We start from the raw sequence: 144179 nt of genomic DNA, 5'->3' as shown, positions 1-144179 counted from the left end.
CTATGTAGTACCGTATGTAGGCTATTGGTTTATTTGTATTATATTTCATGTTAAGCCAGAAGGTTCACATCAGGCTACTACGGTACGCTAAAAGAAACACAATATCTTATTAAACACGACATCGACTCCAAAATTATAAAGCAGCGATTCCCAACCTTTTTACACCGGGGACCTGTAAAAATTACACAAAAATTTGGGACCTTCATCAAACGATCGTAGGGAATAGAACAATCCTATTTGCAATCTTTTGAGGACCAAAGTTGTCTTTGCATACCGTAATGCAAGATTTCCGCATAGAGCATGAATTTAAGATAAAAATTAAAACAAAACGTTAAATCAAAACATTTCAAACAAAAATGTCAATCCATGAAAACACACACAAAATCAATACATTCGGCTACTAGGAAATTTATTGCCGTTTCGCTGTTGCCGTTATCTGAGGAAATAAGGAATTGGAAATAATTGCCTCTACCCAGGGATCAATTTCGAGTAATGGGTAGTACCAAATTTAAGTCATAAGTAAAGTAGACAACCGGAAACAGACATTGTCGTCGGCTGCAGCGTGGGTCAGGTGTACGTCCGCGTCGGAAGGCATACACCGATGCATAGCGCTCAAGTCCGCTTTCCCGCAATGCAGGATAAAGATAACAAACAAACAAAGGAAGCTTCTTTCGAAGGCCTAGAACCGTTGGAAGTAGAGTGAACAACAATTCAGTCTTTGACTCCATGTTTGATGAATTTCACTTTGATAGTCCATTAGGCTTCAACACATCAACAATGATGAGGGCACTAAAGTTTTGAAAAGAACCGGATTTGCAGAAAAGCTGTACAAGTAGCTTCATCTTCGCCATGGGTCTGTTTAGATGTTGGTTAATCTGTGATGGGCAATAAACATCGATGAAAATGAAGGCTGCATGCCAGGGTTGAGGCGCGTTCTGATGTAAAGCGCGCCTCTTTCCAGAAACTAACTGTTCTAATGTAGGGTAGTACGCCTATTTTCACTGCAAGTCTGCAATGAAAGTTCGGCAATCTGTAGTGCAAAACAATATCAAGCCCAATACCATCTGTATGGAATGGGCTACATTTAACCAATAAGTTTATATACTATAGTAATGTAGGCTACAGCAAAGACTACGTATGTGATAAACACGCAAAATAGTTGCCAATAGTGTACCATCGTCAGTCGCCACGGATGTTTCCTAGACTATAACAAACCAATTTCTCTTGCATCTCAAAAGAAAATGTTGTTTCAAGAAATGGATTTTTGACATATTTTTGTTTAGTAGCATCACCTTATGGGCTGTCGAAAATATAAGAATTTAGAAGTATGATTGTGTTGTTTAAGCAAGCTGGATTCTTACCTTGATCACAAAAATGCCACAATTGTTGGCGCCGTATTGTTTCGGATGAAACAATTCCCCTGGTACCCAGCACACCTCTCTCAACGCCATGTCCGTTTTGCTCACTCGTGTGGTAAAGAATATTCTAAAGCAAACACTGTGTAGCCTAAAACACAGAAATGGCAACCAGGCTTTGCTTAAACAAGTACTAGGGGCGTGAGACCAGAGGGGGGTACCCAAAAAATAGTATATTCAATTTTATTTTGATAGATATACTAAATCTAGGCTGTATACCAAATTTTAGGTCAAAATATTGAAAAACCATTCATTAGGGGCAAAAAATGTGATTTTTGACCCTAGCGAGGGAATTTTTTTTATAAAAATTAATTTTGGTTATAAAATCTGACACAGTTGAGAGAATCAGTTGATTTAAAAGTGTATTCCTACTCATTTTTCAGCAATGAATCCATTTATGGTGGTTAAAATCATCTATCTCATGTAGAAAGTGGCCAAAACTTGATTTTTCTTCCAAAAATACTGAAAAAATACCCCTCGAAAAATAAATCATTGTAAAAATCTTCTTGCTGTGCCCCCCACATCCCAATTCCACATCCACATCAACAATTGTTCGTGCCATGCAATGACGATTTGTATTGCTAGTTCCTGTGTTATTTCTCGGCGGACAAATATGACCGACCTAGATGGTACTTCCCGCGGACAGCTGTGACGGCGGACATGACCGCCGTGAATTTCGAGGCCTGCATTCACCATCAATATTGTTTCTTTGAGTAGTATCATAAAACAGAGTTGAAAAGATTGAAAGATTTGAACAAACACTTAAACATCTCTGTTGTATGATACTACTCAAAGAAACAATATTGATGGTGAATGCAGGCCTCGAAATTCACGGCGGACACGGCGGTCATGTCCGCCAAGAAATAACACAGAAACTAGCAATACAAATCGTCATTGCATAGCACGAACAATTGCTGCAAGAATATAATTTCCCGCGCATTCTAGCGCGCATCTAGAAAATGAAAATACTGTATGATATCATTAGCTTCCATTCAAGCAGGAAAACTTTTGATTTTTACGTTGCTTCAACGATCGATGACATCGAATCAGCGTAACAAAGGTGAAGTCTTCGCTAAGAATCGATGGGAGTACGGTTTTTCTACAGCAATCACGCGCAACTTGTAAGAAAGTTACTGAATTATGAAAGTCTGTCAAGAGGCTAACAAGCTCTTTTCTAACCAGTGCATAGGGCAGAAGCAAGTCACCATCTTCAAATGCCTTCTTCCAAATATCCAATAAGGACTTGGTCATACATATCATAACTTCCTTCCGTAGTTTGGTTTCTTGCGGCCCAGATGGAGGCCCATTCTTGGATTTGTCAATAACTCCAAACACAATTTCATACTTCAGTGGCAGCTTATCATTGAAACAAAATACATAATCAGTAGATGTAGGTGCCATACTACTCAAAAACTTAGAATATTAACAATCTGTCAAAATAAATGAGAATGGTAAATAATTTTGGTAATTTTCTCAAAACTTTTGCCTGCAGTAAAAATGGTACCATTTTTTTCGCTAGTACTAAAAATGGTACCATTTGGCCATTTCAAGAGCTTTTTCACTTTTTCTTGCACCAAAATGTTTGGATTTATTCTGACCATCTCACAAGAGGGCTTGAAATACTGGAATTGGGATGTGGGGGGCACAGCAAGAAGATTTTTACAATGATTTATTTTTCGAGGGGTATTTTTTCAGTATTTTTGGAAGAAAAATCAAGTTTTGGCCACTTTCTACATGAGATAGATGATTTTAACCACCAAAAATGGATTCATTGCTGAAAAATGAGTAGGAATACACTGTCTTTTAAATCAACTGATTCTCTCAACTGTGTCAGATTTTATAACCAAAATTAATTTTTATGAAAAAAATTCCCTCACTGGGGTCAAAAATCACACTTTTTGCCCCTAATGAATGGTTTTTCAATATTTTGACCTAAAATTTGGTATACAGCCTAGATTTAGTATATCTATAAAATAAAATTGGATATACTATTTTTTGGGTACCCCCCCCCTCTGGTCTCACGCCCTACATGTACCATAATCCGCGAAAACATTACACATGAACATATACACATTGCAATGCAAAACAATGTGAGTTATGCGAAGCTAAACTTTTTAAAAATCATAGCCTACTCTCACTTTAAACTGTCACATGCTTTAGAACTTCCTTCTTTTGTCGTCCCATATGGTTCAACCAGATAAACCGTGGAAGAAGGTATGTGAACATACTGTGAACAAAATTAGTTGCATTGGACACACACGATGAAGAGAGAGGAACAGCCTTTTTAGGCCTACAAGTTACCGTATTTTACGGACCATAAGGCGCACTTTAAATCCTTTTTTTTCCTCATAAATTGATCGTGCGCCTTACGGTCCGGTGCGCCTAATGTATGGATCAAGTGCGGTAGTGCTGTATTGCCTACACTCAAAACCAGTACCGATACTACTATTATATATGGTCCGGTGCGCCTTATGTATGAACAAAAAACTGATCAAAGCAATTTATTGACAGTGCGCCTTATAGTCGGGTGCGTCTTATGGTCCGTAAAATACGGTAAGTTTACCTGGTCAAGTTGCAATCTGCAAATGTGATGATAACATAGCAAAGTTTTTCTATTGCAGTACAAAATAACACTTATTCATATATAAAGGCTATCTGAAACATTGGGCATGCGCATGGGCAAAGTTACATTATACCACCGCAAAGCAAAGTCATACGGTAAGAACAGAGTAGCCCACACAAGTATACATACCAGTAGATTCCAATGGGTACCACTTTTGTTGTAAGCTCCCATGAATACTTCTATCCTGCTAAAATTTACCTGAAACAAAGTGAATGCATCAGACAGGCTAATCTACTTCAAACTTAAAAACATGAAATGAACATGAATTGACATAGAAAAGAACGTAGGAGCTTCCAGAAAAAACCTGATTCCTTGGAAAGTTTATTTATAAAACAACAGTCCACAAATGAAATTATCAGACGAAACTTTACGCCTAACCATTTACAGTAAAATACAATATTTTGAAATGCCACAAAGCTTTCTGCCCGTCCGCTATGTTGAGCATTTCAAGCGGCCCATTCGCTTTTCCATCACTAAATGTAATCAGAGCAATCCATTCAGATTTGCGAACTTCGTGCTTATGTTATTTAATTATATAGCTTGAATAAGTGATCATTTTAAATAATCCTAATTTAAATCATTGTAATTTTTAGTGTACCTAGACCTAATTGCCATTTCAATTAATGGTAATTGCGGTTTGCGAAATGAGATGAGATGGAAACTCAGGTTGTCACCAATCAATACTTTTGGACCATCGATGTTTCTGATATATGGCAAAATTATAGTGTGAAGCCAATCGTTACAACAAGCATGGTCGAACCAACCTGACTTTGATCTGTTATATCGTGCATGCGTTAGGCCTCCTTCCATCCATGTATCCCAAAGGTGCTCTGCTTTGTACACAGTGTATGTACATTGGCAACATTTGTCCCGATGCAGTGCCAGCAAACATAATAGATGTTGATCCTTTTGAACGATTCATAATTATCTCAGGGTATTTGATTCCACATTTGAATATGCATCGCTTCTTGCCTGGGTCGTCTGATGAGTTTGTTTCGTCATAGTTTATTATTGCCTGTGGTTCCACATCCACATTCAGAAGACTTTCTTCTAGATTGTTAAAGTACACACGTTCACAGTTTCAGCACTTACTTCTGCTTGACCACGCTTTATATTTTGGCAGTGGCGTTGGGTAATTTCAGCTTCATTTCGTTTGAGCAAAGAGTAACTCCAGTCAGAACCTGGAATATTGTTACGAAAGGCAGCAACAGTCTTTCCTTGTTGTGTTAGTATTCTGTGACCAATCATTCTGACGTCCAATATATCAAGGGGCTGGCCCCAATAACCACATGTTTGAATGATGTGGACTAAGGCAATGCTATTCAGCATCTGAAAATGCTGTTGGTCTTCCAACATCTGTAAATGACGTTTATCACGCTTGTCGCTTATGTTTGATAGGTCGCATTGGGATTCCACACTCCTCTGCAGCTTTTCTTAGAGACAGACCAGAGTCTACTGCCTTCTGTAAATTCTCTTCATCATAGTCCTTGTAGCTCCTTGATCCAAGTGATCTTTTATGCTTTCTAGGCATTGTCAGTCTAAGATAAATAATATTTTTGTTAGTAACTGTGTAATAAAATATACTGTGCAAAGTAACCCCATAAACATTTAATTATGACTTATGAATGTAAAACATATATTTTTGCCAGAAATATATTACCAGCCTACTCCAAAAGCTATATTTATGCTAACAATAGGGTAAACTAACATTATATGCAAAATCAATAACAAACTCACATTTCTTATCTTCGTGCTTCACGGAAGTTTTCAATGTGCAGAGTTTTGTCGAAATAGTATTATTTAATATTTTATATACAGTTACTGCTAATATTCTATGGGGAAGAGAATTACTGTCAAAAACTGAAAGAAAGAAGTGACCGATTAATATGGAATAGTTCATTTGACTTTATTTTATCTATAACGTAGAAAAATCCAACATACCAAAAACGGTGTATTGAGTAAACTGCCACGGATAGTTAGCTAACTGCCGCGGATACCGGTACAGTACTACCGGTAGTTAATTAACTGCCACGGATAGTTAGTTGACTACTGCAGATGTGAACTTGACGGAGCAATGTATCAATCCTGACATAGATATATGTTGCCTTAGTTAACTGCCGCATATATAAGTTTCCTGTTATTGATTTATTGAGTAAACTGCCACGGATAGTTAGTTAACTGCCACGGATAGTTAGTTAATTGCTACAGACGTGAACTTGACGGAGCAATGAATCAAGGTATCAATCCTGATATGGATATATGTTGCCTTAATTAACTTCCGCATACATAAGTTGCCTGTTATGGATATATTGAGTAAACTGCCACGGATAGTTAGCTAACTGCCACGGATAGCTAATTAACTGCCACGGATAGTTAGTTGACTGCTGCAGATGTGAACTTGACGGAGCAATGTATTAAGGTATCAATCCTGACATAGATGTATGTTGCCTTAGTTAACTACCGCATATATAAGTTGCCTGATTGATATATTGAGTAAACTGCCACGAATAGTTAGTTAACTGCCACGGATAGTTAGTTAATTGCTACAGACGTGAACTTGACGGAGCAATGTACCTAGGTATCAATCCTGGCATTGATATATGTTGCCTTTGTTAACTTCCGCATATATAAGCTGCCTGTTATGGATATATTGAGTAAACTGCCACGGATATTGAGTTTACCTGCCACGAATATTAAGACTGCCACGGATATTGAGTTACCGGTATCTGCTGCAGATCAAGGTTGCCAGGTCCACTTATGGAGAAAATGCCAAACAACTGGTCAAAAAATGCCAAATGAACTAAAAAAATGCCAAATAGGCAAAACGCTGCAAGATCGAAGGTTTCTTCCTTAATAAGTAATGGATTCGGTAAAAGATGGATAAAACTGCCACAAAACTCAGCCTACACTTGCTGCTATTGCACAACCTAGTATCTTCATTCTTGAGAGTACGATACCGTACTCTTCAGAAAAAAAAACTTTTCAAAAAATGACAATAATACAAAAAAATCCTTTTAGATCTTGATGATATTTCCAAAATCTGGTTAAAAAACTGAGCTGAAATACCATCAAATGGCTGAGAACCACATAGAAGTTGGAACACATCACGTCATCATGCTGTTTTGGTAAAATCATACTGGAAATTAAAACAATGGAAATTACATCGCGGGTCCCTACAATTTTATTGTAAAAATTAAATTGCTGAGAATCGGTACAAGTTGGTGAAGTTTAACTTATCACAAGATAAAGCTAGTACTTACTTTGTGTTTAATTGATTCGGGTAGATATATAATTGTACTTTCCAACGATGGCAAAATTGTTAAAATCCGACCACAAATGAGAAAGCCACAGCACTTTTAGTGGAAGGACTATTTGTCGATCACAGCAAACAGGGGGTGGCTTATGAGAATTAGTACAAGTTGGTGAAGTTTAAGTCATCACAAGATAAAAATAGTACTTGTTTTGGATTTGTAGCCAATTGATTCAGGTAGATGTATGATCGTGCTTTCCAACGATGGTAAAATTATTAAAATCCGAGCAGTATGAGAAAGCTACAACACATAGTGGCAAAGGTTTCATATTTTTGATGTTAAACTTTAATTATATAGATAAATTTTTAGTTGAATTTATGCAAATTGATAAGTTTTATGCCATCCTAGGGCCTTGTATCGAACTCTCGACGTTGGTGTAATGTTTTTATTGTAAAAACATAGTAAAATTGTCAAAAAAGTCATATCCATTCCGCCTTATCACCTCCATTTAGCCGCTTTTTACTTTCCTTTTTTCACTCTCCCAATAATAGTTGCGTCCGTTTTGTGACGTCATATTGACCAGGGTGGCGGATTCCGGATTCTACAAGAACACCGTATTTTGTACATCACTGAATCTATTTAAGCTATTGAGCAAAACAGATTTTTCTTGCCTTTTTTCCTGCAAAAACTTTAATAACTTTGTCAAAGTGAACTTGTCTAGCTAACTTTGATTCTATGCTGAGGCTGAGCCTTGCTACATTATGCCCCCCCCTGGACAAGAGCATAACCAACTTTTATGATTTAATTTAGGGTGCTTTTAACAGAACATTTTTGCACGTAAAGCATTAAATCACCACTTTGGGCCCCTAATTTGTGCACAATGCACTCAATTACCTTTCCGGATCCTTTTGCTGCATTACGGTACGTCCCCCCCCCCCCCCCCCAGGGACTAAAGAATAGCAACTTTTATGCTTGAATTTAGTCGTTTATGATGGTCTTAACCAAACATTTCTGCGCGTAGACTGAAAAATCACAATTTTGTCCCCCCAACAATCACAGGCCTGGGCCCTCAAGGGTACGGTACCGTACGCCATACCTTCTCTCATTGGCCTTGAATCCATGTACATCTCTGGTGGCCGGCAGTCGCGCAAAGTGGTGGTGGCAGTTGGGCAAATGGGTGGCAGGTGTCGCACGAACTAGTGGCAGGTGTCGCCCAAACTGGTGGCAGGTGTCGCATAAATTGTGGCAGATGCCACGCAAACTGGTGGCAGGTGCCGCGCAAACTGTGGCAGGTGCCGCGCAAACTGTGGCAGGTGCCGCGCAAATTGTGGCAGGTGCCACGCAAACTGGTGGCAGGTGCCACGCAAATTGTGGCAGGTGCCACGCAAACTGGTGGCAGGTGCCGCGCAAAGTTGTGGCAGGTGCCACGCAAACTAGTGGCAGGTGCCGCGGCAGGTGCCACTGCCACAAATTTGTCACAACCCCTATTGCAAAAGAGATTGAACTGAAGCAAAATGAAAACAACACGAACAGGTGCAGTGACAGTAGGCCTAATAACGTATTATAAATATTATACTATTTGAGCCATCGATTGTACAACTTCATATTACGTCTTCTCTTGTAATTTTACAATACTGTACAGTATTTTACAGAAGATAGTAGATCACAAATTAATGGGATTGAATTACATTATAGGAATACAAAAAATCTTAACAAACCTGATGAATTCATGCAGGTATATACCGGTATATGTTTTCATGCTGTTGTTATTTTTAATGCTCGTCTGCTATTTGTTTGAGGTGTTCTGAAAAATGAAATGTAGCTAAATATAAGTGCTTACATCATACTCGTTGTAATAGAGAGGTGTCCAAAGGCCGGCTTGCGATACGTTTTTATATGGCACGCGCCTGTTGTTGCTCAATATGTTATTTTTGACCCGCAGACACACAGAAATCATACAAATTCAACTTGCACTTTTGTAAAAAGTTACAGAAGATACCGAGTAATAGCCAGGCGGGAAAATTTAGAATCATTGTTTCATTATAAATGCAAAATCCATTTATATTGCCTGTAGCAGGTATTTTCAACATTATTCTGTGGAAAGTGGTGAGGTGTTCTGCAAGAAATTTATTAGTTCAACTAGTTTTTCATGGAACACAGATCAAAAATCAAAAGAGCTTTGCGTTTGTTTTTCATGTCCATGTTTCGTGGTTCATGTCCGAATATCAACTTGTGCTCATCCATACAGCCCCATATGTAACACTGAGAAAACTGAAAGTGAATAATTGTTGTTGGGTAGTTTATTTTATTGCACCATTATAAAATTTTGTTTGGTGCTCCGCAAGATTATTTTAATGCATAAAGTGTTCTGTGGCTCAAAAAAGATTGAAAAACTCTGGTCTGGTGGGTAAAGTAATGAGTGATACAACCGAGCGTTCATTCATTTTATTGTTAGCAAATTTAAGAACCACTTTTGAGCAGTTACCGCAAATGTAAGGGACTTATTGCCATTCACTTCTTTCAGGAACCCTGATAAGGCTCCAGTTCACCTGCACTATAATTGAGCTTTTCTACGAAGCCGACAGCAATATCTTTTATGCCTTTTACTAGAAGCTGGATAAAACTGATTTCCAAACTTTTGAAAGTTTGCAAAGAAATGTTGGGTTTGTTCGGTTCAACATATTTGTGTGAGCAGACGTTCTCGGTTATAAACTTGAATTGCCTGAGATCAAAGCTGAGTGACTCCTATCTACGTGATTATCTATATTCAACACTATGCTTATCTACCACAAACCTTGAACCAAACTTGACCTGGGTACAGAAATTAAGATGTCAGTTTCATCTTTTACATTAACACAGCTGTGTTAATGTAACTTTTACAAAGTTTTTGTATGTGCCAACTTTTTATAATAAAGCACATATCCTAACTTATATAATACAGTCTAACTTATCATATCCCATGATATGTATACTACAAAATACTTAAACCCGCAAAATGCTTTATTGTAAGAAAATGATACTAAATAATACAATATTGCTATATATTTATATATAAAAAAAAATTCTATAGATAAAACAAGATTGTCAGAGGCTGTTGACCTGCGGGCATTCTCGCATTATCAAGTTTGACCTACTTGGAAAAAATTTTAGATATATATCCTTGTTGTAATGCATCGTAATTAATATTATTAACCGTATCAGGCATATGCAAAAGTACTAAGTTCTCAAGTAATACCACCCCTAACAATCCTCATTTGTTGTTGGACGAATGTTTAGTGCACTCAATAATTGCTTCCATAGAAACGAAAAAGGGTTTTCTAATGCTTCAAGTCTTCATGTTATCAAAATATTGTTAAAAATGTTATTCATGTTGTTTTGCTCAAAATGTTGTAAGTGACACATATTTTTACTTTTTTTTCTTCAAATTTTAGTATTTGTCATAGGTAGTGAATGTTTTAGTCTGGTGCTAGATCAGTGTGGTTGCACAACCAAATGATCACTTTATCAAAGAAACTGCGTGAAGCAAAAGCAAGAAAAGATAACCCAGCATTGTCATGTTCACCCAGAAACAAGTCAATTTCAATTAGAGATCAGCTTCTTACCAAAGGTTTAACATTCATGAAATGTGTTTTGTAGTTTTATAATGAATGCATTTAATTCAATTACCGTATTATTAATCAGTGGCAAAATGTCAATGGAAGTTTGAAAATGGCATGGAAAAGGTTAGTCATTGCTTGAAGTTACAGTAAGGTCATTAACTGCTGCTTCGAACAATGTATATACCACTGTCTATTCAATTTCTGTAGCCTACTACTAATCAACTATATATATAGTGGAAGTTTTTTTTATCTTTCTATTCAGCGTGTCATACTCATCTAAAACTGAGTATTTAAATGTCAGCATTTTAAGCTTTTTTGAAAATTTAAATTACCACTCTTTGAAACAAATTTTATTCGTTATTCTAGAAATTTCTGATATAAAAAGCCATGACAATTCGGCAGAAGTCACTTTCGATGATCCTAACAAACTACATGAATTCACTGTAAGTGTTTAAAAAAAAACACAATTATATAGGCTAAGTTATATTTTTTGTTGCAAGTGTTAGTGTATATAATATATCTTTACCATATAAGAATTCCTGTTCATATTCTGTGCCATGGCGGATTGGCTGTTAAGAGGTTAGGTTTTTTAGCCAGCATGTGTGTAATAGTCTAAAAGTTACCAGTGTTGTCAATATTATATAATATATATACAGTGAAACTCCGTTGAATACCAGCCTCTTTAATGGAACCACCCCGTTTTCACTTTTAAAAGCAATGTAGTGATGGAACAACTTCCGGCTCCGGCCAAACTCCAGCCACTTTTGCTACTCCGGCTACGAGCCGAAGGTGATAGTGGCTCCGGAGCCGGAAGTATGTGAGCCAACTGTTTGTGTGGCTATAGTCAAGTTCATCATGACCTTGGAAGAATATAATTTGTTGTTTGATTCACATTGATTCAATGTGGTATTTTAAATAAGGCTGTGGCTATTCTTACAACATATTGTAAAAATAGCCTCAGAGGCTATTCTTACAAGCACCACTCAAGCATTACGTTTGACATCAATATGCGCTCATGCGTGATCAGGAACTGGTATACAAGTCGCCACCCTGGTTAAAAAGGCGATGACGTCACACAGGAGGAATCCACCATAAAATGGTGGAAAAGTGGGGTGAAATTAGTCAACCATGACAAAAAAAAGCATGCAAGTGTCCGCTTTTACCTAATAGCTATGTAACACAGGCCCGAAAAACACCACATATCTCCTTAGAAAAGAGTTAAACTTGACAAAGTTTAGCTATTTATCCGAAGAATACTTCTAAAGATACCAGCATTTAATCAATAATATATCTTTGTCGTTTCTGCTTCGATTTTTACAATTGAACCATTGCTGGAAAGCGCAAGCTATCGTTTATCCAAATGAAGGTCAGCCAGACTCTAAAAGTTAAAAATATTTCTTAGGTAAAGAGTTGAACTTGACCGACTTTAACCATTTATCCCAAAAATACTTGTAAAGATACCAGCATTTAATAAACGCTAATCTAAAGAACATATCTCTGTCTATTGACAAGCAAAAGTTGAGGTTGATAGCTTTTTCACAAAGCGAGCAACCGAAGCAAGTATACAAGTCTCCCCGGTCTGCGATCATTACATGTCTTTATTAAATTAGTTGTAAGTTGCTTGTTTCTGCTTCGATTTTAACAATTGAACCATTGCTGGAAAGCACAAGCTATCGTCTATCCAAATTAAGGTCAGCCAGACTCTAAAAGTTAAAAATATTTCTTAGGTAAAGAGTTGAACTTGACCGACTTTAACCATTTATCCCACAAATATTTTTAAAGATAACAGCATTTAATAAACGCTAATCTAAACAACATATCTCTGTCTATTGACAAGCAAAAGTTGAGGTTGATAGCTTTTTCACAAAGCGAGCAACCGGGCTTCAAACACAAGCAAATAGCGCCAGATGACTCGTTGCATTTCCGAAAAGCTAGGCTATTTACAAAAAGTGAATACCGCACATGTTAAACAAAAACTGTACATATTTTGAGCACAGCACAGTAACTGTTAGGCCAGATCATCACCCATGTGTCCCTCCTCTCCTTGCCTAGATGAGACCTGCCATTTGTCCTCGCAACCCTTTTTGTTTCCCGACCAAACTGAGAAGTTTAGAGTTTCGTTATTTGTTGGATGCAAATAGACGCATGCTTACATTTTTGACCACCTTAAAACACTAAACCAGTTTCTGCTCGACATAGCCTACAGTGTTCAATTTTTGTCCCAGGAATCAACTCTTCAAGCAATACTTTCCCTACTTTGTGTGCACTAACATCCTAATTTATATGCCATTGTTAACAATTGCGATATTCGTGAATTCATTTGAGGCTTTGGGTACCGGAATTAATATACTTATTTGAACTAGCAAATTCAATCCACAACACTTTCCACTAGGCTGTTACTTAACACTAAGCACGCATATGCGCTGCGATTTGTGGCCGTGTTAGCAACTGAAAAAAAGCCTTGGTGTGAAGATCACAGAATTGTTCAAAATGTGAGCTCAGTAGCCTATTACTGTGCTTGCAACTGCATGGTGCTATCAACGTGCAAAACAACTCGGCTCCAGGTCCCCTGCGGTCACAGACACGCATATTATCCCTGAATAGGGGGGTATCGCGTTTGCCATTCGCTCATTGTCGCCTGGTTTGATTGCAAACAAGTCTGTTCTATGTAGTTGCTTTCCTCATTGCGTCCAGTATGTCAGCACAATTGCTTTATCATCGCGAACGCCATTGTCACTTTTCCTCATCCACCTTTCCCAGGCTTGTTCGCGATGAAAGGCACAGAGTAACACGTAGCAATCTGCGGAACAAGAAGTCGTGGGCACTGAGTGGTAAAGTACAGTAGCAACTTAACAGTGACGACACAAATGCATGAGCAATGGAGACAGCACACAAGCAACGAAAATGTTAATGCAATTCACTAACTTGAAAAAACGCTTTCGATGGCCTTGATTTCCGCCTCACATTTATCGGTCATGAAAAACGAAGGGTTCCAGTTTTCTGACCACCCTTTTACAACAGAAAGTGCTTCTGCTATGTCCGAAGCTTGTTCATTTAAACGTAGCAACAACCTGGTAACCAACATTCGTTCTGACGCAAAGAAAAAATAGAGGAAGGGAATACTTGGACGTCTTGTAAGTTGCATCCAAGAGGCAAATGCCTTGGCCGCAACGATGCAACAATCGTATTATCTTCATCTAAGATGAGTTACAATCAACTAAATTTTCATCTTATGATAGTAGCCTACAGAAATAATATACGGTACTGTACGTAACATTGAAAACCACCAAGCCTACTACGTAAATATGGTAAAAAATAAATTGTCTCAAAAAGATTGGTTATGACCCAAACCCTGCCTTTGGTTACCGCTGGACATGTCACTTGGTCCAATCAATAACACCACATAGGCGTATGGATTTGGCACACTAGATGGAAAAAATACAAAAGAGGTCAGTGAAGTAGGCTAGGCTACTTTGAATCAACAAAGCTTTTACACCTGAAAACTGAGTGTCTTTAAGAAACGAGATGAAAAGTTGATGAAACAGAACACATTTACATATGTTTATAGCATTTTTTGCAGTTAGTAAACCGTTTCCTCTTTTATGATGCCTAACCTCCACTTTGGTGAAAACACTGTGCTTTGCAGAAACCTTTTCAGAATCTTTGTCAACAAAGAAAAGGCTTATTATTGTAGTATGAATATCAACACTTAGTACACTAGTGAATTACAATGACAGGATGTTAAAAATCAACATTAACATGGCACCGTATGCTCGTTTCTGAACAACAACAAGCTTCGTTCCTGCTTTTGCTTCGTACTCTTCAATGGATCTCATGGCATCTTCAACTGAAGCCAACCACTTTCAACAATAAACAATTGATTTTTTACTGTTATAAACTTATGGATCTTCATCACCCATTTTTTGCCATAAGAAATCAAAGCATTTATGCCATAGCCTAAGATTACAGTGAAGAAATGTAAATACTACACACATGCAACAAATCTGGATTTAGCGAGTATAAGGTAGCTGATAGTTTGAAGCTCCAGTTTTTCTTCTTTCCTTCTACTATAAGTACTTCACCACATTTAGGTTTGTTTTATTTTGATGACAGCTCCTGATGAGTCAGTCAAAAAAAAAACTGCAGCTTCGAGCTACCTTTTACTTGCTATTTTCAAGTTCTGTAGCACCATTTGCTATGAAAGAGTTCAACATACGTATACTAATTGTGTTAAGTTGGAAACAGTAAAATAGTTGAATATTGATGAACTGTTGAAGGTCTTGTTGGACCGTAGTATATTGCAGCAACTACATTACAAACCTGTACTAGTCCATGACTTTCAGCCAGCTCTCCCAAAGAATGTTAAATGTCCTAAATGCATCAGAACTTTTAATGCCAGGATTGGACTCATTAGTCATTCAAGAACACATCGTTAGCGTTTTATGTGAGGACCATTGAAGAAACGATTTTTATCAAATGTTACAAGTTTCAAGCATAACGCGTCAAGGCCAATAAGTCTTTTCGTAGTTCACGGTTTACATAACCTTGGTTTAATTGACAAAGCGAGATTGCAGTATCACCTGAACATTCAATGTCACTTCTCCATAAGGTTGCATTTCCTGCAGAACCAAGACTTCGTTTTTGGCGGCATTGTTCTACCAAGACATCTCAGATGGTGCCAATCCAGACACGAGTCGCACATGATGCTGTCGCCTGCATCAAGATCTAAATAACAGGAGATGCACAACCAGCGGCCTTTATTTCGCAAAGTGGTCAGTAGGTTCTCCATCAACTTCCAACCGTCAAAAGAAAAATGTCTTCGCACAGAAGCAATGGCAATGTTTTCATCTAAACACTTCATTGGAATTCTTTCGGGCAACGTTTCAATTTCATTTTCTTCGATCAGTCGATCGCTGAATGGACGCAAGACCTCTTCTACTACCTCAGAATCGACAAACCAACTGAGTATTGCTGAAAAATATGACCATGGGTGACTTTGTTTGATGTAGCCTACGTACGCTTTGACGTAGCCTATCGGCTAGGCAGACCCACAGAAGTCAAAGTGTAGTTTTTTAAACTAACGTAGGCTATAACAAAAATGAAGTCACACAAACATAAATGCAACAAACCTGCTTCTTTCTGAAAAGACGACTTCAGTCTGAATGGAATTGGTCCGCTCTTTTTTTGTCTCTTGCGTGGTAACCCAATGACTGTCAATCCAGCTCCTTTTGGCCTGCCACGTTTCATCATCTTCGGTGGAAATTTGATTGATCCTGCATCATCTGTTAATAAACACAACGAGAATCGAATATAGGCTACAACGTAGAAAACATCACTATTTCAACGTTTTTATTAAAAAATTAATAAACATAATGCATTATGCAATGCAAGAAAAAACAACTAATCAGAAATGAATGTTTCAGAAACAGCACATACTTGTAAAAGACTGAATAGAACTGGACGGTGTCTGCATCATAATCGCACTGGTATCAACGGTCGACAAGACGTCACCGGGTGTGTGCTGTGAACTACTACTTGAGACTGTAGGAAGTGCAATTCCAGGATCATTGCTGGAAGATGTTGCAGCAGCACTTCCAGTATCAGTGCCTGAAAAGGATCACCTCTGAGCAATGAAGAAACAATAGAAGCGTCGCACGAGTCTTTACTGGACAATTATTGGATGTGTTGCACTGTTGCAATGGGGGCCAAACTGACGAGGTTACGGTCCTGGGCGGAACATAATGTCGTATAATCGTAAATACGTGCACTGGCAGTAGATATTGTGATATACCGTATTTTGAGTTGGAAGCGAGCACTTGAGGTGTCAACAAATCTACATTAACCTTTTGAAAACAAGATTTTGTTGCAGCCAAAACATGCTTCTGGCGTGGTTACCGAATGCCAACCAATCCAGTATCTATCAAAATCTGCTAGGTGTTTCTCGATGATTATTTGCACAATGCTGCATCACCTGCCAATAAACTCATTACTTATCAAATAATGCAGACCGTGCTATAATCTTAAGAAACATGAAACGTAGTGTAAGCGCAGCATGCAAGGCAAGAAAAAAAAAAAAAACTAATCAGAAACGAAGCTTTCAGAAACAGCATACTTCTAAAAGACTGAACAGAACTGGACGGAGTCTGCATCATAATCGCACTGGTATCAACGGTCGACAAGACGTCACCGGGTGTGTGCTGTAAAGTACTGTTTGAGACCGTAGGAAATACAATTCCAGGATCATTGCTGGAAGATGTTGCAGCAGCACTTCCAGTATCAGTGCCTGAAAAGGATCATGCAGTTGTTCACAAAAGCAGAATTACTGAGCATCTGCAACCTTGTATAATCGTAAATTAGTGCGCAACTGCGCATGCAGTACATATTAGCCCACATATTGGATAGCTCAACGCCATAAAAATCATTGCTCAAAAAAAAATTGACTGCAAAATCACGACGCAAGTTGCAGTAACTAACCCATATCTCTTCAGATATTTGAAACAGTAGGCTAGTTTTTCTGATTTAGTAAATAGTGCTAGCATATAGGCCTACCTTTCTGAGTTTGACCCAAAAAGTTCACAACTTGGAATTTCTTTCCTTCCTGCAAGAACTCTGCAATTTGTCGTAAATTATCCAGGTTGTATTGGAATTCATCCATTCCTTGTTCAGATATCATTAACGCAATCTTCTGGGAAATATCTTGAACACGGCAATACTTTTGCTGTTCTGATAAAACACATCTTCTTTGAGGCTTGTTAAGAATCTCAACAGCTGGTAATGTGGATGCAGGACCGTTGTCCAGTGAGTTTCTTGTCAGGCGATGGGATTTAAGAAAATATTGCATTGTCCACCGTTCTGAACAAAGATTGGGATTGTACTCTGACATATGGAGCTGCCTTCTAACTGCCAAGACATGCCTACAAGGTAGCAGCATTGATGATGTGAATCCACAAGGACATGCTGTTGTTGTGACTGCCAATTCCCCATGGACACGAGATTTTACTATGGCAGAATCATTCAAAATCTCTGACATGACAACCTTTTCCGCTAACTTGAATTGTTGTTGCACATGAATATATGCAAATGGTGTCAGTAGCTGTTGGTATTGTCTCTCCGCCACACTTGAAATCGCATCAATTGGAACCTTAAGGAAAGCATTTGACGCTTTGTGGTCACGTTCGGTGGAAAGAGATTGGATACATGCCATCAGATCTTTAAAAAACATGGTCATTCCTGAGTATCTTGTTATGACACTTTTCAACTTTCCATTGATGGATTCCAGTCGATTATTAGTTCTGTTCAAAAAATTAGCTTTCAAGTTGCTCAGTCCATCCACCCATTGATGTCGAATAGCATGCCAGTTATCGTTATAATATGTTGTGACAGCAATTGGGACTGTGTCAACGAATTGGTTATACAGTAAATTATAAGCTGACTCATTTTTGGCATTTGCCAGTTTTCCTAAAATTTCCAGTGATACCTGCCTTTGGGCTGAAGAAATGCCTAATTTTTCCATGGAAACTTCTCTACGAAAAGTGCGAAGGGTATGAAAATAGCAAATTAAAATTTCTGCAGTAGGCAGCATTTTCATCATGGCATCCCGCTCTGTCATGTCTTTGTCAGCCATTACAACCTCCACTTTATCCCAAGCTGGATTGTGGAGTTTAAACTGAGTTAACAGCTTGCTGATAGTCAGTTTGTCTTCAGTGGCTACAAGCCACAGACACACAATTTCACTCTGACCTAAGCCATCAACATTCAGCATCACATATAATGGCATTCTCAAGTCATTAAGTTTGTAGGTTGCATCAATCAGCAGCATTTCGGGATATGCCGCAAAGGTTTCCCGCATGTCTTTCGTTTGAAAGTATATCGCCTGCAATTGTTTGTCATCATCTGCAAACACATCTACTGCAGCACCTAAAATGAAAATAAACTGAGGATTAGTATACCCTACAAAGCAAGAATCTTGACAATCCTGGGCCAGACTAAAATAGCGCAAAACAATTAGGCCTATTAGGCACTCCATCAGATTTAAAAGCAAAAACATCAACTTTTAGTGAAATTTGTTTTCTATTCTATGTTATTTTAATTATTGGCCAGAGGAAGGATGTTTAGGCCTTTGGTAATATTTACATCATATAATCAATGTTCCAACTGAGCGGTTGTATACCACTCTCACCCCATTCTCTAAAAGATGCCACATTGCAATGCTTAGGGTCCGTTAAAAGGATCCATTAGGAGTAAACTTTTACGTAGATTTCAAATTTAGCAATGTTTTCTATTTCTATCCACTCAAAGTAGAATTGTTTCAAGATATTGAAGACCTTTGATTGAATTCCTTGATCCCGCTTTCAATCTTACAATCCCCATAGCGCCTTATGTTGCAACAAAAATCTTTGGAGCATGAGTTTGGGAAAGTAGAATGAATTCTTGTGAAGAAAATGAAGCAAAAAATACTCTCAATTGACCCTTTATAGCTCAATGTTGCAAATTTTCCACACGTTGTATCTACTGCTAATGTTCTGTGTTGGTTATACTAGACAAACGTTTTCTGAATAGAAAAACGTCTGAAAATTAGATATTTTTCTTGTGTAGCCTACTATGATGTGCGTACTGGTAATCCGCAGTTTGCTGCAGTAGACGGAGTCTATTGACCGATAAACCAGGCGGTCAACACTTTAAATTGAACTGGCAATGGTGAGATTGAACCCACGTCATCGAAATAATTCATCTGCAGTCTAAACCATTACGGCAAGAGGTCAATCGCGAATTGATTAATTGACATTATATCTGAAATGGTTCAAGAAGAATGCTCACAATATCATGTGACACTCAATCTGCAGCAGCGACCTGTAGATTGCAAATACGCCTACGGTGTTGACCAATGTTACAGGCAACCTGGTAGCCTATTCTTGCATTGCTGCAGTACTACAATGATGCAAAAAATTACATTTTTCCAAGGTCATGACCCTGACCACAGCTTGCACACACACATCCGGCTCTAGGCCGGAGTCACATCACCTCCAGTACGGAGCCAGAATTTGACCGGAACCGGAGCTCATTCTATCACTACTTATCATACTGCACATAGAAATTAGAAAGTCATCTCTACTATTTAGCATGAACATATCTTGTACTGTATAACAGACAAAAAAGTTTTGTCTGTCGACTAACCTTTTTCTTTGTTCATTTCATTAATAAGTTCATCATAGGTGTTTTCATACAAAGGTCTCTGTTTTGCGGCAATATTATGCAGATCTTTAAGAATAACTGTTTTTCCTGTAGAAGCTGCAATGTGCTTTTGTACCAACTTTTTATTTGCCTTGGTGGCAAGCATTTCTCCGATCACACTGCTTTCTGTTTCATTTAATCTTCGTTGTTTAGGCATCAAATTAAATGCATTCTGAAAAATAATTTATATGCACATAATCAAGAAAACGACATATCTTTTGACAGGTGTCCAACCCACAGAGATGGGCAAGATCACCAGGTTTGGTGAATCGGCGGCTTGAATATGACCAGTTTCGCACAAACTGGTCATATTCAGCATGTGCGTAGTCATGCGCGCAAAGTGAAATGACCACTTTACCGTGTCTTACGATGAAGTCAAGATCAGAAAAAACTGTCTTGCAACATTCTTAACGTGTTTTAGTACAGTAGCAAACAATATCTGAACTTCAAGTGTCATAATCAAAATGCAATTATACACGAAAAGTAATTTTTTGGATAGAGGGGGTTTTGGACGGAAATTTCAATTTTTTTTACTAGTGGTCTTAGAATGTACTGTTGTATCCTAAAACCTGGGTTAAAATTGAATTTGAAAAAAAAGCCGATTAACCCCCCCCCCTAATGTTATCGCTCTTTTTTATCCTTCACATAATTTCTGATGAAAGCCTCCTTATCATATACAGGGCTAGTGTGACCATAGCTCAAAGGCTATGACTACTACAAAGGGTTATTTCCACTTACTTCATTGAAATCATGATTATGATCATTGACATTACTAATCTCAGTGATGCATAGCGCTTTTCCATCTGACGTTGCATTTACTTTGATTCCAAATGGACAACCTTTGATAAAAGTACTGAAAAACAACAAAGATGAGGTGACATAGGCCGTGTTGAATCACCCATAAGTACACCTGAATTAGCCATAACTCACGTTAAAGTAGCCTACCTGCAAGTCATGTCAAATTGCCCATAAGTTGCATCCAATTACCTATAAGCCCACCTGAATTACCCATAAAGTCACGTTGAATTACCACAAGTTCAGCCGAGCATTCTCATAAATCTAGTCGATTTACCCATAAGTGACGTCAAATTGCCAAAAAGCTGCGTTGAAGTACCCATAAGGCATGTCTTTATGGATAATTTCATGAGACTTACGGGTAATTCGACGAATTGTGCTAATGAGCAATTCGACGTAACATATGGGTAAATTGACAAAACTAATGGGTAATTCAATGCAACTTAGGAATAATTCTGGGCATGACAATTCAATGGAAATTACAATAGACAGCATGCAGGAATGGTTCAGCAGAATATATGCATTTTGCTAAGTTCTAAGCATTCATAAGGAATGTAGGCAATTTGCACTTATGCAAAACTCAATCTATTAGCAAAACTTATTACAATAGACAGCATGCGGGAATGGTTCAGCAGAATATATGCATTTTGCTAAGTTCTTAGCATTCATAAGGAATGTAGGCAATTTGCACTTATGCAAAACTCAATCTATTAGCAAAACTTATGCATATAGGCTACATGAGTAGCTCAACCTATGGGCACCAAGGACAAAACCATCATTACTTACCTTTGATTTGGTCTTTTTCCTTGACTACATGATTTGGGTGTTCTTCCTCCATGCACACAAGCATACTGTATTGTACGATACTTCAACTGTTCATTCCAGGTTTTTGTGGATGTAAGTGCTAGACGTCGTTTTGCGCGTTCAATTGTTATGGAATTTCTCACATAAACATTGACAAAGTTTTCTTTTTCCCATTGCTTAATAGCCGAAGAAAGTGTCTCAAAACTGTAATATAATGCTCCCTTCGTAATCATGATGACGATGGATTCATTGACGTGTAGTTTCGATCAGCAAAATCAGCAACTACCGCGGTTCACTCTACGATCAAGTGTGCAGCACAAGCCAATACGCATGCGCGCGAAATTACGTATGAGCGTCGTCGGATGAAACGCCTGAGCGCATTAAGGTCTTGCTCGAGTAAACAACGTCTTGCTTGAGTGGTGCTTGTAAGAATAGCTTCAGAGGCTAGTTTTACAATATGTTGTAAGAATAGCCACTTCGTTTAAATAATGCAAAAATACACAATTACACATGTTGGCTGTAACATTGGCCTTAAATGCATACCGTAATAGTATATCATATTAGATTGAAATTGGGTGCAAAGCAGTCAATCAAAAATCTTCAATATCTTAAACACAGTGCAATACTACATCACATGGATAGTGAATAATGCCAAAATTAAAATCTACCCAAATGTTTACTCTTAAATGAACCCTTTTAAAGTACCATAAGCATTGCCATAAAGCACCTTCTTCAGGAGTGCCTGGGTATCGCTTCACTGGTGTACCAACAACCAGGGCGATTTGAGAGGACGATTTGGACCCGGTGCCAATGAGACTCTCAGGCCCCACATTTAGACACTTCTAAGAAAAACTCACCCTATCCAACGAGTATGTACGACGTGTTTTTTCAAGTTCTTGGGCCCCTTAGAATAGTTAATTAGTTACTGGCCGTTAAAACCATCTCAGGTCCAAAAGTACCTTCTGGACCTCTCTGTCATCGCTACTGCTAACAATCGCTTGGTTAAAACAATGATTATATATATAAAGTAGATATTAACAAAGACCCAAAGCTCCGGTCGGAGTTGACATCCCTTAGCCAGCTCATTCAATCTTCGACTAAAATCTTGCCTCCAGTACATCACTATACCAATGTGCAATATTCCTCCACCACACATCCGAAGAATGGCAGCAGTTTCAAACTTGCACCAACAAATTCTCAATTCAGCAGAAAATCTTCCAGGAGTTCAACAAACAAACCAAGCACCGAAAATCTCGCGACTCAACTCAAGCCACCCTTCTACGAAACTGACCCATCCCCAATTAATATTACAACGAAGTGGCAGAACTTCTGGAATAACAGAATCCATCCTGGTGGAGAGTTAATCACCAACCCAACAAAAGCTCTCCCAGGCTTTGACATGGCTACCAGAAAATTTTGTTCACTGGAAACCGCATAAGAACAAAACAAACTAAAACAGATGACGACCTTTATCGATGGGGGATGAAAACTCAATCTAGCTGCCCAAAATGCAACGCTCCAAATCACTTCACAGACCATCTCACACTGGAGTGCCCAGTTCCCCAGCTTCAAGGAGGATACCTCTGATTTAATAAAAACTGATTTACAACGCAATTGGTCTATTTAAATTAGGCCTAGCATAATTGCCAATCTGAATCTTTATTGCAGTTAAAATGGTGTTCTTTTATGGTAATTTAAAAAAAATATTATAAGTGAAAAGGTGACTCCTGGACTGTCACACTAGCCATCTATTAGAACAAATGATTATAGGTTGATTGAGATTTCACTTTTTTCTGTTTGACAGCGTTCACACACTCTTTGCCGAACCCATATCTTTAATAAATTATTTTGGTCTCGGACACAGGACACACCTGCATTCCTGCATGGCCACGTTTTGCCGCTTCTGCCTTTTTTTAGACCTATGTCATGTTATAGGAAGTACAATATACTGTTTTTCGCTTTGATGGTTAGAAATAAAACATTAAACTGACTTGTAATAATTTGAAAGGTGACCGTGAAGCCAGATGAAGGAATGTGGAAAGGAGGGACTTTTCAATTTAGTGTTTTTGTTCCGGAAGAATACAATATTAAGGTAAAGCAGAGCCATGGGTTTGTGGTATGGTTGTAATAGCAATATGTTTTCAGACTGATAAAAGACATTTTGCATTGCAATGTATATCATCAGTCAACACTCTCTTATCAGAAACTCAAATTTTATTTAAAATATAAGACAATGTTTGTAGACGAATTATGATACCTTTCTAATGCTGTTTAAAATGCATTTTAAGCCCTATTCTGAACTTTGTATCATTAGTTTGCTTTACTAAGCTATTGATCCCAGGAAGCCATTCATATCATTATGTTCAATACAGTTACTTGCTTCTGCCTCTTGATACTTTGACAAGCTCCCAATCTGATAATTTTTCAATCCCAGCACAACTACAAACATCTCATGGTAAATACCGAAGAATGCATTGCCATCAATTAGGTTAAGGCAATAATAATGTTACAGTGTAGCCCAGCATGAACTAAGTAAAACATACATACTGACCTTAAAAGAGAAAACATTGTGAAAGTAAAAATTTCCTTCCACGAATGCAAAAAATAATGATTTAAAAACCTTAAGCTAAAATGTTAAAACAATGATAAATTGATAAGCCAAAACTCCTAGGTGATTATTAAATAACTTTTAGGCTATAGTTATGTTAAAGTCAAATCACATTTTTATGCAAACCTTATGTTTTTTCTCCAAGATCTTTATGTAATTTGCTTATTACATTTCATGTTATCATTATATAAAAATGGTCTTTTTTCATCCAACAGTGGTAGATCAGACCTACCAGTATATACATCATAGCATACCCAATTTGTTTTTCATCAAGAGTATTGTGAGTAATTTTGTTGTTGACAAGATTTTTATTTGATTTCAGCCTCCTGTTGTAAAATGTCTTACACGTTTGTGGCATCCTAACATCAATATGGATGGAAGCGTTTGTCTCAGTATCCTCCGAGATCACTCATTGGATGGGTCCGGCTGGGCCCCCACGAGATCAATTAAGGTGTGGCGTCTTCCAACAATCATCATCATTTACATGTTTTCTCCTTCAGATTTTTGCATTTTTTTAAAACGTTTTGACTGATATATAATAGCTTTCACTGTATTAGCTTTGCCAGGCTTGGCCGAATCCACGACTAAGTTTAAGAAACTATCTTTATAGCCTATTATTATGAAACTCTTAATATTATAACATGGGTCTGGTATGTGATCTAGTTCTTCACAGGCATGGTGTAATTGCTTTCAAAGGCCACATTTTAGGAGTTTGTATTGTGACTTCAAGCGCTTACACAAATCTTTTCTTTAGGATATCATCTGGGGATTAAATTCGATATTTACTGTGAGTTCCGTTTTTGTGTTTTTCTAATAAAGTAGCCTAATATATATCATTTACGATACTGTAAACGTTGATATTGTGTGAATAAACCTAACGTTAATCACCATTGGAAATAGCTCTACAGTCTACAAGTATATCTGCTATTTACAATCGCTGAAAAGTTTAATAATATTCTTCATCCAAATCCGGTGTTATCCCCGCTAGTGGGGGTGGCCCTCTCCTTTCTTGTAGCTATTATTTTTTCTCCATTTGATTCTGTCCATGGTATATTTTTCAGTCCGACCTTGTCTGCCTCATCCTTTACCCGTGCTTTTTGGACAACCTCCTTTCCTCTTCGCATACATCTTTAAAGCCAATGCCTTTCAAAGAAAACTTCCTTCATTCCTCTTTAGCACACGTCTATGTACCATCTTACCCTATTTTCCTGTGCAAGTTATTCTATGATCTGCCTCATCTCTACCGTATTCATTAATTCTTTTGTATTTTTTTCCTTTCTCGCTTTTCCCCACACGTTTCTCACCACTGCCCTTTCCGTTCTTTGCAGGATTGCCAGCTCACTTCCTCTTAATGTCCATGTCTCGCTGCCGTACAACATTGCAGGCCGCACAAAATTTCCCTTTTGTTTTTAACGAAAATTTTTCGTACAAATGTTTCCTATATCCCGAACTTTTTCCAACCCAATCTTACCCCTCTTGTCACAACTGCTTCACATCCACCGCTTCCATTTATCTGATCACACAGATAACGGATGTTTGTCACTGTTCCTACACCATGACAGAAATCTTCAACTAAACCCTTCTTTATCACATTTCCCACAAACAAAATACTTTTCCAACCTTGTACCACACGGGATATTTTTTAGTGCTTAGTCTTTGAGAAGGTTTCTTATATTTCACTTTTATAAGCAACTGTGAATTTTTGTAATAATTACTAGTACAAAACATTTTTTCAACGTTGTCAATAATTGAATCAACTTGTTAACGTTCTCTATAACACAACGTTTATTTCAGGATTTAGTTGACTTTGATGACCCTTTGAATATAGAGGCGGCCCAACAGTACCACAAAGACCCCAAAGCCTTTCGAGGAACTGTAGAAAATTATTTATTTAGATATGCTCTTCATCGATGATACTAGCATTGCTCGTGTCAGGGACGTTACATTAAGGGATGCGAAACTCTGCTTCTCCGCCCACACAAGAAGGGTCAATTTTCAGATCTATTATCCCTTAACGTTCTGTTTCAGTTTGCTTTCAACCAGAAACTGTAAATTGATTTTAGTTTAAAACTAACTCTGCTTCTAAATAGTCCGTAAAACATGTTGCAAATGAAGAACAGGTGATCCTTGGTGAACATTGGCCAGTTAGTCAAGCGTAATGCAGTTTGGCATCCCCTTAATATAACATCCCTAGTTCATGCTTGTGTTGTGTATGATTCCGTCATTGCTTACGCTTGCAAAGACAGTCTTTCATTTAGCTGGTATGAAAATCGGCAAGTCTTGCCATTTTTTACGTAATTTGACGTTACATTTAGGTTTAATTTAATATTGTACTTAGAAACGTTATTAGCAAGCCAACTAATCGCTGTCAGTGGAAGAAGGCGAAGAGTTAAAAGTGTCTCAGGCCTTATCCTGGCAATGGTATTACGATTTCTTGGTTACTGCACAGGAAGAACAACACCGGTGTGGCATTGTTGAGTTCCCATTTGGTTTGCTTTGCATGATATGAAATAACTATCGCTCAGAAGCAACGTGCACTCCAGTATTTCAGCATTTGTTAAGTTGTCCCAACTAAAATATCAGATCAGGTAAAATGTTAATGGCAAAACTTATGTAATGTGCCACTTGGAAAGCTACGACTCAAGAATTAATGCAAGTGAGCCTGACCCTTTTCTGACTGTTTGCTCACTTTAGATTTGGGATTGAAGGTGGTCTGCAATGACTGATTATTATTTTAAACATGCCTCTTGTGTATAAAGTTTGCATAAGAGCCTCGTTGTTAGAAATTCACGCAAGTCAAACTAACAGCATCCTAAACTTCTATATCCTGTCCATGTGTCACTTAAGACCAGTTTATAATTTTTTTTTGTAAGTACTGGTATCAGCAATGTGGCCTAATCTTACAATATAGACATTAGACATGCACGCATGGGTGAAAAACTTGACAATATCCCTGTCGTTGAAGGGTTTTTTGTCATATGTATTGCTTGTGTTCGTCAGGAGAGACGTACATGAAATGTCAGACCTCAAACAAAGGGTTTGTCCCAAAATCTTTCGGCTACTATGTCAGTGGTTATTGCTTATTGCATGTATTCATTTAGAGTTGATTTGCGCTACAGAACTTGAATATGGTGAGGAGACGGTTTTTCATTGCTGTAAGCTGTAGTACTTTTCGTCTGACTTTCAGCTTCAAGCAATGTCATACCACCTTATATATTCATGTGATTGGTCAGCCTATGATCGTATTTGTGCTTTGAAAATTTGCTGTCTACTTGAGCTTTGAACCAATGTCGTGGTTTCCAAATTCTTTCCAAACAGCAAAATCCTTCATTTTAGAATCTTTGCAAACGTTGAATCAATGTGAAAATGATGGTTTTATTGTCTGGGTTGCTGGATACTGACGATCCATATTTCTTGGAATATGTGGACACTAATAGGTTAAAAAGAGTTATAGCCTAACTCCTAGTTTAATAACGAAGTTTTGTTTTGGATTGATAAGTTATGCGGCACATGTAAAATTTGCTCACATATGTTGTTGCCTGGAGAAAAAAGCTAATTTCAAGACCAAATTATGTTCGCTTGCACCTAGGTGCTAATAAAAAAGGCAACGTCTAAAGTTAGTTTTCGGTCTATACTTTGTTTATTTCAGTGTAATGTACTCCTCGATATGTAATTGCAGTAAGCGTGTTGATGTTGTTAACTTTGTACGGCTTGCAAACTTATTTTTCCAGCTTGTTTGTCATTCAAGACACTTTAAAGTAGATCTTAAACGTACAACTCTTAACGTTGTTTTTACAACTATTTTGTCAGACTCCACCAGTCATTGAACGTTTACAGTACCGTACTAAGCTCACCACAATTTGTTGCTTTTTAAAAGATTATGTCTATGTTGTGTACTTGTGTAGCGTATGTTTTGTGACGTGTTAAACCTCACATTTATTTCGATGTCGAGCATGTCTGAACGGTCGCGTTTTGCCACCTGTACCTTTGTCTTGACGCTGCAATGTCAAGTATCGTTTTTGTTCTGATTGTCAGAAATAAAATCAAACTGCAAACGTGCTGTGTAATTATGCGGTTGTGTGGAAAAATTTCGTCTTTTCAACGTTGTTCAAGTTTGACCAGAAAAACAAGCTTTGCCCAGACAGCAAATTAGTCGTTTTTTACATTGATTCAACGTCTGGAGCAAGGATGCCAGAGCTTGTTTTTTCTACCTAGATCTGGGTTTTTTGACCACATCTGGGTTTTAAGTCTTTTATTTCAAATTTAGGTAAATCTAGGTTTTTTAGTTTTTAACTTTGTAATGTACAGAGCTTGCACGGCATTAAGGCACTGGGATCTTCGACAAATGGTCCACACTGCAATACAAAAATGATAAGGTACCGGTAATGTTTTTTGCATCAGCTACAGCAGTCAGTGAGGTACAGGATGCTGAAGAAATGATCCAACTTTATGAAAATGTGGATGACTAAAAGTTGGAGTAGTACAACTATTTGTGTTACGGTACTGAACATTTATTTATTGTGAATTTGAGTTATTCTTTTCAACATTATGTTCAAATGAAAAAGGCTAAGCAGGGTTTATTGCTAAGAACCAAGTTATCGTAGTTGTACACCAAGCAGTAAGCAGGCATGATGATTCTCCTCAGCCGCAGTCTACAACTCACACAGCAAAAAGGTTAGTTCAAAAGTCAAAACTAACCTTAATGGCTAGCCTATACACTCATACATCTAGTCAGTTTTAGAAATTTTGGTTAAACACACACTGAACCTTGCTAGCTAGACGCTTTACCATAAAGGTAATTTTGAACCAAAATCTTTGTTGTGAGCTCATATGGGCCTACCAAGCTCTTGCTTTTGTATATAGTTATATTACATCATTGAGCACTTTTTGTAGTATTAATAGTTTTCATTGTTTTAGTTATATTACATATATATTAACTACCATACCAACATAAGCATGTATATAATTATATATACGTGTTACTATTTGTAGCTTTCTGGGGCTTCTGTGTAATGATTTAAAATGGTGCTGAAAGCACACGCAGGTTTTTTTTTACCGCTTTACTACATATTTTCTGGACCTGTTTTTTTTCGCCTCATCTGGGTTTTTTTTAGCACACAATCTAAGTTTATTGGAAATTTGTCGCTGGCATCCCTGGTCTGGAGACGTTGAATCTGGTGAGTTGAGCAGTAGCTTATCTGTTTTGTTTTTTTCAGCATTCAAAAGTAAACATACGGACTGGGCGTGACAATTATACCAAATTTTAATTTATCTACCTAAAATTGAATACTCAAATAGGGGAGACCGGGGCTAAAAGTAACAGGGGTAAGTTGTAACACTATCATTTTCTCCCCAACTAAACAGAAAAATGTATTTTTCTATTGCGCCCTCTATCAAGTGTATTGTAGCTAAGTTACAGATAAACCCTCGTTTCAATATCTCTCCGTACAGTTGAGTTATAACGAAAAGCATTTTTTGCCTACTGAAAGTAAAATTTTAGAAAAATAAACTTGTAGTTACTACGACAAGAAAAAGTAAGCTAAAGGGCTGGTCTTTTTTTTTGATATAACCATTTACTTAGGTATTTAAAAAATTAAAGGTGACCAAAAATATGTGGCATTTTATTGGTGAAATATCGAACAGTTCATGGCTAACTGCTATTGGGGCAAGATGTAACAAGAGCTGTGTTATGTTCTTTGGCAGTAAATGAGCTAGATTACTTGGTAACTGTTACAATTATGCGTAATTATAAAAGAAAAAGTGAACGTGGGAAGATTCCACCTGCTGTATTAAAACGTGCTGCTGAGGAAGCCATCACTGGAAATGAGTCTATTCGAAAAATTGCCAAAGATTACAACATATGCCATGTGACTTTGTACAGACTGGTTAAGAAAGTTAAAGGTAAACTTAACTAGCCTACCTAAGATAGCTTACTGATTGTAAGAAAAAACATTGAACACCTGTAGGCCTATGTCTTTCGAGCGTATTCGAACAGTAGATTGGGTCAGTAGATTGGGTCAGGTGTGAAAAGTGCCATGGTTGGTCGCATTCTCAATGTACCGAGGGATTGCCAAAGTATTATTGTCACCTTTGTGAGGAGTAAAGGAAAAATGTGAATTTTTGAAATGCCTGTTATATTGTGTGCAGTTTTGCTTCAGTGTGTACCTTCTGGTGAAAATTTTCTGACCTTGAGGAGTGAATAAACCTTTCTTGAAGAAAAGTGAATGTTTAGTAAAGTGTTTGCTATTTATTCGCAGGAAAAATATTCTGTTACAACTTGCCTCTGCCTGTATTACAACTTGCCCCAGATCCGGGGCAAGTTGTAACGCCCGATTAAAGTTTTTCTAGGCCAATTTTCTCAAAATCCTTCATATATATCACAGGGCTTTAGGTGGAATAATATGCGTAAATAGTCTACCTATACAACTAATCTCCAAAAAATTCGCTCAGACTTGTTTTTACAGACATATAATAAATAATTCAAAAAATGTTACAACTAGCCCCGGTCTCCCCTACTTGACCCGTTGTGTTGTGTAATTTTCAGTTGTCATTTGTGTGAGCGAGACAGTTTCTTAAATGTTTAGATTTGACCATATTTTTGCTGTGATAGGCTACTATATGATTCTTTAGCATTTCTTTTAATATGTATTTTTTCTTATATGCTTGAAAAGGGCTGTATGACTAGCCGAAAACGTTCGCTTTTGTTTTATAATGTTAAATGTAGTGTTGTTGCTGAGTTATGTTTGTTTATGGTTTAAAATTGAATAATTTACCAAACGTCGACTTTTTATTGACCTCTCAAACTAAGATTTTAACCTGCTCCTTGTGTCCAGAAGTCTTACCGAAAACCATAGTTTTACCGAATATCGCAAAAAGTCAGTAAAAAAAAATTGACTTTACTTGCCCTATTAGGTTTCAATGGTAGCCTAAATTTACCAGTGACTTTGTAAATCTGTTTCTAGTGAATCGTGTCTGACGAAGTTTTAGATTTATAATGCCACCTTGCGTAAAAATAATGTTGTTGGAGGCCAACGTAAGGTGGAGCATGTTCGTTAAAATTGTTGTCATTCTGAATAGAGAACTGAAAAGACTTTTGGTTCATTCTTGGCGCGATAATAGAATGATGAAATTCAAATTGGGTTGAATAATGTCTTGCACAAGCTTGCAAAGCAGCTTTTTATAGACAACGTTACATGACTAATCTAATCAGTCAGCCTACGAGGGTGCATGACTGGAATGGCATTTCCTGGTTGAAAATATTACTCGAAAATTGTCGTACTTTCAAAAGTCCATTTTTAAGCTTGTCTTAATGTCAACACGTTAATTCAATGCGATCTAACGTTTATTTCAAACATATGATTATTCTTTTATTTTTTTGTTCTGTAGTTACGCACAATGCCTTCTTAAGCTTTTTGTGACAACAATTTTTTTGTTCTTCAAGGATTGTGTGCGTATACGGAAATGACGTAAAAGTAACGGATACACAGTTAAATCACGGATGAAGATTTTTGAATAAAATTTTAGAGGTTGTTTGTTGTAGTAATAACCGGCCCACAATAAGTGCAGCCCATTGTATGCAGTAGCCTATAACCTGAACAAAGAGAAAGAAAATTTAAAAGGTACCGTATACGGAAATCTTAATTGAAAATCTAAATAATTTGAAAAAGTTATTGTATTCAAAAACAGACGTAGAGAGACTCTCCCCGTATAAAGGTCTTCTCATAAAAGAGCATCCTGTGTGAGTAGGCTAACGTGTAGTCACTTAGGCCTACCATTCACAAGGCTCCTGTGGTAAAATTCAGACGTTTGCAAAATTGCTTAAATCTTTCTAAAACCCTTAGCCTACATTTGCTTTCAGAAATGAAACAGAACTTAGTTCATAGAGCCTTGGAGGAGGCACTTTGTTCAAATTGAAGTTAAACAATTTAGATTTTGTGACGTCACGTAAACGCTTGTAACTCTTCATTTAATGCCAACAACGTATATATACCATTTCTTAAAAATGTTGAATATGAAACGACAAAAGTCGAATAGTCGCGAGGTACAAATCAGGAAAGGGACAAATGCAAACACTGTCACCTTTATGTTTTATGTCCGACCATGAATGCATAAGCAATATCACTTGCCAATGCATAGCAGGGGTCCGGAAAGACAAAAGACAAAACGCAAAATTTAGGTAAAGCGTGCTCAAGAGAAAAATAATTTAGCCTACTAAATACAAGAATCTTGGCACGGTTGCAACTTGCAACACCTTGTTATTTTATATAAAAAATAATTTTATGTAATTAGTAGCGATTAAAAAAAAACAAGGTAAGAAAGGCATGAGCAGAAGAAAATGATCTGCAAAGTTTTTAGGAGTTGAAATCTTCTTGGTGGTGTGTTATTGGTCGATGTAAAAAAACTTATGGCCGTACCTTCGCATTTAAGAACTTAGAAAAGGGATCTTTTAACCATTAGAAGAATAGCCCAAACTGTTGGCTTCTACTTTTCGCACCAGTGCTGTATAGTTTATCTATGATTGTTTCTTATAAAAATCAAAATTAAGCACAGCAAGTATTTTCATATCTAGCAGGAGTGTACAGGAGCCATAGGCTTGGAATATTTAGGAACCCGAGTCTCGGTTGTCGGCCGGAGTCAGAGTGACGCCGTAGGCTAATTATTGGCAAAATCAGAACCCGAATTGGAGCCGGACTCTGATATTTTGCCAGTTGATAGTACGTTTTTAACATACAAATATTTGCGCTGTGCTTGGCACAGTTGTTATTTTGTGTACTTTTAGTTGGTTAGGGCGTGAGTTCGTGAACGAAGAAGCTTCAAGATCAAGCGGCGCTGGTTCTAGTCTCGGGGTGTGCGCTTGAGCAATGCATTTTAAGGACTGCCCTCCACTCAGCTGCACCTAGTGGATGGAATAATTCCTCGGCAACACTTCAACAATCGGAAAACTTCACTCTGTCGATATGGGTAAACGGCTTTGCGCCAAAAGCCTCTATAATTATGCGAAACTACCAGGAACAACCTATTATGGCTTTGTCAGTCCGAGGATAAAGATTTAAAACCAAATTTTTATAGTTTTATTTTCCAAGCATTACTTTTTTTCATTTAAACGTAGGCCATGGCCACCTGGAGATGCGGCCTGATTTGTCACATTTTGCAGATTTTGATTACAGCTACTGTACTGCTAGTGTTTGACTGACAATTTCTGAGATTTTTTTACTGTCTCCTAATGATATAAAAGCTTTTTGTTGCCTTGGGGAAGTAGTTGCAAATGAGAAAAAGTAAGTTGAAAAACGCAAAATCAGACTGTTATTGAAAATTAACAGTCTGACTAAAATCTTCGAAATCAAATTTTCTTTGTTTTTCGACATGTGAGGATGTTAAAACCTATTGTGTCATCTGGGGAAAACAGTAAAGAATACGTAAAAATATAATTTTTATAAAAATTTATTTAAACATTCGCCCAAAGTTAGAAAAATCTGGAAATTTCTGCAAAATGTGACAAATCAAACCGTATCTTTAGGTGGCCATGCGTAGGCTATGCTTTTCTTTTCATGGTAGGGGATAGGGAAGTTGTAAGTATTACTTATACGTAATAGGCTATGAATAATAATAATAATCGTGTTTTATTTGCGCCCATTGCGATAACATACGGTACACTGCGATCACAGTAGATGCAATACAACAGACGACAGGATGCATCGAAGTGACATATAGTCTTCGAGTCAGCTGCTCCCCTTGTTTTAGCATGCCATTAAGTGTCTTTGCCGAGACACAGCCGCGTGCTCTGGAGCAGTTTCGAATCCACGTCCTTTCGAACGCCACGCAGACGTTCTCGCCACTCGACTACGCAACCGACATTGGTACTGATAGTGCTCTGAAAATGAAAGGTGCGCTACTTTTAAAACACCATTACCCATATTAACGTAATGTTGTCTATTGCAAATGTATGGCAGCTGCGCTCCATTGTAGCCTATGTTGTCTCATCGGATGCGTTTGAAGCGATTCATTTCTTCCCCAACTTTCACGAACATCACCTGAAACGTGAGATAACGTGTGTTTAGATTGTTCAAAATGTTTGTAACTGACTAACTAGGCTACTGTAGTTAATTACTTACTAGCTAACTGTCTAGCACTGATTGGAAATTATGATCAATGTTTCAAACAGAAAAAGTAAAAGTTGCGATTATACGCTGCTTTGTGTGATGATGTTAAATGCTATAATACGTTACTTTATAACTCTACATCTTGTTAAACGTGACATCATCATTTGTAACAACGTGATGAGTGTTGTGCAGACAAAATGGTGATTTGGCAAACACTTTGGATAAAAACATCTGAACAGAAGGACTTTAAGCCAAATTTTTTCGTCACTAATTTTTTTCATGAATGCCCGTTGTGGACTCGTCCAGAAAGTGAAGAGGCCTTCTTTCGTGACACATTTAATAAGAGCTAGATGGCGAGTTTCTGCTTTGAAATGAAGAAAGTTGATGTGGTAAAAAACTCGCAATGGTATGGAGTTGAGGGAGTCTTGTTTCTTTTGAATAAATGAAAGTCACATAAAGTAATATTTTATTTACATTTGTGACTACCTTCATTGTTTATTATCTATTGTTTTGTTAGTTTACACAGTGAAGCTAATCACTTTCATTTGAAAGCTAGGTGTCTGTCCAACTAAGATTTCGCATTAAAATCACACCTTGTTTAAAATCAATATAAATATGAAAAATGCGTTGAGATGTTAATAGTTCAGGTAGGTTCCATGCTAAGTCAAGATAGGCTCCATGCTAAGTAACTGAACCTCAGGGAATGAGAAGATAAGGTTTTTACAATACTCGGCCTTCGGCACATTATAAAAAAAAAATCCCTTGCCATTGCTTCATTCATAAAGGTGTCCCAATGTACTTTGACAAGAAGTGTATTTCGTGCTGCTCAATGACGGAAACGCTAGCTGAGTAGTTAATCATTGCAGCTTGTCACAGCTGCCAATTTCATCATGACATGAAGTGACTTAAAATTGCTCAACAGTCACCGGACAGATTGTCTGACATTATTTTTAATGGAAGCTTAAAATAGATTGAAGTTGAAATAAGGAAGAAAAAGGTTTTACAAAAAGAATAAAAGAAAATTACAACATATATCGGTTAGATTACATACGAAAACAAACTCTGATTGATGGAAAGTTGTATTTACAGTGCAGACAGCAATCGTTTGATAAACGGTTGTAGGCTACAGTAGATTTCAAGACTACGGGCTACGTCAGATAACTAAACTGCACAATTTTTTTTGAATAATGCAAGGAGACCAGGTTTTTATTGATTACAGAAGTAGTAGTTACATAGTTTAAGATTTCAACAGAATAACTTATCCTTTAAATTTGCAACCCATCTTTTTCACTGTGCTGCTAACTCTACAACACCCCCTAACCATGAACACATGTGTTTAACATTTTAGAGAAACCAATGGGCACATTTGTCGTTGAAGCCGACATTAGCTAATTGATTCATCTAAATGTCGCAGGTTTTGTCTACTGACTTTATGCACAGTAACTTGTACTTCCGTTTGAAGGTAAATGTAAATTGGTTGTTAGCATTTGCTGTAGTTAAAGCAAGCTTTTCTTCTTTCATATGAGACATGATTGTTTAGATTTAGGTCCTATTGTTTAGTTTGGTTTAGATTCAAGTCCTATTTACACAACAAATTTCTGATCGTTATTTACCGTAAGTTAATTGAAACAACACAACTCGTTTTCAATCGTTATACTTGAAATCTACAGCTGTAACTACTTGGATTTATTTACTTTTGTCTATTTTTCAGAGAAAGAAATGTTAGGAGTTTATTTTGTTGTATAGTAATAGATACCAGCCTTTAAAAAGCAAGGTTTCTGCAAGTTAAAACAGAAATTGTGTGAGCAGACCAACTTCCATCGTGATCTTACTTTGCCGCCAGTGATGGGTAAGACAATAGCAAACATTTTTTTTTACAAACTAGGTCTCCTGTAATTTTTTCAAACCTTAATTTTAATTTTCTTTGTAGTATTTTTTTCACATTGCAAAAAATAAAAGAAACAAAATTTCAGTTTTCATGTCCCAGTCTTTGATGCCTTATTAAGCACGTTTAGACTTTTAATTTTTATAGAAGTTGATTTAAAGTGAAATACTTATTTTGCTCCACTTGCAGCGGTGTATTTCGTGAATTTCTTAGAGTTATTATTGTGTTATTTTTAAACTTTCAATGCTGCTATTTCACGATACTGGAACATTGTTTTCTTTGTCTGCAAACAACCTGATGTCATCACATATCATTTGAGCAAGTGTCACATCTACAATCTTGCAACCTAAGAATTAAAGCCACATCTAAAGTCTATTTTCATTCATGTTTTGTTTCACAGAAGCTACTACTCTGATAAACTTGTTCAACGCTACGAGTATTGGCAATGATTCTGGTATCTTCGATTATTCTGGATCTAATGATGAAGACCACCAAGAGTGTAAGAATTAGCTGCGATCATGTGTTTGTATCTTATGCCTTTGCACACGTTGATGAAGCTTTTGGCATAAGCGAGTGATATAGGCTTCAGGAAAAAAATAAAAATCTGTTGTAAAAAAAGTGACTTTTATCTTCAGCTTTGGTTGGGTTACAAAAAAGAGTTTTGTCGTGTGTCTTAACTATAGAGAGTAGGCTAGATGAAATCAGTTTGTGTGAATGGGTAGAGAAAGTGTTATCTTTTCTTTTATGCAAATAGGCCATTAGAGATTACACCGATTACACCACTAGTTATTTCATAAATCATTCTTTGCTGATGGCTAACTAGAAGGTATTTTTGAGAGAGCTTATCATCTCTTGCATATTTGAGTCGATTGAATTCCAAACATCACTGCTAATTTGTGCGGACCTCTTACTCTGAAGCCTACTAGCGTTCTAATCTCCTCAATCAAACAATTGCTGGAGCAATACAATTTCTTTCCCTACTTTAGCTGACCTTCTGTATGAGCGATTCTACATTCTTACTTACATAGGAGCAGCAATTGCCATCGTCGGGATTCTTTTGACTTTATTCTCATACATTGGTTACCGGTGGGTTTGTTTTGTGTTTTTTCCGTTCGAATAAAATTTTAGTTCTTTTTACAAAAACGATATTGATAGTTAATATGTTGATACAAATTAGATGCCTTAGCCTAACTTGCTTGTTGCCATGACAGCCGTTTTATGTGGCAGAGGTTTTCTCCAGGTTTAAGCAGACTGGTAGGCTTACGCGGTTGGTGAATAGCCTCCAGGGGTGAGCAACGTGCGGCCCGCGGGCCAAATGCGGCCCTCGAAGAAAAATTGTGCGCCCGCAAAGATGTGTCAATTTTGAATTGTGTGCGGCCCGCGAAACGTGTTTATAATTTAGTTTAGTCTGGTACGTGCGAACAATTCACTGTAGAGTGGATTATTGTACATTTCGCACCTTCTGTTAACCATTTTGGAAATCTTCCACCGGCCACCGCTAATCCGATTGTATTTAATTATTTGGAACGTCAGTAGATCAGAGGCACAGAATTGCACAGAGAAACGCTCAAACTACGAAACCGTATTCTGACGGTAATTTTGTGAAGCAGTGTCTTATCGATGTCGCAGAAGAAATGTGTCCTAAGATGAAGAGTGAGTTCGAGAAAATAAGTCTGTCACGGTGGAAGATAGCAAGGCGTATCGATGATCTTGCTTATGATATTAGCGACACTCTCAGGAATAAGGTGAACTGTGTTTCATGGAGTTTTGCGATCGATGAAAATACGGACCAGAAGGACACAGCACAGTTGACCATATTTGTAAAAGGAGTGGACAAAAACTTGAACAAAATGAAAGAGGTTCAGTCACTGCAGTCAATGAAGGGCACCGCAACTGGTGCTGACATCTTTACTGAAGTAGGCTAATTCATGCTTTTGACAAGTTCGAACTGGACTTGTCCAGCTTATGCGGACTCGCAACTGATGGTGCTCGATCCATGTCCGGAACTGGCATTGGATTCATAGGTCTCTTGAAGTCTGCCTTGAGGGAGAGGAAATCGATGATGACATAGCAATTTTTCATTGTATCATTCACCAGCAAAACTTGTGTACAAAACCCTTGAAGTTCAAACTCGTCTTGAGCCCGGTTATTATGGCAGTAATTTCATTTAGTAACTTAGATCTCAACACGACACATAAAGATCTACTGTACTTTTCCGAGGTGCGTTGGTTAAGCAAGGGCTGCATATTGCGACGATTTTACAAACTGCGGAAAGAAGTCGTGAATTTTTTGCAACTTAAAGGGCACCCAATAGCTGAAATGGAAGACAAAAATTGGATATGCGATCTGGTTTTCTTGGTTGGTATAAATACGCACCTGAATGAACTCAACGCAAGACTGCAACGAAAAAATCAGTAGCCTATGCGAATGAAATGTATGGTCACATAAAAGGCTTTATGAACAAATTACGACTTTAAAAAGCCCACATACAGACAGGAAATCTTTTCCACTTTTCAACTTTGAGAGACTATATAGACTGCCTCCTGAGAAGAAAACTGAATTTGCAGGCCAACTTGAAAAATTATCGTATGAATTTTTGGCTCGTTTCAAGGACTTCAAATCGCATGAACATTTGTTTGATATATTCTCTTCGCCATTCAACACAGACATTGACAAAGCACCAGCTGAAATCCAACTTGAACTGATTGATCTTCAAGAGAAAACGGATTTGAAAGCTAAGTATTTATAAATGAATCTTGGGCGATTTTTACCGAAAACATCTCAACCAAGATGACTTTCACCATTTGAAAAAATCCATGGCTTTAAAACGGTTCTTTTTGGCTCAACGTATTGGTGCGAACAATTTTTTTCTAAAATGGGCGTCATGAAATCTTTTTGTCGATCAGTTCTGACAGACGAACACTTGGAAATTGGACTTCGAATTGCGAGCACTTCCATTAAAGTAAATTAGGAAAAAGTCGTCGGGAAAAGAAGCCAGCTGCAAATTTCTCACTGAATTCGTTTAAAGTCGTTGTGACAATAAATTTGAATAGCAGTTTTCTTCAGAACGTTTATGCGTCTTAACTTATTATTTCTGCTAGGAGACCCCCAATAATGCCATAAGAATAACATGAATGACAAAAACACTACTTTTTGTGCCTGCAACTACTAGAATGCATAATTAAATAAACGTGCGGCCCGCGGTTTCACCCAGACATTTATATCTGGCCCTCCTGTAATAAAGGTTGCACACCCCTGCATAGTATCTGTACCAAATTAAATAGCTGTACTAGCTGTGTAGTTGTAAACAGGGCAACTTCAATTGAAGACTTGAGTTGAAGAACTTCTTCCACTGCTTTGTCCAGTTCAAGTCCAAAATACGACTTTTGCTTTAAAGCAAGTTAAAGTTCTCTCAACGTTGATTAATCTTTTGTTTCTATGCAAACAACAGCGTGTGTTATAACTTAGCAAAATTAAGCTGTTTTTTTAATAAAGTTATGTGCTGGGACAGACATTGACTAATAATGACCATTGACCATCATAGGCCACAACACATTTTTAGTGATGACTCAATTTTCACAAAAATGTGACTTAGGTAGTTGTACAACTCAATTCTTCAATTGCTTTTTTTTTTTTTTTTTTTATAAAAACCTCGTTTTGGAATCACTACGAAAAATGTAGTCTACCTGTAGGCTACTTTTTTTAATTTTAGTTAAGGAAAATGTTTTAAACCCGTGTGCAACGAATGACATGAGGAATGTTCGTCAAGCGTCAATTCGAAGAGCTAGTTTTAATGCTTTTTTTTCTAACATTTGACAAACCACAACTGCAGACAGAGCTTTATTTTTTGGATCACACCAAAGCAACGATGAGTAGTGATAGAACACACACAAAGAGAAATTTGTGTGTTTTCTCTTTGTTGTTCCAAATTTGTTTGGTGCTCATGATGATAACTGTATTAGTTTGACAAGCAGTTTTTAAAATTTTAGGAAAACTGGAAAAAAAATTTCAAAGAAGCACTTAACGTTTTCATTTGTTTTTGCTGTTTTGCAGAAAGTTCCGGGTAAAACGAACCCATATTATAATCGTCAATCTGTGTTTATGTCTGCTTCTGTATTTTATTGTTTATGCCATCAGCAACTCAGAACGAAAATATTTTCATTCAGAGCGAAAGGTTCATGATGCTTGCATAGCAGGTAAGCTTTAAAAAGACTCAAAGTCCACAGAACTTGAAAGTAGATGTAGCATATGTCCTGCGTTGCTACTTTTGATTGCTATTTAAACTTCCAGTAGATTTTGTACATTAGACTAGGCTAGGGGTGTATTGACATAGATTTAGACTACCGCGGTTTTAGATAAACAGCTGCAGCAACAGGAAAAAATTCAAGCATAGGTCTACTCTAAATTAATAAAAGAACTATTTGATCTGGCTCAGTTACCTGAGCGACTTTAAAACTTAGACTAGCCTATAATGCTAAATCATGTTCAACTGATTTTTGTTGGTGCGTGTTTACCATTCTGCGACTAAGTGAGTAGGCTACGCAAGCTAAAAGTAGACTGCATCTGCAGGCCATATGCAAAATGTTGATTCGTCTGAAGTATAGCTTGGTAGTCTAGTCGTTTTCACTTCCTAATCTTCTACTTTACAGTGCAGCAGTACCGTATAAAAAGCCCAATTGTTTTTGCTCTTTGTGACTCATCTATTTTGGGCCATCTTGCAGACTCTCGATTTCTTGTGATAGAAAAGAACTTCGTTTACCAAATATCTGAGTTAAACTACGTGTTTTTTAACAGGAAGTAAATAAACTGAGTTATGTAACAAGCAAGAGTAGTGGCTGAAAAAAGAACAAAAAAATTGCGAAAAACACGTCTTTGAACTCTTAGTGTAAAGTAGAAACATTTTATTTGCTTGGATAAGCGTATGTCCTTTTTTAACTTTGCGACTTGTAAGCATTTAATAGAAAAGCTTTGGTTCCACATTTAAACGTCGCTAAACAACCTCTAAAATTATGAATTAAGAGCGTCGCTTAGCCCGGAAAGCTCAGCGTCTACATAACGAGAAAATACTAAATGAATACATTTTAGACTTGTCTCCTGCAGGCAAGACAATTACAGTATAGTTGTTCGGTTCAGTTACAAAACTGAAAGCTACTCAATCATTGCGTGTTGTTTGATAGGCGATGATGAGTGTTATGGGATAAAAAGAATGATGGTTGGCCTGCACATTCACAAATGGTTCTATCGTAAAGTGCACAGGTGGAAAAGCAACGTCTTAGTCAGATATTTGTTGTTTCACGTAACAAGCAGTTTATTATTTCAATATTGTAACTTATTTCATTATTTCAATTGAAAGTTAAAATTTCTGTTTGCTTGTGTTCTTATCCAAATCTATAGGATAGCTTACAAGACCTAAACCATCAAAACTGTGCAACATAAATGAAAGTTTCTTGTGTTTTGTTCAATTGTAGCACAAACATTAACATACCGTAGGCTACTGCATGCTGTTTATCCGTTTAATTTTACCCTTTTCGTCTCAGGCGCTTTTCTTTGCCATTTTGCGGTTCTTTGTGCTTGGTTCTGGATAGGATCATATTGGGTTCTACTTTTGGTGATGTTCAAGCGCCCATCAGGTGGACATATAAGCAATTTTTTCCTTAAATCGGCCCTACCATCGTACGGTATTCCTCTCCTTGCTTCTGTAGTCGCCATTCTGGTAGCATTTTCCAAAGATGACATACACACTGATAATCATTATTACTTCAGCGAAAGGTGAGCCAATCCAATTAAACCAAATCATCTCTCATTGAACTGTATTTTTTAAATATATTTTTGCACCACTATTTTAAACTCTTAAGTACATCGGTATTTTTATCTCGTTGTTACGAATGCTACTTCTTGGTATATTTCAGGTGTTTTGTCGCCAATGGCTACTTGTACATCAGCCTCATAGCGCCCTTTGGCATCGTTCTCCTTCCTATTCTTGCAATCCTGTTCTATATCGTAATTGGAATAGTAAAATCGAACCTGAGCGAACGAGAAGAGAGAAACAAGCAACGTATAAAGGGCCATCTCATTAAACTTTCAATCATCACCTTGTTTTTAGCCATTGGTAAGTTCTCGTGTGAAAATAGTAAGAGTGTAATCCAGAAAATGCTGCAAGTTATTTCACATCAACCAAACAAATTGTTAGCACTTTATCAGTTGCCATATGGAGTACTCTTAGAATAATGCAAAAGCTTTTGCTTTCTTTGAAAATTGCTGGTGAATAAAATTATTCAGTAGCTAGCACTTACAATTTGACAATATTGGTTTAAAAACTATTAGTTGTAGATTTTATATATTATAAACTGAATGAGTAGACTAAGGACCGTGTTAACTGGCTCCCGTACCTCCAGACCAAGGAAGGCCCACGGCTGATTAGGGGCACACTCATTTTAGTTTGTTTAATGATTTTTGGCTGTTTAAAAAATAAAATATCTGCTACAGAAACTCGATATTCAATAGTTTAAACCATGCAAGGCTGTATTCACTGCTTTCCAAACCCCGACCGAGGGCCTACTTCTACCTAGGGGCCCATCTCATATTTTGTTCATGGAGCGTTTTTCGGCTTGTAATTTCACATGTAGCGGTAATATTAGTATTTTTTTTCAATTTTTGTAAAATTTTCTCGCTCGCTCAACCACATTTTATTCACATCGGCAATATTGGGCATGCATAGATGGGAGTTAAGGAAGTGAAAAGTTTTTATGTCCAAAAAACTAACAAAATATAATGCAATATTCCAATGTAAATAATGCTCACTCAAATAGCCTAGTTAACTCACAATTAAATTGATAAATTTGAATGTTGATCTAAACTCTTTGTTTAATATTATAAACATTTCACAATACAGTTTAATGACGCACAATGTAATGACGTAATAATGACGAACACTAAGAGCGTCATTATGTAATAAAATGAGCCAAACTGCTATTCCACGAAAAAAATGGAGTATCCTACGATTCACAACTTAGGGATTATTTGTGTGTGCGCAATTGCGTGGCTGTGCTCAAGAACGAGTATCGATTCTGTGTATCCGTGGTGTGCTTATTGGTATTTTTTATAATGCTGTTGACGTTGGTACAAATCGAGCAAAAAAATTCAATGTTTCCTTTTAGTAGCAAGATTACCACAGTCTTTGGTTTCATAAAACACCTTTATTAACTGTTAAACACTTGTTTAATAAAACACGTGTTTTACGAACCACTTTTGTGTCTTTCAGTGATACTGAGTACTGTCATAATCCCAGCAGCCAAGCATGGCTCAACACCTTCATCCAAATCGGCGTGGGTGGCAGTGATTTGTTTCACTGTTGGCGCTATTGCAATGGTAAGTACATTCTAGTGTGGTAAACAACATTTTCTTAGCAGTGTAGTAATGAACTATTTTTAGTGCAAACTTTTGGGGCAAAGGGCTATCCTTTTATCATCTCGAACGTTCAGTAGCGTTGATAAGGGCTCCAGGGGTACTTTAGGACCCACGCCGGAATGATTTTATCTGCCTGTAACCTTTTCAGCGGGCCCTAGAACGAAGAATCCACCTCGTATTGTTTGAATATAGTTTGTTTTTCTTGGAAGTATCTTGATTTTGGGCCCGAGATCTCATTAATACCGGGCCTAAATTATCCTCTCAACGGCCCTGGTAACGTTTATTTGAAGAGCCCAGTTCCAAAACCGCTTAGGCGCCACTTTTAAAAATGAGTTTAGAGTGTTTAGAGTGTCAAAATTGAGTTTAGAGTGTCATTAGGTAGAGTATTACCATAGGTACCTACTATCCATTCCTTTTTTTCCAAAACCTTCTCTTTCTGCTTCAAATTCGACACTAAAAATTGCGTTTTCTTCCAAAACCGCTTACGCGCCATCACACTTTGTTTCCAAAACCACTTGTATCCACAATTAACCAATCATATTAAGCCATTGTATGACGTGACATATCGCTGATTGTTAAACCGTTTTCGTCATCGTTTCGTAATAAGCAGCAGAGTTACCATTTGGCAAATTTCACTACCAAATTCGAGATTTGGCAGAATTTTACGTTGTTTGGCAGTAAATTTTGAGTTGGCAGAACTTTGGCAGACATTTTTGGTGAGTTGACAGTCAGTCTCTGGTCAGTTTGGCAAAATTTGAAATGTGTTTGGTAGTTTGAAGCATCTACTATCTGGCAACACTGATAAGCACTGTTATAGGCTTGCAGCCTATTGTTGCAGCTACCAACGGTGCTCAGACTGCTTAGTAGCCTACTTGAGCTTTATAACTGTGTTTTTTTGCTTTTTTTAAAGTGAATTTGGATTGTGGTGATGAATTAGTGGTGGTCAGCTTGGAAAAATGGTTTCAAAAATTGGTTTCTGTCATTCTGGCAATTTTTATTCTCCAGTTTATTTCCAAAACCGCTTATATCCACATTTCTAATTTTATAAAAAGGCGATTCTAAGCCTTCTAATATTCCTTAGATCTGGACAAACGTCATGGCTCAATTCAGTAGGTAGTTATACATCGTTAGAAATCAAAAGCGCATTACATTTACCAAGCGAAACTGTCATAAACGTTTTTCGTGGTTTTCTCGAAATCACCGAAAGTGGATGTAAGCGGTTTTGGAAACAAGCTCTTCATTTCTAATTTTTTTCTGTATTTTCTCGTCTATTGTTTTGTCTCTGTGGTAATTCACCGCATTGAAAACACGCTTTAGGCTTAGTTATGTTGCTGTATGCGTTGACGTTGTAGCTATAGCACTGTAGCACGTAGACGAAATACCTTTTTACTGTTATTGTAGAATATTGTTTTATTGCACAAACCTGCTTGTATATGCATAAATAACATATTGACTTTTTTGTCTTATCCTGGCTAACTCCCGGTGGTTGAAGATTTAAGTTAATTGGACGAAAAAGCAAAAAAGCCGACCTTCGTGTCCACCTTCAGCATGCCTTTACGTGTCTTGCCAAAGACACAGCCGCATGCTCTTGAGCGGTGTCGAACCGGCGCCCCTTCGAATGTCATTCCAGGGCTCTCACGACTTGGCAATGCAGCCGGGATGGCAAAGTAAAAAACAATACATATTGACTATTATTGTATTTTTATACGCAGCTTACGCCTAAAAAATTTCAATGTTCTTGAACTGATTAAATAAAGTGATTATTTCTTGTTTTAGGGAATTCTGCTAATGTACATGTTCTGCATCCATCAAAAGGAAATTCGTCATCACTGGATTGGTGTTTTCTCTGGTCAAAGCAACAGTTTGACCGGTAGAAGCGTAAGGCCTGATTTCGGATCTAGAAAATCTTCAATGGCAAATGTGAGATGCTACCTATTTTACAATACGTGTGCTTTATCGTACAAATGTTTTGAGATTAAAATACCCTACCTATAGGGAATGTTACGTTTTAGTTTTATTGGTATAAATTTTAAAGTTTATATTGAAAAGTATAATAGATTTAAACAATACTAGCAGTTGAATAAAAAGCTTTACAAATTTGGCTCCAAGTCATATTTTTTTTTATTTCATGGTAGCATTGACATAATTATTTAGAAAGTCACTGTTGGAGGGTAATTATTTTAACATTTCAAATAAAGTGTTTGTTAAAAAATGTAGCTACTGAATGCAGCCAGAAATTTATGAAGCATCCTTCAACACGTAATACAATGTCATTAAAACTTTGTAGTAGCATTAAAACTTCTTATTTGAAGAGGAGGCGATTGCTTCCCCAAGCTCTCCATAGCTACGCCCTGCATGTAGCCTAAGATTTTTTCATTTTTACAAGTAACTTTATATGATTTTGATTTTAAAAAAATCTTCTCGAAATTAACATGGACATCTACATACAGAGCCGCCAAGCTATGATTAACATCGATGAGCCGCTGGAGGAACCGAACAAAAAGTTTTCCACGATCCGAATAGTTCCAAAGGACGATACTGACATGACGAGTTTGGGGCTGGTAGCAATTCCCGGTACCCCGACTCCATATCATCAAGAAATCATTAACACTGATGAGAAAGAGAAGGAAACTTCACAAAAACATGGGGAGTTAGACAGGAAGGAATCTACTCTATCAAACAACAATGAGAAAAAAAGAACGTCGAAAGCTTTAGGAAGAGATACATCAAAGAACAAGAAAGAAGCTGCACCATCCTCAGGACATGCCGGGAAACTGCACAGCACCAGAAAAATGATGAGTGTGGACAAGATGATCCCTCGATCTTTTCACAGAGACGGTAAACGCCGAAGCTTCAGTACCAGCAGCATCAGACCCAATAAGAATGACACTCAGCTCAGCGTTGCTCAAAGGCAAAGTAACTTGAGTGCAGAATCAACCCAAATGACAAATTTTGATTAAGATTTGAAAATCTTTGTGTTATTTGCATACCACTACCAGTAGCCTACGATAAGGGTTCTAGTCACCGATAAAACGAGTCATTCGAAAGACTGTATATCATATTAACCTTTCGATATTAAAAAAAATCTCCAAAAAACAAAAATTGACCAAAAAAATTGTTTTAAAATTTTACTTCTGTAAGATAATTTTTTACTCTAAATTTTGACATAAGTTTTGGTTCCAAGCACAATAATCACATCTTTTGGACGCCTCCGATTGCACGACTAACCTACTGTTATGTTTATTTTTTATATTTTCAGAGAGATTTGACTAGGTGACTTTATGGAGGCATTTTGTCATCATAACGCACCCTCCCAGATAGCTCAGTAGGTTAAGCGAGAGCAATTTTGTTTAATGAGGTCACTAGTTTTGCATTATTTCGGCACCATCAATCAGGTGCCAACACCCAATAATTCCGACAAAAATTTTATCTTTTGTATTTACTGTAAAACTTTCTTTCAAAAATATAGTACAATTAAAATAATTGTTCTAAGATTGATTTTTTCGAACCAAACTCGATGTTTGTGACAACTGACCCATCCAAAAATATTATTTAGTCTATGAAAGATTTTTACCAAACGATCTTTTACATTAAGATTCCATGGACAAAATAAAGTCTGTTATGCTAAGCTCAACCATGGTTAAGCTACTAAGCCTATAATATCGTAAAAATATCAATTTTCAACTTACATTAGGCTGTTTCTGAAGATGTTATTTATTTTGTCGCCAATGACTTTACCGTATTTTAGCCAAAAACCTGTACTATTTGCAGTTTTTATGCTTTGTTACACTTCAGATATATTTCGTTTGTCTTTAACAAATTGTAAGAAGATTTGCAAACTAAATACTGTAACAGTATATTTTGGTTTGTAGAAATTTTAGATTTCATAAGACGTAGGTATGTTAAAGCTATCACAATAAATTTTGGAGAGTAGCCTGTGTAATGTGTAGATTTTAACACATGGCAACAAGGGTTTAATCAGTGACTGCACTTACAGTAGTTTCTTAACTGCACTTACAATAGTTTCTTATTGATGGATAATATTATGTTATGCAATTTTTCTTTTCTTGTATCTCCTTTATCTTTTTTGCAATGCTTCTTTCTTCTTTCGTTTGATGTATTTTTAAACCAAATCAAACATTTCACAGCAAGTTTTCTAAGCTATTGAAGGTACGATAGCCAGCAAAATCTTAATCGCTATCAGTCTATATTTTAACTTTGTCTCTTTTAGTCATTTTTGTATGTGCTGTCCATGAAACCATTTTTCATCTCAATTACCAAGTACGAAGCAATACCTTTGTTAAAACTAAACTAATTTTTTAATTTAAACGAATTTATAAGATCAGTTTAAATGAACTACAGAAGAAAAGCTAAACGGGGTCTAAGTAATGATAGAATACAAACGTTAATTAAATTTCGTATGAGCCAATTGTTATTCAGATGTTACAAATTGAGTAATTCAAATAATATGTATGACGTATCGTTGCTTTGGAGACAATCTTTTGGCAATGCAGTGTTATAAAATGTTTGTTTTTTAGCTTTGTTTTATTTGTTATTTACTCTAAATAGGTATTAAATATAATTTAGTGGATAAAAAATGCTGATATAGCCGCTTTCAATGAAGACGTTCGTCTTGTTTCATACTCTCATTTTCGTTTGATATTACATTTTTTTTGCGTCGTATTACATTTTTTTACGCTACGTTTTAACAAAGTATCACTATTGTATTGTTTATTTCTGATTGTGAATTTTTTCTCGTCTCAATTGCACAAAATATAAATTGGTAATTTAAAAGCCCCACCAGGCCACAAATTTATGGTTTAAAGTTTCGCTGTGCGACTTCTAACGGTGAAGGATTCTTTTGTATCAAGATATCTCCGCCCTCATATCGATTTGACATTATATACAAGATTTGTTATATGCCTAACCCGTCTTCATATAAAAACAACAGATAACCTGCTAAAGAATCGTGTGGCAGTGTAGCTCATTGAAATTTCTTTATCAAACAAAGGTATTGCTCTTTAAAGTTGTTTATTGAAATACGAAAAACTAGCTATGGCAATGTGTATTATAGCATTTCAACCATCGCGGATATACGCTTTCTTCTGCTCAGATAAGCCTTTTACAGTGGTACGCAAAAACATAACCGCTTAAAGACGCTGTAGAGCACATTGTTTAGTAGAATTCCGACATGTTGAGTTTCAGAAAATACTTTCTTCAGTGGCATTTTTATAACAGTAATAAAACAGTGGTCAAAATCTTTACAAGTATGCTATACAAAATTTCTAAAACTATGTTTTCGATAAAGCTTTTTTTATGAGGATACGTATTCATTCAAATAAACTAATTTTCAGAATAACCATTTGAAAACTGTTTTAACTGCATAGTTTAACATAGTTGATGCTTTGCAGGTCATTATAAGCAGGGCCGAGCTAACCGCTCTGCGGCCGACAACGCGGCCACGGCTGTCCAAGGGGCTACTCACTGTAGTCTGTTTAATGTTTTTTGGAAATTTGAAAAAAGGAGGTAACCTACTGCAACAGAAGCTCAATATTCAAAGGTCTAACTTACGTAAGACCCTGCTACAGCTTACTAGACGTCCAACTGGAGGCCCACCTTCGTCACGGTCAGTCATACTTCGATGGTTTAGCTTTTTTCAGCTAGCTGATAAAAAATAAAAATACTGCTATAAAGGCTTAACATTTTAGTTTACATTAATGGGGTTTGGTTTGTCGGTCATCATTCAGCATGGCTTTGTCAATTAAGGAAGAAACAGTAAATCTAAAACAAACTAAAAAAAAATTTGTCAAAGCCAGTAAATCTATTTAGCCATTTTGCTAAAGTTTATAAAAACGAAATCATGTTAGGCCTACTATCATCCTCTTTATCGGAAAATATTCATCTACTAATCCATAATAAACCTATTCTACTGTAGCTGTTGGCTAAAAAATCCATGCTCAAATTCTGTTTAGCCAAAACAACTTTACGCAGACCATTCTAGATGTCACACATTTTTCAAGATTCAAAATTCAAAAATGGGTGGCGTAACATGAACTGCTTCAAATCAAATCGCATAAAACTTACAACAAAACAATCGGTAGCGATTTTGCGTACTGACACGATGTAGGTTAGTAGATTCTGAGTTGAGATTTCGGGTACAATTCAAAGCTGAAGGATATTCATTTCCCAAGATTGTTCATATCAGAAGTCGAGTGGATTTTTCCAAGCTCACACAGTGCCCACATAAACTACTGTAAACTCAAGTTTTGTCGCAATTGATCAGCAATTTTGTCATTTGAATGATTTGACAAATTTGTCATTATTAACAAGAAAGTAACTTAAAGAAGCATGTTCGATTCCAATCGACATGGTTTTGGTGATTTTTGTAACCCGATAATTTGTTTCCAACTAACATAGACAGCGTTGTCGTTCCAAATTTCCCCAGAGTTATTTCAAAACAAACAACTAATGGATTAAAATAAGATCAAATGACTGATACACCTTGACTTTAAGATGGGATTTCCCGGCATCCCAACCCTACTGTAGTTTAGGCTAATACAAAACTAAGCTGTCTTACTCCCCAGACAACCACTCATCGAGTACAGACGGTAGTATTAACAGGGAGGTCCAGAGGTACTTTTAGACATGACCCGGGATGATCTTAAGGGCTCATAACTTTTCCAAGAGGGCCAGAAACTTGAAGAAACCACTGTGTAGTCTTTGGATACAGTGGGGTTTTTTCTTTAAAGTTTCTGGATTTGGGCCCCAATGATCTCATTAGTACCGGGCCCAAATTATTTTATCTACGGCCCTGGGTGCAAACCACAACTAACCTCTGGTCAGATTTGTGCCTTGTCTTGTGAAGATTAGCAGATAAAATGATCATTTAGACGGCTAAAACAATACAAATTGTTAGAGTAGGCCTACAGTAGGATAAGCACAAACTGAAAATATTTACAAATGTTCTCATCCGATAGCCTATTGATGTTATTAACAGAACAGCGTAAAAATTTTACAATAGCCCAGGGTAGACGCTTTGTAGTATTTTTTACAAGTCTAAACTAAACAACTTTGTTTTGCCTAAAAACAATAAAGGAAAATATTTACCAACAGAAAGGAAACTGTGATAACCAAAAGGAACAAAAACATTAGCTTGTGCAATAATGGAAATCTGCAACAGACATAACAACTGTTGTAACTTTTTTTGGTTTTTTTGCATTTCAGGCTTCATTTTGTCAGTATAACGTGGCAATGCAAGCCTACAAAATAATTTCGAGAACAAAATAAGCTACTGATCATATCTTTCCTATGGTTGGGTTTCAGACATAGACAATAGAAACTAAAGAAGACTAGATCATGCTTTGTAGGCAAAAGTTGCTCTAAGGAAAGAACGAGCAAGTCGTTGTATGTGCAAATGAGCAAGTTTCATTAATACATAAAACTGCTATATTTTCAAAGCTTCAAGTCACTTTGATGTTCAAATTCAGCGACTTGCTAATAAGCAAATTGGGCAGAAATGTTTCAATCAAACGTAATCCACTTCTCTTTTTTCATCAGTCTTTGGTTTTGGTCTGAAAGCTCTGTAGCTTTCTCTGAAAGAGCTCCTCATTCTACGAACTCCTCTTCCTACAGGTCCTTTGTTCCAATATTCGTCATCTTCTGATTCCACATAACAGCTCCCACACATCATGATGCCTCCTCCTAGAGCTCCGATTGCCATGGCTGCCCATCCAAGGAACAAAGAACTCCCAAAAACAAACCTTGTACCTTGGTTAGCCACCACAGTTAGCAGAGCAGACGAAAGGGTATACTCTTCAACCACCTAAAGAGAAAGTCACATTTCAATAAACAAACAAAGTAAATAATCGATTAATAATATAATCAGTAAATAAATAATTATAATTAATAAATTATCGATCGATTTAGGTAGTAGCCTAATTAGTCAATTAAGAATCAGTTTATTAGAAGATCATTGGTAGATCAGTAATCGACGATTTTAATCAGATAGTTACGGTTGTTGCATAAAAAAAAGCTTGCAAAATAAACTGCTAAATAGGCAGATTTGCTTAATCTATGAATGATTTACTGCTGGTGCCTTTTCCACTCTGCATAATACAGTTTGTGCCAATGTTTTAATTCATATAAGTTACAACAAAAAAGTAGATCTCATGTTAGCAATGTTTATAAATGTGTGACTGTGAAACCTTCACAATAAGACACTTCCTGAAACCTCCAACAATAAAAAAAAGTTTGTCATTTAAAAATATGAAAACACCTTCACCATTTGAAGCAAAATGGTTGAAACCCCTGGTTAATTTTACTGCAAAGTGTTGTCGTAAAACCGTAAATTTGTTGAGCAGTTCGGCATCAACCACATAGGATTGCATTTAGGTAAACGTTTTACGTTATTTCAGAGTTAATACTTTGCATTGGTGGATGCTACGGAATATGATAATAATGAAAGATGCTAGGATGGTATCTTAACAAAAACAGAAAGATATGTTATGCATGGTCAGCACATTTTTCATCACGTTAGGTTGCAATGTAAATCTACGTTAGGCTACTCGACAACATTGTCGAGATACAAGAACAGCTACCTCGTTGGCGTAGTAAGAAACGGCGGATCCAATCGTAATCGCTGATAAAAGCCAAAACCCAGAAGCCACTAAAGCGATTCTGCTCTTCATCTTCTTAGATTCGGTAATACAAGTGGTGCAATCCATCCCAAAGATTGACAACAGAATACCAAAGAAGATCCCCACCAGAGACACCATTGATAATCCTCGGGCAATCTTAAGTGATGTGTAGGATTATGGAAGTGCTCCTTTAACAGCTCACAAGTTATTCAAAGCAAATTTTAATGTTGTTTGAAATAAATTAGAGCAGTTATTCACTTACAGTCAGCACTAGCTAAACTCATTTTTGCCACTGTCCAAAGACCAAAATTGACTTAATTTTTGCTGAAATAACTTTTGCGATTCATTTGTATTCTCGTCTATAGCCTCCAGTTCGTCAGCAACTCGATTTGCAATCAAAGGCTTTGCGTTACAAATTCGGACATCGGCACTCGGTTTGAGAACCATTGTCTAATAAAGTGATAATCCTCAAACACGTAGCCACATTGTACATTCTAGGTATAGTTCATTTTCTTCTAAAAAGAAGTATAATAATGTACCTTGAAAATGAAAACTTGGTTGTATTACAATATTTATAATCAATCTGAAACGTTTGTTCATGTTTCATTTTTCTAACAAACTCATTTTTAGTCATTTTACCTGGAGCTGTGCGGGCAAGCCGAGGAAGAAAGCATCAAAGTCGTCGCATTGCCAAAGACCAGTGGAGTATGAAATACAACGAATCCAAATGCCTGGAAGAGTTCAAAATATTTGTGAAACGTAGGATACATCACAACCAATATAGGCTAGGCTAGAAGAGTAATTAGGAGTTCTTTCTGTCATCAAGCTATCCAATTGGAAAGTCACTCCTTTCAACAATGAACTAGCACCGTAGTCAAACAAAAAAAACAGTTCGTTTTTAATTTGATTGTTAAATCTGACATCTTATTGAAAGTTAATAACCTGACAATCAATAATTCAATTGCACGCTTGAATGGCGTTTATACGTTTCAAACAGGTATGCGACGTTTTCGGCTCACTAACTTTCACCACCAATGTAATGCAGTAAAAACATTATCCAGTTGCTTTGTGGTAATATCGAAATGAATATCCTGCGGATTACACTCTAAGGCTAAGCTAAAGCAAGGGCTAATGTAGCCTACTGTTGCGCAAGTTTTTAGTTATCAATAACCCCAACTGTTGTAAAAACATAGCTACTAAGTCCGATAAGCTACAAGAAGGCGGCAAAATCCGTCATTATCCCTGCAATTTATATTTTTAGGCTACTGTAATGTAAAAATGATGGGTTTTGCTGCCTGGGGCACTTGTATTTTTTGCAGTAACTTAATTAATTGATAATAATTTACATGGTAAAGTTTCATTGATAAAACTTTTATGATAAACGCAATTTAAACAATAAACATAATTCTAATAAAACTGCATGGGGTGGTCTCAGTTTACATGAAATAAAAGATTAAAGCTTATTTATCGTAACTCTTTCTGATTTTTATTCTCATTATTACCTAACATGAGGACCCATATCGATCCACCTACACTGGGTCGATTTTCACACAAAATAGTTGAATTGTCGCATAAATCGGTATTTAGGCGAGGCTTGCCATACTGAATAAAGTGTTAAAATTTCAATGTGATGGTGTGCTCCTAACCATTTACCCAAAGATGTACGTATACGCCGCAAATTCTACGCCGTAGACTTGCGGCGTAAACTTTTTGTTTACGCTAACGCTTACGGCCACATTTTTTGGATAGGCTAATTGTCGCTTGAGGCTACGCCGTAAAGTTTTCGCGGTTTTTTAGCATATAGCGTCAACGTATACTTTTTAATATTTTAGCTGTTGTTTGCATTTTTCTATTATCAAACTTTCCAAATTTTGAATAAGTTGAAAGAATGCTTTCAATGGGCAATGACATATTGAAACCAAAACGCAGCAAAATGTCAGATGAACACTTTCAGATGCTTGTGTTTCTATTTCAGATGCTTGTTATAAGAACAGAGGGTAATTGGGGCAATGAGCTGCTGTGCATAAAAATTTTTAGAAGGTAACGTCGCATCTATGTTCAAATTTATATGATAAATGGAGAAATCGACCCACCCTAAGTCGTACAGTACTTGTATCTACGTACATACGTCTAATAGACTTCACTGGCACGTTTGAGGAAACGCTTGGATAGAATAAAGGTTTTTGAGATTACAGATTTTCAGCAATGAAATGCAAGAGGTCATAGATAGAACTAATTAAAATCACAACATTTTATCTCATCAAATGTTGATTTTAGTAAGTCCAATTTTTTTACTGGGCCCGTGACTACATAAACTTTTTAAGAAGCATAACCAAACCTCAGCTGGTTCGACTCTCACGGTGTGTGCTTGAGCAATGAATTTCAGAAGAACTTCTTTCTATTTAGCTGGAACAACAACTCACCCACTTTGACAACCGGAAAACTTCACTTTGCCAATTTTGGTGATCGGCCTGCGTCATTGATTTCAAAGATTTCACAAGTATGCGAAATTGCCAGGAACAACACATCAGAAGCTTTCTCAGTCCAAGGATAAAGATTCAAAGCCAAACACTGTTTTTACTTTGCAATTTTGAAAACTTACCTTCATGCCTAACTACTGCTTCTATAACTTCTCCTTTGGGATCATTTCTTCTCCACTCAGGAAGCACGACCGCCAGCAAGGTGCAGATTGCTCCAATCATAGAGAGAACAAGGCCAGCGATTTGTATCACACTGTTAGACATTTTTACACGAAGAGTTTCTGCTTACTTAAAACCTAAAATAGAGGTAAAACTGAGTTCAAATAATTTTAGCATTATCTGCACTTACCTTTGTGCGGTGTACCTTTGTATCTAACTTTGTTTTGTTTGTTTGGTAGCAAAAACCATTATTACTCTGCTTTAGATTACTCCTTGCCACACAAAAAATAATAATTCGAAGGCACCTTGAAACCTCGCAGAGAAAATCTCTTCTTCCAGTAATCAACTAACTTTGGACACGTCATTCAGCGTTTGTTGGTGGCATCTAAAGTTACGTTTTGTTGCAACGACACACGTATGGCTCACGTATAAAGCCGACTAAGGAGCGCAATGTTTCAAAGGGTTCCAAGTGGATGATTACAAAAAGAATATCAGTGATTGTGGAGCTTTTCTCAACTTCATACAAAAGGTTGTTTATGGTTAAAAAAATTACCTCTCTACCAAAATTGTATCAAACAAAGGTATCAAGAACTAAAGTTCAAATTTAGTATTGAATCTATTTTCAGCATTTAATAGCAAACCTTAATAAATTGTTGTAACCGTTATTTGCCTTTATTAAACTTAAAACTCGAATCTGCAAAATAAATAATCATTCTATAACACAACTCAAGTTAACAGCAGACCAGCTAAATCAACACCCTTCACTCCGACTTGCACAAACTAAAACTGCGAACAGAAATACAATTTCACCAACAGTGAACAGTGAATCAACAGGTCGGCTTCAGGCTCTAGCTTTAGGCATCAGAGCACTTGTTCAATTACAGCTCAGTGTTTTTGATAATTTTCAGAATACCTTAGGTCTTAGAATTACCCTTAGAATACCTTTAGAATACCCTTAGAATACCCTTAGAATAACTTAGGTCTTAAGCCAGCATCACATGCATTAAATGTGGTAACATTTTTTTTGGGAAGTTTTCTTTATACCTCGCGCTTTTTCCATAATAAGCTAAACGCGCTGAGTTCTCCACATTAAGCAAAAAATTATCTAATAGCAAACCACAGCTTGCAACTAACAACTGTTTTTCTATTGTTTAATTTGTTGTCAGCAAAATGGACATGTGAAAAAATATCTACAGCTTTTTGTATTCGATACCACGGAGGTATAAGCTGCACAGCCACTAGGAGAGGGCTAAGAGAAGCAAATCGTTTCCCTAAACTTTGACCTTGCTCCGCTAAAATATGTTTTAATACTATTACAACTTTTTAATGACATTGTATTATATGTTGAATGACGTTTCATAAATGTTTGGTTGCATTCAGTAGCTAGCTTATATTTATAAACAAACTCTTTATTTCAAACTTTGAACTATTTGCGAAAGTATTAATGAAGTAGTTAGATCACTTTCAAATCGTTTTGTTGTTTTACGATTGAGCAGAAACTCATTGATCATTCTGTTATCCAACTGTCCCTATTTAATAAACTGTCTCTAAATTCCATCGTTACGGACTAAAAAGTGACCATTTTTTAACATATTTTTTCTTACAAATTTCTTACCTTTTGCTGAGTTGGCAATCCTTTTTCTCTACGATTTTTTTACTTTTAAAAAGATAAGATTTGATGTAGTGGTCTTTACGAAATGAAAAAAAATTCTATTAGAAAACTGCAAATCAAACCATTGCCAGTTTAAAATCTTGAAACTACTAAAATGGTTTAAATGACGTTTTACAAAGCAGTCTACCAAACTTGAGCACAGGCTTTCAAAGCTAGTGATATGATGTAGGTCGTCTGTCTTTGTAATACCTTCAAGATATGACATACCATTCAAAGTCAATGGTGCTTTAAAATACGGTCCACTGCTTTTCAATCTATTTTATTTCAATCTTGTTGCTCAATATATCGACTTTCAAGCGCAAAGGAACACGTTGTGAGCATGAATTGTTGTGTTTTGTTATTATTCGTTGAATCTATGTAAAAATAACAATGTAAAACGAGAAAGGTGTGCTATATTACTAATTAAAGGTGCTTAGTGATAGATTTGTGTGTATTTAGTCTCAAGAGACGAACTTTTTTTCCTTGGCCTGCCATACTGTAGAAGTAGATCAATAATAAAACTTGTTTCAATGCTCATTTGTTATTGTAACATTATTCTTGTAAACTGGCGTAACTCTAGCTTTCTTACTGACAAGAGTGACTTTGCACCATAATGTTTTTAGGCAATAAATAATGTCTTACAGTATTTAGAACCTTGGGTGCTTCACAATGAAAAAATACTGTGAAAAATTTGTAGTTTAATGTGAAATGGGAACAACTTTGCTTCAATGACTTTGCTTAAATTTAGATTTTCATCGCTTTCTGATCTACATCACTGATAGTAAATAATCTAAATTTTGGTTTATGAATTAATTTGCACCTTAATGGACGCAAACCTGAAGAGCACAATCGCAAAAAACTGCTAATCTAAACCATTTCAGCCAGTATAACGAATTTAAAACACGATGTTTGCCTTTATTTTCACCATCAACGTCGCAATCGAAAAATACAGGGGAAGTGCTAGTAGGCTATAAAGGTTGATAAGCTCTAGTTTGGTGGGTGTGGGGGCTTCCTTAAAAACATTTAACGATTTTGCTTGGTATTTGTAGGTGGTAGTGGTATTTTACTAGGCATAACCAACTTTTGGGCTCTTGGCCAAGTGTTTCTCATCTTAGACCTGCGTTGATTCCGGCCGGTAGATTATGTCATAAAAAAACATCCCTTGTCCAAGAAGAAAGTTGGGAAACTTTCATTTTGTTTATATCTTCTTTATATTAATTGGGTTTTATGTCCAATACGAACGTTTTCATTCCAAAAACGTTATATTTTTACAATATAATCTAAACTAAAAAGAAGAAATCTTTTAACAGATGGCTCCGGCATGATCCCATGTCAATTGAAACTGACTAATGCAATCACAGTAGTTTAGCTGATAAAGTCTTCTACGAGATGAAGAGCGCGGGTACTAAGTCAAGGTTTCTCCTGTCTTTCTTTTTACTGTAAATATTCTTAACAACAAGTAGGCCTAGAATTAATAGAAACACCTATTAAACAACTGTGTTGGCTAGTTGAGCATGCTGTGAGTGATTTTGAAAGCTTTTTCCAACTATCTCTCAATATAGAGACAGATCAACATATTTCCTTTGCGCGTTGGAGATTCAAAAACGCGGAATAAAGGTTGCGTACGTTATGACAACTCAGGTTCTGTTGTAATAACATTTTATTAAAATTTCTTTGTGAAAGCTTTTCTCAACAGAAAAGAAAACTAATCCATCCTTGTTGCTGTACCCGTTCATACAAATGACGTATATTCGCCCCCGCTTTGGGCCAGCAGATATCAACACAAAGAGAAGATCCTCTTTTGACTGAGTTGTTCGTTCATACAACGTAAATGATCATTTATTTCACAAAAAATTATCACATTTTGTTGCTGAATTCTTACGAGAAACCTTTGACTGGAGATCGAGTTTCTATTGAAACGTTGTTTAGGGTTGATGTGAACACAATGAACTCTACATCGAGGCTGCGAAGAAAACTGTTCTGTTTCCATTTGCGATTCCTCGTTGAAACAAACTCATAAACTGTTTGCAAACTTACTTGTCGTAGGCTACTGCAGACCTATTTATGCACAACTCTTCCTATGCCCTTTTCACTTGGATTTAACTTTATTTTCTTCATCATCTCTAAAACTAATTTGTTACCATTGTCAGTAAAATTCTAAATTTAAGAAGTAATGAACTTGACCGTTTGAAATAGTTGCTACCAAGTTTAAGTGGACTAATAAAATTTAAAGCGTTTCTCACATTATCTTCTTATATACCATTAAATAATCTCCATTGACCATGACTCAGTGACGTAATTTCCCATTGTAATTTTGAAACCAAGCTCTGCAACCCACATCAGGTAATTCTATGCGATCAATCACATGGTTAACCAAGTGACACCATAACTTGAAATTGCCTTAAATGTCCAAAAATTTGCTTTTATCTTTTCTCCCAATGTAAGAAAACGAAATGTTTAGAGCAGTAGTTAGCAAACTTTTTCATCTAATAATTCTCCCCAGTAGGCTATACGAAATGTTTAGAGCAGTAGTTAGTAGACTTTTTCATTGAGGCTCAAACCATTCCTTTTACGGCTATTGAAGCAAATTGTGTCGTGTTGTGTCAAAAACCAAACAAATGAAAGCCAAACAAAACATCAATGGTTAATATACACAGCAACTAGCTGTCAATTTCTTGGGTCTTAGGTTGTTGAAATGGGTATCGAAGAGACAGGAAAGAATGAGCTTCTATAACAATTTTAGCCCCAAAATGAATCACCAATAGAACTTCACTAACAAAAAGCGATAAACTAAAGATCGTAATTTTACATTCTTAAGTTGTAGACAAAAATAAACCGATACATCAATATAAAAAAATCTCGATGTCACTAGATGACATCATTGTTCTGGATTGGCAAGCAAGACCAACATTGTAACAGGCCATAAAACAACTTGTCTTGTGTAGTCTGATATTTAAAAAAAAGTATCAACAGCCTACTTCATTTAAGCAATGAATGCATTTTTTACTTGCTTATCTTATTTGCTGAACAGTAAGACAGATACAACGTAGCCTACTCTCTTTAGCTTATTTTTTTAAACATAGACTATAAATTGTTGGTGATAAAGCTGTTGCCAAAACTAGAATACAGCTGTAGCCTGTTTAGCCTGTTATATCTATATTCAGTTCCGTTCAGTTCAGTTGTGTTTTATTTCTGAACATTATAACAAAAACAACACACGTCAACATAGCTTTTAAAAAGATATTAACATATCTTTTAAGCTTTGTTCAGTGTATGGAGTGTTTTTCAAATTGAAATAGAGTAGTTTTCCCAGTTAAAATTCATTTCTTACTTGATTTTTTTGTCTGAAGTTGTTGATATGTGCACTATTAAATAATTACGAATCAGGTCTTTAAAAAAAACTTTGATCAGTACAAATTGAAAAAAACTGAACTTCCATTGACTTGACGTACGCGATAAAATGTTGTATTTTCGAAACTGTAATTTACTCATCATCATCAGTGTCGTCTCCAAGTCAGTGGCTGTCCTTTGCTTCCACACGTCTTGTTCCTCCACTATTCTTTTTACTTCTTTGATGCATAACAAGTCACAAGTCAGCTCACTGTTTTACATCACCTCCCCAGGTTTGCATCTTTTTTCCTTGCATCTTTTTTCATCCACCCGGTTTTGTTGCATTTAATGATTTATCGTGATTAAGAAATAAACATTTTTCAATTTCAGCAAACAAAAGTAATTATTTGTATAAAAAAAACTCAAACTGGTTACAAATTGAAGCTTATTCACAGTTAAGTGACCACTAAGGCAAGTTTTTATTAACTTAAAAATCTAAAAAGTTGACTTTATTGACCGAACCATTATTTGTTGTCTTTTATATTCAAAAGAAAATCGCATCAAACAAAAACGAATTTAAATCAATAAAAAAAACATTGAAATCCTGAACAGCACATATTATGGATCATCAAATATAAAATAAATATAAAATAAAGATGATCCTAATGATAATAATAATGATGATAATGATGATAAAATAAATATAAAATAAAGATGATCCGTTAGGTGAAACAATTTGTAAAGGCTTCAGATAGTAATAACTACATTTGATTTAATTCGCTCTGCTTTGCCTTTTTGCTTGGCATTGAGCACTTTTTGTAGTATTAATAGTTTTCATTGTTTTATTATGGATCATCTATATAAGCAGTCAACTAACTCCACAATGAGCATCACATTCACCAAGAACAAGAATTGAAATGTAACACAATGCGATGTTTCACATTTTTGGCATTAAAGTTTCTCTCTAAGGCCGGAAGTTTATGAAGCATAAAAAAAAAATTCTGCAAAAGCAGATGTGGGAACAAGAAATTGGTAAAGTATCAGTTTTTCTCAACGTTTAAAGAAAAACATTGGTCTGAACATTTCAATTGCATAAAATTAACTTTATTGACATAAAATTGAAAAATTTCCTTGACCACAAAAAATTGACTTTTTATTGACCTACCAAATTAAGATTTTGAAGCTTACTCCTTGTGTCCAGCACTCTTACTTAATACCACCCGGCAATAACTTAATAAAAAACTTGACTTTATTAACTTTATTTGCCCTAGTAATCACACCACCACTTGGAACATGTTTTGAATTACTTTGTTTTAATCAACAAATCAAAATCAGTAAATGCGATTAATTTATCTTGAAATAATCAGTGCTCACTATTTATGGCACTGCATTTGATTTCGATTACTTTGGCGAATACTCACTGTATATGCTTATGTGCTTAATTACCGATTACGATAATCTCTTCTTTTGTGTATGCTTAGCAGGTTCATCTTTTTATTATTTAGTTTGCATGAACATCTTCTGCCAGTATGCACAAATTGAGACAACTAACTATCCGCTGGGTTGTAATAAAGAGTTGTAAAGCATAAAATGGGTATTTTTCCCTTGACATCAGCACATTGGATTAAGGATTCATCAGTGCAGAATTTATATTTCACTTATCACACCAATGTATCATTCAGCCTGTCGAGTTCTAACACAAAACAATGATTGTGCCAGTACGTTATATAGTTCTGGAAATAGATTATAAAAAGAAATCCTTAGCATTGGTCTATTCACTGGTTTTTCAGGTTAGTTTCAAATCCAGTCATTGTTTTGTAGGTACTTAAAACGAAAAAACTCTTCCTCTATTTTGAAAAAAAAATCAAAAAGTCCATAAAGATGGAGTTACTAGCCCAATTTTTACGATTTTATAGTTTTTAGCTACTGTACGAGTAAGATTTGTTTTTAACTACAGCGAAGAAAGCTGTTGTAAGCAAACTAATACATCACTTTTCACTGTTTTAACAACCTCTACACATAATCATATCATATTGATCTTTAAAGGAACTGTAGCTACACACCATAGCTCGGGTCATCCTAGTAGAAAATGGCGTAATCGATATGGATCACAATGATAAGATTACCAAGTTGGTTATGAAAGCCAACAACAGTCATTCGCTTGTTTGACCCTTGCGTCGTTCAATCTTAATTTCACCTAATTCTACCCATATCAATTCTTGTTTGTTACAAATGACGTTGATTCAACGTTATATCTCTGCATTGGACAAGCCTTAGAAAAGCATATTCTTCAACACATTATTAGCAAAAAAGTTAGACGTTGTTGGAAAAAGGAAACCAAAAAAGTCTGATAAATCCTCAGTTGAAGAAGAACAAGATTCATCAGTAGACATGTATTGATGAGTGTAAATAGGTGCTCTATGTATATCGGCCTGTGGGCTTGGTGTCTACATTAAAACAATATTGTTATCGTTACGTTCTGTGAGAAAGGGATGATGTCACATCAAATATTATCTTTTGTTACTTATTTTGTGTCACGTGTACAGGTAATATATATGCTGTAGGCTACTATTAATGTGTAGTCGATGTAAAAATTACATCAAGTAAATATAAAGAACTATTGATTTTTTTAAATTTACAAACTCAAAACACCTTTGCGATTGTTGTTATGGTGTCGTAGGCCTATAAACTACAGGATACAGCTATAAGTCCAGGCAGCGTTCATTCAGCCAATCCATGAGGATGTTGTTGCATTGGTGGGCTGAGGTATCCTCCTTGAAGCTTGGTTACTGGGCACTCCAATATGAGATGGTCTGTGGACTGATTTGGGGCGTTGCATTTTAGGCCATTTGGTTGAGTTGTCATCCCCCATCAATAAAGGTCGTCATCTGTTTTAGTTTGTTTTGTTTTTATGCGGTTTCCAGTGAACCAAAATGTTCTGGTAGCCATGTCAAAGCCTGGGAGAGCTTTTGTTGGGTCGGTGATTAATTCTCCACCAGGAGGGATTCTGTTATTCCAGAAGTTCTGCCACTTCGTTGTAATATTAATTGGGGATGGGTCAGTTTTGTAGAAGGGGGTCTTGATTTAAGTCGTGAGGTTTTTAGTGCTTGGTTTATTTGTTGAGCTGCAGGAAGATTTTCTGCTGAATTGAGAATTGGGTAGTGCACAAATTCGAAATTGCTGCCAGTCTTCTTTCTTTTGCGATCATTGAAGCCTTTATGCCTGGTTTTCATCCAGGCTTACATCCGCAATTGAAGATTTAGATTCAGTGGACAGGAAGCCAAGGCAGCTAACCGCATCCTCTTGAGCTGTTTCGAGCCAGTGGTTTTTGAGCGGTTACCAGAGCTATCACCAATCGGCTATACAACCTAAACTAAACTAAACTATACTATATACTATACTGCTAATTACAATTGAAAGAAATTATCAGAAACATGCTTTATGCTCGTTATAACAGAAAAATAAGCAAAGTGTTTCTGCAACCCACGACTATGGTGCAATAGCTGTGGAATCACTGTTGTTTGTCACGTGACTTGGTTAGAAGCCTTGTTGTGAAAGGAAATTGCTGTCAGAAAATGTCGCTGCAGCAATGAATGGTAGAACAGCGTTTTTTTTTGGACGAGAGACAAACAATGTTTGCCAAGTTTCAAGATGAAAGGGTGATTTAACGTGTACCCAAGTCCAACAGATTCAACAACGTGAGATAGTTGGTATTTACAATGTTGCTAGACAAGAAAAATCACGATTCTTTGTTATTTACTAATAGCGCAGCCGTTGCCTACTACTGACTTGCATTGTACATTACGTGATATCCGTTTCAATGTATTCATACAGCTAAGGTCCATAAGTATGTATACAACAGCCCCAAGCTAGCAATTTGTGAGGAAAAAAATTCAGTTAATTGAAGGGCCCGTCTAAGCTCACAGATAAAGTAGCTCAAAGCGTAGATTTGAGGCATGTCTAAACTGAAGAATGATATTTTTTAGTTTGTCTGCGATGCCGTAATACGATGCTAAAAACTTTTAAAGTGGAAAAAAGAACCAAGTGGTAAAATCATTCAGGGATTTTATTTGTTCTTTTTAGTTGAGTTCTTACAATACCTAGGATGGTTAGTGTACTTTTTTACAGTATTGTATTACAGCAATTTCATTGTTTCGTATTGTGATCAGGTATAGGTGAGTGTATCTGACCTAGGATATGGTCGCACCCAATTTGACAAACTGCAAACGAAGATAAACTCTCCGACTGCTTCCACGATGCGTTGAAAGTCCTAGATTTTTTTTTTAAATATAGTCACGTGGGTCCTTTTGACTACTTTTACTTTACATTTACGCAAATTACCAGTTACGCGACTGTGTTTGTTCATAGATCTCTATACATTATTGTCAACTGTTTGTTTTTTCACTTATTTTCGTTTTCAAAAATCGATACTTTGTTACAAGCTGATGGTATCCATTTAAGCAAGATATTTAAACCGAGAATACGACAAATTGTCTAGAATTAAACTTGTTAATTAGCAAGTGGTAAGGTCATGATTTCTTCAAACAGCTTTAGGCTACAGCTGACCAATTAAACATAAAGTTTAGGTGCCAGTTTATACGTTATTGTTGCTACAGTATCCATCGACGTTCTTAGAAAAAAATCAAGAATTGTACAGACAACAGCAACTCAAGCAGACCTGAATTGTAGTTTACAACCCTCCAGACAGCAAAATCCGTCATTTTTACAATGATTTAACGTCTGCAAACGTCGAGTCAATGTAAAAATGACAAATTTTGCTGTCTGGGGCCGTAGTTGTAGTGTTGAAAATCAGCTTTGCAATATTTTTTTTTCTGCATGTCAGCCATATGGTTCACAAACGTTTATTCAAAGATTATGTTAGAAATATCAGCGTAAATATATTTGTAAGTCTAAAATCAAGTTATCGTTGAGGTGTATCCTAGCAAGTTTCAATCGTCAAATCATGGTTATTCAGATTACTAAAGATTATGCACAAAATCTTGTTTTGTTATTTTGTTTCCAACAGACTGATTTCACATTGTATCCAACATGACATCAAAGTTACATCTTTGTAAATTATGATAACCTACTTTTTTTTATCATGTCATTACACATTGCTGCTACGTGTAGTTTGTTTATGCATCAACAAAGAAAAATTCTCTTTTTGTATAATATGTAGGATAATAATTATACTAAGTCTTTCCAGTCTAATTGAAGCAAAGTAGTTGTCGGGGGTTGCTTGTCTTCCTTGATTTAAATATAACTTATGTAAAAATGTTAAGTCTGCTACATATAGATTGGTTACTAGTTCATTCTGATATACGAACTTAATTTCTTTCCTTTCAAGCAAGTCAGTGGAAATTTGCTACAAAGTAGTAATTTTGTTCTCACAAACGCGCAAAATATTATAAAATTTAGAAAAGGGATAAAATTCACTTTAAAACAGATTCAAAGTTTTCAAACCTTTCAAACTATAACTATACCTCCATATGTCAATTGCCATAACAGCACTTTGGCCTCAGAAAATATTTGTTGCACTAACCCGCCTGTAATTCTCATGAAAATTAATACTACTGGGAGTGAATATGTTGGCTTGAAACAATTGTTTCTATAAGAAAATAAATCTGTATTGCTTGTGTGCTGACAATGAATTCTTCTGCAGAAGTTTCATAAGGTTGAAATCAATTTACGCGTTATTTATAATGTAGCCTAACTGTGCGAAATATGTTCGTACTTTTGAAATATTTTCGAGCTATTTTATTTAGAACAGCTGGAAGTGACAAGAAATCAAATTAAGCAAGCTTTGATATTACACCATTTTTTCCTGGATTAAAATTTGGTTTCATTCATTTGATTTGTTACAGAAAATTTATAAAAAATCAATGGATTTTTTCAACCCAATAGAACAAAAGACATGACTAACTAACTATTTAAATATCACCAACTACTACTTGCGTCATGGTGATGACGTCGTCTCTTTCTACCTCACTGAAAAATGGAGATTTAGCATCACAAGACAACTCAATCGTAAGTAGATTGTATCATATTTTTAGTTTAAAGTGAAATGGTTTTAACAAAAATGTAGCTTCAAGATACTGACGGGGCTGTACAAGTACAGCCATACAGCCAACATGTAAAAAGTAAATGTAGCCTAGCTTTATGCTCTATCATTAGCTTGTTTGCTTTTTGCCAAAAAAAATCTTAAAAATTGAAAAAAAATTCAAACGTTTTTCGACACTGTCTCATAAGTTGTTTTTGTTCTTTCCATAAATATTCTAAACGTCATTTGGCTGTCTTTTAAAATTACCAACTAAAACGATTTAGCGTTTTGCTATGAAAAAGAGGGGTGTCTGTAACACGTGGCGACGAATCGAGGGCCACAAGGCTTTTTCACAAGATTGTTAAGTTTGTTATGAAGATCTCGGCTTTACAATGTGGTGTGGCGTACAGCCAGTACTGTAGACAGGGGTACTACTTTTGGACCTTGGTCTTGGCCTGGGATGACATTAGAAGCCCCTAGCATTTTCATGAAGTCCAGGACCTTGAAGAAACCACCGAATATTCTTGGGGTATAGTGCTTTTTTTAGAAACGTCTTGATTTGAGACCCGTAGGTCTCATTGGTATTGGGCCCAAATTATTCTCTGAACGGCCCTGGTTGTGTGTAAGATGCAATCGCCACAACGAGTATCACAAGCAGTTTGATCCAAGGATAAAAATATTGTATAGACAAAGTGATCAGCTGACCACACGTTTGATGCAAGTAGGCCTACTGCTTTTGTACCAAAGCATAAGCTTAGTCAAATATTAGGTCAACTGTTGTATGTAGCCTTGTAATGCATGGTTTGGTGTGTTTATTGTTTTGTAGTGTGATGTTTTCCATATTTTAGTCGGTATTTTTTGAGTTGTTACACGATTAAAATAGTTTCTTTTGCTTGCTTCATTATTGAAAAATACAGTATCAGAACAACAAGCAGCTGTTAATGTCAGCGAAAACGGTCACTTCGTGTTTCAATCACTTCTAAAAATCATCTAATAGCTTGTCATTATTGACTTTAATGTTGAATTTGTTTGCGAAGACAACACAATCACAGACAGCAAAATCTGTCGCTTTTACATTGATTCAACGTCAGACATTGAAGCAATGTAAAAATAACGAATTTTTGTGTTTAGTTGGGCTACTTATGAGTAATCAATAACAATGCGAGTAGCTTCTTTTTGCGCTTTTTTTTACTTTAAAAATAAGTTTTCCTTCACAAAATACAAACAAATTTCAAAAAAATCATTTTTTTTTTTGAGCAAACAATCATTTGTCTAAAACTTAAAAGCTTCAACAAATTGCGCAAAAGAAAATTAAATTTTTTTCAGCTACTTTAAAAACTTTTCCAAAATTTTAAAAGGAAACACTTGGGTTACTGCTTCACAGGAAATTCAATCGCGTATCTGCGATAAACAATTGGAACACGCCTATTAGACTAGACTAAAGGCATTAAACCGATTAGCGCTTTTCTGCTGTTTATACGTGTTTTTTTATTGATTCAACGTAAAACTTGAGAACTTTTATATTAAAATAAATTCTTCTGCACCCTGCTCTTTGGCGGACAATGACTGACGTGATTTGGCATGACAATTACTTTGAGTCAAGTAACGTATTTGTGACGTATCGGTTAACCAAACCTAGGTTTGAGTAAAATTAATTAAGCTTAACCAGTGTTGCCAGAGAAATATAAAATCTCACTCTTTATCTCACTCACACACACTCTCTCTCAGTTTTCGCCAAACTGATTAAAAAATTTGCCACTTGTGTTGCTCCTTCTTTTGGTTCAAAATATGACCTTTCCTCGGCTCTAGCTTCTTACAAATTGAATGTGTGAAAAGCAATCACACACAATGTGATGGATAAATTCGCTTCTACAGCAACAAAATAAAATGCAACAAACTCCAACAAACTCAAATAAATGCAACAACGACAAACAACAAAAGTTCTGCTGTATCTTTGTGTTTCAAGATGGCGCTAGAGCGGTATGAAGTCAATGCTTCATCAAGTATAAGAGGTAGGCTACATGCTTGGCGTTACTTGATAAGATTACATGGCAGAAATAAAAACATACTTTAAACACGAAAAGTCTTTTGTTGTAGCATGTGTATAATTCTATGTTTTTATCGTTGATTGCGAGCACCAAGTATTATACTCACCCTATGTGGAGTAGCGTCTGAGAGGCACGTGCCCCTCCAATCATGTCCAAGTTACAGTAATTTTACTACTACTTTTACTACAGTAATTTACGCTTAGATATATTTTTAATCAGTCCTGGGAGAATGTGGTAGGGGGTAATCATCAATTAAATTTTCACAATATGCAATTCATGCACTTGAAACTTTTCTATGTTAAAAACTTGAATGCAAGAAAAAACTGTCAGTGACATTCCAAGCATAAGTCATTAATAAAGTTGCTGTTTTCAAAAACATTGTGACAAACCAAATATTTACAAACGTATTTAAGACATTATCGTCTTTCCGTCACCTCAAAGTTTTAATCGTTTTTCGTTTTTTAGTTGTCAGCTGAAGTTGTTTTCGTGAAGTTTTAAAGTAAGTTCAAAATCAGGTGCACCACTTAGCAAAATCTGCCTTGTCTACTGTAGCCTACTTTGATTTTACTTCAGCCGACGTTTAAATCAATTTGAAAAAGAAATACTTTGCTAGCTGGGTTGCTCTGTTGCGACATGCAGACTTTAAGGATAAAGGTTATTTTATGACTTTCTGCAATGATAAAATCTTTATCCTCGTTAGTTTGGGGTCAACTGCATCCATTGAGCGGGATATCTGATAAATTTAAGTAATATCGTAAAACATGAGAGGACAGTCTTATAGTTTATTACCATCAAATCATTGAAAAAAATTCCATTGTGTTATTCTGCAAGCCTTTACTCGTTCGCTGCATGGTTAACACAATGAAACTTATTTCCAATTCCCAGCAGCTGTCGCTGTGATTCATTTTCATTGTCAATTTCTTGTCTCTGGAGGATTACATGAGTGCTGGAAACGACTCTTCCAAAAATATAATATGATAAACAACATTCAACAACGTAGCATGAATGTAAATGGAAGATTACTTATCAAGAACAAAGTATCTGAGTCAATAAAAGTTTGGTTTTATTAAATTCAATCACAGTAGAACAGTGAGAGTAAGTTTGTATGGTTCTATAATAGAAAACAAACCACTCACTTCCACGTCAACAAATCAGTCACAACAAACCAATCAGTAAAAATTGACTGATTTTCAGACTGGGGTGCCTTATATATTATGGTTGCTCCAAGAGACTCTTACTTATTTTTGGAGAGGTAGCAGTGTTTAAAAATACTTATTAATATCAGAACCAGACAGAGAGCGCAGTCGCATGCGCACAAAGTAAATCCAACCTCTGTTGGTAGTTTTAACAGAGAACACAAACATCAAATACTTCAAGTTCGGTTATGTAACATAGTATTCTGTAACAACAGTCTCACAACAAAAGTTAAAGTTACTGAAGTTCTAACGACAGAAGCGTGATGATAGGCAGCATCTTGAAAACTGCAAGTTGTTCGGTGCTACCAGTCCTTTTTGCTGCTATTTTTATGTATTGATGTAGCTACCTTTCTTTGTCGACTCATATTTGAAAAGATTGTGATAAATCTCAACGCAATCGCTCAGGGAATCGGCAACATCTTAAATCAAGATCTTCAGGCTTCTAGTCCAGTGCCAGATCCAAAGGGCTGGCGAATGGAGCGATCACTCTCACTAAAACACAGAAAATTAGCTTTATTCATGAAGTAAAGTATCTTTAAGGTCAGATTAAAGTAGACCTACACAGTACACATCATAACGTTTTGTTAAAATCCCCCCCCCCCTAAGGCTACTTGCTTGATCCGCTCCTCTTCTGGTTCTCTTGGTGATATACATCTGTGCTTACTGATCCACATGCAGAAAACATTGAATTGCTTCATTTATGATTAGAATCAGCTTTGGTTGAAATACAGAACTGACACCTTGAGCTTAAACAAGAAGTTAGTCTTTTTTTTTAGCAAACTTAAATTTGAAAATCTCAAAACAAAGATCCCTGAACTCAAGCGTGGAAGCAACTGGTCTGTGCGAGTGTTAATTTTATACAGAAAAACTTTAGATCTACTAAAACTGATCTGCTGCCGACTATAAATGCCGTGATCAAGGATAAAGACTGAAACTTCATGTGAAAGTTGCACAATGCACAAGCTTAAAATTCGGAGACTAGTCAAGAATATTTTGCTGAACATAAAGTTGAATCGATGTCTAAATCGCCAAAATCATATTTACAAAAAGCCTGTAATGATGTGGCCTGGGGATATACTTTGCGAACTTGAGTTTGCATTTGGATGAAAGTATTGATCGAATTCTCACCTCTGCTGCAAATGAGCTCATTGAACTTTGTCAACAGAGATCTGACTCAAAACAGTTTGAAAGTTAGTAAAAAGCCAAAGCATGATGTGCAAAGTTCGAACGAGCCGCAGAGGACTGGTATTGTAAAGGTGGAAATCAAAAATAGTTGAATAAATACATGATCAGCCAAGAAACTTCTCATAAATTAAAATATTGCTAGAATATGTGAGAAGTCCTGCTCTGTATCATGCAGATAAGTGTAAATTAAGTCTTAGATCGACGGAAAAGTTTAGCGCAATCATACGAAACAAGTCAGTTTAGTTAGACCAGGGGTGGGGAACCTGCCGCCCGCGGGCCGAATGCGGCCCGCGTGACTGTTCCATGTGGCCCGTGTCAAAATTTCTTTACCCAAAATATATTGAAACAGCTCAAAAAAGAGTAGGCTCTGCCTTCTCGGTATATTGTGAATGGCCTTCTATGACTAGTTAATCCATCATAGAAGGCCATTTGTAACAACAGTGTGTAGCTTTTGTCACAATCTGTACGTCACAATGTGACCGTCACAAGGTGACTAGTTATTGTTAATCGTTAATATTATTTATTATTAATGTTATTGTTAATAATTAATAGTTAATATTAGTTAATGCATTTTTTATCTGTAAATAAAATTTCGAAATTTTTAGTGGCCCGCCTGTGTTATTTCTCATTTTATGTGGCCCGCAATACTAAAAAGGTTCCCCACCCCTGAGTTAGACAATCTAAAAATACCATGCATTAACATCGCTGACTAGATTATTACGTTTCTATTATTGCAATATACAACGTGGGCTTAATGCTTTTTCTCACAACATTGTAACTCACATCTAATGTGTACACAATGATCTATATCCTCGTTTGTTGAGTCATGGATTATCGAAAACATACGACAAATTCTGTAATAAAAGACGTCAATTTATACAGTTGACTCTGAATGCGTAATGGCATCCGAAGCTAAGAAGGTTCTCGAAATGATAGTGCTGAAACGTTCTTGTTTTTTACAGGAATGTATTTAAAAAAACAAAACTGTATTGTTTGTAACTTAAATACACTTTTGCAAAAATATAGTTTTATCAATTGTGATCCATTTGCCTTACAGCCATGAAAGTCACAATCATACACTGTAGATCGCTATGGTAACATCGATACATGACAAGGCTTTTTTATTGTTGCAATACTTTTGATGTTTAATCTCGAAAACAGTGTTTGTTTTGAAAAACTTTTTAGCAGGAAAGTGGCTTTGAGTTATGGTTGTTCCTGGGGCCTAAGGCCATATGACGGTCAACGTTTACGTCAGAGATGCTTTAGCACGTTGAAATATCGCTTTGGGGAATGTCAGCTGAGCTGAACACATGGATTTGATATTCAACATTAAGATAAACATTAACGTGAAGTTGATAAAAGCGTTTGTAATTGTAGCCTACTTGTGGGAGCATTCGAGGTATTACTAGAGACGTCAAATATGAGCCACGTAAAATTTGGCACAACTTTGTCAAGAAAAGCAGTACAGACCGTTGGAACTACAGTTAGTTAAGATGAAGGTCTCTATATTTGTCAATGGGCCGTGGCAGTTAAAAAAATACATGAAATGCTGCAACGTAAGAGATGTATATATTTATGTAAGGGGCAGATATTACAGGTTTGATTTGAACTTAAAGTGGTTCTTTGTGAACTTTTCAAACTACGCTTAAAGTGATGTCCAGAGTTCCTTGCTTTAGAATTTAACCCAGTGTTGGAAATATCGAATGAAAATAAAAGATGATGCAATGTAATACTGGAAGAGAAGGGTGTAGAATGTATCACACACAGTCAACTGTAGCTCAGCATATGACACATCCCCAAGTGTTTGTGGGCGGGAATGCATGACAATACTTCAAGAACTGAACTGACTTGAGCGTCAACGAGTTTCGGTTTGTTCTTACTCATTTCATTTGTTTTATCTCTTCGCCCGATTTGAGATTATTTTACATTTATATCTTTTCCATTAAAATATTATCAACATATAAGATTTGTATTCTACTGAATTTAGAAATGCTTGAAACTAATTATAAAAGTCTACTTCTTCATGCGTTTTAATTTTTAATTAAACAAATTTTAAAGATAGCTCAGATAAAGAATAAACGTTTCATGCATTTAACAAGTAGACTATGTTGCAAGATGTTAGTTAAGAATAGTAGGCTACACTCTGGTGTAATTCAACCACTTAATACAGCTACTCATGAGCAGGATTATGAGCATTGGCGTTGAAGTTAACAGACAGTGTTGTGACATGCTATGAGCAATTCGTGATGATATCTTGAGATTATCAAGGGAAGGGAAGCAAACAACGTGATGTAAGGATATTTTTGTTGGCTTCTGTTACCTCCAATTACATGATAATTGCTAAAGTTTTTCCTGCAAAACATCATGATAGTGCATTTGATTTGTGCATGAATCCATGTTAAAATATGCAAGTGGTAAAATTTTTATGTGTTGGATTTAAGATCTTAATAAGTCAGTTTGTAAGGTGGGAGAAAATATAAAATTACGAATAAAAGTACAAAAAGTTGTATTGTTAATATTAAGCGTAGTGTAACGCAAATGTTGGATAGCCATAGTATCTTTTACAAAGCTTGAGAAGTCGTGAAACCAATGCAATTGCAAGTCTTCAATTGATTTAAAGTAATTGGATTGTGTGTATTATTATTGCAAGTGTTGTATTCGTCGTCGTCGTATCCAGGCTTACGCCCGGTGGTTGAAGATTTGGATTAAGTGGACGGGAAGGCTAGGAAGCCAAGCGTTACCAGTTAATGGCTTTTGGTGTGCAACCAGTGAAACCAAATACATAAACTGATAGTTCAGTGGTTCCCAAACTAATCTTGTTATGGCTGAGCTCGTGCACAACACCTTTAACTGTGGCATCCATGTCAAAAGCCGCATAAATGTAGCAATGTAACCGTAAAAGCAGCAAAAGGTTTTTTCTTCACGTTAACACTAATTAAATTAGAATTCGATATATGGGTGTTACGATCAAAATACATTTGTGACATCAAGTAATGATTGAAATAATTAAAACAGTAAAAGCGTATCATAATCTATTATATTTAGAGAGGGAAAAAAACGTAAGTCACAGTTTGAAAACTACCAAGCTATTGTGAATAAGACAGGCCATGGATAGACCAATGTAAGTTAGGCTATTTTAGAAAATAAATTGCTAGTAGGCCTACGCATAGATCTTTCAGTTCATCAGTGACTGACATTTTCAAACTAAAGAGAAAAAAAAGAGAAGTTAGAAAGGCAGGAGGGGTGTAGCGTTTGTCATGTGTATATTTCTTGTGTCATTACTTGGTGTTGCTCAAGGTGACATTTTAAAGCATTAAAATCGTTTAAACAACAGAAAAATTTGATTGAAAAATGTATAATGTGTGATCACTAATCTCGTTATTAGGGAAGCCTGCGTTGAAGCTAATCACAACCCGAAGCCAATCTGAAATTGTGGCCAATTGTTTTTCCGGAAACAGATTTCAATTAAATGAGTACATCTCGTTACATTCCAATTGGCAGGTTTCAACTCACAACAGAATTAACGGCTCGATTTAATTAGAAGCAGATCGATTTGCAAAGTTTGCAAGCTCAGTTGACCACTACAGAGTGAGTGAGGGTTTAAATAGGTATAGATCCGATTCCAGTTCTAATTAAGCTACTTTATTATTATCAAAGCTTTAACATCATACTGATTGTTTTTTGCTGTTCTGCAACGCAGTGAAAGTAGGCTACGTCGAAGTAAAAAAAGTGACGCAGTATGATAGACGCTTTGTCGTGCAGGCATAACTAATGACGCAACAAAAAAAATCTTACTCCGAGAATAGGTTTCAAAAGTTGCTAATATTTTATTGATGTAAGAACAGTTTTTACCCAAAAGTCAAGACTTTGTTGCATGAAATGCATCTAAGTTGTTCAAAAATGTTCTCCTGATGATTGTTATTCAGATGCCAAGTATCAGGCAACTTGTATTTTCTCAATATGAATAGCGTTCGCTTGTATGAGTTTGCTTGCTATTTGCCTGCTGAAATTCCGACTATTTGCCTGCTGAAATACCGGCTATTTGCCTGCTGAAATGCCGGCTATTTGCTTGCTGAAATGTCAATTTTTTTCCTGCTGAAATGCCGGCTATTTGCCTGCTGAAATGCCGGCTATTTGCTTGCTGAAATGCCGTGTTGTTGTTGTTGAGTTTTATGTGAGTATTATGATTGACAAAAGTAACTTTTTTACAGAAATTGTATTGCAGTTTGTTCTGAAAAAATGACCTTTACTTAAAACCTTTAGCGAGCTACTATTGCATTGCAATCAGCTGAAATTAATCATTGAGTAGGCGGTGTATGCCATACTTTGCGTCACTATAAGCTCTTCGCTGTTAAATCTTAGTGCAGAGTGAAAAAACATAAAAATAGTTGGACGTACAATTACCAACAAGGAAATGGAAGGACTGAGAGAAAAGACAACCTGTCCCAGCTGCGTGCCTACCATTGTGCTACTGCTTTCAATTGTGAGATAAATTCACAAGAACCAGGCGTTAAATTTAGGCTTTGTCCAAGAATTCATTCAAAAAGATGATTTCCAGCAAAATACTTAAGTTATTGAACTTTTGTAATAACACAAAGTTATTACTACATCCTTACCATGCAAAATATTAAATTGCGCTTCATATCAATGCTCAGCAACGTAAAAAACGAATTGTTGTCATCCGATGAAGAGATGAGGGATGATTTGAGAAATTTGAGACGAGAAGAATTTTGATGCAGTCTATATACAAAATTTTCTTTAACAAAAAAAGGTCAGTTTTAAGTAAGAACCCTAAAAAATGAACAATTTGTTATTCTGCATATTAAAAGTCAGCCTAGCTAATTTTATTTAAAGTTAAGAAGATTTTGTTTTGAGTTATTGTAGACTGATTAATTTTGTATTTATACTTTTAAGATTGGACGAAGAGCTAGTGTTTTATTGATGGGACTGGTTCGAATTTGTCAGTTAAATAAATAAAATTTCACTTACGGTAGCCTACGGTAATTAAAGGAAAATGAGCTTAACACTAAAATGTAATTTCATTATCATAATAAACCGCAGAAACACAGTTCATCAAGCTTTAGTTTTTAAGCTCATGGCAAAAGCCTCATTCATTGGATGGTTAAATGTGATGAGCTGAGGAAGCGTGAAAAGTTTTACGTAGAAACGTGAGCAAACCTTTTAACAGTAGGCTAGTGTTACCTTCCGAATCATTTTCAACAAAAATTTTCACCAAACTGCCAGAATTAAGTTTTTGGAATGACTGTTTCATTATTCCGTGAATAAATATTTTTTCTGGTAATGATCTGTGTTGTAAACTTTCCAAATCTTCATCTAAATTCTACCGCAATCAAATAATTTTTGAAAAGTGTAGGCATTTTCCATTGTCATAAATAAGAAATCAGAAAGAGAAATGTTGTCTGTACCGTCTGCACTCTCCTTGTGGGTGAATACAGTAATATGCGTTTTCTACGAGCTTTCGATATGTTGCATAACAGCAAAGTTCACAACTAGTTTGGAATTGTTCCGGTTTATGGCCATTACTCCCAACTATAGGCCTACGCCTGGTGACATCATCTATGGATAAACACTGATTTGAGAGCTTGGTGCCACCCCATTAGGTCGAGTAATGAATTGAATGAAGCATCATTGACGCACCTAACTAGGAAGTCAAATATCAAAACTTGTTGTGTCCTTTTCAATTAGTGCTTTTGTAAAGGTAGCCTATGTACCTTTGAGTACAGACCAACAATATGATAGAGTTTCAAGCAGCAGAAGCAGGTTATCTGCCAGCGATATTGAACGGTAAGCCTGTAAATTGCTCAAACCTTTTGCAGTGTTGCACATCAAAACTTACTGAAATAACATGACTGATTTTATCATTACCGTACACACAGTGACAAACTCATTTGGAAAAGGCGTCACGCACCCGTTATATGGCTAAAATATTAGAAAGATGTCAATTGTGGTATAGTTTATTCTGCCTTTTTGTGTTTACCTCTTTTTTTACCATGACCTACTCACCAGCAAGGTTGCCAAATTTGGCCTACAATTCGGACAAAAAACAACAAATTTGCCTAATTTTTATAAACAGAGGTTATATTTACCAAATATAGTGAAAAAAGCCTTCTTCTTTTTCTTCTTATGAAGCCTTCTTATAAAACCTCTACTACTATCTATAAAATGAGGCCAATTTATCATTTACTGTCCGTAGCACGGTTTGTGTTTGAATTGAGATCAAAGGAGAAGTAGGCTAGAAGAAATGGTGAGCTGCAGTGTTGTAACTTAGCCTAAAATTTGTTTGTTGTGCAATAAAAACTTGAGAAAGCCTTAATTTCTTTTGAACGCACATTTATGTATTGACTTCGTTTTGACAAAAAACACTCGTTTTGATCAGCTTTGTCAAAGGTTAATTTGCTAGTTAATGCCGATGTTGCCTCAAATCGCAAGCACCGGTATCCTAATGCAAAAATATTAAATCTTAACTCTCTTCTTCATATAAATTTTGTTTTGGTGTCATTGATTGTGGGTGCTGTTTGTAGTACAGAAAAGATAAATGTTTCAAGATTTAGAATATCCGTAAAGAGTTTAATTGATTGATTGAATCTTTATTCTCGGATTGGGAATCTTCTTGCAGAGCTTAATCCTGGCAGTTTTGCATACTTGTAGAGGCTTTGAATCACTGTCGCAAGCCCGGTCACCCAGATTGACAAAGCGAAGTTTCCGATTGTTGAAGTTTTGTTGCCAGGGAATTATTCCATTCATTAGATGCCGCTGAATGGAGAGCAGTCCTTAACGTGCGTTGCTCAAGCGCACACTCCGAGAGTCAAGCCAGCGCCGCTTGATCTTGAAGCTTCTTCGTTCCAGAAGTCACACGCTAACCAATGAGCAATCGGGGCGGACAGTTTGTTTTGTTGATCCTTAAAATTGCAGATTTTATTTTCAAATGGTAAAATTTGAAACGCTAAGTCTTTGGGATTCTATTAGAGGATACTTTTTGTCAGACCTATTGATGAAAAAAAATTCGTGCAAACAAAATGCTATTTATTGCATACATGTGGCTTTTTCATTTGACAAAATTGATAACAAATATTTGTGAAATGTAGGTATTTTTTAGTTGTTTGATGCAAATAGTAGCCTAGTTGCAGTCAATGAACATTCAGCATTCATATCATCATTTTGAATTACTGTAGAGTGTAGATGACAATACTGTCTGAACAAATAGGTAACGCATGAAAAACATGGAAGCACTTGCATTGAATTGTTGATGAAGATTCTTGTTTTAAAAATCCAACTCTGATAAAGTTTGAAATAAAATGTTGATTAATCTTGAACCTTTGACCGGGGAAGGCCAAGAAGTGAACTTTGAGAACGACAACAAAGACGTCATTTTATCTGACCTCACCCGACCAACTCATCTACCCCTTATTAAGTCAAACACTCTCCGCCCAAGCTTACTTTCAACACCCGAATTGTTACCACACAGAGACAGATCATATTGCAGCTTGCCAGAGAAAAGAGGCTCCCGCGCTTCCAGCAAAAGCAAGACTGGAGTAAAAGTTTCAACCAGCACCACCACTTTGAAGAGCTCAATCTCAACTCCTACATTACGAAACCATTCGAAACAACGAAGATGTTACAATTGGATCAGATCACGGTGGCTAAAACTAAAGGGAAAACCCCGCGATGACCTCACCGTAAATTATGGCATCATCAATCACGTCAATAAGAAACCATCACCGCGCTCACCATTCCGTCGCAGAGCAGCTACAGCGCCTCTGGTGTCCATTTGTGGCAAGGTCTGTTGTTCTGAAAGCTACGGTATGCTAAAAGTCTTTCATGCAACAGAATGCTTGCTGTAAGGTACCATCCGTAACATACTGACTTAATTTTTGTGTGGTAACATTTGGTGCAATGAAATTATTATGAGACACTTTTTGGTAAGACTTTTCAGGAATTTAAATCTAAAATTAAACCAAGATATCGACTTGAATGTTTTCAATCGAACTTTTAAGTAAATGAAATGCTTTCCACTGCTGGACTCAAGTTTATAAACATTACTGTACGTTTTGATGCTGTGTCTAAAGCAGACTTAGGCTACTCCACGAGAAGTATCAATATATCCTTTCTTCAGTATTTCCTATCCTTAATAGAACTCAATCAATGTAGGCTATATCCTTTCTTTTTTATACGGTGGAACCAAAAATAGTCAATACCGCAATATTTAGAATGGTTTCCGAAAAACACTACTTTGACTTCACGACTCCAACTGCAACCCATCATCAATATGACTGAAAATACTCAAATTTAAATTCTAAATTTGCAACGTCGGGAAGACCAATCCCGAACATGGCAACATTGTCCCCCCTATTTCTACTTAACAGCCATGCTATCAATGTTTCTCTAAAAACAGCAGCTTACCCTTGCTTGGTCAGTATACTGTACTGTAGAAGTGAATTTTGCTTTGCCGACAATCTAGTCACCGGCCTTTTGATACTTATTCAAATGAACGATACATGTAGCTGAATTTTTTGCCGGCCCTTAATTTAATTTGTTTTGTTCGACCACAACGGGCCCTACTTAACCCATCAATTTTCAAGGTACCCAATTTCAAATTCGAGTAATCAGAGCGGTTTGTTGGCTCCAATGTTGCCTGATTAATGGGGTTCACTTTACTTTTCACCTAAAAATGTTTGTTTAGGAAAACAAACGAGACTGGGGAGAGGAACGTCACGATGACGTCATCTATGCTGTCACCTTGAAGCGAGTAAAGAAAAATCCTTCACCAGCTCATGATGTCAGTTAAGTTTGTGTTTTTTGTTTTTAGTTGTAAATGTAAGAAATAATAAAATAACTTCTAAAACCGGAAAGATTTTCTTTAGACTTACTTTTGGCAGCTGCTGCATTGAAATATTCTGTTTCCCAAAGCAATCTGATGATGGCTTGCAGTATAGTAGAGGTTCCTGCTCATGATTTCCACCAGTTGCATTTTGTCGTAATTTTTGTATGTTTGAGTGAAAACATATTAGTACAGAAGTTGATTTAAAGTTTACGAACTTGTGTCAAACTATATTGTGTTATAACATAGTTTATTCATGAAGACGCTCGTAAAATTTTTGTTTAATTGTTTTACAAAGAGAAATAGCTTCTAGAATGTGTCGTATTTCTTACATGCAAACTCATGACATGGAACATTTTCTTCTCCTATTAGCTCAACACTGAATACACTTGCAAAGCAAAATTTAGATTTTATTGACCATGCCAATGCAGGTTCTTTGCTTGCAGTTGACAAAGCTTTCGGAATTTGAGTGTAATAAGAATGCATAAGAGAATGCACAGAGGCACTCAGCCTGAAGGCCTACGGCACGGTGCTGATAAGGTTAACCAAAGCCCGAAACAGCTGTTTACAACTGTGAATTCTTGTCTCACTCAATGGTTAGATAAAAATACATTTGCTTTCAAACTGGTTAAAAACTAGTCATGTACACAAAATTGTAAGCAATTTAATTTACATAAAAAGCATAGCTCCATAAAATAATTAGGTTGAAAGCATCACAATAGTTCTAAAAGGTTATTACAGATTGAAATAAAGAGATCATAAAGTAAATATCTATCACCAATGAATTTGTTTGAGATAGAAAGTGGATGGGCTTCAATGGGAAACACAGAAGTCCCGCTGTATAAAAGGTGCCACGCTTTCGTTTCTGGTTGGCCGTTTGTGTCGTTCTTTCGCGGATGACGTCGGTGAACAAAACTTTCTCACTGTCTTCTTAGCCACTTACAGATCTTTTGCAACTCCAGCTCAAGTGCTAGACCTCATCATTGCTGAGTGAGTTAATGGGTTTTCCATCATCATTATAACCTTACTTACATGTTTTAAATATCACAAAACAGTTGGAATAATATCAAAAATATGGAAAATTGTTAACGGTTTATGTGAAACTTTAAAATTTGGAATGAAAAATAATTTGAGAAGCGAACAGTACAACAGACAAAAATCATGACAACAAATTGATATTTTTGTAACTTATTGTTTTTAAAGCTAAAAGAAAACACAAGAAGTAGGCTACCTTGTTATTTAATAGAACGGAATAGGGTTTTACAAAGTTACAACTTCTTTTCAGGTGTGAAAAATCGAAAGAAGAACCTCTTGACAAACGAAAAACAACCTTGAGGTTGGATGATACACTGCGTTTGCGTTTAGATAAAGTTATATTTCTAATGCTAGAGTTTCATGCATGTTAATCATGCTGATTTATGTTATGAAGATATCTAACATGTTATCATGGTATGAAGATAAATAACTGGGCTATTGTGAAGTGTGAAGATAGCCTAATATAAATCATATTGAAAAGATGGCTTACGTTTTATATTAAAACCACATTAATCTCTTAGGCACGAATTCTTAGAACTTTGTAGTATGCCTTGCAAGGTTGGTCCTTGATCTCTCCAAATCTGTTAACCCTTTAAGGGACAATGGTACATATGTGTACCATAAAAGTTTTGGGCTTCCGCAACTAAAATAAACATTTTTTTGTTAATTTTACGTTTTTATGGTATTCTGCTACATTGATTGTTCAATATAAAATTAGAATTTCGAAACTCTGGATCATTTTTCACACATTTTAAAGGTTGGTTTTTGAGCCGTTAGCGCAGTACCACCGTGACATCTGTTCACGGTATGTTTGTGGAAACAACAAACAGCAGTTTGCTCTATTTCATTCCGAAACATAAAGGATAGTTGTTGTATTGTAATATATAAACGTTTTTACCATTGTTGAAAGTATTTTAGTATTGAAAAAAAACATATAAATTTTATGGTACATATGTGTACCATTGTCCCTTAGGGGAAATATCAGATAACTTTTCAAATCTTATTGAGGTGCCTGTAGGCAGTGTGTTTTCGTGTTGTTGCTGATTTGTAGCTCTTTAATATCATCAAATGTTAATAGCCTATGTACATATATGCAAACATTGCACCAGAAAAGCACTCCAAAACAGAATAAGCAATATATGTATTGAGTGTAATGTCCACCTGTGCTATGTAAATGGTAGAAATTGCTTCTCATTATACCATGAGTGTGGCTAACTTTACTGAACTGTCACTATTATACTTGGAAGATGTTTCTGTATGAATGTGGGAATTTCTGACTTCCATCATCAAGTTATTTTGCATGGAAACAGCACTTTTATAATAAAAATGGTGAATATGGGGCTGAGTTGACCCCCTATATGTGTTGAGTGCAATGTCCACCTGTGCTTTGTAAATGGTAGAAGTCGCTTCTCATTGTACCATGAGTGTGGCTAACGTTACTGAACTGTCACCATTACATTTGGAAGTTGTTTCTGTATGATTGTGGTAATTTCTGATTTCCATCATCAAGTTATATTGCGTGGAAACAACATTTTCATAATAAAAGGGGTGAATATGGGGCTGGGTTGACCCCCTAAATACCTAACATTGAATAGTCGTGTGGGTAAAATCTTTAAAATCACAAGACTGTAAAGCGAAAGTGCTTATGAAAAACAATAGGGCTCCTCATATGAAGCAACTATAATCAAAAGAGTTATCAATAAAATTTCCCCTAAGGGACAATGGTACACATATGTACCATACCGTTTTATAATAAACAAACAAACAAATTAAAAAAAAAATTCTTAAATTCAATTTAAGTTGCCATTTTAAACTACAAAACATATTTATTTTGAAAAAAACTTTCTTAGAAATATTATATCCCTTAAAGGGATAAAACTTGCTGGAATATTAAAGATTGAAACAGTAAACTTCACCAAAATACGTCGATGATTAAAATGCAGAACACAACTTAAAAAAATTATTGGAGTGATTCCAACCATCCCATCTTTGTTTTAAAACGTTTTAACGTTAAACGTCCTTTGTAAGAGTCTTCTATGTAAGAACTTAAATGGCGGCGTATTGAAATATTCCGCTTTTCCAGATCGATAGTGAGAGTATTGAAGACATGGATGGAGACATATTTTGATGAAGATTTCTACGATCCTCCTCAGCATCCTCTCCTGAAAAAGATGCACTTTTGTTCTGAAAAATATCATCAAGATGATACGCTCGTTTGCCAAATCAATATTCCGGCCATTGAAAACGAGTGCGGGTTTATCACTTTTGTAAAATCAAAGATAAAAGCAGCAGAAGACAAGCAATCACAAGAAGAGTTTGTTAAAAGTGAGTGTTTTGAGATGATATATTACACTGGTCTACAAAAAAAGAATTTTTTTTTGCTCCATGAACTTTGAAGACTGATTTAGAGTAATTTTGGGGTGCTGAATCCGAATCTGACCTCAGATTTATCCTATCACGTCAGGTTTGTGAAATATGACAACAACAAATTGTTACTTTCGTCAAAAGTGGAAGATTTGGCGTTGCGTTTACCACCAGCATATGCAGTGCTGTAACGAAAGGTTAGTGTTAGACAGGCCAAAACAGCCTAAATATGGTTACTGAACAAGCATTGCCATAGGCTTGCTTAAATCTTTGTGGTTTCATGCAAAACATTGACGGGGGGAGGAGGTCAGTTACACTTATAGCCTCCCTTTTAGCTTGTTATTACTGCCTTGTTAATAATGTTGCTTAGAAAACAAATTGGTATCAAAAGTATAATTGGTAGTTCTATTTCAGCTACTTATGCACCACATGGCCTGGATTTCTGGATCTTGCACAATGTGTATGTGCAATAAACGCAACGTCAAATCTTCCACTTTTGACAAAAGTAACAATATGCTGTTATCATATCTCACAAACCTGACGTGATAGCATAAATCTGAGGTCATATTCGGATTCAGCACCCCAAAATTACTCTAAATCAGTTTTCAAAGTTCACAGAGCAAAAACCGTGTAGACCAGTGTTATTTATATACTTTCAATTTTTTTAGCCTTACAAACTTAGACTGTTTTTGAGATAAGCCTTAGCAAGGTTGCTGGGTTTCCAATCGATTTCAATTTTAGGAACTGGTTTCGTTTCGTTGAAGTATTGCCAAAGTGCACGCTTTACCTAAAAGCTTCAGCTTATTTTGTGATTTGTGTAATACTATAGCCTACATTGCTATTTGTGTAATTCATTTTACTAGAGCACAGCAGACTAAACGCTTTGTTGCTGTTGTGTGTCCGACTCGTAAAAATATTGACTGTCAAACTACTGTAATTTTCATACTACTGTGCACTTGCCATTGTGATACGTCGCTGAGCGCTGATTTAACACTAAACGAGTGACCAAAAACTAAAGTGCATGTTTCCTTGAAAATACATGCCATTTTCAGCCAGTTACAATTACCACGGTTAAAAGTAATGACATTGATTATTGGTTCTTGAACTTTTCTATTGTACAATATGTATGAAGTGGTTTTGTTTTCAGACAAACAGTCTCCTTTTTACACCAATTTGTTTGATGAAATACAAGATATTGAAGTGGATAAGGACCTCAACTTGAATGCTGCTAAGAAATTTCTGAATGATTTTACAACTCAGCAAATTGCCGAACAACTAACCCTCAAAGATGCAGTAAGTTTGTCTTTTTCTGGTGGCTGCTTTCTTCATGAAATTCGTCAACGTTTTATATTAATTTTTACTAATTGTGTCTTGATCAAATAAATTAAATCAGCATAAAATCTTTATTTTGAAAGAGGTTTAAAAGAAGCATTAGCAAAAGTTTTTCATAACTGATATACAGCATTCTTGATGCAGAGCCTTTTTCTTCGTGTTGTGCCCTTTCATTGTTTGAAAGCTGTGAGATCTTCGAAGCAAAAACCCGCCTCTGTCAAAGCCACTATAGATCAATTTAATCGTATCGTTTATTGCGTACTTGGCACGTGCCTCTGTCCTCTATTGAAACCTTCACTTAGAGCAAAAATTCTATGCAAATGGATCGAAGTGGCTCAGGTAAATAGCCAAAATGTAGCCTAATGATTTATAATTTTTTTTTTTAAATGTGCACCTTCTTTTTAAAACTTGTGGCACCAAATGGTATCAACCATCAGACTGAATGACAGGTGGGCTACTAAACAATTTTTGTACCATTAGTGCAACACAGTTCCTTCCAGCAATGAATAATTCAGAAAAGTTTGATGCCCGAAATTCATTCATTGGTTGTGAAAAATCTTTATCTTGGAGTGAGAAACCTACCTTGGGAGCTTAATCCTGGCAGTTTCGTATACTTGAAGGCTTTGAACAATTGATTTAGATCACCGAGATCGACAAAAAGGAAGTTTCCATTTTTTGTTGTTGTTGAAGTGTTTTTGTCTGTGAATTATTCTATCCGCTAGGTGCCGGTGAATGGAGAACTGTCCTTGTAATGCGTTGCTCAAGCACACAGCCAGAGAGTTGAACCAGCACCGCTTGATTTTGAAAATTTTGGGACTTCTTTGTTTATAAACTCAGACGCGTAACCAATTGAGCTATAATATGATTGTTAACTTCTTCCGGTCTTAACTCATTGGCGATTTTTTCTGGTAACTGTCACATTTTTATTCTTTTTCATTCGCTTCAGGAATGCCGTGAGCTGAAAAATTTTTCCTCTCTCCGAGCGGTCATCTCTGGATTGCAAACTCATTCCATTCACAGATTAAAGCGTACGTGGCAACACGTACCGAGCAATCTCAACGATTTATTAAAAGAACTGGGTCAACTCAATATGAAAGATTTGATTAAAAAGGTAAAACAAAATAAATATGGGTCAGTAGTCAGTACAGTAAGTCAATAATACCTTACCGCAAAAGAGTTTTCAAATTAATGCAAGTAACGTCACCTTTAATAATTATAAAAAAGCTAACATCTTCAATTTAAAGTGTTCATCTAGAAACTGTTCCAAGTAAATATTTAAAAAACGTTTCTTTCACGCCATGCACCTTTTAAATTTCCACCATTACGAAAGATCCACACTAACTGAATATTTTACCCAGGTTGGAACAGCAAAGGTTAATACAGAAAAAAGCTCAATAAGCAAAGTAAGGAAGGATGCCAGTAGCCGACGTCAGCAAGCCATTGACCAGGGTATCATGCATGGGACTGTCCCGTACCTGGGATCCTTTCTCACAGACCTTACCTACTTACATACAGCTAAGCCTGACTTTTTAGAGGTACACTTTATCTACAGCAGCCTGTAGCCTAACTTCAATGCCAAGTCGTATTTTGAGATTTAAGCTAATTCTTATAATTCGTCTTTCTGTAGCCTGCTTTCGCCAGACAGGTTAATTGTTAACTTGAGTTAAGAATCGTTAGATCGTTAGAATCTACACTGTGAAGTAAGCAACGATCATGCTGCTTAAAGGGCGGGGAAACCCAAATTAACTTTTTGCGAGTTTTTTGTTTCAGCGTGATGTCATTGTGTACAACATGCGTTTTAGCAAAAAAAAAATCCAAATTTTGTTGCCCTCGTCTCGCTAAGGCCGCTTTTGTTTGATACCCGTTTGCGAGGTCTTGCGTGCATCAAGCTGTGATTCTGTTCGCTGTGACGTCACAAGGTACATATAATTGTGGCCAAAAGTTTAAGACCAGACTTGATTTATGACGATTTTTGCATTACTTCAAAATACTGCATCATATATTGTTTCAGTTGCATCATCTTTATGCATCATCTTATATCTGATGCAGTATTTTGAAGTAATGCAAAAATCGTCATAAATCAAGTCTGGTCTTAAACTTTTGGCCACAACTATATGTACCTTGTGACGTCACAGCGAACAGAATCACAGCTTGATGCGCAACGAGACCTCGCAAACGGGTATCAAACAAAAGCGGCCTTAGCGAAACGAGGGCAACAAAATTTGGATTTTTTTATAGCTAAAACGCATGTTGTACACAATGACATCACGCTGAAACAAAAAACTCGCAAAGTTAATTTGGGTTTCCCCGCCCTTAAAGATGCAGCTGAACGTGTGTGGGTCAGTGACAAAGCATTTTTTCCGTAATCACTTACTTACAAACGAATTGATGTCGTCGGACAGAGAATCCGTCATTTTTACATTGATTCAACGTCTGTAGACGTCTGTAGCAAACATCAACATGTAACCTGTACAACATGCTAACATGTAGCTAACATTCAACGTCTGTAGACGATTTCGACGTCTGTAGACGTCGAATCAATGTAAAAATGAAGGATTCTTCTGTCTGAGATAGTCACCCTAATCCGTGCAGTATCGTTCAGGGCGTGTTCTACTGTTAAGCCTACTCCACAAAATTTTACTCTTTTTTTCTCAAAAATCTTATTCTGATTTAAGTGGTTATTAAACTTGAATTCTCAGTTTGAGATAATTTATTGTCAAAAAATGAAAAATACTATTAGGCCTACATTATGAGATATTTGGTAGTCTTTTAAACCGATACTTGCAGTAAAAAGACGTCCGTATTATTTTGTGAAAACATAGCTCTCGGTCAAGCGGTTCAATTTTAGGATTCCCATTGCCCTAAATTTGATCAAAGTGTAGTAAATGTCAAACGAAATATAAGAAAACAAAGATTCACTGTTTCTACGTTTTGCTCGCCAAAGATGAGGTGAAGGTATCCTCCTTTGTCAGACGCTTTTTTTTATGTAGCATAAATGTGCTGTGAAGCTACAACTTTTTGAATTTCAGGAAGAAAAACGTTTGATAAACTTCAACAAAAGACGCATGGAATTTGAGCTGCTGGCTCAGCTCCAGTTATGGCAGGCTTCATGTCACAGTTACCAACGTCTGGAGCCTGACGTTGCCGTCTCTGATTGGTTGAATTCGATCACGTCACCAACTGACGAACAGGCGTAAGTCATAAACAATAAAATAGAATTTGTTTTTGTTGCATATAAAGTCAAGTGCAATATATGAAAAATAGAGATAGTTGGAAACATGGCAGAGTAGCTTACTGTAGATATCGAAATAAACCGGTGGTGCTGATAGCAACTACAGCATAACAACCGAGGGCTACTTGATTTACATTACGGTGTCGTTCACACTGCACTGTTGTACGCCCACTAAAAGTGCTTTGTCCTCTCAGGCGTCATAGGCGTTAATGCTGGTTATGTCACGATACCAAAACAGAAACTAGAAGTAGGCCTACTTGTTGCGTTCTTGACCGTGATAAATCTTGCTGAAATGGCTCCCCATACAATGGTATTTGAGTTTGGCAGTCTATTTATTTGAAGTTATTCTGTTTCAGGATTCAATTATCCAACGACATAGAGCAACCAAATGCAGTGCCTCCTTCCCCCATTTCAACCCCTGTGAAATGGAGTGTTTACGAGTAAGATGCTTTATCAAGATGTAGGCTAACACTAACAGTGCGTAATGGCAAGGCTGTTAAGGGGACCACTTGAGCCTGGTACCAATGAGATATCCGGGCCCACAAGTTGGTGGCTAAATGAAATCTTGTACGTATTATACTTGCTTAGTATTACAATATCGTAACATGCAGCGTATGATCTATGAAATGGGTCAACATAGTTTGGTCCTGCATCCTTTAGCAACAAAATTAAATGGACTATAACATTTCCGAGTGGTGCTCATTACTCCTATTTAATCTTCAATTGAGGAGACAGTCAATTGCAGTCTAAACTTTAGAATCTCTAGACCAGCGGTTCTTAACCTTTTATCTTGTCGGCACCACCTTGAAATTACCAATCAATTCTCGCACCTCCTCCTAGGATTGGCTGAAAAGTAATAGATGCCTACAGTTCGAACTTTTTGTTGAAACCAGGTAAAACAACTTTGCTTCTTACGTCATATTATAACAAACCTTGATAATTTAGCATCCCCGCACCACCTAGGCACAGGTCTCGCACCCCTTAGTGGTGCGTGCACCCCTGGTTAAGAACCTCTGCTCCAGACCATGAGAATGTTTTTCAGATAACCACTGTTTCATTGCAGACGATTTTCAAGCCAAAACGGTGGATTGGAATCGAGCAGCAGCAGTTCTGCGTCACTTCCGGTGAGCCACGCGCGAAGTTCAAGCAATGAGCTAGTGGAGCTGAAGTGAGTGTTGAAGTAGGCTATTGCTACTGCTACATTGTTCGCCTTCCCAGACAACAAATCAATCGTTTTTTTACGTCTGTAGACGTTGAATCAATGTAAAAACGACTGAATTGTTGTCTGGGTTCATCAACATGCCATAAATGAGTTAAGAAACATGCCGGTATTCTACAAAGCAAGAAAGTACTAGTAGCCTACAAATACCGAAAATAACACGCGTTAGGTTTTTTGTAGCTTGTTTTTCCTATAGATATACCCTACATGTATATATTTTTGTCTAGAGCGCCTACCTCAGAATCCACTGCAACGAGGGACGGCCAAACTGCTGCAGAAGATTCTAGTGACAAAGTAAGCTCAAAAACACAAAAAAAAACAGTCCTAAGCTAACCAAACGTTCCTCTCTCAAGAGGATTACATGAGATCGTGCTAAAACATAATCAACTCCAATTATACATAACCTACAAATTCTATTTGAATATCAAGTGTCTAACTCTAATAAAAATACCTTGAATTCTTTTTACGTGTAATCGAATTTATTAAGCTTACAGTATATAGGCTGCACTGTTTTGCATTGACAGCAAATGTTCTCTGTTGCATTTCGTCATAACGGATTTCTTGCAACAAGGGTTCCCAACCTGTGGGTCATGGCCCCCTAGTGGGCCATGAGCCTTTTTCAAGGGGGCCATGGAAAAATTTGAAAAATAATAATTTTTTTAATTTGTCATCTCTAAGTCCACTCCAACACTATATAACCAAGGAAATAAATTAAAATTTAATAAAAATACTGGTACATTTTGCCCAAATCTTTATGAAATGGTCTGTAATTCCCTGTTGTTTCAAAAATAATAATATAAGATTTCTAAGTAAAGAATAGGGGGCCATTGATTTTTCAAAATTTTCAAAGGGGGCCACGGTGTAAAAAAGGTTGGGAACCCCTGACAATATGGTATTTTGTTGAAAATAATTTAAAACTGATTGTAAACTACTATTATTAGTCACCAATTACTCACCATAATGTACATATTGTAGCCTCACACTAAGCGAAAAATCAATGAGCTTATTTTACTAAAACATAACCCACAGAAGGAAATCGTATGAAGTAGCCTATTTTTTTACAATTTTTGGCAGACTTTCGAAACAGCTATTTTTGGGTTTTTTATGTAGGGTCGAACCATAAATGTGCAATTGATCAAGAAAATCAACCACGCAAGTGAAGACGTTGAAAGCAAAAAGTTGAAGGAAATGAAGGTTGGTACTCCTTGTGTTAAGCCTATCTTTTTTAATGCAAATAAAAGCTGAGGTGGTTTGTCAAATCAAGGAGATTTGCAGTTAAAAAAAAACGTAGGGCTACTCAATTCATGCTCAATGTCTTGATTAAACAGAGTGAAGCAAGACATTGAGACAACTATTAACCAAGTCCTTCCTCCAAAACAGATACGTTTTTGTAGTTGAAATCATACGCGCCGACTTCCGGGGGGGCCGGGGGGCGGCGCCCCCCGTAAATTTATGGTTGAGGGGCAACAAAAATGGTGATTCAAAGTGGTGTTTTAAAGATAAAAAGTTTGCGAAAGAGATTTAGATAATTTAAACGGACTTAAAGAATGCCAAAAGCAAGAAAAGCCTACGTTTCTCTTGCCCGCAAAACAGCAGCTGATCGCATGGCTTTCTCATACGGTATGGAAATTTCAAAGTAGATGGTAAAGTAACTTTCGCTACTGGACAGTAAACCAGCTAAATTAGACGCGCTATTTTCAACAAGGTCTTCCCGCTGTGAGACAATTATGATTCAACAGAACGCACTGTTTTCTTCGCAATGTGTGAGAATTAAATCGAAAACCGATAAAAGAAAAGGTGTTTAATGGTCTTGGTCGCAGATATTGCCTGCATTAACGACGTCTGTTACCGCTATTATCACCTAGCTAACCTGGCATCATTGTTTTATGCGGCCGCTCAGGTTTGACATCGACTTTAACGATCATGGAATGTTACGTAATAATAAGAACGATTATATCCTACAGTACACGCAAAAATAAAAAAATGATCTCTTAAAACAGCTTTTTCTGTTTTGTCTCGTGAGCTTTGCATATTGCTCAACAAGTGCATAAAGTTTAGAATTGATAAGAAATCATTGAAATTGAAAATTAAGTTTGAATCACTGCAAATAAACGTATTCAAAACTTTTACTTAGGCCGACGCGATTTCACACTCCGTAATCTACGTCGACAATGATTTTTAGTGCGTTCATTTTGAAAACTGCCGAGCTGAAGACAACAGCATGTCCACGTGTTAGTTGAACTTGCCTTTTTGAGGTGAAAATCACTTGCGAACATCTCGACCTTTACTCGAGTATATAGCCTACTGTATTCAATAAAAGACTACAAAGACTTTGATAAAAAACAGAAGAGAAAACACTTCGCCGTTGTCAACGCTTTGAAAGTAAGTAATTAGCGAAACGAGGTTAATATAACTGATAGCGGGTTTTTACTCTGCTTGAGATCATGATTTTTTGCGTTTTATTTCGATAACTTCACTGTCTTGATCGTTGTTATTCACTCGCACGAAAAGGAAACGAATCGTCTTGTTTTCCAACTGTTCCAATTACGAGCTAACAATATCAAAATTTTTACGACTAGGCGTACTGCGTCTGCATGCGTAAAACTAATCGTTTCAAGCAGCGGTTCTAATAAATCCGGTTTGCGACCTATGTGTCAATATAAACAAGAGACTAAGCTTAATCAAAGACTATTTTAATTGAGTAAAAAAGCGTTACGGTTATGACGTCATCACCTTTCTCGCCCCCCAAGGTTTTTTGAAAAGTCGGCGCCTATGGTTGAAATGTGATATTTTTTTTGCAAGGGCAGAGATCACGTTCATCATCACCTGCTTATGTAAACTTTGTGGTCCACAAAATGAATAACGGAATAATCGTAGGCCTACATTTCACGCTAAACCTTTTACTGTTTCTTTGGTAGTAATCTAGAGCTAATTTTTTTCTTCGTCGCCAGGTGCTTGTTGTGCCACCTCTCTATTTAGCCTTTAGGCGCGTTTTTTATGAAAGAAAGTTTCTTTTAAAGGATTTCTACAGTAAATTTAACAACTCAATTTGCTTTGAAGGTGAAGATGGTGTTTGATATTTTGAACTTATTAGACAAGATGAAAAAACATCAAAAGTAAAGCTAGAACCCTAATTAGAAAAACGACGATAATCTTGTAAAATGTTTTTCTAGTTGTCCTCAAACGACAGATCTCCTGCGTTTAAAAAGAAAGCTTTTAACTTGTTTGAACTCCAAGAAGAAAACATACAAAACTTCACCCTTGTACAAATACTTCCAAATGATAAAGGTAAGATTTCAACGTCCGCGGTCCTATTACAATACGTTTGTCGTATCCAAGCTAATGTTAGGTGTTGAAGAGTTACAATAAGTGAACTGGAAAACAAGGAATCAAATTTTGGTTTCACCTTTAAACTAAGGACCTAGCCACGGAGAACGTAGGGCAATTCCTCTTATAAAATTAGTTTTTCCTCCCTAAAATAATTAAAGCTTGTTAGCACCAATTTAACTTGTGCGGACTTGGAATGTAGGCTTATAAACTGCTTTCAGAGGTAATTTATGTACCCGTTTAGATTTAGCTTCGTTTCAAATTTTAACTTTATTAAATTAAAATCATCGTTACCTTACATGTAAGTGAGCTAACCTATGTCTGGGTACGTGGAGCGTACCGTAGTTCAAATTAGCAATCCATCACACCTTGTTTCCAGGATCTTGTTTATTAGTTTATCTGACAACCACCCAGCAAGCAGATGGCTAATTTTTGCCACCCTTAAATTACTTTGCTTCAAACGGATTAGTCTACTTCATTTTGAAGAAGACTTTGTATCCATCAAAGTTGTTTGTTCACTAAACTGACATCGTGTTCTCTCTTGTAGAGCTTTTAATACCCGAAAACGCAAACGTGTTTTATGCGATGAACAGCTCAACTGAAGATTACAACTTCGTGCTGCTGGAAGAGGGAGCAGAGTTGCCACATGGAAAACGGGAAATGTAAGTATACAATAAAGTGAGGGTAAAAGGATGCCTTAGAACATGCCAAACATTCTTGAAAAAAAGTAAAGTTACTTACTTCACTTTTGTCACAATATCACAGCACACTCAAAGAAGAAAAAAATGTTACTTATGAACCATAAAACGATGAAACTTTTTACTTTTCTTTGACCGCTCTCCATTCAGCAGCACTTAAAAAATGGAATAGTTCTCCGGCAACAACACTTAAACAACTATGAAAGTTCACTCTGTCAATCTCGGTAACCGGCCCTGCGTCAAAAGCCTCTACAAGTATACGAAACTACCAGGAATAACCAATCAAGGCTTTGTCTGTCCGGGGTAAAGGTTGGTTGGTTGGTTTTGAATCTTTATCCTCGGACTGACAAAGCCTTGATTGGTTATTCCTGGTAGTTTCGCATACTTGAAGAGGCTCTTGATACAGGGCCGGTTACCTAGATTGGCAGGAGTTGAGTTTTCCGATTGTTGAAGTCTTGTTGCGGGAAATTATTCCATCCACTAGATGCCGCTGAATGGAGAACAGTCCTGAAATGCTTTGCTCAAGCGCACACCCTCGAGAGTCGAACTTGAACCGCGTGCTCTTGATCCGGGCGCGTAACCATTGAGGATAAAGATTTAGGATAAAGATTAAAGACATCCTTCAATAAGATAAAGGATAAAGATAAAGATAAAGACATCCTTCAATCTATTTTTCGTTATGATTAAGATGCACTAGTCCATACGTTGTAGGCAACAAGATATTTTATACAAGCCAACGAAAAAGTAACATCATAAAAGTGAACACAGGCCGACAAACAGAAAGCAAACGGGGACATATTTACCTCAGCGCAACTACAGGAAAACTACTAAATCGAACCTCAGCATCCAATTTATTGTAAACTTACGTTGGTATGAGTTTCACGAGACCTGGAAGACTTTTGCATCATTTCGACGTTTTAAGGCGTTCAAAACGACGTACAAGTATACAGTATAAAAAAACTATTTTTTGTCGGAGTTTTTAAGGTGACCTTCGTGGTAGTTTCAAAATCATCCTCCTATCAACCGAACGATTAGCCGAATTTCCAAAAACATCGATTCTTCCTTAATTTTCATGCATTCATGACCAGCAGAAAGTTTTATTTGTTGAATTGTTTTCTCCACAGCAACGCTCTTTCTCAAAAACCAAAACGGCATCAAAGAAAAGCCACAACCAGCTCTTCATCTGCCGCCGCTGCATCTCCAATGAAAAGTATTTACCGACACTTAGGAATGAGCGGTTTGTCGCTATCAAGCGGATTCTACTCTCCGTCCAAAGAAACGGTGAAAAGTGACAAAGCGCCAGAAGAAAAAACTGACAGCGACGATTATCGCGTAGTTTCAGAACAAAAATCTGAAATGAATGATGACGTCACAACATCTGCGACAATCCGCAGTAGCGAAAACTCGAACGACGAAAACGAGAGATCCAGGAAGCAGAAAGTTTGGAAAGCGTTTTCATGGAGCAAAGGCCACAAAAGGAACTATTCCGATTACGGTGAGCTTAATTTCTGAAAATAATAACTTAAGAAAACTGTGTTTTAGAAACAAGCGATTTAAAGACATTTCAGACAAAGCTTTTCATGAGCTTCGTAACGCTTTGTACTTGGGCTAGCTATAAACCAAATCTTTTTTCTGACTTGCTAGGTTTTTTATGAAAACTAGGTGTTTTTGTGAATAAAATAGCGATCTAGTCTATTACAAAAAGGAGCAATATTTAATCGTGTGGTTTTAGTGCATGTCTTAAATTAGTTAGTAATAGTAGGCTTAACATCAACCACAGTAGGCTTAACATCTTTCTGTGAGTTACATTACCACTTCAATATAGCCTACTATACATTAAACTACCTTAGTATAAACTATGTAGCCTACCGAATAGCCTTTGGCCTACATATTATAACATAGAATTTTTGAATAATAGGCTAATTATATTATAATATTATTAAAGGATAATTTGCTTTTACAGGTCATGTTGAAAGAAGCGTTTCGGAAAATGCTGCATCCGAAATCAATACAAGGCAATTAATTTACGCCATAAATGATACTATTATATTTCCTTTGAGTACGCCGGAGCACCCGGATGTTACAATACCTGGAGAGGAAAGCGACGACCAGCATATTTGGACATCAAGCGTATCTGATCCCGGCTACTCGATTTCGACGGCTTCAACCTGGCCAAGAGATTTTGATTTTTCGATCTCTGAGCCGCAAAAATTTCGTAGACAAACGGCAATCAGAAAGTACAACAGTCACCCCCGGGACGCTGGAACTAACAGAACTTTGCCGGAATTACCAGTCAGGGCCCGTGGTGCCAAGATCAAACCTGAACTAAAGTCAATTTTAAAGTCCGAACGAAAATCTGACTTCCAATCAAAGGTATCGAGTAAAAGTAAAGAAAACAAGCGAAAGAGTTTTTTCAGAACTTCCAGCAGCGAGCAAATGAAGCCGCTTCCAAACGAGAACATTTCTGCTAAATCTCCGACAAAACATAATGCGAGAAGCTTTGCCAGAGCAGCAAGCGATCCGTTAATTCTAAGACTGGCAGAAGATAACATCCACAATGAAGGTGGAAATCCTCCAGTCATTACTGTGCAGTGTCCGACTCCTAAGGAATTTGTTCTTCCTAATGATTTTGAACCGAAGGTCATCTCAAATCTGTCCTCTCTAGAGCCTAAACCTCGAATCAGATTATCCTCAGAAACAAAAACTACGCTTTTGTAGCTGATTGCTTTTTTATTTGACCGAGAAAATATTTATTTTCAAACTAAGAAAATTTCTTGTGAGTCTTGATGTTTTTTGTTGTTATTCTTGCAAAGAGTTTAAACATTGATGCAGGATCTGTTTTCGAGGCTAACAACTTTAAGTTCTCACTTGTGTTTGTAGTGATTTTACATTTTTACTAACAACAATTAAGTAGCCTATCAGTTTTCCTTTATGCATTTGTTTACTATCGTCCACTGCACAAGGAAAGCATTGTCTATGAAGTGCATGATCTGCACCGAGACACGAACTTTCATCTCTTTAATCCACTTTCATTCATATTTTATGCGCTACTAATTTAGCACTATAGGCTATTCTGCACACTCACTTTATGCAGGATACAATAATTGCCACAGTTTCAAAGATTTCCTTAAAAGCTAAAAGAATTTACTTTTTTCTATAAATTTCTTATCTCTTTTGTGATATATTTTATTGCTCATAAACAAAGCTACATTGTTTCTACTTCAATTCAGTATTTAGTTTAAACTACCTATGCTCAACCCAACACAACCTGCTGTCCAGGAAGAACTTAATTAGGTTGTAGGGCTCGGGCTCACTAGACCAATTCACCTGTGACCTTTCTGCATCCGATTGTTGAATGTTGAGCCTATATGAGTTACTGTATGTAATGATGGGAAAAGGGTGTTATATTTTTCATTTTTAACGTTTTTAATCTTTGATTGCTACAGTAGATTCTCGGTATAATTGGTTGGTAGCCCATTAGGCTACTTCTCTTTGATTATTTTTTTTCCAGCATGATTTTGTTGCCATAACGTATATTATGTGTTCTTTGAAAAAGTGCAATAAACGAGACAAGTGTGAATGTCTGTTAAAGGTTTTACACAGATAATGTGCAAAATTATGTCATCAAATTAACTCTAGCAGTATGACGAGCCTATAATAATTTAATAGCCACAGAAAAACAGGCTATATTTGAAGATTCAATGTTCAAAGCAAATGTAGGCTATGGCAAAGTCCAATTCCCCATTATTGTGTTACAATACCACGCTTTTCTCTTGCACTTCCTTCACTGGGGGAGTAGGCTAGTTGTTCGCTGATACGTTAAGTCGCCTCTCCATTTTTTGCATACTGTGTATTTCAAAATACGCAAAAATCCCATTAATATTTTTCCCAAAATGTCCAAATTTTTGACTAATACTGTGCTAAATACTCCAAACATATTTGACAACTCTGGTAATTACAGATGTAGATCAGCGCAACAGACAGCTGAGAGATTATGCAGTTATCGAGTCAGCCACTTCCAGCTGGATAGGCACTAGGCAGTGTCTTTACTGTGGTTACGGTTATGTACCAGTAAAGCGAGTGTGTCGAACCAAGATGCCTCCGAGTGTCGTGCAAACCAAATCGAAGTTCCTACTGGGCCCACACCTGCTTTCTTTTCTGGGTGGGCCTGGCCCACGCACTTTTGAAAGCTAAATTTCTTTAAAAAGGCAGCGAAAACGGCAAATTAGAGAGGGAGTTACAAAAAAGGGTTTTACTCATTTGATACACACTAACTACAACCAAAAATGGAAAATTTTCGCTTGTTGGCACGAAACGAAAACATGAAAACGCAATGTAGGTATAACCGTATAAAGGATTTCAAGTATTAAGAATGCAACAATGATATGGGGGTCTGGGGAGAAGTTGGATTAACATTGACTGCTGCGGCTTTGAGCCCATTTACTTTTAGAATGATTCCTCTATGCCTGGCTAATACTACGTTACATTTATGCACAGACCATGACAACGTCCTGCTTAAAATTTGACTGGAGCCCGATCTGTTGTTGTAAAAATTGCTTATAGCCTATTAAGTGGATAATTTTAGTATTAATTCATAAGTACAGTCTTTGTGTATATTTTGCGTGATTTTGAGTTACTTCTATGCTATTGTTACCATTCAAATAACGGATTAGATTTGGGCATTTGTGCTGAAAATCAAAGAAGAGTCTGGCAACACTGAAAAATGGAAAAATTTGTCATCTTTTTATCGTAATATTAAGAGTTTTGCAGTGTTTTGAGATTCAGTGATCACACTTTGGCAATTTAAATTTTTAAAACTATCATTTCAAAGAGATATAAAGTAAATTTATTTAGCTTAAATTTCAAAATCAAAATTACACCGGCCTTCAGTCAGGCCTCCAGTTCGCACGCTGCCCAACAAGGCCTGTGTAGTGTGTATATAGATCGTTTATCAGTTCAGTTTGTTTTTATTTTTGACCATCACAACGAAAAACAAATGTGCCAAACATGGCAGAGGTCTAGAAAAAGGTAGAAGCGACAAAACGCGGACGTTATAACGTGCATGTTACCAAAGCAGGATAATCAATTGAAAATATAACACTTTTAAAATTAAAAAACAAAAAAAGAGAAAAAAGAGCAAATAAAATTAAAAAAATACATATGAGACAAAATGGCCAGTTGCTATCGTGAATCGTGATCGACCTTGGTGCATTATCAACAATACTGATGGTCTTGAAGCTCATCATAAAGAGCAAGGTCCGTACAGTCAAAGAAAACCCTTGACAAAAATCCTACCACGGGCAAAGCCATTTGAGAATGCAACGCACCAGGCCTTACAAGATTAGCAAAAACAGTAGGCCTACAGTGGGTAGTATTAAAATAACATAGAAATATATAGCCACAGCCATTTTATAATTGAGAATAAATTGTATTTTTCATGCAAGCCTTTGACTTTGCAGTAAGCCAGTGACCTATGAACAGTTCGTTAAAGGCTACATCTGACATCTGCTATGGCTAATACCATGGAGACAGTTCAGTTATTTTTATTTCTGGCCATCACAAGACAAGCAATCGCCTACGCCCTACATTACACAGGCCAAATACAGGCCATAACAACGTGCAGCTTAAAATTTGACTGAACGCAGATCTGTAGTCAAAATCGCTTATATAAGTTGATAAATTTTAATTAATTAATGTAGTCTTTGTGTGTATTTAGAGCAGGGAGTCAAACCGTTTGATTTTTCCGGTTCGGGTCCGGTTCTGGTGCAAAGATTGTTTCAAAATTTGGTTCAGTTCCGGTTCAGGTTCGAAGAAACTTAAAACCGGTTTTATAAGTTCCGGTTCGGGTCCGATAAAATTAGGCCTAGGCCTACTATTGCCCAACTACTAACTAGCCCAATAGGGCGTGAAAACCGCAAGGTTGGCAACGCTGATCTCTACACTGCTTTGCTCAATTAACTTGCCTTTGTTGTTTGTTGCACAAGTTACAATCAAACTATATTGTCTATGATGTCACAGAACAGAAGTTGTTTACCTCAAAAAATTCCTCTCCAAAGCATCGATGATAGTGGATCGTGTGTTACGGAATAGGCTATAATTCATCCGTACAATGTGGCCTCCAAGATAACAACTTGCTACGTACAACTTCACTTACCACAATGTGAACAATGACGTAATGCTGTAGTGAACCGCTTTTTTCAACCGGTTCGGGTCCGGTTAGGGTTTAAGCTAACTCAAATTTTCGGTTTAGTTCCGGTTAAGGTTCAGACAAAATCGCACCAAAACCGGTTTACAAAAATCCGGTTCGGGTTCGGTTCGACTCCCTGATTTAGAGTGATTTTAAGTTACTTCTGTGCTATCGTTACCATTCAAAGAACGAATTAGATTCTGGCATTTGTGCTAAAAATCGTTTAGTAAGAGTTTTGCAGTGTTTTGAGATTCAATGATGACACTTTGGCAATTTGCATTCTCAAAACCATCATTTCAAAATTATATTGGCCTTCAGTTCGCACGTTGTCAAGGCCTGTGCATACTGTATAGTGTATAGATCGCTAGGGCTAATACATCTTAAGTGAATGTGACAAAAATGCAAATAATGTGATGAAATCTAAAATCTGATGAAAAATCACACATGAGCCCTGTCGTAAAAAGACCATAGCAGTTGTAGAACGACAATACTGTATAAATAAAATCATAACTTTGTTATTACTGTACTAACATCAACTGGACAGAGGGAAATAGTCAGGTCACATAAATAAGAGTGCACAAAATGTACGCAACGTTACAAGATTGTTGGTTCACAAAATATAAAAGAAAAGCTTTTCTCCCATAGTTCAGTATTTATGTCAACTTTGTAGGTTACACCACTCGAACAATCAGCAAAATATATTCAAAAAGATTCAAATTCTTCGATTTCCCAGTTTAGTTATTTCACGTAGACACTTCACGGCGCATTCATACAGCATTTCTGGCGCAAGAGTCTGTCAGTCTGAATCATTGAATGAGCAGCTCTACGCTTCACCGGTTTGTCATCAACAGCAAGATAAAAAAGAAACAAGTTTTTAGCGTGGGCGGAGCTTTAACAAAAAGAAAATTTAAACCAACCACATCGGCATCTTTCACAATGAATGTAGTTTAAACCAATCAGCTTTCAGAATTTGGAAAGAAAAAAGTAAACATAAAGAGACCCTGTAGTGGAAAGCTCACGCGCCGCGTGTACTCGTGAGGTTGAAGTTTCTTTCTGGTCTATTTATTCTACTTTGCCGTTATTCAGCAAAGTTACAAAATTATTGTTGAAGCAAGTTATTCAGTTTCATTGTGGGAATAAGAAACTCAACATGTCGGAAACAGAAGCCAAAAGGCCTAGACTGGAATTGAATGAGAAAGGTGGAAACAGCAACGGTCCTGGTAAGTCTTTGTAAAACCTAGGTGTCTTACTAAGATTCATGCTTATTATTGCGTAAATACTTTTATTAATTGGTGTTTAACATTTGAAAATTAAAAATTTTCAAACTGACATGTTGTAATTGAACTGAAAGCTAGAATTGAACATCATGGGCTACTTTGTTAATGTAAAAGGTCTCTTGTTGAGATCGGCATGAATTTGTCACATATATAGTTTTTGCTGCACTCCTTCTGCCATCTCGCGACATTGCTTTCTTAGTGAAAGCGAAAGAAGTATGATGTTGTCCCTCAAACGTGTACTCAGCTGAGTCAGCAGTATTCCGAAAGATAAGAAATGATAGAATTTAAGTTTTAGGCAGAAGCTACATTTGCATATATGGTGTGGTGACAACTGACATAGCTTTTGAGACTGGTCACATACAGTCGTACATCTCTCAAACGTTTTATCATGCATTTAAGCACATCATATTGTAAAGATACAGTCACCCAGCGCTTCCACTTTTGTGGTAATTACCACAATTGTGGAATTTTCATCATGCTTGTGGTAAAAATGTGGTAATGAAAAATTTGTGGTAAAAATGTGGTAATATGGAAATTTTGTGTGGAAATGTTGCCAAAATGTGGCAATTATAAATTTTGAAAATTTGACATAAAATGCTATCAATAAATAAGAGCATTTAAACTGTTGTCCTCTAAAATTGAACAGATACCGGTATGCAAAAAACTACTTATAATAACATGTGACTATAGTATGTTCCGCTGTTTTCGGTTTGATTTTGGAATGCGTCCTGACTTTTGACTTTGAAGGTAGGGTGACCATGTGATCATATTCATAGTCAAGATGTCTTTCAGATTCTAGCTGCGGTGTCAAGTACAGTACTTTGCAGTGGCGTAGCCAGGGGGGGGGGGGGGGTTGGGAGTTACAACCCCACCTTTGGCACGCATGTGACGTCACGATATTGAGAATGATGCTTTCAGTCTCTATGTCTCTAAAACAAAGTTTGCCTAATTTTAAACGAAACTGCATTAAAGAGCGAGTTTTGCGAATACTAAACATTTAAATATCTCAGCCAGGAATTAGCAACAAGAAAACATAGAGATTTAGCTTTATTACCGAAAAATGCCCAAGAAAACATGATCTTATTCTTTTGCTATGCCACCAGACAGCACCATTTTACAGGATTATTTATACCCACATTTTTGTTGAAAATGCTCTCAGAATGCACCAAATTTAAAGTAATTTTTCAAAATTTTCTGGGGAGGCCCCCCAGACCCCTCGCCGCTGGGTGTCGCCTTTGGCGAAGAGGCCGGCGGGCGAAGCCCGGCGGCCGTCAAAAACCCCCTTTCAAAATTCCTGGCTAAGCTACTGGTACTTTGCTTTCTTATTTTGGACATTCTGTTAATAAACTGAGTAGTTGTTTTAGGCCTTATTTTACACTATATAGTGTAAATATAACCAAATAATAGCGTTGCCGGATAAGGAATTCTGTCGTAATTTGAGAAAAGTTTAAAGCTGTTGAAAACAAAAACTTTTTAGAAATTTTTTTAGTTCTGGGTAAAGATCAAAACCCTAACCTTATTCCTAAGTCTTACCTTAAACCCCTTACTAACTTTAATCCTAACTCTGACAACACCTGATAGTAACTATGGCAACAAGTGGGTAAAAATAGCCAGCACTGTGTTAATGTAAAAGTAAGTCGAAATACGATGAAGATCGGGTAAAAAATCGCAGTAAAAAATGTGGTAATCTGAGGACAAATGTGGTAATACAAGTGGTAATCTAGCTTTGTAAAAGTGGAAGCACTGCAGTCACCCATGCACCATCAACACTTGAACTCTGCACCAATAAAAGAAAAAAATGGCAAGCTAATCTAAAAATATACATTTGTTTGAATTCCTTTTTTTTAGAAGTCAGCACCATTAATTTGTACGGCCGCCAAACTTGCTCGTTAGCAGTAAAAATGTAGTGCATGGAATCAGTCATTTCCCCAAGTTTGGCCAGTAAAAATCTATCACAAATACATTGACTGATTGGACTGGAGCAAACAATTCTGTGGCCAAGGCCATATGCAATTTTGGTTGCTTATTCACAATAAGCCACCGTGGTCAAAAACATCACTGCACGATGTGTCATGAAAAACTTCTTCATGACAAATGTGTCATAGTACTGCAATGCTTAAACATATTCCTCTGTGTGATTGTATCATAAAGCATTTTTAGTGACCATAGCAATAGCCTAGATGGTTTTATCCTTCACCTGGTGGCGCTCCCCTCTGGTATGGACCTGCCCTGGTCTACTTGGATTAAACTGTATAGCATTTGAACAGGAGTCAGCCACTTCCATTTCAATATGCACAAGTAGGGTTTGGCTCACTTATCACAATTTGTACCCTTAAAAGATCGAGAGAAAAAATAGCACAAAGCCGAAGTCGCTAAATGGAGTTTCCGCAAAAATTTTAAAGTTAAGGTTAAGCGGAAACTCCAATCCGTGTGCTATTTTGACTTTTTTAAATTTTTTTATCAATTTTTTCAGGGTGCGAAATGAGGGTACGAATTGTTCAAGGTACGGATTAGGTTGCATCCGGAGCCAATAGCCATTGTGCCTGGAAGTGAATTTAAGTTTATTTTTAATGGAGAGTGAAGTTGTAAAGACCTGTTAAGTTGTAAAACAAAACTTGTACCATTTTGTTTTTGTTCATATTTTAGATATCCAAGCGCAAGATGCAATTGAAAAAATTGACGAAATTCAAAATGACGTGGACAGACTGAATGAGCAAGCCAGTGAAGAAATTCTTAAAGTTGAACAGAAATACATTAAATTAAGGTATGATTTTTAACCATGTCCTCTTTGATGCATGGACATTTTTGAAATGTCATCACCATTGCATTTGCTTTGCAGGTGGCCACATTATCAGAAAAGATCAGCATTAATTGAAAAAATTCCTAACTTCTGGGCTACTAGTTTTGTAAACCATCCTCAAATATCTGCATTACTGGACGTCGATGATGAGGATGCCCTCCATTACCTCACAAAGGTTGAAGTCAAGGAGTTTGATGATATTAAAACTGGTTATACCATTACTTTTGTAAGTGCCCGTACAAGATGTTGAGATAAAACTGCTTTAATTACATGTGCATTGTGCAGTAACTGAGCACTTGAGCAGTTACCTTTTTGTCCAAGTCAGTCTTGGACAACTAGATTTTCTAAAAAATTGGATTAGAATTGTAATTAGAGCTATTCAATTTTCTCAAATTAGATTAGAATTAACTAGTCGATCTGTGTCACTAGTCGATCTGTGTCACTAGATTTTCTAAAAAATTGGATTAGAATTGTAATTAGAGCTATTCAATTTTCTCAAATTAGATTAGAATTAACTAGTCGATCGAAATTAATCAGTCGATCGAGTTTTTAATGACTTTGCTGCTTCGGCAATGGAATGATAGTGATACTTTGATCTTGTTGATAAGAGCACAGTATCCTTTCATTTGCTGAAAACTAGAATGCTGTTGGACGAACTAGAATTTTTGGCAAAACCCGAAATTAGATTAAAACTTCAATTAAAGTGAATATGATTTCACCAAATTAGAATTGGCGACATTTCATTCAAATTAGACAACTAGGAGAATCTAGCTGTCCAAGTATGTAAAGTTTGTTTGAGGTTTTTCAAGAAATCTAGTTGATCAAAGTTATTTTTATGCCAATTGTAATTTTTTTTAGCATTTCACCGAAAACCCGTATTTCGAAAACGATGTGATCTCAAAAGAATTCCACATGAACGAGACTGGTGATCCGTCGTCTGTATCTACTCCGATCAAGTGGAAGGAAGGAAAGGTTTGTTCAGATTTAAAGTTGCTTACTTGTTTTTTTCTTTTACTCTGACTAATGACGAAATCGTTTCATGAAAATGTTAATGTTTTAAATCAAATCAAATAAAACCTAACAACTACACGACATTTAACATAATATAATAACATCAAAATAAATTAAATCAAATCATTTGTGTGATAAACTTTAATTTGTGCTTAATTGTTTTCGCCTTGACTTTGCCTTCTTCGTAGTTGCTTATTTTTAGTTTTGCTTAAAAACAGACAACGTCAAGTTAAGCAAGATGTTAAGCAGACAGTTTTGCTTGACATCTTGCCATTAGTAGTCCAATTTTAATCCGGTGATGTCCCGTTACCGAGAGTGACCCGATCCATCTCCACGTGCCGCAATCGCCTTCACACCTTTCAGTGATTTCAGTTTATTTGAAGTTACTTGTCAGGAAAATCGTGTTTAATGGTGAATGAAGAATATAAATTTTCTGATTTAATCTTAATCATCAACCTTGTTTTCTACAGAACTTAATCAATCGTGAATCACTCAATAACGGCCAATCGGCTAAAGTAGATCGAGATGAGCCTGACAGCTTTTTCAGGTACGGGTTATTTGTTTACATTATGAGCTTTTTAATGTTTTTTCATTAATGGCAAGTTTTATATAATGTTGAAGTGTTATTGGCTACATGCATCCTCAATGAACTAGTGTAGTGTAAGACATTAATGTGCCAAAACACACACTCTTCATTGAAGGGTGTTGTCATCTTTGATTGTAGGAGTGTTGAGTTTGCGCCCAACATACGCGTATCAGCGGAAAGCTTCTGTATGATAAACTACGAAAACTAAAGATCTTCTATCGTGGTTTTACCTATTTCGCAAAACCTTTTCTTAGACTTGGGAAACTGCATCACATGTGGGTGCGAGGTCATGCTTTTTTAATTTATGTGTCTGAAATTCGTACTGCTGTTTTTAAGGGTCTGCTACTATTCGGTGAGTTCCTAACCCCTAACCCTAAAACGGCAATGATAATTAGGCTACGGTACCCGATAATTTAAAAAAAAAAATTGAAAAAATCCCCCGTTAAGGGATCGGACTCACCGAAACGGGCCATTGCAGTTTTTAATGCGTCTATTCAAAGATCATTAATAGAAGGGAAAGTAAATGGTAAAACAAACAAAGGCAGGCTAAGAATGATTTGGACAACAAACATCTGTGAATAAACGAAATTAAATCACGAAAGTGCAGTACGAACAGCTCATGGTCGAGAACAATGGCGCATTGTATCCAGCCTCAATACGAGGAAGGAACATAGTGATGATTGCAGTTTATTATGAATATTAGTATGCTATTAATGTCAAGGATCCATTTTTGTTTCCCTGCAGCTGGTTTAGTGATCCTGGAGATGCGGGTGCAGATGAGCTTGGAGAAGTTATTAAAGATGACATCTGGCCGAATCCTCTCCAGTACTATCTTGTTCCTGAAGGAGAGTTGGATGATGAAGAGGACGAAGAAGATGAGGATGAGGAAGGATTAGATGACATTGATGAGGAAGAAGAAGACGACGACGAAGATCTTGACAACGAAGTAAGTACTTTAGTTGCCTACCAGAGCTGCCACCGTTGACCTTGTTGACTGCATGCCTTGAATTCAAGGACGCACTTTCACGTTGATTTAAAATTCGGCCTAAAATGACAAGGCGGTCTTTCTAATGTATATTTTTGCGCTCTAAAAAGTCTCACACTTTTTCAGGATGAAGATGATTGAGATTTGTATCCGTTGAATAAGACACATCCCCGCATTCTTGAAGAGATTTGTACCGTGGGAACCATTTTATCCTGTACTTTTGAGCTTTCCATCATTGTCACTTACCCTTGTGTGGTTATTGAGACATTTTTGGATGTTGAAAGTCGAAGTCTTCCTGCCAAGGGAGTTATTTTCCTCATTTTCTGCCGCCTTGAGAATTTCTGATTGTAGTTGTCGTTATTTTGCGCCTCTTGATCATCAATAGACAATAAGACATCGTTTTGGCGCAAAAACCTTTTCATTGTTTGTACGAATGTTTTAATAAACCCAAATGTACTCCTGAAAACCGAGCCTTGGACAAGTCTTTGTTTTCACTTCTCTTCAAACTCGCTTCAGTGCATTGATACGTCATTGTAAATTTGTAGATCATCACGCCGCATTCACACTCCAAGCAGTCAGTGACTGAACTGAATAAGAAACATTGATAGTTGTTGCGTCACTTGTTCATTGTTATGATATTAATCATAACGTTATTATAATCAAATTTTTTGTTAGCGGAGATTTCATGACAAATGCGAAAATAAAGGAGTTCCGCGATAACTAAGGTTAAGAGCACTGGCCTAGATAGATTTCGAAATATTGAAAACCTTTTGCTTGTAATCGCACTTGCGAAAATCTGGGACTTTTAGGTTAATCACCTTCAGAAAATGTACATACCTTTGCAACATCTTTCGTTGCGGAAACATACTTTTGGCACATCCAAGGTTCACATCACTTCTGTTTTGCAAAGCAGACGACCACCGTATTTGTCATGCAGCTTTCACATTCATGTCACGCATTAAGTGCAAGAAATTGGTTTATGTAGGAGCATTGGAGCAATCTTCCTAGCGTTGGCACAAGGCTGAGTATTTACTGTTAGAACAGCTAGCATTGCGTTTCACTTATTACTGGTGTAGCCTCCCCACGAGCTGAAACTGAAGAGTGTCAGGTATAGGAAGCTTGAATTTATGGTAGGCACTCCAACCTGGGTAGTTTTTCTGAGAATCAGCTGGTTTCAGTCATGCGACTCGGCTCATGATATTCTGAGGAATCTGAGCGTTCTTGGAAGATTTTTGATACAAAGTAAATGTTTCTCCACCATCAGCGTCTATTTGGTTAGGTCAAGGGAATGGTCATTTTAGTGGCATGGGTTCGACTCCCACCTTCTGTCCTACGCTGAAGGGTAGCCACTTAAACATGACAATTCCCTGTAAGAACCAATGACACCGCCAACCAATCAGAACATGTTAAGTGACTAGACTACCGTCCAACTGTGACCCTTTTGGCATTCAGCCAGAAAGTTGATCCTACTTTGAGAATCAAACACACGTCATCGAAATTACCACTGCCGTAACTCTTTACGCCAGCTGCGCTGTGGACGAGACGAAACGTTGACTTAATTTACTGTGCATCACAAATGTTTTTTCTACAACGTTTGTGTCTATAATTATATCAACACAGTGGCGCCCCTGGACTATAAATTCAGGTAAAGTCATCATTCGTTCGGTCGATTTCAACTCTCGCACTCTAATCGAGAGCTGCTAAGGAAGAAGTAGCCTACAAGCCAAATAACCGTACTCTTGAAAATGTAGATCGATAGTCTGCAGACTTTCTTTCGGCGACATCCAAGCACTGCCGATTGACTTCAAAATCGCATCTTCAACGAGCAAACATTTATTCTCAAAGCAATAACACGGAACCACAAAACCACCGGTCGTTACCACTTGCCTATTCTGAACTACATTGTCACAAAGAAACAAAAAACTTGAAGAACATAGCAACTATATGAATAACACAATTCCGAGCAGTGTATGTCAAGTTAATAAAACAAGAAATAAAAATATTTAAAAGGTGAAGAAAAGCAAAAAAACGTAAGCGTCGACTTGCTAACATTCCGTTGACAAGCTTGGCAAGGTGTGGCTGTGCGTGTGCTTTGGTTTGTCTGCAGCATCGTAGCTATATTCGCTTTTTGATTTTTTCAAAGAACAATACTTGACTTTTGGATTTGTGAGCGTCATCGCCTGAGGGTTATGACGTGATGCTGACGCAACCGGTGACCTCATCACGCTCACTTCGCTGAGCGCTCGTTTTTTAAACCCAGCCGAACAAAGAAGCTGTTCGTTGGCAACAAACACGTCATGATGACGTTCAGGTTGCGTCAGTTTATAATAGGACAAAGATGATGACGTAGTTTCGATCGAGCAGCCCGAGTCCTTGCGCGAAGTAGACCTAACAGTTGTTTGCTGTTGTCCTGGAGACCGGGAATGAACCGGACTATGATGTTGAAGCATGGAAGATAGTTCTGTAATCAATAGATAATTAAATTATGTTTGGCTTTCTCAAGCTGGCAAAAAGAGTATCATTGCAAGAAAACTTTATCCAACGTTACCGTGGTAAATTTACGTGACTTCAGTTCTGCCGCCTTTTCCTCAGTTTTACAAACGCCAACGTTCAGTTTGTTTCGTTGTCAGTTCAAAGGTTGACGCATATTCCCCTTGATGTTTTTTATAGCAACTTGAAACCTGGTCACTGCCACGTCGGGGTCAATACAAGGTTATAGCCTAGCAATCAACAAACTTTGAATGTAGCTAAAGAAACTAAGTCATAATTTAAAATTTGATATAGACAGCAAATAAGCTACGGTACCATTTCATGTAAAATGAATTAATTCTATTTTGCTTACCACTCACGGGCATCCAACACGCATCGCTGTGCCCGTACAGTTTGCACATATCCGTGCATTGCTCACCCAAATAAGGACGGCTATTTTGGAAGTCGAGCGGTGAAAAGTTGCCGATAGACTGGCCTTTAAAATGAAATAGACTAGATGACTTAAGTTACTTTACCAATAAAGTGATAAATAGTTACATTTTACGAACACAGAAACTTTTAAAGCAACCGATTGCAGTCGACTAAAAATCTTTTTATGAAATTGTTTATTATCAACGGACCGAAAGAGCTAAAAAAACATTGTTAACTGTTTAATTTGTAACGCTGGAAGGTGGCCACGCAGATTAGCTTCCTTGCGTGCTTTCTGCTTAAATTGCGATCAAACTGGTATTCTCAACGAGATATTATCGACATGAAAAAAGAAGCATTCTTCAGCAAGAAGCAATGTGTTCCAAGAGCCAATTAATTAATCAAAAGTGTTTGCACAAAAATAATCGTTTGTTCACGCAACTGAAAAGCATTCGCTGCTAACCTGAAGTTACATCCAGGGCAAAGGGTTGATCAGAATATGGCGCAAAACTCGTTGGAGGAGACTGTAGAGAAAACGTCAAATATATTATCATTTTAATCATAATGCAGCAATTAGTAAAACTGGTTTAATAGTTTATTCTAAACAGTGTTGACTATCTCACGCATATCTTGTGTTTCGTTATGAATCTACTAAATAACACAAGTCACTGATCAATTAATCGAATTGGCCACTTAACAACTTTCAAGTCTTCATTTCCATTCGAGTTCGATTTCACTTCTCAGAAAACGAAATGTCTAGCACCGCCCCAAGTCTGGCGGTCTGACGAGGATTTCCACGTCATTTCAGATCCGAGATGAGGTTTGCTCATTGAAGGAAGTCTTGCAATCAATCAAAGCTTCAAAATTTCATTCAGATTCGGGTGTGATTTTTTTATTTCTAATACTTCAAAATTTCATTCAGATTCGGGTGTGATTTTTTTATTTCTAATACTCCAATCCTCCAGTCAGTTCTTTCCACATCCATTCAACGGAAAGGTTTGATTTGATAGCAAGGATAAGGGTGCAGAATACGTTTCTTTTCAAATTAAATCCATTTGAAAAGTTGACTTGTACAGGATTCAAATGAAGGTTCGAGTTCGGACTTCGAAGCACGTATAGCGTGTCGACTACCTCTCAGAAAGTTTGGCACTTCTTAACTTCTACCAGCTCACTTCAAAAGAGTAGTGGCGGGCAGGCCCGGATTTAGGGGGGGGCAGAGGGGGCAGTTGCCCCGGGCCCCCCGACTTTTGAAGGGCCCCCCTATGTGGAAAAAAATGTGATTTTGGGTTATTTTTTCCTTTTGACCTTTAAAGTTTCTGCAAAATGCTGTGCAGTACTGGACTGATGCTACTGTAAACGTAGAGACGGTTTTTCGCGCCCCTGTGCAAAAAATTTTTTGCACGGGGGCCCCCCGATCTAAAAGTGCCCCGGGCCCCCCATCAGCTAAATCCGGCCCTGGTGGCGGGGTATTACTTATTTAGTGAAGCATTTCAACACACCTTTTGGTTACTAATGAAAATCATTAGAACAAAATATTTTCATGATGAACTGTCGGGGAAGTACTAAATTCACACTTTGGGGTAGTAGCTAATTGGTTAGTCGGCCTACCCAGACAGCAAAACCCGTTATTTTTACAATGTAAAAATGACGGATGTTGCTGTCTGGGACTGCACTTAGTACAAACCAATAATGGTATGCTAGGTCTTTTATATGTTAACCTACATGGTCCCACAACCCGCCTAATTACGTAAGGCGAGTTAAGATCATTGGTGAAGATGTAGTCTTACCTTTTTAACGTTCACTACTTGTTTTGTGTCCATGAACTTCTGCATTCCTTTCGGGGATGTTTGTTTATCGCAACAAGTGCAAGAACCATCCAGAGCTGTACTGAGAGTGGTGTGGAGTGTGGATGAAGTGTTACTGAAGAGATTGAAGAAATTGTATTTCAAAAACGAAAATAAGTTACTAAAAAACAATGACTTGCAATGAAGGAAATTAATTAAGCATCCATGATCATACGAATTATGTTTGACTTAAGACTTACAGAAACAAACAAACAATAGCAAAATCAACTCTTAATCATGATAAAGTCCGTTTTTGGAACCGGGCATTGCAAAACTTTTACTCACTAGATGTGGTCACAACTTCTGCCTTTGCTTCGCAGAGGATGTGACGTTGGAGCGGCACCTCGTGTTCGCATACTCAATAAACGATCGTCGTTGGGTGGGGGTGTTGCAGATAAGGATCCTGATGTTGTATCCGCGCTCTGTTGACCAAAACAACAACATAGTTACAATGTACAATGCGAGCTTTTAAAATGACAGAACGTCGGTAGATTGTCAAGAGAATTAAGGCCAATAAAACATTTAAGAGAAAAAAAACAACTTATTCAACTGAAATGAAGTGTATCAAACATAGAAAAAAACTGTGGCCTACGCATAAATAATCAAACTACTAACGGTAAGCTTGTTATCACAGGTGTCGCTCAGCTGAAAGCTTCTAATTTACCCCACAACAATTATTGCAAAACTGCGCTAATCCTAATAATGTGCCTGAGTCTTCTAGTTTAAGTTTATCACATGTAGCCTTATAACATGTGCTTTTTTCAACTCAACGACAGAAGCAATTGCAAGAACAACATAATTGCAACAAATTAACTAAAAAACTCACGATTTCTTTTCTTTTCCCCTTTGTCTTCCGTTTCCTTCTGATGCAAAGCAGGATGAAGATGAGCAAAATGACCAACACAAGCAACCCTCCGATTCCTGCTCCGATGAGGATCGCCAAGGAAGGTTCATTGGAAAGAGATTCTCCTACTAGCACAATGGATCCTTCCTCTTGATACCCTAGTCCAGAGTTGAAAGGAACCGGAGTGTTGATGACTTTGATGTACAAAGTGATAGATGAATGCAGAGGAGGACTTCCCGAATCCGAAACCTTAAAATGTATGGCAACATTTTAACTAAACACTTGTATCAAATGATCAAATTTATCACCTGCATCCACCATTTAGCTTCTCAAAGGCCGCATCAGCCTTGGCACCTACAATGACAACTCAATTGCTATTTGGTATATTTGTTTTTGCTTAAAAATTGTAATACCGCGGTTTTAAATTGCGACTTTTCAACGAGAAAGATGGCTAAAGACGAGCTTCTAAATCCAACCAGAACTACTGTAGCAACGAAAGCAGTTTGCAAGTTACATTGCTTGAAGCAAGTTGTGCCAAAACTAAAGATTTAAGACAAAAGACAAAACAAGGAGGCGTAAAAATAGCAACAAAACAAACTTTTCTATCATAGTTAGGTTACTTATGGGCAAAATACCGTAATGTGTTTGATCTGCTTCAAATCTTGACTTACAAAAATAGTTGCTTTGTAGTCTCCGAGTATATCCCATTCCGAATAATCAACTTTATTCAAAGAAAAGTTTCCTGAGGTTCCATCCATTTCAAACAAGTTCTCATACTTGCTGTCATCAAAGCGGCGGCCATCTTTAGTCCAGATATAAAACGAGTATTCCAGTTGAGTCTCTTCGTCAACATCAAAGTCAAAGGCCTGAAAGAGCACAGTTTGTAGCAGCATAAAGCAATGGCACTGTCTTTGAGAGCTACTACTCTGGAAAAAGTACAGCATGTTCAACCCGTTAGCACTGTGATTAAGCGTGCGACTCAAGATCACGCGGCGCTGGTTCGACTCTCAGAGTATGCGCTTAAGCAACGCATTTCAGGACTGCTCTTCATTCATCAGCACCTAGTGCCGGGCTACTCAACTGGCGGACCGCGGTCCGAAGCTGGACCTTCTGAGTGTTGATAGTGGAACTCAGGCTTTCGGAAGAATAACCTCATTGCCACGTTTCTGGGCCTCTTTAAACAGATTTCTACTGGGAGAAAGCATTCTCTTGTGATCATCCTAGCGCTAGCAGCTGGGGGCGAGCCCGCCAACACTTTTTCAAAAATCCAAGAGGAGTTACATTTTACCTAAATAAAATGGTTCGTTACTATCATTAATGCTTTAATTTTCGTGGTTGCGTATGAAATAGTTTATTCACCGGACCGCTAAAAGCATTCAATTGTCACAGTGGATCTTTATTAACATTAGTTGAGTAACCCTGAGGATGGAAATTCCCCGGCAACAATACTACAACAATAATCGGAAAACTTCACTCTGTCAATCTAGGTAACCGGCCCTGCGTCAAGAGCCTCTACAAGTATGCGAAACTACCAGGAATAACCTATCAAGGCTTTGTCAGTCCGAGGCGAAAGATTTAAAAAAAAAAAAACATTTCACAATTCATATGATTGTTAGAATACCAGGAACGTTACATTACTGGACGCATATCCACGTTGTAACGTTCTTTGCGTCAACTCAACACACCTGAACCGTTATGAACACGTCTGATTGATCCCGGGTGCTCGCGTACACTGTGGAATTGTCGGATCTCGGCGTCACAAATGTTGGCTTGTTGTCGTTCATACCTTTCACTCGTATCGACATCTTGCAGGTGCTCTGTAGCGACATCGGGCGACCGCCGTCTGTCGCGGTGATGGTGAACTGAAAAAAAAGCCTCGATGTAATTTTGGTGTTGACTAAAATAAGTTATAAAAAAAATGTTATTATTGACAGAGATGTGATACTCTGGTTAACTACTTGCTTTAAAACACCAAAGTACATTGCTGTGCTGGACGTGTGATATTGTAGAAGACCATACTACTTGTAAACTTACGTAAGCAGATTGCAGCAAGCAGCAGTTTCACACAACTTTATAGTTACCCATTTACAAAAACACAATGTAAAGTCTGTTTAAACTGCTGTTGGCCTGTGACGCTGTAATTCACCAAGATACTACCATATGCACAACATGTGTGTCAATAACGCGTTTATTATTCAATATTTGTACTCCAACAGCTTACTTAGTTACGAATGGCTTCGTAATGACATTTCATGGTCAAAATTTTAACACAAACCACCAAACTTCAAACAAAAACTTGAAACTTAACACCGAACTTCGTTTTTAAATGGTGTTTGAAACTGACATAATTGGAAATCGCCAGTCGTTGAAAATTAAAGACGACTAGAGCAAATAAATTTTGACACACTATTTACTTTTCCTCTTCTTCGTGCGGTGTTTTAAATAATGCCTTGCAAAGTCAAGTCTTAACAAATAATCATCTCAAATAACCTAATTCTCACCTTCCATGACTTTTTCACCTCATAATCAAGAGATCGAATCAGTGTGATTTTACCATTGACTGGATCGATGGACACTGGAATGACGTCACCAGTTCCGTCATCAACTTCTAAATTAATTCCGTATGTGACGTCACCGTTGTGGGAAGGCTCAATCTCATCGCTCTGCAATGGCATTACACACGTCGATTTACGGGGTGAAAGGCTTAAAAAATAACACAATCCTAACTTGAGCTGGTGCATGTTAAACACCGAACTTCATATCAAAATCGATCAAAACAAACGTCCAAGTCGATTACAAAATACGCCCCGATAGCTCAGTTGGTTAGCGAGTGACTTCGTGAACGAAGCAGCTTCAAGATCAAGCGACGCTGGCTCGACTTTCCGGGTGTTCGCTTGAGCATCGCATTCTAAGGATTGCTCTCCATTCAGCGGCATCTAATGAATGAAATAACAATTCCTCGGCAACAACAATCGGAAACTTTACTCTGTCAATCTCTGTGACCGGTCTGCGCCAGTGGTTCAAACCCTCTACAAGTAATATGCGAAACTACCAGGATTAAGCTCTCAAAAGAAGCTTTCCCAGTAAGAAGATAAAATTTCAATCAATCAATGAACTCACGTCAGACAGACTCCACGATGGTGTGTTCTCTGCGTCACGGTCTGTTGCTTTCGCTACAGCGATTTGAGAGCCAATTCTTTTGTTTTCAGGAAAATACAAGTTGAAGTCCGAAAGTTGAAAAACTGGAGGAAATTCATTTTCGTCCATTATGACAATTCGAACTTTAAGGTTCGTTGTCCTGCAAGCAATGGATAGGAAAAATAAACACTTTCGCAGGACATAATAAAACGTCATTCAAATGTTTATATTTTGGACAAAATTAAAACCCAACAAAAAAAATCGAAATTATCGTTCTTGGAACACAAAGGTCTACAACATACTGTACTCTCTTTACAAATCCATTTTTTATAAAATTAAACATTTAAGAATAATAGAAACTTCTAAATTTGTTTTTGTTAACAATTGGCTACCAACACTCACAGAGCTGGGTTTCCGTGATCAGTGGCAGAGATAATGACGTCATAATGGCCTCTTTCCTCCCTGTTCAGTTCCACCTGAGTTGCCAGTAAGTTGTCTTCGGTGATCGTGAAATGTCCAAGTTCTGTTCGAAGCCAATGGAGCAGTTAACCACGGCTACCAGCCAGCAAAATTAGGTGTACTTGAAAGTAGCAACTATGCACCAATTACACTTTGACCGGTGAATGTTAAATACTGCACCATAGCTGGGTACACAAATCAGTAATGTGATTTATTTTTACACTATTATCAAAAGTATTACTCCCAGCAGCAACAAGAGCTTGGCAAAGAAATAAGATTTTAAACGGATAGCATTCAACTATCGTGTGATCCTTCTACCCTAATTTTTCTAATGAGGTTTTTACCAGTTAAATCTCCCAAATCCTCGGTACCAGGTATCACAGTTGTGACGCTTAAATTTACTTTTCCGTTGTCTCCTTTATCAGCATCCGTGGCTGTCACATGGGCAAGAAAGGTGTTGATTGGTTCATTTTCCATGACGTAACCTAGAAAGATATTTGAACAAATTAACTGACAGGTGACAGTTCAGATAAAAATTGATTATAAAAATAGTCATACAACGTGGCGTTTACATGCAATTGTACGTGTACGTGTCATTGTCAAAATGAAGACATTACTCTGGTTACAACAATTGGGAGATGTTGCCTGAATTGCTGCCTCATAAGCAAGAAGAAGAAGATTGTCAAAATAGCAGAAACTAGTAGATCTATATTATCTTATGCTGAATCACATTTAGACTCACTGAAGCACTAAAATGCAAGTCACGGGCTTGAAAGATATATAACTCCAGAGCAGGCAATAGCACCAATTTCACACAACCAGTTCAAACCAGATTGAACAGACACTCACAGGTATTTTCTTGGCTGTGGACAATGTAGTTGATAGTGATCAGAGGTGCATTGTCATTGACATCCTCGACATGAAGAATCAAGATGGTTCTTCCGCTGTTAGGATGATCTCTATCTTCATCAGATGCTTCCACGATAATTTGCAACCTAAAAAATTAAGACACTATTAAGGTGCGATTGCAAAGCTTCTTGAATGCAACTAGCATTTGTTACTGCATTACTGTTACTGCCTTACTGTCTTACTGCCGTACTTCCGTACTTTTATGAACAGCATCGCTCTTGCTTGCATGTTTCATTAATATCCTTTTAACGTTTGAAAATGTTAACGACTCACAGAGCAACCCTTCTTTTTACTTGACTGTATAACAGGAGTCTGTGAAGTCAATAGAAATTTTAAGAAATTGAAATATCAGCCACACTGCTTGCAATTTTTCGTATTTCTGTCACTTTGATTTCACAAACTGGATTCAAAATGCACAAATTTTCACAACGCAAACGCATAAGGTAATATTATAATCAGACAAGTCCCCAAAACCAAATTTGAAAATTTTCCTACACATCGGTCTTGAACTCTCGATTCAAAAAACAGTATTTTGCAAACTAGTCTTAATGACAGAACAACAGCTCAAAGTATAAAATGTAGTTCATTTTTATCTTCTAACAATATTCACCCGTCGTGGATTTTGTGGTTAAGTTTCTCCCGGAGCTTTATTGCTCCGGTGATGCTGTTAACCTCCACCGGCGACGAGTACTCAGGGCTCCGGATGAAGTAGTGAATGTTGCCACCACGGCCGCTGTCCTTGTCCACCGCCTTGACCAAGGCTATGTCTTGCCCAGGAGGAACACTTTCCCTCAAGGAAACCTCATATAACTGTAAGAAGATGTGTATTTGGGTGAAATGCAATGTAAGTTGTGAGTACGAGGTACAGTCAAGGATAGGAACTAAAAAGTGGTAGGAACACCATAATGACTTCTGAGATGTAGGCTACAAAAATTTAAACAAACGGTTTATAGTGGGAGTGAAGGAGGAAGATGCTGCTGACAGAATGATGTGGAGGACAGCAATCTGCACCGGCGACTCTATTTGAAGTGGGAATAAAGCCAGAAGAAGACGATTCTATAAAATCTACATTCCAGCCTTATATCCTCAAAGCGCAGTAACACAAGTCAAACATAAGAAGCATAGTTATTAGAATGACATTCGCACGTAGAACACGAAACATTATATGAGATTGCAAACGTAGAAAGCAGAGACTACAAAACAAGAGGAAAATAACAGAGAAAACAGAAAATAAATGCTGCTCAAAATTTAGTCAAGTATAAATCGTGATCTATACTTACATCTTGTACAAACACTGGAGCGTTGTCGTTTTCATCAAGGATGCTAATCCTAAGCTCCACATGGCTGGACTTTGGAGAAGCTCCGTTGTCTGTAGCTTGCAAGGTCACTCTATGGACTCTTTCTTTCTCATAGTCTGCACATGCACGATTTATTTGCAAGACTTAAAACAAAGTAGCTGTTTCACTAAAAAAACACACACAGCTACGGAGTGGCAAGTTGGAAAAACTCCACGCGGTTGGTTAGTTTTGAATCTTTATCCTCGGACTGACGAAGCCTTGATAAGTTATTCCTGGTAGTTTCGCATACTTGTAGAGATTTTTGACGCAGGGCCGGTTACAGAGATTGGCAAAGTGAAGTTTCCCATTGTTGAAGTCTTGTTGCCAGGGAATTATTCCATTCGCTAGGTGCCGTTGAATGGAGAGCAGTCCTGAAATGCGTTGCTCAAGCGCACACCACGAGAGTCGAACTTCCGCCGCGTGATCGTGAGCCGGGCGCGTAACCACTGAGCTAACGGAGCGGACTTGGTAGCCTACTGCACAATGAGATATTTTGTGTAGAATTCAGCGGGGGTAAAGAATAGCAAGATGTCTTTGAAGCGTGTAGTTTCATTTTAACACTTCAATTTCCATAAAAATATAAACCTTGATTTTATACGAACATAATTCACCATGAGTGATATCAAGCAAACTCGTTCATGCAAAAGTTGTATTACAAAAAATATTTAATACCTAAAATTTGAATGAACGTGTATCGTAGCCAACCAACAATTAAATTTCTCTCTCTCAAAAAAAGAGAATTTGCGCATTGTTTGGTAAAATTCACAACCGTTGATTAATGTTAGTTTGCCATACGCCCATACCTAAGGCTTTGGCGACCACTAAACGGAGATGAGGATTTCCATTTTCATCCAAGAAGTGCTTGGTTTGAAAGTATTCGTTTGGCGGCGATATAGAGTAGGTGAGTTTCGAGTTGTTGCCTAGAAAATACAGCACGTGTGTCAAATAGTTATTGTGCAGAAAACGTTAGTAAAAATAGAGGTCTCTGCCAGAGAGGGTCCAGACAACTAAAATAGACCTACAGGACACATTTTTGATGCGAACTCTTAGGGTTTGAGGCGAAGTTCACACAGAAACAGAGCTCGTTTTTTTTACTTCTACATTCGACATGTCATGGGGGGCTTGCCGCCTGTTTACGTTATTGCCTATAGATAAGCTACATCAGCGTGATCCAACTACTTTTGACTTACGGGCCACTTTACAAAAACGTGACAACTTGTGGGCCATTTCCAATAAAATGATAGTGAGTGCGTAATCGAAATTGTTAAATAGCAAATAGAAATTTATTGCAATTCTCTATCAGTAAGATGCCTGTGGTCGAGGTTTCTCTGATACCATCGTTTCTACATCAATTTCAATGTTAGTGGTAGCAAGTCGGAGACTATCTTCCAGTGTTTCGTCTATCATTCGATTTCTGTTTTTAGACTTGACTTGCTTCATTCTAGAAAATGTACTCTCACACGTGTATGTGCTTCCAAACATTGAGTGCATTTTTAATGCAAAATTTTACAGTTTGGGAAATCTATCCTTGCTGACTAATTTCCAAAAGCACTCTGAGGTTTCATTTTTCCCCGACAGCAAGAATTGGTTGCATTGAAGCTCGCAGAATTCGAGCTGAAGTTCTGGTAGCTGTGTTTCCACATTAACATCCATAGGATTGTTATACAAATGGAGATTAGGTTTTAATCTGTCAAAATCTTTAAATCTATTCTCAAATTCACAAGATAAATCCTTAATATCTTTCACAAAACGGGAGCATTCCACTTCATAATCATCTACCACAAGTGCATGCAAAGAATCAAAGTGTGAAAGATCGTTATTTTTCAAGCATATAGCAAAAAAGCGCAGTTTCCTCTGGAAAGCTTCAATGTGTCCAACTAAATGTGAAATAGTTTGCTTTCGCCCCTGCAAAGTTAGGTTGAACACATTCAAGTGCATTGTCATGTCTGTAAGGAAAGCAAGATTGCACAGGAAGTTTTTGTCGCATAACTGAGTTTGGTACATTTGTGTTTCACCCAATTGTTCTGTTTGAAGAAATGATAGTATTTCCTTCCGAAGACCAAAGAAATGAATAGTTAAAGAAAACAGAAACGTCCGGAACACTAGGTACATATCAGCCTTTAAGAAGCCCAGTTGTACTGACGAGACCTGATAGGTTGAAGCAGTATAGGCCCTGCCGTCTACAACTTTGAATACAATTTTTGACACTTTTTATCCAAATGCTATATACTTGTTCTAATTGAAATTACTTTCTGTAACATAAATAGAAATTAAACCGATAGCCTACTGTGTAAGCTCGCGGGCCGCAAAACTTCTATCCGCTGGCCGCATGCGGCCCGCGAGCCTGTAGTTGGACCACGCTGAGCTACATGAATGTTTGCCGTGAATGTTCGCCAGTTGCCTGGCGAGGAGATCGTGCGAGCAGTGCGGCGAAGAGGAATACAATTGAGAGGAGAGAGCAAGCGAAATTATCCATAGCAAGTAAACATCTGCATCATCTTTGATACAAACCGTTAGTTATGCCACTGGTGAAGATTTCCAAAAGTTTTAATGATTCTCTACGTCTTTTTTATGCTTGCAAACCAGCGATCACAAAACTGATTGTTTCAATGGCAATTTCAACGTGGTCTTTGAATATTATAATAACACATGAACAAACAGAAGCTTGAAGATGGATACAAAACAACTTTTGTCTGTACAAATCTTTCTGAAACTTGTAAAAACATCACGCATAATTCGTCATGCAAAACAATGGGACAGCAGAGCTTACGTGCCTACAACTTGCAAGATCTCTTTGCCACTGTTAGTTTTCAAATAGAAAATTATCCTCGAACAGTCTTGAAGTACAAACACAGGCGAGAAAATTATGTAAAAAATTAACCTCTGCAATTTTACTTTCCAATTGAATATGAATGATAGACTACACAAGGTTTTGCCTTTTTGCCACAAAACATTGCAAACAAACCTAAGTCAGGATCGTACGCTTGTTCTTCGTCCAAGCTTAACTCGTCCCCAATTTCGGAGGTCTCCGAAACGGAAATATCAAAAACTTGGAAAGGAAACTCAGGAATGTTGTCATTAATGTCAACAATACGGAAACGCAACGTCCAAAATCGAAACGTGGTTTGTGGGAGCAGAATCAACTGAAAATAAGGTTTTTGGTAAAAATCGAGCTGCTTCAGTCGTCGTATAGTTTAAATGAGCCATCGCTATCCAAAGGTGACGTCATTCGCGTCTATGACAATTAAATAGACACATATTAAAAGTTTTTTACCTCAGACATATTTTGTAAGTCAAATTTTGCAATGTACAAGTCTGTTTTAATGCCTGTACTACTCAGGCAGCCCTTAAATATGCGCACATGAAACACCGCTTATTGGAAATATAGTGAAAAACCTAAGCCTGTAACCAATGAAGTAAAAGTCGGAACGATACAAAAAGCCAAAAAATAACTTTATTACAAGTTTGTTTTTTTTTGGAATTCTCATATCATATAATTCTCATATTCACAAAGGTCAGTGGATTGCATTATGTTTTTGCTAAAGATGACAGCAACATCAAAAGCGATATGGTGTATAAATCAAAGCCTGCCCTTATCCTTTCTCTAAATATAAAAACGTTCTGTTGCGCTTAAAAAGTATGCAAAAATGATCAATCGTATTTAGACGTGAAATAGTAAAACGAAAATGGTAAAGCAAGAAAGAATGCCGGTCGTTTACGACTTGTCACTAACCTTGAGTATGATATGACACTCTCGGATATCACCGCATAATTCTTCCCTGTCAACTTCCTCGTTTTGCCGCAAAATTCCCGACGAAGCACCGATGTCAATCCAAGTTGCCTGGCGAGGAGATCGCTTGGGTGTAATTCGTACGAGGGTCAGGTATTGCTCTATTATCTTAAACTTAACATCTGGATATTCGGTCGTTGAAATCCCAAGTTTGTCACGCAGGTCAAAAATTGGTTTATCTACGAAGAAAAGTGCAAACGCATAAATAAAATGACACTCTATTGCATCACTGCGTTGTTGCAATACACAAACCACGAAAGTCAAATATCATCAATGAAACTTTAAAATATGAGATTGCCCGCTGTTAGTCACAACTTTTCTGGACTGAAATTGCTTCAATGCATTTTGTGCAATTTCTTTTAATATCAGCAAAGCCAGTTTTCAATAAACGGACACAATTTGACGAAATAAAGGAAGCTATGGGTGCAGACGAAGTCTCACAGTGTAAGTAAAATAAGATCATTGCTGTATTTAAAATTTTACATTCAGAGACAAATTTTTTTATAAAGTTACTTGGCTTGCATATTAATCACTTACCTAAAGGCTCCTCTTCAAGTAAAGGAATGGTAATCTCGTTTGCTGATGTAAGCGACAAAATACACAATGCCGTTGCCAACGCATGGCAGTGCAAAGAAGTCCAGAGCATAATTGTTATTTACATTGGGAACTAATTTGCCTGGAAATTTAATGTTTCATTGTTTATTATAACGAGCGAAAAACATATTTTATTGTGTTTTTACATAACTGTGACCCTGCATAGTGCATACTGCATAGGGCACTTTGAAGAAAATACCTACAGGAAATTGTGAAACCTGCTGTAGTTGCGTTTTTCTGTATTCTGTTAAATCACATAACTCACTTTTGTTAAGACATCATGCCAACAAATGTACAAGTGCAACTTCTACAGGCAACAATTAAATAGTCGAAGTCGTGTTTATTTCCTTTCGCTGAAACACTAAACTCAGGAATATTAAACACGAAGTGCATGGCCCAGCATTGCAGAACTTTACAAATTCCGACCCATGTTTTCTAAAGCATACGAAATGAAACACCCACTAAAGAGTTGATTTTTTTCCTTGCATACAAGTACAGTAGATACAACTTTTACAAAGCTATACAGTACACAACCGATAACGTTGAATTAGTGTAAAAAGTTATGCTAAGAATAACAATCGTTTGGTGGAACCACTTAACCACGACGTGATAACAGATGTTAAAAAGTGATTAAAGATTATTATAACAAACCATTGTTTTCAAAATCAAAATTAGGGCGCGATAATTTGGTTTCAAAATTGAACTTCTTTTTGCTTGTTTAGTTGTTTTCACAGGAACGTGGTTCGGTGAAAAAAGACACTGTCTGATCTAGTCCCCTGAAGAAGTCAGTCGTGTCTGGTTGACAAAACGTCGGAATGTATGCGGATTGTCACCAGAAACATCTTGTGTTGATAGCTTTATTTCGGTGGTAACGCTTGTAGGCTATTTGCCAAGTTTTCTTCGCCAGCAGGTGAAAAATCTGGGCGAATTTTATCAATTTCCAGCTCTTATTACGGTTGAGAATTGATACGATCTTCAATTGACTGACATAAGCAGAGGTTGAGAACTATGTGGCAAGAATTAGTGGTCCGATACTGATGAGCCCAGCCTCATGAGCAAAACACGTGTCTATCGCTGTCAATTCTTGCTACACTCGACTGCCGAGAAACACATGCTCTTAATAATTTAATTTGGTTTAGATGCACAAAATGTCTTGATTTTCCAATGAAGAAATGATTTCATTAAAAAAAAAAATTAAATATAATATGAAATAGAAGTATCTCACTGAAGTGACTTGACCTCTTAAATCCCTTGACTTAGGATTCAAACAATTCATACAACTTCAGCCTAGCTTACTTCGAAAAGGTACATACAAAAATAAATCGAATAAATTAACACCTGTAAACCATTTAGCTTTTATACTTTGAACATTAAAATGTGCTTGAAGTTGTGATAGTCAAGTTCAAACGCTTTCGTTTTGCAGATAAGAAAAAAATTGACCAATTATCGTCGTTGTTTGTTATTGCACAAAACGTGCAATTCACGGTGTTAACCCTAACCGCAGCCACTTAGAAAGGGGAAATAGTTTAAAGCTGTAGTATGAAGAGTCCTAGGTTGCATTTCAACACCAGTGAAACTGCTATTCAAAAAGCATCTCTAAACAAAGAGAATCTCACGGTGAAGGCTGGGGTTCTAAACAAACCACGTAACCAGATATGTTGGACTTCCTACTGTTAAGAGTTCAAAGTAAAACAAAATTTAAAACTTTGTTACTTTTACGTTTTAACAATGCAATGTCGACGACAGAATAGATAAAATTGTGACAACAGTGTTGATGTTTTTGTGAGCAGTTGCAAGAACTCAACCCACATGGTGTGAACAAGACTAGGTTTTTAAGATTGAATCAGTTATTTTCAAGAATTGCATGAGTTCAATACAGACGATTTCATCTATACAATGTACTGTAATGCCTGGATGCACACAAAATACCTTCACTGAATTAAGTCTTGACAAAAAATTTGCCGGGTAAAATTGCAAAACAGTGCAATTTTACAAATCACTGCTTTTGTACTGTAAGACAACATATTCATCAGCGTAGCTAGAGTAGAAATTGTAAAAATCTGACCCAGCTTCTGTGACGCGTATGACGTCATGATAACTGAATCAACAATTACAAATAACTAATACTTTTATTGATCCAAAAATGGTGACGTCATATAGAGAGGGGTTGGAATTCACAACTCCTTTTTAGCTACTCTGCTGATATTCACTAATTCATTCATTCATAGCTTGTCACGCCAGTGTCGGAGCCAGGTAAGAGCATTGTTTGTGATGTTTATGAGGGAGATCATGTTGAGAGCCTTCACGATGTTGAGAGCCTTCTGTTAATCCACAAGGGACTAATCTCAACACCACACCCCAGTTACTGCCGGAGAGAGCACATTTAGGGTGGTAAAAGGATATTCATTAATGACAGTTATTAAAGCAACCACATACGCAATCTGCAGCAAATTATAGATACTGGAATATCAATAGATTGACAATAATTAATCGATAAAAACCCATATGGAGGCACTCATGTTGCCAACCTCTTCGTGGCGAGACCTGGGTAATTCACGTTTGTGAAGCGAATGGCAACAACCAGAGACCGCAACTGGAGAGGGAAAGGATAAACCCTCGGCTCCAGTGTCCAACGAGAGGAACTCATCCTCCTGATCCTGAGCAAGTGCACTTCTCAGTGCAGGTAGCACCACCTTTCGTAAGGGTCGTGGTTGCAGTTGAACGTGGAAGGCCTTACCAAAGCCAATTGCAACATCTTGAAACACCTAGTACAAAAGCACCCATACAGGAAATATCCATATTGAAAACATCCCCGTTGGAAAATATCTACTCGGGAAATAACCCTTCTTTTGAAAAATAAGACTATTTTCCGCATGGATATTTACCCACATTCCAATGGAATTTACCAAAGTAGAAAACTTGATCTTGTTGTGAAACATGTCTAATTGAAACCAAAACCGGTTGTCACAAAGCTATAGCTTTGAGACCAGCGGGATAGGGCTATTTGCATTCAGCTGCTGAAGAAATGAGACTGTCAACCGATAAAGAGTCTGTGATCATGTTGAAATATTTCCTTTCGATCTGGAATCATAAATGGCTAACCGCTCTTTAAAGAATTTGAGTCACACACAGCTTTTATGAACTTGTTATAAGATTAATTTAAAGTCATTTTAATGCAAGGGCATCCGATATACAAAACTTGTCATTGATAACTGCAAGCAAAAGTTATCATTTGACATTGATTTAACCAATAGGCAGCGCTAAATAGATGAAAACGTATATCGCATTGTTGAAACTATTCTTACCAGGTGCGGCACATTAAAAGCAACAAGTATTTCCAATTTTGTCGACGCAGAGAAGTGATAAGTAGTAAAGTGGGTGTCAAAAATGCGTAAAAAGATCAGTAATACTACCCAAACAACTCTTTGAAGAAGAGTTAAAAAGGTGCACTTGTCACTGTGTAATTTACATACGTTCATAATAGACCAATTTATTCTTCAAGAAGATTTGGAATTTTTCGCGGAAACCGATTCAGACAGCAAAATACAAATCAATGACTATTACATAGTTTTCTTGTTTACGTTAGAATTATTTTGTCATGGTTGTGCGCAGATGATAATATAAGCAGACGAAGCAATACCGTGATAGCAAATATAAAACGAATTGGTAGTTTTTTTTTTAAATGCACGTTTAAACATACAGAGCGAAATTATGCTTTTTACAGTAGCATTGTTTCAATTGTGGTACTTTTAAGGCTGGGTTACAGAAGCTGAATGTCTGTAAAGTCTTTGGATTTGGTACGACCAGACTGGATACGGAAATCTATCTATGGACTTAATTTCTAATGTTAAACTCAAAATTTTAAGATAGCAACCAAGTCAAACTCAAACTGCGATGCGTTTTAGACCAAGTGAACAATGTTTGCTGTTCAGTCCTAAAGGTGGACACAAAGATTGACTTCATTTCCATCCCGTCAACTTAATCTAAATATATAGGTCTGTTGTGAAGGAGCGATCTTCCTGGCGTCAGCACTATATAGCCTACTGTAGAACAGCAAGCCTTGTTTCGCTAACCATACCGTTGTAGCCTTCACACTCAAGATCAAGACTTTTCCGGATCAATTGACTGACAAAAGCAGCGGTTGAGAACTATGTGGCATGAATTAGTGGTGCGATACTGATGAGCCCAGCCTCATGAGCGAAACACGTGTCTATCGCTGTCCATTCTTGCAACACTCGACTGCTGAGAAACACGAGCATAGGCCTGGTACTGTTCTTTCCTAAAACTTCTCATTAATTGCAACTTTTCCAGTAATATTGACTTATAAAAATATTTCCTGTGATTTCAATGAAATATCCTATCAACAGTTCATCGCAAATCGTCTTCTTCAGTAGTCATCATTGTTTCTTTGCAAGTCAACCAGAAATTTTGCGGGTGGAAAAATGCTAAAAATAAAAGTAGCTTTGCTACTGATATGCAAAGAATTTCAATGGTTCAAACACAAAACAACTTTTGTTTTGAAACGTCAAAGTGCCCCATTCAGACGTCAAAGTAACATATGCAAATGTATTTTGCTTTCAACTTGCTGAAAATAAATCTCTCAGTATGTCAACAAAGCTTGATTTATTGCTAGTTTTGCTTGAGTAACTTAGACGTTTAATTTGATGAAGTTAGCACATGAATGATGCAACTAACTAGTGCTAGAAGCGATAATTATTCTGATGAACACCCAAATATTTTAGTGTTCACATTAAAAATATTCATGACCTATTGCATTTTTCCGCAACCACAACACAGCTACAAATAGAGAATCATTATTGTTCATGTCGATGCAATGCAAAATAACATTTATTTGAAATAATTTTAGAAGACTGGTGCCGATATCTATTCGTCAATCAAATTTGGCATTTCATCTTCTAGCTGCAGTTGTTTTTGAAGATACCAGTTAATAAAAGTCCTGTTTGCGTTGATTCAAGACCCTACAGGCGTTGAATCAATCAACTGCTTGCAAAGGGGCTTGGTTCGATCCAGGGTCGAATCAAAAATTTTTTTTTTATAAAAGCAGACAAACCGACTTTAATCTTAACTAAAAATAACATTAATTCGTGGTAACCGTAAGTGCACAAAATAGAGTGATTACTAAATTGAAAATGAACAAATTTGACGCATGGGGACACCAGCAGCAATTGTGATATCGGATCCAAACCGAATCGAATTCTTAATCTAGAAGATTTGCTCTTGCTGATATAATTTCTTGGTCAAAATGAGCAAAACCTCGACCTACCAGCTTTAGCATCATACTCTCACAGCATGAAGATTCTTAGTTCTGTTAAACTTGCTTTGTACATTCAAACACATTTCAAATATGAATCAAATCTTCGATCTTCCAAGATAAAAGGCTCCAAATAATTTAGATAAAAAGTTTGCAAAATAATAGTTTAATAGCAATTTCTTACTCGGAAAAGCCCAACCGTGAAATGAGGGAGCTGGTGTACAAGTCTCCGCCCTGGTAAAAATACTGTGGCGTTATAGATTGAAATCAAGCAAACATATAGGGTGAAACTACTTTACCTTTGCTTTATTGTTCACACACTTCATCCCATGTGTCTTGGTCGATTCCAATCTTTGACGTATATTCACAGCATGGTATTTATGACCAGAGCAGAGACTTGTATACCAGCTCCAAAATGAGTCGATCATGTCGGTTTTATGTCGAGACTACGCCGCTACGTCTGTGACACTTGACTAACAAAATCCGCCATGAATCTTTGAGACCCAAACTATAATGAGAAGCTCTTGACATTTTTGATTGATTGAATCTTTATCCTCGGACTAGGAAAGCTTCTAGCAGAGCTTAATCCTGGCAGTTTCGCACCTACTTGCAAAGGCTTTGAATCACTGACGCAGGCCTGGTCACCCAGATTGACAGAGTGAAGTTTTCGATTGTTGAAGTCTTGTTGCCGGAGAATTATTTCATCCATTAGATGCCGATGAATGGAGAGCAGTCCTTAACGTGCGTTGCTCAAGCGAACATCGCGAGAGTCGAACCAGCGCCGCTTGATCTTGGAAGCTTCTTCGTTCACGAAGTTACGCGCTAATCAACTAAGCTATCTGGGCTAACGGCTAGTGAAGGCATAGATTATATCCAGAGATGGGCACGATCACCAGTATTGGTGATCTTGAAAATCAAGATCAAGATCGTGATCTTGAAGATCAAGATCACTTTCAAGATCACTTTTTTTTGTACTTGAAAAAAAAATGAAGTTTTTGATCAATGATGTTGCAAAAAATAGTTAGTATGAGCAACCTGGGTAAAGGTATATAGTTGGTATTGCTAACTTTTACTTTTAACTACTCGATCGCTGGCCTAAGAATTGTGATAAGTTAGTGACTGTTGCTATTAGGCCTATCAACTGTTGACGTAGTTTGCGTAGAATCGCAACGTCACACCCAAGGCCGAGGTTAATTACAGTAATTCTGAAAAAGTCGCAAAATTTGCCATTAGTTTTATACTTTTTATTTATAATAAATAAATAAAAATAAACTTTGAACTGCATCATTTTTTACCAAATTTTTGTCTGGTTCATGTGAGAGTTTTTATTCGTGTTACTACAGTATGTAGTTTTAACTTTCATTGTAATATGTGAATGTTTATTGCACCATTTACCCATCTGGCAACCTTGATACTGTTGTCTGCTATCAAAAAAGTTCAGAGGTTTGCGCTCAGACAAACCGTTCCATACTCAGACCCTAAACAAGTCTTGTTGATTTGCTGCAATAAACCACTTTACAAGACCAAAGTCGGCTAGAGTCCAGATTTTTTAAGACCGCCATTCTAGACTTTTGAAACATCTAAAATTGGGTCAAAGAAAGCAAATATTTCTTTAATATTCTTATACGTCAACATAAAGTACACGGAAGTTGACTTCTTTATTATGACCAACACAGAAAACTTTTTCAATTTTGAAATGGCAACACTGACCAGATTAGATGGAGACTTTAAATCGTCGTTTGTTGGACATATATCATATTAACAGTGGCTTTATGTTAGTAGTTGCTACTAACTACTTTTTACAGTACGAGTTCTAAAAAAATGCCTCTATCTACTAAGTAAACTTCAATTTTAAAGTGATCTTGATCTTATTATTCTTCAACATCAAGATCACACAAAAAAAGTGATCTTAGATCAAGATCACCAAAAAAAAAGTGATCTTCAAGATCACTCGTGATCTTCAAGATCAAGATCACGCCCATCTCTGATTATATCCAAGACGAACTAATTTTTCAAACCCAAACGTTTTCACTCCTAAAAACTGCTGATGGGGCCAATCAAAGTAAATTATTATCTTACTAACTAATACAATGAATAACACCAAATAACAATACATTACTTAAATGCCGCAGTTGCTGCTGCTGTTGCCGGCAACACTGCTCACTGCTACAAAACTATTCTGCGACTTCTTAGTTGACAAGTTTGCACAAAGTAAGTAAATGACATCTAAACTGGCCTAATTTACGTCATATAGCTTTATGCATGAACGCCCTAATGTTAGTGGACCAACTGTGGTAAAAGTTCAGCTATGCCTGGTGATCCGGCTAAAATACCTTCACACTGCACAAAAAAGTTTTTGTTCTTTCCGTTCATACACTATAGCTTTACCACAAAAGTATGGCTGACCGATTGGCAAAATCAAACATACATGTAGCCTATCAACGCAAAGAAATAGTCGAAATTGACGAAATATACCTAATTCAAGACAACCAGCGCTAAACAGGATATCTGACCACATTATCAACATTTTAGATTAGGCTACCTCATGCCACTTGAAAACCTACTGACATTACCAGTAACAGATATTTTCAAAGCACTATTTTTTATGAAACATTATACACTTGCCTCTCAAACAATCTCCAACTACCCTTTGCTAAAGCTGTATGTAAATTTTCTCGTTTTCTGGCAACTCCATTTTTTTCTAAAACATTTGTAGCCTACAGCTTCGTATTTTTTCGCAACTGCAAACCGCTTTTGACCTTATGGTAACAGCAGACGAAAATTTTACTTGTTGCATTGATATTACGTTAAAATACAATGAATCGGTGCAAAAAGGAAGCTTTTGTTTGCGGGCACGCTCAATTAATTATGCATTTTTCTTGCAGTGTTGATTTAAGAAAACCTTGATCAACGTTTAAGTTTTCATTGTTGAGGAATTTATTCATTCAAAATTGTTGAGCTGCCAGAAGTTTGCTCATTGTAACGTCTTACTAAGCTAATACTCTTTTGAGTACAACTGATGGGGATAGAGAAATGAAACATTTCCTGCGATGAATCCATAAAAACTAAATCATGTTTTATTGCAACACAGCATTTGCATCATATTGTGATAAATAGCATCTTTTCAGCTTGCCTTCCAGGCACAAGCGTGATGTTACTCCAGTGCCCCTGTAATGTTCGATTGAAATGAGATCTTGACCGGCCTTGTGCACGTGCAACTGCAAACCATGCATTTGCACGAGTCAGAGGCTAGAAAATGACTAGTATTTTTTGTGAATCTTAACCTGTAATACTTCTTGCCCTGCACACAGGGGTAATCAAATACGTTATAAGCTGCTCCAAGAAAGTTTCCATCAAGCATTTAAACGTATTCATTAGCGTTTGACAATATAAAACACCTTTTTGTAGGGCAATCAAAATCCTAATACCTGCCGCTACTAAAAACCAAACTTTACAAAAGCAGGAGCAGAGATTTCATTGCTTCAGGAATATTCTCCAGTATCACTTCAATAGAAAAATTTAATTTAAATAAATATTTTTTTATAGTTCCTAACGCGATAAATGTATTGAAATTTCTCAAGTCATTCTATTCAAAGTGTATTCGCAAAGTACATATAATTTACTGATGGGGGCTGTCCTGTACTCCCAGGGGTCTGAGGCTAGCTATTGCCCTTCTCTACTTGTTTGTAACTCACGTGAGACTGTACACGCAAGTACAGCATGTTGTTGCCATGCGTGGAATATAGAGCTGTAAGCTATTTCTTACAAAGCAGTCGTATTTTCATTTTTAAATCTAGGATTCATTTTCGTGAAGGAATAGGCTAAAAACTCACAAGCATTTTTGGTAGCGTTTATTTTTCGTTTGCAACATTTTTGGTTTTCCAACTACTATGGGATTTGGTAAAATTAAATATTAGCGGTAGTATTATAAATATTTTAAAAAAGGATACCATATTTGCTAGAAGTTTTAGATGCGTTACTAATCGCACAAAATATTTCGCCGTGGTGGAATTTTTACGGTTCACTTGTTAAAACCGCTGCCAGCATTGACCTTTTTGCTTATCCAAATTTTTCATTTTTAAGTCAGTAAAAGAAACGTTGAAAAACATTTGTTTAATGAAAAGTTTTAGCACAATGTGTTCTTGCTTCTGATCAACAAGAAGTTTCATAAAAATCATAAAACATTTGCGCAGTTTTGCAACATTTTCTTTTGTTTTCCTGGAGGTATTTCATTGCAATTAAATGAGCTTCTCTTTCCCTAAGTCAAACATTAGTATTGGGGCTTTGGTTAAAAATGTACTGTTAAAGTAAAAAATGAAATGTGAAATATTCTGGTCTAAACATATTTTCTGTTAACTCACATGTGTATTCAAGCGTGCCGGAGGAAATTTGATGTGTTTATTGTACAAATACGGCATTTAACCGACTTTTTGTCTCATCCTTTTATCTTGCTTCATTAAGCCTGACCTGCGGTTGCATATTTCATCAAATATTCTTACTCTAAAAGTCTTTACCTGCTTTTAGCGTGAAGTAATACCCAACGTTTGCATTTGTTTATGAAACAATTGAGAAGGTAGTTTAGAAACTGATGGATGGGGGTTAAAGTTATCTTTAAAATGAAAAGGCCCCTGGTCAATTTGAAATACTGCAAGCTATTGCTATCCTTGAAGGAATCCCATGTCGCTGTTTGAAAATGAGAAACGCATCCAACCCTTACTATTTTCATGCAATGCTTTAAAACTCATACCTTGAAACTTGTGGTTTAGTCTCTCGTGTGATTTTGGGAAAGGGTTTTAAAATGTTTGTAAAAAAACAAAAAGGTCGATTTTTTATGGTGTAATGCAAAAGGCGTTGTATGTAAGAATGTGTTCTTTCGTGTGCAAAGTAGCAAAATTTAGACAAATTAATAAAGAACAAAGTGATTGCACCCACAAAGATAATACCGCGCACTAAATTAACATGCACGTCGCTAAACTTCTTCAGCTGCAGAGGAGCCGCAACAAAGTCATAATTTTGAGTTTTAGCTAATGCTCATGGTTAAGAAAATAAATCAATAGTGTTTTTTATCTACAGTCATTTTGCTCATGATTAATGTCATAATGCATGAAAGGATTTTCCAACACCTATGATAAGCATAAAATTAATTTATCCAATTATTATTATATAAAATTTTAAGACAAAAAAAATTCACAACTTCTGCTATTTAACTTACTGTACGTTTAAACCTGCAATAGAAAGCAATTATCATTGTGGCGGTAAACAGAACTGCACTTGACAAATGCACTGAAATCAAAATGTACAAAACTTTAATTTGTTAATCTTCATCGATTAAAACGTCTTTGTCTTGTAGAGCAGAAAATAGACCATATGGTTAAAGTTCAGATTCTAATGTTTTATCGACAGAATAGACATTGTCCTATCGGAAGAGCGTATTCAAACTACGTAGTGTGCTTGACCATGCCGTAGTTTAAATAGCTCATAGGCTGGCCTGAGAAGGATTAATGTGAAATCAGTAAATGTTTCAGGTTCAAATACTTAACCCTGTTTTAAACACCTGGGTGAATATGCAATGTAAAAGACAGTGGGTGTTTTTTGCCCCCTTCTAAACAAAATTACTGCATAGCTTACCTATTTCATCTTTGTTCTAAAATTTTGAGTCAAACACTTAGTATTTGCATGGAAATTGCAGTAATGGGAGCAACTATATTGATACTGCCCCACCAGTTATAAACTTCTACTTAGGCTACGCCTCTATGCAATCAGCCAGTCTTGGCAAATGTAGCCTATAGTGCCGCATGATATTTTGCTTGTAGCCTAATGCACAACAAAAAAGAGGAAGAAGGCAGCTTGCTCTTGCTTGCTTGGGCTGTGACAAAGTTTTAATGATAAAATATTGCAACTAAACTTTTTTGAACAAAATTTAAACTTTTTCTACAACTGTTGCTTCACCAAACAATTGCTTTCTCATTTAGTTTTCGATGTGTACAGTGAAGAACACCAGCTCCGCCGAATAACCACTTTGAGAATTTTCGCGCTGTATTAGACCGAACGTACCGAGCTTTGTGATCATTCCTTCTCTAATTTCAACAAGGTTTCTGGTTTTGTATTAGTCTGTTATAAGCATAGTTACCCTGAAGCTCATGTACAGCATAACTCCATAGCTAATTCAGCACCAAAGTACATGAAAGAACTTTAGAATACTTTGGAAATAATCCAATTACAATTTTGAACAACTTTTAAATCGAGCATCACACATTAGCCAACATGGACACAAACAAAACTGGATCTCTGATTAGCTGTGTTGTTGATCTGAAATCGACCAGTTGGTTGAAAATTCTAGACTGGATTCGACTTCTTCCTTTTTGTATCAAATAACGGTGTGACTAACAATTTAGTGAAGTAATTGTTCCAAATTGTACTCAGCTTATGATATTCAATCGAAGCCGATAGATAGTGCCCCCAAGGCAGTCATTAGTAACATTTTACGTTATTTATTCGTCTGCTGATGAAAAGAATTGCAACAAACAAACTTTCACATTTGGTCGTTTTCAGTGGGCTAAGTAATTATTGTAACAAAGGAAAAAAACACGTTCCCTTTTATACCAGCAGCCGCCGTTCTATTGTGCTGTAATCCAAGTCTGCCCACGATTGTAAAAGAGAAGTTTAGTTTTAAAGAGCAGTTGGGTCAACGATACAATTTGACGAGCTGTTTATATGTTGTTTTTAACTGGTAAATAATAACCATTTGTGAATTGTGAGACATACATTATTCATATGGGACATGTTTCTTGTTCGACATGTCTTGGACACCCACACAAAGTGTTTTTCTTTTTTAAATATTCTTAAACCAAGAAATCAACTTTGGCCGTTTAAACAAATTTGAAGGGTTCAAATTTAATGTTTTTGCAGTTTTTTTTCTATTTTTTGCACACCAAGAAGTGCAATATTTTAATCATTTTAATCTACTACTGTTGTACTTAGAATCTTTTTATCACACAAACGTTCTGTTTACGTGTCGCCCCTGCGGCTGTAGCCAACAGATCAAATTTCTGTTAAATCGATGCACAGTTAAACTTATTTGGCATGACCGGTAGTAACAAAATTTATAACACCGCAGGTGCTAAAAACTGTTATTTACACATTCTGTAATTTCAATGTCGCTAAACAGTTAAGCGATGCAGAAAACTTTCGCAAATGGAAAACGTTTTCGTTCACTTCTTCGCCAACGCTGTAGCGAGATCCGTTCAATTCATAAACAAAAATTGAACACAAACAATTTGTGTATGTGATCATTTTTTTTTTAAATTTATCACAGGCTTCGAACCCGTGATTTCTTGAACTTGAGTCTAGAATGGAGAAGCCAAATTTACACCGTTGCAGGCAGCCATTATGCTTACAATTTCCCGCTATCAATGTACACCATTCTCTGTATGCAACAAACACATGCAACCAAGCATTACGTATTTTTTGTTTTTTTGAAAAAATCTGTGTTTTACTTTTAGCCCAAACTACGATGGAATGTGCACCTTCCTAAAAATAGCAATTAAGCATTACAGTAATCTAACAAAGGGCCATGAGGGCCGCGACAGTAATTGATCATACTTTCCACCGGTACTTGCATTTGTTTGACATAACGGATGAAACATGAGAAGGTATGGAATTCAATTGATTGATTTTTTGCAGATAACTTTAAAAATTCCCTGATCAAGGTTCTAATAGAGCAGGGGCGTCCAACCCGTGGCCCGCGAGTCACATGTGGCCCGCGAGAAGGTTCTGAGTGGCCCGCGTGATATTTTTCGAAATGACATATATTATATAATCAACTCAATCGCCAACGTAATTTATGGCGAACTTACACTCCGATAAATTGGCATTTATTGTTTGCTTTCTTTCTCTATTACTCTATAATCCCTAGTGCATGGGGTGCGCAACTGTTCAAGTTAATTTTATTGTATCACAATGCACATTGTTACGCATCACATTTTCCGCATTGTCACGTCCACCCTTTTCCACACAATAGTACTGGTGCTTCAAGAGTCAGTCAATCAGCAACATTTCTTGCTTTTAGCGAGAGAAGTTCAAAACTTTCTATTGCTAGAATTTTACAAAAAAAAAATGTTTCTTAAGAAAAAGATCAGAGGATTCATAGATTGGCAGTTTTTGTGACATCATTATTCGGCAGCACTTGCTTGTGCGAGCAAGTTTTTCGTGGATGAACCTAGGGACAGCCGGACAAATGGGACAATACATTACGGAACGCGCAACTCCGCTGTTCCGGCAATATCAGAAGGGTCAATTGCCAATAATTTGACATTTTTTACGCTTTGCTGCTGGCTTGCTTTCAAATAAAAACCTTAAACCACTTTAAAACCAACTTCACTCTTCTTATATAACCCATAAAATGTACAAACACATTTCTAAGATTAGAATTTGGGTGTGAGGGGTTTAATTAGAAATTATCAGACAGTCATTTTTAAGATTACAAATTAGAAGTAAATACTCAAGTGGCCCGCGCAACCATTCGTAAACTACATGTGGCCCTTTGGCTAAAAAGGTTGGACACCCCTGTAATAGAGCTTTTCTCGCTTATCTTGATGAAAGTGGTTTTTGATTGACTTAGCCTACTAGCCGAGCGTCAAACTTCGATCACACAGCTACTTGGATGAATCACCAACGATTTGTGATTTCAAATAAATGCAAAGCTTTGGTTCTGACTGACGTTGAACAGAATGACCATGCGCCAGCTATTAAAAATGTTTAATAATCCTAGTCTAACTAAGAAGTTTCGACAATATTTAAAAACCATCTCTAAATCCCTGGTTGATAGCCTACTAAAAATGTTTTAATATTTTTCAAAGTTATTGCGCATTTTCTATTTTGTTCACCTTTTATTTTTGGAAAGGTAAGAGTTGATCGCGACCATATAGTTTTCACGTTCTTTGCAACCATACTTAGACATTTCCAGTGTGATCAATGACCATACCTTAAGTGCATTTATTGTATTAAAGTCTTGTCAAGAAAATAACATCAAAATCAACAAAATTATAATAATTTGGTGATAATTCACGTATTGTGCTGTGACAAAAGCGTCACTTCTACTGTAGTTAGCAAATTAATATCCAAAACATGTTGAGTTCAAGTTTTTTTGTTTAAAAAAATAGCCTTTCATCTGCATGTCCACTTACAGTATTTATTTACAGTTTTACACATCAAACAACACATGACCACATTAGTGTTAAGAAATCAGTGATATTTTCATATTAGATTACTGCATAACCTTTGCACCTTCTCACCTTGCTTTTGTGATGTCGGATAGACGTTAAATACCGTTTCAAGTATTAACTCACATATCAAACATTACAAATCTCACATTACTTATCTTTTGCTAGTTAATAGAATATCGGTATCTAAAAATCTTCAAACGTTTTCACAAGCTACACTTTGTAAACATAAACCACAAGAAAATTAAGTTCCTCAATGTTCATACTCTTCCTGTCGAAATGATTTTGTGATATGACCTCCATGAAACATGGAATTTTAACTTTAAACGTAGGGAGAAGATAAAACATCACAAGAATTTATAAACTTTAAATTTTCTTTATCCAACCATTTCAATAAAGCCGTGTTCAACTATTGCTAGTCTCTGTTCAATGCTGTCATGCTGAAGACATTAGGCTACAGATAAATAGCTTTCTTTTTAAATAAATGTTGTATAGGTAATAAGCAAAAGCTCTGACTACAAGATTACCGTGCGAGTTTGAATCTTTTTGAAAACGCTGTACATATTTTTGTTGTTGGATGGGTTTTTAGCAGCTGTGTTACAACATTTTGAAAGCAGTTTGAGTGAAAATTTGCTTAGTTTCGAAATTCTTTATTTACAAAACATACAAAGTGCTCAAAGAACTGCGTCAAAGTCAGCTTTCTTTACCTGAAACAAAATTTCATGTCGGAACTACCACTCGTTCGCAGCGACACTTGCATTCTTGTTAGCCACCCGCTAACAATAAAAATCACTCTTGACTGGTACTGATGCATGTTTTACAAGGCTGTCAAATCCTCCGAAAAGAATCCTAGCTACAACTAGACGCTCTTAAAATTCTTGATACTGTGGATAAGCGCTTTGACGTAAGAGAAAAGAGATAGATACAAATTGATTGTCTGCGTCTAGCGTAGACCCAACAAGAATTTCAAAACTTTTTTCTTGCAAAAGAAACATTGCGTACCAAAATCACTAGCTATGCTGCGCTAATTGTATTTTGCTAGCGTGGCAAAAATCAACTGATTTTAATTTTGATAAAAAAAAAACTTCAAATGCTAAACTCTTGCACTAAATTCAATTTATTTGCTACTGTCAAAAATAGCCGCTAATTTGTCACAAAACCAATCTTTAACCATCTGCTGTGAGGAGGCAAATATCTAGATCGCCCAAGAAGCTTCCACAAAACATATGTTCAAAACGTCTGCTTTGTGTAAGCAAATGTTTTCGCTGTGGACACAATGAGATTTTGCCTGGTCATCCAAGATAATTAAAACAAACCAAAATGGCTGTTCTATTGATCTTCTACAAATTAAGTCATTATCTGTTGGATAAGCATGACTTAACATCGTACGTTATTTCAAAGCTCCTTGGAAATCATATAGTGTAGGAGCATAGGTATCAAGTATTTACTTAGTAGTCGTAGGCTGCGGCCTATATTTTACAAGCTATGGCTATAACCTATTTAAACCAACTAAAGACATTGTAGCCTACATAGGCTTACTATAACTTCCGTTTTATCACGGATAGTTTCGGTTTTACAGGTTCTGTCCCGGCGTTCGGTCAACCAACCAAAAAGTTGTAGTTAGGCATTCAGTCAGCCAGCCTAGCCCGAATGCTTTTAGACATGGAATTTTTGCTTCTAATTTGAAAGACGTAGGTTGTTTTGGACACAGTTGGGGAGATCTTCAGATTCTGGGAAGATAAGACGGCAACGAGACGTTTTTTTCTAGATTTTACGATGAGGCCTGACCTCTTTTTAGATATTCAGATGAGGCCCATAAAAGTTCTAAAGTGTCCCGGTGTTCAGTCACTAACATAAAGTACAGTAAAGGCTACAGTATGCTTAGTTTTACAGTTACGTTGGTGTAACAGCAAATCTGAGAGGAGACATTTGGTCATGTGCACCTCAAATATAAGGAAAAAAACATGTGATTTTTTTTCTTATTTAACAAAATAACCTTTCTTTAACCAAAACACTAAGAGCCCAAAACGTAGTTGCTGAATTCACGTTCAGCAAACTTATTTTTCAAATGAAACTAAAAAATTCTTTAATTCTGTTCATGAAGTGAACTTTTTGAGATCAGGTTTCGTTAGCTGCTCAGTTACAGTCTCACGTAAAAAAATAAAATAAAAACGATTTTTTGTACTTGGTTGCTAAGTTTTGTCAACTGCACTTTTTGCTCTTGAAACAAAGTTGGTGCGGATTCTCCCATATCAACAAACCCCAGAAATCCCTCAGACACCGTTTGCAAATGAACGTTTTTCGTGTGTATGGTCACTGATGGTTTGGGAAATATTTCAGATTGCTGTAAAAGCCTTGCTACTTAACTGCATTAGCTTTACATAAAAATTTTATTGTTTAACATCAACATTTCTTCGAAAGTTACTTTCAAAAAGATGTCAAACATTTTTTATGCCTCTACGAGTCTACGTCTACTGTACAGTAGGCCTACCATAAAGGAACAACCCTAATTTCCATGCTACCTTTTCAGTGCGGTATTTTTTATGCTGTAAAACTTTATAAACTTGTTTGTCTGCTTATTTTACTGCAGGTGTGATAAATGTGCGATTATGTTTTTGCTTGAAATGTGAAAGGGTAGCCTATTGATGTACCACGAAAATAACAAATTTCCACCCAATATTGCAAGTATTTTTCATCATTGAAAGTCAACATGTTAGCTTGAAAAAGATGATCCAGCCTAGTGCCCTGTGGTCAGGGTATGGGATGGAATGGAATGGAAGACGTTTTTTCCATCTTCCATCCTGAGATTTTCTTTCATTCCATCTCCATTCCATCTTAAAAATCTTCCATTCCATCTCAGAAATCTCTTTCATCTTCCATCTTCACATTTTGTGATCTCCTCGTTGAATACGCCACAAATAAACTTAAAAACCATAGGTTAAATTTAAGTTAAAAATTTAACAGCAGTATTTTCCTTTTAAGGATTAGCCTACGTACCGTTTGGTGTTAGAACTAGAAGCGTAGATTGATTCTATAAATACAGAAAGAAACAACACGTAGCAAAGTTAAAGAAACTGTAGTAGTAATCTACGTTGGAGAAGATAAAAAAGTAACGAAAACACTTGAAAAGCATCGCGGACAATTGGTGCAATAAAAGCACAAGTTAAAGTCATCATCATCGGATTCGGTGATATGGTTGAAGCTAGTCCTGCGTGAGTTTCACAAACAAAAACACTAGTAGGCTACTGATGGGTGGCAGCCACAAAAAATTGCATAAACTGCATTGCATGTATCAGTAGCTTAATGGCAGTGACGATCGGTGAGGGAAAGCAAGGAAAGCAGTGCTTACCTGAGCGAAAACTATGCAAAATATAATGACTGAATTTTCTAGGTTTAACTTCTTATTATTTTTATCACGTCTATTTTAAATTGAAAATTACTGTGTTCGTGACTAGAATTACTCGTAACGCTTGTGAGTAGTCTAAGTCCTCACCAAACCGCATGTCTTGCCTATAAATGCCAATTAACGCAAACGCTCCTGTCAGAAACAACCACTGAGGCTTCAGGGAAATTAACTTGCAAAGTTGCTTTCCCCACGTCCAAAAACGTCAAAAAACGCCTTCGTTTTATCCAATCCTCACTCGCTTTGCAAAACGTCACCAGCTGCTTAGCCCATCAGATGTGTTATGGTTAGAGTTGCTTTCCCAGTGACGTCAATGCGTTCAATCGCTAGACTAACTGGTCATACGCACAGAATGGTCTCTCGTCACGGTACACAGCACAGCATCATAAAGGCGAAAAGATTGTTTTTTGATGTCTCCTCGCCATGTACTTTAGCCTACTAGCTTTCATAGTCATGCCTTTGCCCTTTTTACAGCGTTGATATAACGTTACTTCGCCAATGAACGTTCATGTATGATCACGACATAGGCGAAGCACAATTTGACAGATTTTTATTGTTGATTTGTTTTGGAAATGTTCTCAGAGCGCACCAAATTGGAAGTGTTTTTCAACAATTTCTGGGGGAGGCCCCCCAGACCCCCCCCCCCCGCTGGAAGTGTTGCCTTCTGCAACACGCCTTCGGGCTTCGCCCGACGGTTACGCCCTTCGTGCCTACTACCTTGCTACAGAATATTTCCAAGTTGCTTTCCCAACGGTTTAAGCCACCGAACGTCACTGCTTAATGGTAACAAAAAGAAAAAACACCCAGGAAATTAAAATCGCAACAAATAAAATCATTCACCCTCATCCAAGTAAGTTGAGATTGCAAGGAGATAAGACAATAAATTTTGCCACATTACAGATAATAAATTCTGCCTCATAACAAATACGCGTCAGGCAACAGTCCAGTTGGTTTAATACGAACCGAAAATCGAATTATTTCAGCAAGCAACATAATATTTTGCATGTCTTGATAAAGCGTTAGAAAGTTAATGATGGAATTAGGATGGAATAATAGAAGACTGTCTTACATCCCATCATCAAGATCTTCCATTCCTTTTCATCCTTCACATTTTCCATCTTCCATCCCAAAATCTGTCTTCCATTATATTCTATCTTCCATTCCATCCCAACCCATTCCCTGCCTGTGGTTGCAAATTGAAGTTATATGGACAGGAAAGACAAGGAATTCAATCTTTGCCTCCATCTTCAAGTCCACTTTTAAGTGTCTACTAGTCGTAAACAGTTGGATGTTGAATTAAGTTTATTTATGTCTAACAGTGCCGAGTGGTGGATTTACTCAACCCCAAAATAAGAGTTTAAAGCAGGGATGTCCAACCTGCGGCCCGCCTGAGATGTTTGTGCGGCCCGCTAATCATTTTCACTTCAAGCAGTATTTTGAACTTTGAATCTTAGCCTAATTAAAATGTACCAGTCAGTTTTTATGGGCGTAGTAACAGTATAGTATGGGAGCAACAGGATTATATTATATAAGTCCGATTTACGGTATATCTAAAGTTCGATGGCTCAGCTAAGCAGCCACCTTAAAAAGGTTTCAATTATTGTTACCCGAAATAAAACAGTTCATGGAGAAAAAGAAACAAAACGTGAACTTGATAGAAAATGGAAAATGGTTGAATGATTTGTCTTTCTTAGTTGACATCACAGAAATGCTAGCTGAGCTCAATTTGCATATACAAGGGAAAGGTCAGTGGTGTACTTCAATGTTCGAGCGAATAAGTAGCTTTACCAGGAAAAACCCTTCATACTTCATAGCACAACTGAAAGCTGGCGCAATTGTATATTTTCGTAGTCTATCTGAAAGCGCTCAAGACTGTTCTGTAAACTATGAAAACTATGGTAAGCCAGTAGCGTAGCCAGGAATTCTGAAAGGGGGGGTTTTGACCACCCAACGGCGGGGGGTCTGGGGGGCCTCCCCCAGAAAATTTTGAAAAATTACTTTGAATTTGGTGCATTCTGAGAGCATTTTCAACAAAAATGTGGGTACGAATATTCCTGTAAAATGGTGCTGTCCGGTAGCATAGCAAAAGGATAAGATCATATTTTCTTCGGCATTTTTCGAAAAAAAAAAGCTAAGTCTCTATGTTTTAAGTTATTTTGGCAGCCGATTGTAGCATCGAATAGACAGCGATAGACACGTGTTTCGCCCATGAGGCTGGGCTCATCAGTATCGCACCGTATTCTTGCCACTTGAGTAATCGACCGCTGCTTTACCAGTCAGTTTAACTCTTATCTTTGTGGAAAGAAAGAGCCAACAAAACCAGCAGGTGCCAGGGGTAGGTCAATGTGAAGAAAGGCGTTCTTCCCGGCTATCAGCACAAGGCTGATTACTCACTAGCACAGCGAGCTGCAGTGACGCTTCGCTAACCAGAACGGTGTAGCTTCCACGCCAGCCATTGAGACCTCCAATTAAACGTTTAAGTTATTTTGGCAGCCGATTGTAGCATCGAATAGACAGCGATAGACACGTGTTTCGCCCATGAGGCTGGGCTCATCAGTATCGCACCGTATTCTTGCCACTTGAGTAATCGACCGCCGCTTTACCAGTCAGTTTAACTCTTATCTTTGTGGAAAGAAAGAGCCAACAAAACCAGCAGGTGCCAGGGGTAGGTCAATGTGAAGAAAGGCGTTCTTCCCGGCTATCAGCACAAGGCTGATTACTCACTAGCACAGCGAGCTGCAGTGACGCTTCGCTAACCAGAATATGTTTTGTGGTTATAATCTCTATGTTAATATGGTTATAATCTCTATGTTTTCTTGTTGCTAATTCCTGGCTGAGATGTTTGAATGTTTGGTATTGGCAAAACTCGCTCTTTTAATGCAATTTTGTTTAAAATTAGGCAATTTTTTTTTAGACTGAAAGCATCATTCTCAATATCGTGACGTCACAAGCGTGCCAAAGGGGGGGGTTGTAACCCCCAAACCCCCCCCCCCCCCTTGGCTACGCCACTGTGGTAAGCTATGTGAATTACTGGTTTGCTTGTAGAATTGAATATTTGTTTGAAGAATTTACAATCAGATTTTCTTAGTTCAAAAAGATTGAAATTGAATTAAAATTATTCAGTGACCCAGTTTCATTTCAGTGTGATAAAGCGCCACCCGAATTCCAACTTGAAGAGATTGAACTGCAAAGTCGAGAAAGTTTGAAAACTTTCCACAGAAAACACACTCTTCCTTTATTTTATAAAGAATTACATTCATGTAATGAACTTAATAAATCAGTTAGTTTGTCCAGAAAATTATTGTGCATGTTGGGCAGCACATATTGTTGCGATCAGTTATGTTCATCCATGAAAAACATAAAAAACTGCAGAAAGAAACAGACTGACCGACTAACACTTAGCAAACATCCTAAGAATCAAGACAACGTCCTTTAATGCAAATGTTGATAACCTCTTAGCCGGAAAACAATGCCAAAGACATTGTAGAAATAAATTTTTAATTTTTCTGTGTAGGCCTATGTGTTATTTGTTTCCATTTCCAAAGATGAAATTAATGATTTTTAATTGTTAGCCTACTTTATGTACCCATTTTTCTTGAAATTTAATAGGTTCTGCGGCCCATTGAATTATTTCAAGTGACAATGCGGCCCACTATAATAAAAGGTTGGACATCCCTGGTTCAAAGGAACAATTTTTTTTTGGAATCTAATGCATTTTCTATTACCGTAGCCTAAGGTAGTTTTTGCTGTTTGGTTTTTCACAGACTATGGACGGTAAGCCTACATTGAAGCAAGAACAAAAAAGTAAGTTAACTAAGAGAAACGGTCATAACAACAGAAAAATTTGAAACCTTTGAATCCGGTCTAAAATTTTTACTCAGACCAAACTCACAAGGAGATTATTCTTTTAAATTAGCTCAAAAATGCCACATAACAAACTTTATCACATAAGCTGTTTTGAGGTTATTTCATGTTTCAAAACTTTTATAACACAAAAACGTTTGCAAGTGCAACCCAATATCCAGAGCGCAGTGTATCCATTTTCAACTTCAAGCATGAATGACGTTAGTATGTGGTCTTCGATTCCTGTTTATCTTTGGAAGCGAGTTTCACTTCGAGCTGCTCAAAAGCATTTCAGTGACGTATCTCGAATGAACGTCTGTCCGGTACCGTCTGAAGACGCGGTTGTGTTTCGGTAAGACACTTAACATAAATTAGAGTTAAAGGCAGACACAAAGACTATTTTTTTCTACTTTTAGACCACTTAAAATAAGTCAACCACCGAACAGAAGCCTTGATAGGGCAAAAGCTTACTTTTTAATGAGTTTCATTTAGGATCAAAACGAGATGAAAAAAGATCTGATGGCCTTCAGTGTTTCTGCCTATCCAGGATAAGTTATTCCATGATGTCATCAGTAAAAGCGCTTTTCCACTGATATCTACAATGCCGTGATGAAACGTCATCCAAGGAAGCAAATCATGAGCTCTTAAAGTTGAATCGATGCAAAATGATTTTCTTGCAGGAATATTTATCCTTGCGTCATCCTGCTGGCTGCCAATCAAACGATTTTTTGATAACTCTTGGATCAACACTGGCCAACCGTAACGCTTTGAACAGTTTGTCACGTGCCAGCGTCTGCATGCACCAGTAACTTTGCCCAAAACTTTTTATTAAATAGCCCACACTTAAACTGGCAACAAAAGCTTATTTCACTGCAATGTGATGTTGAGGTTCGTTGGCCTAAAAACTTCCTTTGCAGAGGAGATAAATTAAATAGATAATCTCAACATTTTAAGTGTTTGTAAATTAATTATCAAATTAAGATCTTGAGTTTTCAACTTTCAAATATTTTTTCTGTTTACACAGCATACAAATTAAGTTAGCTTCTTCATGACTCAAACGTCTATTATTAAATGAACAAAGACAAGCACTGAAAAGCACATTGTCTGAAGTTGGTGTTGTGCAGCATTGTTTTGTTTACATTTTGTCTTGATGTGGTGATGGAAAAAAACTGCAAAATTATGTTTTCACTTTTGATAAAATTTATAGAAACATTAAATCAGCATGTACTGATTTTTTATCCTGCATGCCAACATATAACTTAGCTCACAAAAATGACATAATTTTGTCAATG

At 36.8% G+C, this 144179-nt stretch overlaps 9 protein-coding genes across 9 annotated transcripts in view; 4 read left to right on the top strand and 5 right to left on the bottom strand.

Moving 5' to 3' along the window:
* LOC145771497 (uncharacterized) overlaps window positions 1-5899 on the bottom strand; it is a 7725-nt gene extending 1826 nt beyond the window's left edge. Inside the window, exons 1-6 of the mRNA XM_082583195.1 lie at window positions 5776-5899; window positions 4803-5576; window positions 4168-4236; window positions 3554-3642; window positions 1362-1485; window positions 1-875 (exon numbers count right to left, since the gene is read on the bottom strand). The exon at window positions 1-875 is cut by the window's left edge and continues 1826 nt beyond it. Of these exons, the coding sequence (XP_082439321.1) occupies window positions 741-875; window positions 1362-1485; window positions 3554-3642; window positions 4168-4236; window positions 4803-4829 (444 nt within the window). The 5' untranslated portion in view covers window positions 4830-5576; window positions 5776-5899 and the 3' untranslated portion in view covers window positions 1-740. The remainder of the gene's footprint in view (window positions 876-1361; window positions 1486-3553; window positions 3643-4167; window positions 4237-4802; window positions 5577-5775) is intronic.
* A 4828-nt stretch (window positions 5900-10727) lies between these two features.
* LOC145770056 (NEDD8-conjugating enzyme UBE2F-like) lies at window positions 10728-28560 on the top strand. The gene is made up of 6 exons (XM_082581647.1): window positions 10728-10896; window positions 11255-11331; window positions 23727-23810; window positions 24649-24777; window positions 25081-25113; window positions 26121-28560. The coding sequence occupies exons 1-6, from the start codon at window positions 10782-10784 to the stop codon at window positions 26238-26240; spliced, it is 558 nt and encodes a 185-aa protein (XP_082437773.1). The 5' UTR covers window positions 10728-10781; the 3' UTR covers window positions 26241-28560.
* LOC145770077 (uncharacterized) lies at window positions 13466-14297 on the bottom strand. Its single transcript, XM_082581668.1, has 2 exons — window positions 13814-14297; window positions 13466-13688 (listed from the first exon to the last, which is right to left on the bottom strand). The coding sequence occupies exons 1-2, from the start codon at window positions 14031-14033 to the stop codon at window positions 13570-13572; spliced, it is 339 nt and encodes a 112-aa protein (XP_082437794.1). The 5' UTR covers window positions 14034-14297; the 3' UTR covers window positions 13466-13569.
* On the bottom strand, window positions 15106-16144 carry LOC145770066 (uncharacterized). Its single transcript, XM_082581658.1, has 2 exons — window positions 16018-16144; window positions 15106-15859 (listed from the first exon to the last, which is right to left on the bottom strand). The coding sequence occupies exons 1-2, from the start codon at window positions 16136-16138 to the stop codon at window positions 15483-15485; spliced, it is 498 nt and encodes a 165-aa protein (XP_082437784.1). The 5' UTR covers window positions 16139-16144; the 3' UTR covers window positions 15106-15482.
* A 7688-nt stretch (window positions 28561-36248) lies between the features above and the next one.
* LOC145784342 (uncharacterized) lies at window positions 36249-46678 on the top strand. Its single transcript, XM_082596178.1, has 9 exons — window positions 36249-36275; window positions 36712-36810; window positions 37298-37397; window positions 40365-40507; window positions 41849-42080; window positions 42221-42420; window positions 43573-43679; window positions 45495-45638; window positions 46169-46678. The coding sequence occupies exons 1-9, from the start codon at window positions 36272-36274 to the stop codon at window positions 46676-46678; spliced, it is 1539 nt and encodes a 512-aa protein (XP_082452304.1). The 5' UTR covers window positions 36249-36271.
* Window positions 46679-50882: 4204 nt separating this feature from the next.
* On the bottom strand, window positions 50883-56697 carry LOC145771060 (claudin-1-like). Its single transcript, XM_082582807.1, has 5 exons — window positions 56609-56697; window positions 54957-55130; window positions 52994-53085; window positions 52316-52510; window positions 50883-51540 (listed from the first exon to the last, which is right to left on the bottom strand). Exons 2-5 carry the CDS (start codon window positions 55096-55098, stop codon window positions 51244-51246), a joined length of 726 nt encoding a protein of 241 aa, XP_082438933.1. The 5' UTR covers window positions 55099-55130; window positions 56609-56697; the 3' UTR covers window positions 50883-51243.
* A 9236-nt stretch (window positions 56698-65933) lies between these two features.
* Window positions 65934-96069, top strand: LOC145771094 (ral guanine nucleotide dissociation stimulator-like 1). Its single transcript, XM_082582837.1, has 18 exons — window positions 65934-66001; window positions 79145-79240; window positions 80082-80272; window positions 80568-80618; window positions 82401-82642; window positions 83829-83974; window positions 84158-84352; window positions 84960-85124; window positions 85372-85548; window positions 87043-87206; window positions 87602-87685; window positions 88309-88413; window positions 88692-88758; window positions 89575-89658; window positions 91638-91752; window positions 92339-92453; window positions 93614-93984; window positions 94453-96069. The coding sequence occupies exons 1-18, from the start codon at window positions 65939-65941 to the stop codon at window positions 95205-95207; spliced, it is 3186 nt and encodes a 1061-aa protein (XP_082438963.1). The 5' UTR covers window positions 65934-65938; the 3' UTR covers window positions 95208-96069.
* A 3620-nt stretch (window positions 96070-99689) lies between these two features.
* On the top strand, window positions 99690-105805 carry LOC145770405 (protein SET-like). Its single transcript, XM_082582046.1, has 7 exons — window positions 99690-99896; window positions 102600-102717; window positions 102793-102979; window positions 103612-103725; window positions 104235-104311; window positions 105095-105296; window positions 105462-105805. Exons 1-7 carry the CDS (start codon window positions 99827-99829, stop codon window positions 105474-105476), a joined length of 783 nt encoding a protein of 260 aa, XP_082438172.1. The 5' UTR covers window positions 99690-99826; the 3' UTR covers window positions 105477-105805.
* Window positions 105806-107163: 1358 nt separating this feature from the next.
* On the bottom strand, window positions 107164-121231 carry LOC145784249 (protocadherin beta-16-like). Its single transcript, XM_082596071.1, has 19 exons — window positions 121092-121231; window positions 120498-120733; window positions 119730-119907; window positions 117568-117684; window positions 116708-116841; window positions 116038-116237; window positions 115368-115513; window positions 114863-115003; window positions 114462-114582; window positions 114042-114219; window positions 113423-113584; window positions 112607-112783; window positions 111593-111787; window positions 110904-111170; window positions 110363-110499; window positions 110021-110153; window positions 108697-108757; window positions 108178-108300; window positions 107164-107796 (listed from the first exon to the last, which is right to left on the bottom strand). The coding sequence occupies exons 1-19, from the start codon at window positions 121198-121200 to the stop codon at window positions 107381-107383; spliced, it is 3231 nt and encodes a 1076-aa protein (XP_082452197.1). The 5' UTR covers window positions 121201-121231; the 3' UTR covers window positions 107164-107380.
* Window positions 121232-144179: the final 22948 nt, after the last annotated feature.

This window comes from Aplidium turbinatum, chromosome 1 (genome assembly GCF_918807975.1).
Source record: "Aplidium turbinatum chromosome 1, kaAplTurb1.1, whole genome shotgun sequence".
Classification (NCBI taxonomy): Eukaryota; Metazoa; Chordata; class Ascidiacea; order Aplousobranchia; family Polyclinidae; genus Aplidium; species Aplidium turbinatum.
This window is presented reverse-complemented; position numbering and strand designations above follow the sequence as displayed.

What these genes read in the sequence shown, in the direction of transcription:
- LOC145770056 (XM_082581647.1), top strand. Translation starts at nt 10,782, where the DNA reads ATGATCACTTTATCAAAGAAACTGCGTGAAGCAAAAGCAAGAAAAGAT. An exon ending in ACAAACTACATGAATTCACT is followed by an intron (nt 11,332 to 23,726) that starts GTAAGTGTTTAA and finishes ATAATTTGAAAG; the next exon opens with GTGACCGTGAAGCCAGATGA. An exon ending in GATTAAATTCGATATTTACT is followed by an intron (nt 25,114 to 26,120) that starts GTGAGTTCCGTT and finishes CGTTTATTTCAG; the next exon opens with GATTTAGTTGACTTTGATGA.
- LOC145770077 (XM_082581668.1), bottom strand. Translation starts at nt 14,033, where the DNA reads ATGCAACTTACAAGACGTCCAAGTATTCCCTTCCTCTATTTTTTCTTT. An exon ending in CATCGAAAGCGTTTTTTCAA is followed by an intron (nt 13,689 to 13,813) that starts GTTAGTGAATTG and finishes CTTGTTCCGCAG; the next exon opens with ATTGCTACGTGTTACTCTGT.
- LOC145770066 (XM_082581658.1), bottom strand. Translation starts at nt 16,138, where the DNA reads ATGATGAAACGTGGCAGGCCAAAAGGAGCTGGATTGACAGTCATTGGG. An exon ending in GTCTTTTCAGAAAGAAGCAG is followed by an intron (nt 15,860 to 16,017) that starts GTTTGTTGCATT and finishes CATATTTTTCAG; the next exon opens with CAATACTCAGTTGGTTTGTC.
- LOC145784342 (XM_082596178.1), top strand. An exon ending in TTCTCATACATTGGTTACCG is followed by an intron (nt 37,398 to 40,364) that starts GTGGGTTTGTTT and finishes GCTGTTTTGCAG; the next exon opens with AAAGTTCCGGGTAAAACGAA. An exon ending in CACCTTGTTTTTAGCCATTG is followed by an intron (nt 42,421 to 43,572) that starts GTAAGTTCTCGT and finishes TGTGTCTTTCAG; the next exon opens with TGATACTGAGTACTGTCATA.
- LOC145771060 (XM_082582807.1), bottom strand. Translation starts at nt 55,098, where the DNA reads ATGTCTAACAGTGTGATACAAATCGCTGGCCTTGTTCTCTCTATGATT. An exon ending in AGCAGTAGTTAGGCATGAAG is followed by an intron (nt 53,086 to 54,956) that starts GTAAGTTTTCAA and finishes GAACTCTTCCAG; the next exon opens with GCATTTGGATTCGTTGTATT. An exon ending in GCTTGCCCGCACAGCTCCAG is followed by an intron (nt 52,511 to 52,993) that starts GTAAAATGACTA and finishes ACATCACTTAAG; the next exon opens with ATTGCCCGAGGATTATCAAT.
- LOC145771094 (XM_082582837.1), top strand. Translation starts at nt 65,939, where the DNA reads ATGACGTCGTCTCTTTCTACCTCACTGAAAAATGGAGATTTAGCATCA. An exon ending in CAGAAGATTCTAGTGACAAA is followed by an intron (nt 88,759 to 89,574) that starts GTAAGCTCAAAA and finishes TTTTTTATGTAG; the next exon opens with GGTCGAACCATAAATGTGCA. An exon ending in AAAAGTTGAAGGAAATGAAG is followed by an intron (nt 89,659 to 91,637) that starts GTTGGTACTCCT and finishes ATGTTTTTCTAG; the next exon opens with TTGTCCTCAAACGACAGATC.
- LOC145770405 (XM_082582046.1), top strand. Translation starts at nt 99,827, where the DNA reads ATGTCGGAAACAGAAGCCAAAAGGCCTAGACTGGAATTGAATGAGAAA. An exon ending in TGGAAACAGCAACGGTCCTG is followed by an intron (nt 99,897 to 102,599) that starts GTAAGTCTTTGT and finishes TTCATATTTTAG; the next exon opens with ATATCCAAGCGCAAGATGCA. An exon ending in TCAAGTGGAAGGAAGGAAAG is followed by an intron (nt 103,726 to 104,234) that starts GTTTGTTCAGAT and finishes TGTTTTCTACAG; the next exon opens with AACTTAATCAATCGTGAATC.
- LOC145784249 (XM_082596071.1), bottom strand. Translation starts at nt 121,200, where the DNA reads ATGCTCTGGACTTCTTTGCACTGCCATGCGTTGGCAACGGCATTGTGT. An exon ending in ACTACAAAGCAACTATTTTT is followed by an intron (nt 111,171 to 111,592) that starts GTAAGTCAAGAT and finishes ATACATTTTAAG; the next exon opens with GTTTCGGATTCGGGAAGTCC. An exon ending in AGAAGTTGTGACCACATCTA is followed by an intron (nt 110,154 to 110,362) that starts GTGAGTAAAAGT and finishes CAATCTCTTCAG; the next exon opens with TAACACTTCATCCACACTCC.